The sequence below is a fragment of the Gymnodraco acuticeps genome, unplaced genomic scaffold (assembly GCF_902827175.1).
Source record: "Gymnodraco acuticeps unplaced genomic scaffold, fGymAcu1.1, whole genome shotgun sequence".
NCBI lineage: Eukaryota > Metazoa > Chordata > Actinopteri > Perciformes > Bathydraconidae > Gymnodraco > Gymnodraco acuticeps.
Window position 1 is genome coordinate 1 of NW_022992191.1, and position 140,193 is coordinate 140,193.

A 140,193-nucleotide genomic window follows, 5' to 3' on the forward strand; every position below is an offset into this window, starting at 1 on the left:
TTGCTCTTTGATTCAAGAAGTTTGTTTGCCTAGAATAGAGAAAAGTAGAAGTTGCCTCAAATGAAACCTGTGCAAGCTAAATGTGCCCTAGCTTTTTAAAGCTTCAGTTCATGTCTTCAATTTTGCTGGAAGCAAGGACGTACATCAAATGATGACTGTGTAACAGTTATACTTTTGTTACTGGTTTTCTGGAACCTTGCCCCTGAACACGTAAACTGGCATGTTACCTTACATGTTTATTCAAACAGTAAACGTCCCTGGGTGGACTTGAACCACCAACCTTTCGGTTAACAGCCGAACGCGCTAACCAATTGCGCCACAGAGACATGCTACCCTACTAAAAGGGACTTGGCATGGATCGCTGGCCCCACCCTCCTTAATTTGCTCTTTGATTCAAGAAGTTTGTTTGCCTAGAATAGAGAAAAGTAGAAGTTGCCTCAAATGAAACCTGTGCAAGCTAAATGTGCGCCTAGCTTTTAAAGCTATAGTTCATGTCTTCAATTTTTGCTGGAAGCAAGGACGTACATCAAATGATGACTGTGTAACAGTTATACTTGTTGTTACTGGTTTTCTGGAACCTTGCCCCTGAACACGTAAACTGGCATGTTACCTTACATGTTTATTCAAACAGTAAACGTCCCTGGGTGGACTTGAACCACCAACCTTTCGGTTAACAGCCGAACGCGCTAACCAATTGCGCCACAGAGACATGCTACCCTACTAAAAGGGACTTGGCATGGATCGCTGGCCCCACCCTCCTTAATTTGCTCTTTGCGTCATGAAATGTGTTAGCCTAGAATACAGAAAAGTAGAAGTTGCCTCAAATTAAACCTGTGGAAGCTAAATGTGCGCCAATTTTTAAAGCTGTAGTTCATGTCTTCAATTTTTGTGGAAAAAAGGACGTACAGCAAATCACACTTGTCACAGTTATATTGTTGTTACTGGTTTTCTGGAACCTTGCCCCTGAACACATAAACTGGCATGTTACCTTACATGTTTGTTCAAACAGTAAACGTCCCTGGGTGGACTTGAACCACCAACCTTTCGGTTAACAGCCGAACGCGCTAACCAATTGCGCCACAGAGACATGCTACCCTACTAAAAGGGACTTGGCATGGATCGCTGGCCCCACCCTCCTTAATTTGCTCTTTGATTCAAGAAGTTTGTTTGCCTAGAATAGAGAAAAGTAGAAGTTGCCTCAAATGAAACCTGTGCAAGCTAAATGTGCCCTAGCTTTTAAAGCTTCAGTTCATGTCTTCAATTTTGCTGGAAGCAAGGACGTACATCAAATGATGATGTGTAACAGTTATACTTTTGTTACTGGTTTTCTGGAACCTTGCCCCTGAACACGTAAACTGGCATGTTACCTTACATGTTTATTCAAACAGTAAACGTCCCTGGGTGGACTTGAACCACCAACCTTTCGGTTAACAGCCGAACGCGCTAACCAATTGCGCCACAGAGACATGCTACCCTACTAAAAGGGACTTGGCATGGATCGCTGGCCCCACCCTCCTTAATTTGCTCTTTGATTCAAGAAGTTTGTTTGCCTAGAATAGAGAAAAGTAGAAGTTGCCTCAAATGAAACCTGTGGAAGCTAAATGTGCGCCAGCTTTTAAAGCTTCAGTTCATGTCTTCAATTTTGCTGGAAGCAAGGACGTACATCAAATGATGATGTGTAACAGTTATATTGTTGTTACTGGTTTTCTGGAACCTTGCCCCTGAACACATAAACTGGCATGTTACCTTACATGTTTGTTCAAACAGTAAACGTCCCTGGGTGGACTTGAACCACCAACCTTTCGGTTAACAGCCGAACGCGCTAACCAATTGCGCCACAGAGACATGCTACCCTACTAAAAGGGACTTGGCATGGATCGCTGGCCCCACCCTCCTTAATTTGCTCTTTGATTCAAGAAGTTTGTTTGCCTAGAATAGAGAGAAGTAGAAGTTGCCTCAAATGAAACCTGTGGAAACTAAATGTGCGCCAGTTTTTAAAGCTATAGTTCATGTCTTCAATTTTTGTGGAAAGAAGGACGTACAGCAAATGATGACTTGTCACAGTTATATTGTTGTTACTGGTTTTCTGGAACCTTGCCCCTGAACACGTAAACTGGCATGTTACCTTACATGTTTATTCAAACAGTAAACGTCCCTGGGTGGACTTGAACCACCAACCTTTCGGTTAACAGCCGAACGCGCTAACCAATTGCGCCACAGAGACATGCTACCCTACTAAAAGGGACTTGGCATGGATCGCTGGCCCCACCCTCCTTAATTTGCTCTTTGATTCAAGAAGTTTGTTTGCCTAGAATAGAGAAAAGTAGAAGTTGCCTCAAATGAAACCTGTGCAAGCTAAATGTGCCCTAGCTTTTAAAGGTTCAGTTCATGTCTTCAATTTTGCTGGAAGCAAGGACGTACATCAAATGATGATGTGTAACAGTTATACTTTTGTTACTGGTTTTCTGGAACCTTGCCCCTGAACACGTAAACTGGCATGTTACCTTACATGTTTATTCAAACAGTAAACGTCCCTGGGTGGACTTGAACCACCAACCTTTCGGTTAACAGCCGAACGCGCTAACCAATTGCGCCACAGAGACATGCTACCCTACTAAAAGGGACTTGGCATTGATCGCTGGCCCCACCCTCCTTAATTTGCTCTTTGATTCAAGAAGTTTGTTTGCCTAGAATAGAGAGAAGTAGAAGTTGCCTCAAATGAAACCTGTGGAAACTAAATGTGCGCCAGTTTTTAAAGCTATAGTTCATGTCTTCAATTTTTGTGGAAAGAAGGACGTACAGCAAATGATAACTTGTCACAGTTATATTGTTGTTACTGGTTTTCTGGAACCTTGCCCCTGAACACATAAACTGGCATGTTACCTTACATGTTTATTCAAACAGTAAACGTCCCTGGGTGGACTTGAACCACCAACCTTTCGGTTAACAGCCGAACGCGCTAACCAATTGCGCCACAGAGACATGCTACCCTACTAAAAGGGACTTGGCATGGATCGCTGGCCCCACCCTCCTTAATTTGCTCTTTGATTCAAGAAGTTTGTTTGCCTAGAATAGAGAAAAGTAGAAGTTGCCTCAAATGAAACCTGTGCAAGCTAAATGTGCCCTAGCTTTTAAAGGCTTCAGTTCATGTCTTCAATTTTGCTGGAAGCAAGGACGTACATCAAATGATGATGTGTAACAGTTATACTTTTGTTACTGGTTTTCTGGAACCTTGCCCCTGAACATGTAAACTGGCATGTTACCTTACATGTTTATTCAAACAGTAAACGTCCCTGGGTGGACTTGAACCACCAACCTTTCGGTTAACAGCCGAACGCGCTAACCAATTGCGCCACAGAGACATGCTACCCTACTGAAATGGACTTGGCATGGATCGCTGGCCCCACCCTCCTTAATTTGCTCTTTGATTCAAGAAGTTTGTTTGCCTAGAATAGAGAGAAGTAGAAGTTGCCTCAAATGAAACCTGTGGAAAGCTAAATGTGCGCCAGTTTTTAAAGCTATAGTTCATGTCTTCAATTTTTGTGGAAAGAAGGACGTACAGCAAATGATAACTTGTCACAGTTATATTGTTGTTACTGGTTTTCTTGAACCTTGCCCCTGAACACATAAACTGGCATGTTACCTTACATGTTTGTTCAAACAGTAAACGTCCCTGGGTGGACTTGAACCACCAACCTTTCGGTTAACAGCCGAACGCGCTAACCAATTGCGCCACAGAGACATGCTACCCTACTAAAAGGGACTTGGCATGGATCGCTGGCCCCACCCTCCTTAATTTGCTCTTTGATTCAAGAAGTTTGTTTGCCTAAAATAGAGAAAAGTAGAAGTTGCCTCAAATGAAACCTATGCAAGCTAAATGTGCCCTAGCTTTTAAAGCTTCAGTTCATGTCTTCAATTTTGCTGGAAGCAAGGACGTACATCAAATGATGATGTGTAACAGTTATACTTTTGTTACTGGTTTTCTGGAACCTTGCCCCTGAACACGTAAACTGGCATGTTACCTTACATGTTTATTCAAACAGTAAACGTCCCTGGGTGGACTTGAACCACCAACCTTTCGGTTAACAGCCGAACGCGCTAACCAATTGCGCCACAGAGACATGCTACCCTACTAAAAGGGACTTGGCATGGATCGCTGGCCCCACCCTCCTTAATTTGCTCTTTGCGTCATGAAATGTGTTTGCCTAGAATACAGAAAAGTAGAAGTTGCCTCAAATTAAACCTGTGGAAGCTAAATGTGCTCTAGCTTTTAAAGCTTCAGTTCATGTCTTCAATTTTGCTGGAAGCAAGGACGTACATCAAATGATGATGTGTAACAGTTATACTTTTGTTACTGGTTTTCTGGAACCTTGCCCCTGAACACGTAAACTGGCATGTTACCTTACATGTTTATTCAAACAGTAAACGTCCCTGGGTGGACTTGAACCACCAACCTTTCGGTTAACAGCCGAACGCGCTAACCAATTGCGCCACAGAGACATGCTACCCTACTAAAAGGGACTTGGCATGGATCGCTGGCCCCACCCTCCTTAATTTGCTCTTTGCGTCATGAAATGTGTTAGCCTAGAATACAGAAAAGTAGAAGTTGCCTCAAATTAAACCTGTGGAAGCTAAATGTGCGCCAATTTTTAAAGCTGTAGTTCATGTCTTCAATTTTTGTGGAAAAAAGGACGTACAGCAAATCACACTTGTCACAGTTATATTGTTGTTACTGGTTTTCTGGAACCTTGCCCCTGAACACATAAACTGGCATGTTACCTTACATGTTTGTTCAAACAGTAAACGTCCCTGGGTGGACTTGAACCACCAACCTTTCGGTTAACAGCCGAACGCGCTAACCAATTGCGCCACAGAGACATGCTACCCTACTAAAAGGGACTTGGCATGGATCGCTGGCCCCACCCTCCTTAATTTGCTCTTTGATTCAAGAAGTTTGTTTGCCTAGAATAGAGAAAGTAGAAGTTGCCTCAAATGAAACCTGTGCAAGCTAAATGTGCCCTAGCTTTTAAAGCTTCAGTTCATGTCTTCAATTTTGCTGGAAGCAAGGACGTACATCAAATGATGATGTGTAACAGTTATACTTTTGTTACTGGTTTTCTGGAACCTTGCCCCTGAACACGTAAACTGGCATGTTACCTTACATGTTTATTCAAACAGTAAACGTCCCTGGGTGGACTTGAACCACCAACCTTTCGGTTAACAGCCGAACGCGCTAACCAATTGCGCCACAGAGACATGCTACCCTACTAAAAGGGACTTGGCATGGATCGCTGGCCCCACCCTCCTTAATTTGCTCTTTGATTCAAGAAGTTTGTTTGCCTAGAATAGAGAGAAGTAGAAGTTGCCTCAAATGAAACCTGTGGAAACTAAATGTGCGCCAGTTTTTAAAGCTATAGTTCATGTCTTCAATTTTTGTGGAAAGAAGGACGTACAGCAAATGATGACTTGTCACAGTTATATTGTTGTTACTGGTTTTCTGGAACCTTCCCCCTGAACACGTAAACTGGCATGTTACCTTACATGTTTATTCAAACAGTAAACGTCCCTGGGTGGACTTGAACCACCAACCTTTCGGTTAACAGCCGAACGCGCTAACCAATTGCGCCACAGAGACATGCTACCCTACTAAAAGGGACTTGGCATGGATCGCTGGCCCCACCCTCCTTAATTTGCTCTTTGATTCAAGAAGTTTGTTTGCCTAGAATAGAGAGAAGTAGAAGTTGCCTCAAATGAAACCTGTGGAAGCTAAATGTGCGCCAGTTTTTAAAGCTATAGTTCATGTCTTCAATTTTTGTGGAAAGAAGGACGTACAGCAAATGATGACTTGTCACAGTTATATTGTTGTTACTGGTTTTCTGGAACCTTCCCCCTGAACACGTAAACTGGCATGTTACCTTACATGTTTATTCAAACAGTAAACGTCCCTGGGTGGACTTGAACCACCAACCTTTCGGTTAACAGCCGAACGCGCTAACCAATTGCGCCACAGAGACATGCTACCCTACTAAAAGGGACTTGGCATGGATCGCTGGCCCCACCCTCCTTAATTTGCTCTTTGATTCAAGAAGTTTGTTTGCCTAAAATAGAGAAAAGTAGAAGTTGCCTCAAATGAAACCTGTGCAAGCTAAATGTGCCCTAGCTTTTAAAGCTTCAGTTCATGTCTTCAATTTTGCTGGAAGCAAGGACGTACATCAAATGATGATGTGTAACAGTTATACTTTTGTTACTGGTTTTCTGGAACCTTGCCCCTGAACACGTAAACTGGCATGTTACCTTACATGTTTATTCAAACAGTAAACGTCCCTGGGTGGACTTGAACCACCAACCTTTCGGTTAACAGCCGAACGCGCTAACCAATTGCGCCACAGAGACATGCTACCCTACTAAAAGGGACTTGGCATGGATCGCTGGCCCCACCCTCCTTAATTTGCTCTTTGCTTCAAGAAATGTGTTTGCCAAGAATACACAAAAGTAGAAGTTGCCTCAAATTAAACCTGTGGAAGCTAAATGTGCTCTAGCTTTTAAAGCTTCAGTTCATGTCTTCAATTTTGCTGGAAGCAAGGACGTACATCAAATGATGATGTGTAACAGTTATACTTTTGTTACTGGTTTTCTGGAACCTTGCCCCTGAACATGTAAACTGGCATGTTACCTTACATGTTTATTCAAACAGTAAACGTCCCTGGGTGGACTTGAACCACCAACCTTTCGGTTAACAGCCGAACGCGCTAACCAATTGCGCCACAGAGACATGCTACCCTACTAAAAGGGACTTGGCATGGATCGCTGGCCCCACCCTCCTTAATTTGCTCTTTGATTCAAGAAGGTTGTTTGCCTAGAATAGAGAAAAGTAGAAGTTGCCTCAAATGAAACCTGTGGAAGCTAAATGTGCGCCAGTTTTTAAAGCTATAGTTCATGTCTTCAATTTTTGTGGAAACAAGGAATTACAGCAAATGATAACTTGTCACAGTTATATTGTTGTTACTGGTTTTCTGGAACCTTGCCCCTGAACACGTAAACTGGCATGTTACCTTACATGTTTATTCAAACAGTAAACGTCCCTGGGTGGACTTGAACCACCAACCTTTCGGTTAACAGCCGAACGCGCTAACCAATTGCGCCACAGAGACATGCTACCCTACTAAAAGGGACTTGGCATGGATCGCTGGCCCCACCCTCCTTAATTTGCTCTTTGATTCAAGAAGTTTGTTTGCCTAGAATAGAGAAAAGTAGAAGTTGCCTCAAATGAAACCTGTGCAAGCTAAATGTGCCCTAGCTTTTAAAGCTTCAGTTCATGTCTTCAATTTTGCTGGAAGCAAGGACGTACAGCAAATGATGACTTGTAACAGTTATATTGTTGTTACTGGTTTTCTGGAACCTTGCCCCTGAACACGTAAACTGGCATGTTACCTTACATGTTTATTCAAACAGTAAACGTCCCTGGGTGGACTTGAACCACCAACCTTTCGGTTAACAGCCGAACGCGCTAACCAATTGCGCCACAGAGACATGCTACCCTACTAAAAGGGACTTGGCATGGATCGCTGGCCCCACCCTCCTTAATTTGCTCTTTGATTCAAGAAGTTTGTTTGCCTAGAATAGCAGAAAGTAGAAGTTGCCTCAAATGAAACCTGTGGAAAGCTAAATGTGCGCCAGTTTTTAAAGCTATAGTTCATGTCTTCAATTTTTGTGGAAAGAAGGACGTACAGCAAATGATGACTTGTAACAGTTATATTGTTGTTACTGGTTTTCTGGAACCTTGCCCCTGAACACGTAAACTGGCATGTTACCTTACATGTTTATTCAAACAGTAAACGTCCCTGGGTGGACTTGAACCACCAACCTTTCGGTTAACAGCCGAACGCGCTAACCAATTGCGCCACAGAGACATGCTACCCTACTAAAAGGGACTTGGCATGGATCGCTGGCCCCACCCTCCTTAATTTGCTCTTTGATTCAAGAAGTTTGTTTGCCTAGAATAGAGAAAAGTAGAAGTTGCCTCAAATGAAACCTGTGAAAGCTAAATGTGCCCTAGCTTTTAAAGCTTCAGTTCATGTCTTCAATTTTGCTGGAAGCAAGGACGTACATCAAATGATGATGTGTAACAGTTATATTGTTGTTACTGGTTTTCTGGAACCTTGCCCCTGAACACGTAAACTGGCATGTTACCTTACATGTTTATTCAAACAGTAAACGTCCCTGGGTGGACTTGAACCACCAACCTTTCGGTTAACAGCCGAACGCGCTAACCAATTGCGCCACAGAGACATGCTACCCTACTAAAAGGGACTTGGCATGGATCGCTGGCCCCACCCTCCTTAATTTGCTCTTTGCTTCAAGAAATGTGTTTGCCTAGAATAGAGAAAAGTAGAAGTTGCCTCAAATGAAACCTGTGAAAGCTAAATGTGCCCTAGCTTTTAAAGCTTCAGTTCATGTCTTCAATTTTGCTGGAAGCAAGGACGTACATCAAATGATGATGTGTAACTGATAAATGCTGATAATAACATCCATCATTATGGTTTACTAATAGTTATCACTTCACTTCCTCCTCCAGCACCTGGACACAGCAGGAACCTACGCCAGGATCCTGTTTGTGGACTTCAGCTCTGCCTTCAACAGAACCCTCCAGCTGGAGGCTGCGCTCCATCAGGACCAACACCTCTCTCCATCAGGACCAGAACTTCTCGCTGTTATTTTCAGTTGAGAATGTTTCTAAGTAATCTTAAAAAAATGCAACTTACTTTTTGTTTCTACTGTTTATAAATATGATCTTTAAATATTAAATGCTGTATTCATTAGTTGTACTATAATTCTACAAATATTTTTATATTTTAAGTTCAGAGTAATTGTTTCCTACAGAGCATTTTGTGATGTCATTTTGTTGAACCTGTTTGATTGGAAAATGTTAGAAAAAAGCTGTAAGATAACAGTATTCTAGCTGTAGAACTTTAGGTTCTGTATTTATTTTAGTGTTTGATCATACAAATCTAATAAAAAAAATTTAAACTGTTTTTCTCATCAGATTTGTATTTAAGGTATTTTAATGTAACATTTTAAGACAATGGATTTTGAAAAGAGAGGAAAGTTTCCTCTAAAATCTTTAAGGACAATTTATGTATACTAATTGCTTTTGCACTTTATTTCAGTTAATGTATTTTTACTTTAATTTTATGGTTTTTGTTTGGCAGCCGCTGCTGCCAGTCATTTGACCGTTTTTTTACGGGTTTTTTGCCCGTAGAAGTTTTAGTGCTGTACTTTTATTGACTGTAAAAAGAGAGGATAAATCTGTAAAATTACAGTGTTTGCACGTAGACCCTCTTGCACAGCGGTACCTTGTTAGCAGGATGCCACTCTTTGTGGTGGTTCCTGTCATGGTGGCGTCTCTGCACAGGCCAAATGTGCTCCATGCGCACCTGTTCCAGCAGCGGCACCTCCATAAGGTCTCTCCCATTATTCCCCCCCAGTTTCTCCAGCAGCTGCTCATTGAGGGTGATAGTGGCCACTTCCCCGCGCTTCCTCCTGCGGCAGTACAGGCTTAGCTCCTTTTTACTGATCTTTCTGTCCACCATCTGATCAGTAAGACCAGGCACACCCTCCTGCACGAGTAGCACCCTCTTTGCCTGCCACAACAGAGTGAGGTCCCTTGCGTCCCACTCAAAGATGCATGCAGACAGGCAGCCCATGAAGGTGGGGTAAAGGGGATGAGCGTCAGTAGTGCAGCCAACCTCCTCATGAAATGCCAGATGTCCAGCCGAATGTGGAGATCTGGCCAATCACTGAACCTGCTGTGCAGCATGCTTGTCCCGTCACTCACACAGCAGCCACAGTCAACATACAGCAGCACTGGGGGTGGAACAGCTGCCTGGCGATACCGCTCCATCACACCAGAGGCCATCGTGTCCAGTGCAGGCCCCTCCTGTACTGTGAGGACACTTGTCACAATCTGGCCGACCTCATTACCAATAGAGGTCACCTATGGCGCGTTTCCACTGCAGCGGGTAGCTCGCTTTAAGCGTGCCGAGCCGGGCCCGTTTTTGGTTGCGTTTCCATTTGGCCTAGTTTTGGCCTGGGGCTACTTTTTCACCTTTTTTCTGGCCCGACTAAATCGTGGTTCTAGGGCCAGGAACAACCAGGCTGAGTATGCTAAACTAGAGAGAGAATCACTGGCAAGGGGGCTACAACTACAACAAGATGAACATATTTGACCGTGATTTAATTGTAATACACGTTTCAAAATGATGCCGAAGTAACAACATACTGATACCGGTTAGTAAAAACCATGAATTAATGCTTTGACAAGTCTGCAGACAGACGGCAGGCGAAAAACCCTTTTAAAATGCGTGTTTTCTAAATGGAGCTTGGCTAAGCTAACGTTATATATGCTCCGACCGTCCACACTCACAACAACGGCCTATACAGACATAAATAAACCAGCGACTGTATTCGCCATGACACAGGCAGTCTGTGGTTTGTACTTGTTTAACTTTTGTCTAGTTTCTGAACAGATATGAGGAGCTGTGTGAGCTCTGAGTGCTAAGAGCTAACGGCTGTGTTGTTTTTCTGGGGCTCTCATTGAAGATGACGTCACGGCTCCGCCTACACTGCGTTACTATAGTAACTGCCCCAGTTCCTAAACTGTAATGGAAGCGCAGCATTAAAGTGAGCCGGGCCTAATAAGGCCTAACCAAACCGAGCGAGGCCGAGTGAGGCCGAGCGAGGCCTGCAGTGGAAACGCGCCACTAGAGAGCTGTCCCCTTGGCGTGGCCAGCCAGCTTCTTTGTGATCTGGAATGTGACAACAGCAATGTTTAAGTTAAAGCAGAAATTATCTATAGCAGTAAATGTATGTAGTTCGATTACACTGAACACATGTACAATAGAAACAATATTTGGCGAAATATGTCCCGATCACCTTTTTTTGCTTCCGATCCGATTCCGATCATTTGATTTTGACAATCTGCCGATACCGATTTTTCCCGATCCGATCTTTATGCAATGCATTAAGAGAAAAAAAAAGGTAACAGATAACGGCTGGTCATCCAACGCGATGAATTCAGCTATCTTGGCTGTTATTTGTTTGGCCTTTTCACTGTTCTGGGGCAGTTTCTCTTTCCTTTTAAAAGTCTCTGAAAGTGTCGGTTGTTTCAGTGCCGTTACCTGAGTGGCCGCTGTGTACTCGTCGTGTTGTTGTTGGTGTTTGTTTCTTGTTGAATATATAAAGGCTACATTTAGATTTACAACAGAGCCATACAAACGAGTAGACACAGTACTCACAGAGCCTACTGCCAGGATGGTGTTTACAGCAGTGCTCACAGAGGATGGAGCAGGCATGGAGGTCCTCACAGAGGATGTAGAGGGAGAACTGACAGAGGATGGAGAAGGAGGGGAAGAGTTGGGGGACTTCCTAGCCACTAAATGTGGCTTCAGTGAGGCAGATTGTGACCCACCAAAGCGTGATTTAGTGAACTAACAGAAAAAACGGAAGTTAATTTATTGTGCAAGACAAACTAAATCATTAAAACAAAACAGTAATTACTTAGGAAATATTTACCATTGATAAACTCAGAGGGGGCCGCAGGAAAGTCAGCTGGGCTGAGGCAGTTGCTCCAGGGGCTGAGACTGAAGCTACAGACTGCAAGGCATTGACAGGCTAAAACAACAGCATTCAATCTATCAATCATGTAATGCAATACAAAATGTTATGTAACAGCAACAGCATTAAAGCACTGTAAAAGGCACGCAAGCAAGAACAACAATAATGTTATTTTATTTTCAAATACATCACCTTAACGACGTGAAATCCACAGTTGCAGGCCATGGACCCGCCAAAGAGGGTGGTCTGTCCACGGGCCTGCATGGGGCATTTTTCAACCTGAAATGATCATAATTCTTTTTTAGTCTGGAGTGAGTCACTCGATTTATTTGGACTGGATTATCCCAGAGAGTCTAAAGATTGTTTATAACACAGTTTCAGATTTGTAAAACCTTAATTCTATTTGTGAAAATACAAAAAAGGAAGATTTTGCTGCTTTTTTCACATCTAGAAGACCACATTAGACCAGGTTCTGATCTAAAACCCTAAAAATCTAATAATGTTTGGTTTTTGTGACCAGTTAGACTCATTAAGGCCATTGTTTCCCTTTATTATGCTATACTCTGCTATGACAAGTGCAACTACGGAAGTGGATTGGAGTCTTTCAGAGCCTGTCACAGTTCCTGATCATACCAGTGTAAAGCTATATGTACATTAGTAATCATAGTTTTTCTATGTCAAAAAAAGTATAAACAGCATCAATATCAAAACATGCTCATGTCTTTATTATATTTGTGTTGCAAAGGTCATGCCACAGTCTGACAAGCATAACTTGTTTAAGAATTCAAAATGCAGCCTCCACTTCAATCCATAAAGCATTCCAAATATATATCATGTGCAGTGCTCATTAGTAGCCGTCATCCCATGCAGTTTAAATATACTGGGACCACAGCAAGGCAGCGTTACACTGGTGAGTACATGTGAAAGGATTTCAGGAGCCTTTTGCTTCATTTTCATTATTTTAGTGGTTTGAGTACTTTTTAGAAATTCTAACTAAAAAAAGTCTCCATACCTGTTAAATAACAAACTAACTTTCTATGAATACATTCAAGGTGTTTTTTAAGATTATATACATGTTCTGAAGCCACTGTGGCCTCAGGATGCTTCCGACACAACATTCAATAGCTTTAGCCAACGAGCTGCTGGGTCAGGTGAGGCTGCAGCATCTCTGTGCCCTGATGTGAGCTACTAAGGCTCTGTGCTTGTTAGAATGTTAGCCTAGCTCCTGCTGGTCCCTCAGTGTCCCTCCGCTGATGCACTGGCAGAAAGAACATAATTGCGAGGCCTGGTCTCCTGAAAAGCAGGTGCAGCCTACAAACAAGAGCAGGGAGGAGGAGACACATGTTGGCACAGTCATGCATTACAATCATAAAGCAGAACAACAAAAACAGTTAGCCAAAAGCAAAGCAGCATGAGCAGAACACTGAGAACACGCTGTGGTGTCTCATAGCAACGCGGTGCAAATCATTTATGACTGGTTCATTTATTAATTGCTGTTAAAGCATAAACAGTTAGAATGCTTTAGTAAGTGTTGCTTTAACTTTAATGAGATTTGTGACCCTGACCAGAGCTGTTCCAGTGCTGTGGGCGGAACGGAAACCGGACTGGAATTTCTCAAAGAGGCCGTTTAGTTGGAGATGGTCCTGAAGCTGGGCGGCAACTACAATGATGTCTACCAGCATGTCATGCACTCACTGGCTGTGGCACAACAAGTAGTTTGTACAGAATAGGAAAGACAACAGCATTCACCAAACTCAAGACCCATCTCAGCGAGCTCAAAGATCTGGCCCATTTTGGACTCTCTGCCAGCTTGGAAGAGTCTTTGCCAATCGCAAGAGAATTGGCGCTTCTGCTATATGGAAAAAAGAAAAAGGAAATTGAACTCATGTGCACAAACTTGGATGAACTGAGGTTCATAATTGCATCAACAACAGATGCAGCCTCGGAAAATCTGCCGCCAACAGAGGATGCATTTCAACAAAGAGCAATGTTTCAGACAGCGAAGGGGGTACATGACTGAAAAAAGTTTGAGAAGCACTGTGCTAGACTATACATACAGTAGCTGTATGACTAATGCTGGTGGTACCACAGGTCAAAACGTAACGTAATAAGCTAATTACAACATGCCCATTAATGTAATAATTGTATAACAATCGGACAATCGGATGTACATATTTACACATGGCTGTTGACAATTATTAAAATGACAGTTAACGTTTATTTAAAATAGAAACATTAGCATTAGCAATGCTGGCGATGCTAACTAATTTGATGCAGACTGACTGAAGTTGCCGTATACCGTCATGTGAAAGTTGACGGCAAAATAGTAAAATGACATCGAGTGATGGTTGTAAAATTGGGTTTTGTGACTGTCAAACAGGAAAAAAGTAATATTTAGTGTTGGTACTTACTCTGGATATCTCAGATGCGCTTCGCGAGGACTGCGACAAGTCCACTGTCAATCAAAAGCGTGAGAGAGAGAGAGAAGCCGTGCCGTGAGTGGCTCTGTCCATTGTGATGCCGTGACATGATTGGCTCCGTCCATTGTGAACTCGCGTCGTGATTGGTGCACAGAGTCATGGTAGATTCTATTGCGCTGCAAATTTGTTTTTCCTGCCAACATCAGTTATCGTTAAATATGATTAAGAGAGATCTTGATCAAATATTATGGTCATTTGGATACTATAGTGTTGGGCTGGTGACATTTAAAAGTGTTATCATATAGTTTGTATAGTTGTAAATATTATTTTTTTCCCTAAAGTTTTTCTAATTTTGTGAACTCTCTGAAAAAGATAGATATACCTGTTCCTTTTTCCACACAGATGTTTTCACTTCTGCTATATTACATTACATTGCATTTAGCTGACGCTTTTATCCAAAGCGACTTACAATAAGTGCGTTCGACCAACAAAATACAAACTTGAAGAAAACAGAATCATATAAGTACATCAGGTTTCATAGAGCAAAAACATTTCAAGTGCTACTCAACTGGCTTTAGGTAAGCCAGTCCTTTATTAGTATATAAGTGCTTTGTTAATAGTTCTATCGCTCGAAGTGGAGTCGAAAGAGATGAGTTTTCAGTCTGCGCCGGAAGGTGTGTAAGCTTTCTGCTGTCCTGATTTCAATGGGGAGCTCATTCCACCATTTTGGAGCCAGGATAGCAAACCCACGTGTTTTTGCTGATGGGAACTTGGGTCCCCTTCGCAGCGAGGGTGCAGCGAGCCGTTTGGTTGATGCAGAGTGCACGTGCTGGGGTGTACGGTTTAACCATGTCCTTGATGTAGGAAGGGCCAGATCCATTCGCAGCCTCGTACGCAAGTACCATTGTCTTGAAGTGGATTCTAGCAGTTACCGGAAGCCAGTGGAGGGAGTGGAGGGAGCGGAGGAGCGGCGTAGTGTGGGAGAATTTAGGAAGGTTGAAGACCAGACGTGCCGCTGCATTCTGGATGAGCTGCAGAGGTCGGATGGCACATGCAGGTAGACCAGCCAGGAGGGAGTTGCAGTAGTCTAGGCGTGAGATGACGAGAGGCTCTCGTGAGATGACGAGAGCCTGGACCAGAACCTGCGTCGCTTTCTGGGTCAGCTGGGGACGTATCTTCCTGATGTTGTAAAGCGTGTATCTGCAGCAGCGGGTTGTAGCAGCTATGTTTGCAGTGAAGGACAGGTTGTTATCTAGGATCACACCCAGATTCCTTGCAGTCTGAGTCGGGGAAACAATAGAGGTGCCGATGTTGATTGTTAGGTCAAGAGTGGGACAATCTTTTCCCGGAAGGAAAAGCAGTTCAGTCTTGTCAAGGTTGAGCTTGAGGTGATGAGCAGACATCCACTGAGAGATGTCAGCTAGACAAGCAGAGATGCGTGCGACGACCTGGGTCTCTGAGCGGGGAAAGGACAGAATCAATTGGGTGTCGTCAGCGTAGCAGTGGTATGAAAAACCATGCGGGCTAATGACAGATCTGAGCGAGTTTGTGTACAAGGAGAAGAGGAGGGGACCAAGAACAGAGCCCTGAGGGACCCCTGTAGTTAATTGACAAGGGTCGGACTCCGACCCTCTCCAAGTAACCCTGTAGGTGCGGTCTTTGAGGTATGAGGTGATGAGGGAAAGTGCAGAGCCTGAAACTCCAAGTTCTTGGAGAGTGCGAAGGAGGATCTGATGATTCACCGTGTCGAATGCAGCAGACAGGTCCAAAAGGATGATGACAGAGGAGAGGGAGGCTGCTTTAGCAGTGTGCAGTTCCTCAGTGACAGCAAGGAGGGCAGTTTCTGTGGAGTGACCTGCCTTGAAACCAGACTGGTGCGGATCCAGAAGGTTGTTCTGATGGAGATAGCAGGAGAGTTGTTTAAAGACAGCGCGTTCAAGTGTTTTAGACAGGAACGGGAGGAGAGAGACAGGCCTGTAGTTTATAACATCAGACGGGTTGAGAGTGGGTTTCTTTAGGAGAGGGTTTACTCTTGCCTCCTTGAGACTGTTTGGAAAGTGACCAGAAGTTAGAGAAGTGTTGATGAAATGGGAGAGAAACGGTAGAATATCAGGAGCGATAGTCTGAAGGAGGTTTGAAGGGATAGGGTCCAGAGGACAGGTGGTAGGGCGGGCAGAGGTAATGAGGGTAAGAACCTCACTTGGAGAGAGAGGGGAAAAGGAGGTCAGTGTGTGGGTGAAAGGAGGGTCTGGTGACCCAGTGGTGAGTAAAGGTGAGTCAGAAAAAGAAGAGCGAATATCATCAACCTTTTTTTTCAAAGTGGTTAACAAAGTCGCTTGACAGAAGGGGGAAGGGGCTTTGGGGGGGTCCAGGAGGGAGGAGAAGATGGAAAATAGTTTTTTGGGATTGGAATAGGAAGATTGGATCTTATCTTGAAAGAAAGTGCTTTTTGCCTGAGAGATCGAAGCAGAGAAAGAGGAGAGGAGAGCCTGATAGGTTAGGAGGTCGTCTTGGTGTTTGGATTTCCACCGTTTCCGCTCTGCTGCCCTAAGGACGGTTCTATTAGCACGCAGTGCGTCATTTAGCCAGGGAGCAGGAGGGGACTAACGAGCCTGCCGAGATGTGAGAGGACAGAGAGAGTCCAGAGAGGATGAGAGAGTAGAGAGGAGAGTTTCTGCAGCAGAGTTTGGAGGTAGGAGTTGGAACGAGTCAGAGGAAGGGAGGGCTGAGAGCACCGATGAGGCAAAGGTAGAGGGGGAGAGGGAACGAAGGTTACGGCGGACAGGTGCAGGATGAGAAGAGATTAGTTTGTTATGTTTGGAAAGGGGTAGAGAGAATGAAATGAAGAAGTGATCGGATTTGTGGAGCGGGTTTACAGAGAGGTTAGAAGTAGTGCAGTTCCTTGAGAATATGAGATCAAGGACATTGCCAGCTTTATGAGTTGGTGGGGATGGAGACAGTGAGAAAGCAAAGGCGGTTAACAGAGATGTTAGTTTGTCTATCTTCCCTGTCTGGAGGTTGAAATCTCCGAGAAGTACAGCGGGAGGGCCAGTTTCAGGGATGTGTGAGAGGAGATTATCTAATTCCTCCAAGAAGTCCCCCAAGGCGCCTGGTGGACGGTAGAGAACAACAATGGTTAATTGTATAGGATGGGTTACTGTGACGGCATGGAATTCAAAGGTGGAAGGAGTGAAGTTAGGTAGCTTGAAGAGGGAAAAGCTCCATTTGGGCAGTGGTGAGCCGTCAGGACCCTCTAGGCCCTCTGTGAGGGCCTAAGATATTCTACAAAATAATATTTAAAAACATTAAAAAAATATTTTATTTTTTTTAGTTATATTTTTCATTAGTTTTACCAAAATAACTTGATTTAATTGTATTTAAAATAACATTTCCAAATAAATAAATCCTTCGAATCTGCCTATTCAGTTTCTGTTGGAATGTGAAGGGTTAAATGAAAGAAGCTCGTCTCTGCGTTTGTTTGTTTGTTTGTTTATTTATTTAAAGGACAGTGCACATTAATTCACATTGCTGTAAATGAGCCAGTATTAGCCAGCAGGCTAATTTTCAACTGTTGTCCTTGGCAAGAAGATGATAAGAGAGGAGCTGTTGGACGTCCAGGCGGTCCAGCTATGAATTCACAGAGGGCCAGCTATAGTAACTGAACGAGAGAGTAATGTCAAATGACCAGTGACGTGCGGTGAGGTTCATGGCTGGTGAGGCACTGACTCTTTCAGAGTCAGATTTACAAATATTATATTCTGACCTTAATCGAAATATTCTGTTATTTTCAAAAGCTTTTTTGGTCTGATGTTTCGATTCATTATAAACAGACCGTTCAACAAAAGGATACCCACAATCTAAATATTGGATTGTTCTTTCTTAGTAAGAACCAATTTTCATTACCAATGTGGTCTTACCTTGACTTGAAGATGAAGTCCATGCTATCCTTCTGGACAAGGACAACAATCTCTATTACTTTTTTGTAAAAGTCCTCCTTATCTTCCTCTAGTTTCAAAAGTCTAGTTTGTTGTTTGCGTCTGGTCTACCGTCACTGCGTAGAATAACAGTAGCAACAAGGACCTGTGGGCTCACGTGCGCCCCTTCAGTGCGGCAGAGGTTATGGCTGCCTCCCCCGGTGCTTTTTTCATTGCCGTTGTACGGCGAGCCTAAATATCATATACGTGAAATAAGTTATTTAGAGACTATGGATGGCGAGGATAAATGTAATAAAGGGATCTACAAACATTACATTGGTGACCTACAGTGAGATGGTAACAGGCATGCGCTTAGTGCCCGCTTTCCAGCCAGTTTCTGTGAGGTGACGCATTTTGAGGTGAGGCAGAGCTCATCTGTGCCTCACCTTACCACACAGTAACTGGCTTGAGTGCGCTCACAAAATAAGTGCCCGCGCTAAATTAGTGCCCGCGCTCCAGCAAGTTACTGTGGGTTTACGTGAGGCAGAGCTCGTCCCTGCCTCACTTCTCATCGCTACCCGTAGTTGTAGCGGAGCTCGGCAAATTTGCTGATTTTGACTATAAGAAGCGATTGGAATCATACATAAATCACATTTACAACACAGATCAGTGGAGACATTTTATTATTATTACTATTTAGTTTTTCTTTAGTTGTTTTTCCGTTACATTGTAGTATGGCCAGTCTATGAGTATGACAGGTGAGGCTCTGCCTCCCCTGCCTCCCCTGACTGCACGTCGCTGCAAATGACAGTACAATTGACCAATCATATCTTCCCTCTAAATGGGTGGGTGTTATTATCGCGGACTTTATGACAAGTTCCGCCCGCTGTGAAACTTTTCTTGTTTCCATAGCAACAACAACTTCCTATCAACAGCGTTAACTCGCCTTCAAAATAAAAGCATGCCAAATTACACTTAAGACATACAACTGCAACGAAAGTAACAAACACAATGCAATATCCTTTTCAATTTCTAAGAACACGAATAGGGTTATTTACATGGTGTTGTTTTGTGTGGTAGAGGGTCGCTTTCATTGATGCGTTTTGCACCCCGAGCCGTTGTTTTGATATTCCGCTGAAGTATACGCTGTGACGTAATAACTCGAGGGAAAGGGTGGGGGTCAGAGGGCGGGCCTAGGTATAAAAGTCACAGCTCGCCACTGCATTTGGGAGAGAGCAGGAGACCAGTACCACCTCCTCTGCCAGTGGGTCTGGGTGTATGGGAGAAGGAATATGCTGTGGAGAGAGCTGCTGGGGTGGATGTGTTGGATGGAGTAATCCACGTCTCAGTGAGAGCAAGGAAATCCAGAGACTGCAGGGAAGCGTAGCCAGAGATGAAGTCAGCCTTAGGAACAGCTGACTGGCAGTTCCACAGGCCGCCTGAAACTAGATGTTGGATGTCAGTGGAGCACATGCCCGGCGCCGTGGGAGGGCCAGGGAGGGCCAGGCCCTCCCATTTTACATTATTGCCCTCCCCAATAAACACGATTTTTATTATTTATAAAAATTAAAACATTTTTTGTTGTTGTTATAAATAAACGGTGAACTTTTATGCTACGATGTATGTGATGTCAGATAGTAACTAAAACAAAAATATCGCAGGCTACGTCAAATAAATTCATGTGTCTGTTGCGATTTGTGATTCGTCCACATTTAGACCAATCACAGCGTCACACTCTGCCGCCTATTCTGGATTTGTTTATTGTTTATTGTGCATTCTGTAGACTCCCATTTATGTTTGAATTACAAAATGGACATCAGAAATTGGCTTAAAAGGTCTAAGGATTTATTAAAACGAAATAGTGATGAAAGAACTGCAGCCGATGGGGCTGCTGGCGACCCTGCACCTGCCGTTGCAGCAGCACGCCTTAATCTCACAAGCTTGACCTCGGCAAACCCCGGGGCTGAGTTAGCAAGCCCAAGCCTTGACTCATCAAGGCGGCCGCCACCAACGCTGTCCTCCGAGGCACAGCTCCTTGTGCCCCTACCATCACCACCTGCGTTGCCACACCCTGTACCACACCCGCCAACATCCTCCTCCTGCTCCGTGCCGGTACCTCCACTACAGACGCTACCTTGCAGCACATCAACAGCAGGTAGGCTATTGGGCCAGAAACCGCTCAAAGACCAACAACAGCCCCAGATGATCTTGGGGTTAATAAACCCAACCAGGTGAAACTGGATCGTTTTCCAGGTGAATTGTTTTCAGGAAAGAAGCGCACTTTTGCCACTGCATGGTACAACAACAGACCATGGCTTGAATATTCGTTAAAAGCAGACGCAGCCTTTTGTTTCCCCTGTAGACAGTTTAAAGTAAATCCGTCTTCATCTGATGCGGCTTTTACTGTCAAAGGTTTTTGCCACTGGAAACACGCAGTACAGACTGATAAAGGACTGCTAAGGCATGCCGCATCAAAAGAACACATTTCATGTGAGAGTTTGCGGAGAGAGAGAGACAGATACGCGAGGAAACAAATAAGGAAATTAGTACTTTGGCGCAGATCAGCTGGCACGGAGCCGTTATTACGTTTATTTCTATGTTGCCCTTTATTTGTGTATGTATTTGCGATAAGTGTGCATCTTTGCGCAATGCTGTTGGCCTTGCTGTTTGATATATATTGTGCCGCAGGCCCGCAGCACGTGACGGTGTTGTGTGCCCTCCCATGACAATCCAACACATCCTCACTCCCAGGTCGGCCTATGTTGACGTTATGTCAAGTCCCCTGTCGGCTTTTTCCAACGCAAGGGGGGGGGGGCCTTAGCGTCCATTTTCAACGCAAGGGGGGGCCCTTAGCGTCCATTTTCAGCTTTCCGGGATGTCCATATGCTTCTATGGACGCTCATGGAAGCACGGCATTCGTTTGTGTCGGCTGCCCTTAAAGGCAATGTGAGCGTCCATTCTCATTGGATAACGGAGAATTGTACACCCGGAAGTAAGTATTCCCCTTACTGTCGATTGATTTTACAGTGATATCTGCACTACTCATCGACTAAAAAACACCAGATTATCCTTGTTAATTACACAACATTGATTGGTTTAAATTGTGTGCAATGCTTTTGTATTTTTCCCCTTCGATTCGGAGAAACAAATATGTTTTCGGAGTAAAGGATGGCAGAAGACACTACACTACCCAGAATCCCCAGCTATCGTTTGGACTACACCATGTGCTCTGTTTGACATCACGTGATCTTCAAATTTCTCCCTGCAGAAAAAAAAAACATGGCCGAACTTCGTTTTATTCTCGATGGAAAATGCCTATTTTAAAGTTAGTTTGGCCATTAAAATGCGTTTTGATGTCATTTGATGCGAGAAATATGAGTTGTTATTTCAGATTATGTGTGCAGTGGATGTACATGATCTTTAGTTTGCTAGTTATTACGAAGATTACTTCAGGAAATTGCGTCCATAACGTTTTCATTGTTACCAAGGTGGTTGCTAGGGACGCTGCTATCGATATTATTTCTGTTATGTTGTGTAACTGTTTAATGGTGTTATCTTTATTGCTAACCCCTTCCCCGTCAATGTATAGTGTTGGTCCACAGCGCAAACATATTAGTTTAACAAAATCCGCATCTAAAGATAGCCTACGTTATTTCCCTCTGTGTATTTCCAGTCTCACATCTCACAGCACATCGTCATTAACAAATAACGGAAACAGACCGAAAACATTAAAAAAAAATACAATAATACTTTATTCCGAGTGTGCTTGCTTTTCTCTTTGGAAGTCATCACATAACGGCATGGTAATACACGGTTCGGCTGCATTAAATATTACATATCTGCCGTAGTTCTGTATTTATATAGCCCTGATGAGAAGACTTCTAGACAAACATGAGGAACTGAAAACGTGACGTAGATCATAAATATATCAGCCATTAAACAACATCTTACATTTCTTTTCACACAATACGTCTCCTTGCAGTATCAACACTAATTCGGCTGACTTTTATATTTGATCCAATTGGTAGATAGGCTGTATTTAGTTACACCATAAAGGTGCACAGCTGATATAAAGGGACACCTAGTGGTTAAAGCATGTTATTGAATTTCATTCTTTTTATTATTAGATATTAATAGGATCCCTATAAAGTATATTAATTACTCGTTATTCTCTACTAATAGTTAATTAAAGACTGTATATAATGACTATTTTGCACATCCCTTTCAAGATTTCAAGATTTTCTAAGGTTTATTGACATATCATATAGGCCTACACAACTATGGTGTAGTTATGCATTGAATGAAAAACTTGGGTCGCAGGTTCCTCAATAGTGCATTACAAGACATCTATCAATATTTGTGCGTACCTCCAGCAATGTTAACTATGTTGAAGCACTTATTTTAACTGATATTATACTCTTATAAGATGTATGTAGATATTTCATCTCCGACCTTGTCAGGTATTGAACAATCAATAAATAAAGAACACAGAATTGTTTAATATAAAACACAGAATTTGTGTGATTATACTAAATGATTTACAAATAAACACCACTGCATACAACTGTTACACATGCTGATGTAATGCAAATGTTCCAACTTGAGATCAATAAAGTATATCTTATCTTAAGCTGATCGATGGCTACTGCCATATTTGCAAAATGTGCCTCTGAACCTTAACAAGTGCATGTTTCAGGCTTATCAATTAATGTAATTTAATGTTATCAATTAACAACAGGGGTCACAAACATAAGACCAGCTGTTAAATAAAGCTCTTCTGACCTTAGCTGGCATGTGTGTATATATATATATATATATATATATATTAATGCTGCCCATTATGGGCACAAGCAATTTTCACCCATTAATTATATGTTTTAAATGTGAGTGTTTCCTATCCCCTAAACCTCCAGGGATGTACACAGTTTAATACTGGCAACTTCTTATTATGGGAAATACGAAAACGTCTTTTAAAACTACAACTCCCAGTAGAGACGTGCCATAGATACAGAACATGTTGCGAAACAGAATAGCCAGCATTTGTAGTTCTGGGGACAGGGTGGGGGACGCGGTGGATCCGTTCAAATCCAGTTTTGGACAGTCTGCCGTGATTCCATCCCATTTCAAGTGCTGTTCGAGGCTCGGCGTAACCCTCGGAGCACACTCTCCAATCACAGAGCTTGAGGACTATCACGGGGTTTGTCAAACAGAGCACATGGTGTAGTCCAAACGATAGCTGGGGATTCTGGGTAGTGTAGTGTCTTCTGCCATCCTTTACTCCGAAAAACATTTGTTTCTCCGAATCGAAGGGGGAAAATACAAAAGCATTGCACACAATTTAAACCAATCAATGTTGTGTAATTAACAAGGATAATCTGGTGTTTTTTAGTCGATGAGTAGTGCAGATATCACTGTAAAATCAATCGACAGTAAGGGGAATACTTACTTCCGGGTGTACAATTCTCCGTTATCCAATGAGAATGGATGCTCACATTGCCTTTAAGGGCAGTCGACACAAACGAACGCCGTGCTTCCATGAGCGTCCATAGAAGCATATGGACATTCCGGAAAGCTGAAAATGGACGCTAAGGGCCCCCCCCCTTGCGTTGAAAATGGACGCTAAGCCCCCCCCCCTTGCGTTGGAAAAAGCCGACAGGGGACTTGACATAACGTCAACATAGGCCGACCTGGGAGTGAGGATGTGTTGGACAATCATATGCCCTCCCTTTAGATTTGTTCTGGTGGAGCATGTGGGATAGACGAGAGCAGGCCGGTTATATCGATTACGAGATACACGGGGCCAGTGATAATTGCGAGAAGACACATGAACAGGAATGGAGAAAATACACATGATTATAGCATGAGGGGCTAAACAACAAAATAAAATAAAACACCAGCGATACTTAGTTCAATCAAAGTAGGATTTGCCTCCTCTTTGCCACCCTGTGACTCCAGCAGGACTCTATTGTCTTTGTCAGTCTTCGTCTGTCTGAAGCTCCAGGAAAGTGCTACCTAAAAATGGACACCTGATTGCTGAGTTCTCACAGATGTGGGGCCACGCCCCTTTAATTAGTTAACTCTCTGCAGCTGGTGGCCCTCAAAAGGAACTCTAGACTGGCTCCCTCCTGAGTTGCTATTGTGTCTTTTCAGTGGCCCAATGGTTTTACAATTACATTAAACCCTAAGTTATAAAGTTATGAGTTTAACCCTTAATACAGTTACACCTACTCAATAAAGCTCTTAGTATTCTACAAATGTTTAAATCAAAGTTAACCCTAGCAGTCAGTTAGTTAAGTTTTAAGGTTTCAGTCAAATTACTTGTCCCAAGTTTCTGCCTGACAGATACTGTAGCGGTTTTGAGATTTAAAATCACAATTTCAGTCAGATCAACTACAGAGCATTGATACAGAGTACACACACTGAAACAGAGAAGTCTAAAGACAGAATGTTACTCACACAATTCTAGAAGTCACCAGTTGTTATCCTGTCAAAATCGAGTTGCACACAGCCAACCAGCCAACATTACACATCAAACTTACATCATCCAGTCCAACCAATGAATGAAATGTATATGAATGGCTAATAATTTAGCTACTTTATCAATATACATTTAAATAACACAATTAACCTCCGGTTTATTATTCAGTCATTTATTCAGCATGATTGTCATGAGTATTGGATTTTATAAAACATAGTAAATGTTGCCACTACATTAATATACTGTAGATGTGGCCAACATGCAACAAGGCACCAAATGTTATTAAACAAAAAACATATTACATTACCAAGAACAGAATTCAAATTTGAGAGGAAATCTTCGAATCGACCATTTTTATTGACCAATATTTCAAATCTTGTTTGATTCACTCACAGGCCCTCTTGTGAACCCGACTGTCAAAGACAATAGTGACTGCTTAAGGCTGGTATAAAAACAAAAAACTGTCCATTATTATTGAAAAACTGTGAAATGTAGTGCTTGCAAATGAATGTAAAGGTGGGAAAGTAGACAATATGTTACAGAAACAAAGGGTCATATTTATTAGAAATACACACTGGCTATGATTTTGACATGGCCTGAATATCACTATACACATCATGACAACAAAAGAAAATTAGGAACCATTTTCAGTCTCTTCAGATTCCGACCTAACAATATCATGATCTACAGTAGCTACTGAGTTTTTCAAGCGTAAACCATCAGAGTGCTGACCTTGAGCCTCAAACATTTGAAGAAAAAAAACAGTAGAGAATTAAGTTAAAGGTCTGTGACTAAACAGGGCAGTAGTGCAGATGAGGGTGATGACTGCAGGAGAGTTTTGATGTTATTTTCAGAAGACCTTCCTAGTCACACCAGTTTTAATAATCAGGTCCTAACTCTGAGTTTCTCCCAAATCCTGTCCCTGCTCTCCATCTGTAGCTTCAGTTTGAGCTGTTGTGGTCTGATCCTTCTGTGAAGTGTTGAGGGCCAGCTGCATGGCCCACACACTCAAAGGCCTCATGTACGCCAGAGAGCGGTATATTCCCTTCTCGCAGTACGCTTCAGGAGTCTGGAAGGCCATGCCCAGCCGCTCCCACACGGTTCGGTAGCAGCCCTCCGCCGTGCGCATACCCTCCTCCTGCATCCCCTGAAAAACAGACAGCCAGAGAGGCATGAGGCAGTGTTTCAGAGGATTGTTATAATGTGTCCAATCATTTACTCTCTACTCCCTGGCTGGAGTGCTTCTCCTAAGTTACTTGCCTCCATTAAGTTTAAAATATAACGAGACCTTGAACCATAGAAAATGTTTAATGCAGGATTTCAATAGATAGATTTCTTAGTCGAGGCATTGGGAAAAAAACTAATATACAAAATATACCAAATTGTTTTACCCCTTTAATGTAAGGTGTATAGACTAAAACACATACACACTTACCTCATGTATCATAGTGGCTGCTAGTCCATACACGACTCCAATCCAGACTTCATCCGACTGGACACTGGAGCGGTCAGGCACTCCCTCGGGGCGCATGCCGTTAACTGCCCCCATCTGGCCTCCAGCGAAGCTCATTACATTCAAGTCAAAGACAGATTTCAGTGCGGTCTGAATTTTTTCTTTGGGAAAAGCCTAGAGAGAGAGAGAGGGGAAGTGATGCTGAGACTACAAAGATTTGAAGTATGTCCTAATGAAAAATATAACTTTATTGATGTTTGTCTAATCTGTAGGTTGGCCTAGGGAGTCTTTCTTGTTGCACTTCTTCATAAGAGCTTGTTTTTTTTTTAACTTGCCTGGTATTCTCCCTCTCCCAGTCCAGACGCTTTCAGGAACCAATGGCCAGCACACTGGTCAGACATGACGCTATTAGAAAGGTCTCTCCCACTGCTGTCATAGTTGTAGTACTTGCCTAAACATGAGAGGAAAATAGGCAGTATACCAGACAGTATTGGTAAGTGTTTCTGAGTATCGGGAACATGTTTTTGTATCATAACTATGTCCCGGAAGTCTATCGCCATAGGGAGCGCAATGTCAAGTGTGAAGTTCTTTATAAGAGCAGTGCTTGAGACGGTTGCAAGCAGTAATACCAAAGGGACATTTTGTTGCAATGTTTTGCACAATCACTGGACTAGTAGAGATCATTTACCGTTCCACAGCAGTTTGTCATAAGCAGCGCTGCCCCGGTCCAAGATGTCTCTGTAACGTTTGTATGCCTCCTCATTTTCCACCAGTTTGGCCATTTTACACATAACACACAGGGACGCTAACCACAGCCCACCACAGTACGCACTGCAAAAAAACAAAAATATAAGAATTTTAGTTAAATGTAACCTGTAAAATAAGGGGTAATAAGATCCATAGCTCTGAATGTCATATTTTAATTACAAAACATTTGCTAATGACATAATATTTTTCTTCAATTGATCTTGCCCTAACGTTTCCTAAGTTGATTTCCCAGCTTGCAAGATCTAATTATAAAAATAGATATAATTGTAAATGTACAAGGCAAGCCATTCATCTTTACACTTACCTCTAATCTAATCACATTTAGAGAAAACCCTGCAGCTACACACAAGTCATGCTTTTTACATTTCCCTGCCATCTAATGCAGACCATAAGCTTTAAATGAAATGATCATACAGTACTTTATTTCTTTGAGGATGTGCTCAATGAATTGAACGACCTGTTAAGGATTGATTTAATTAAATAGAGGGTTTTTGTATGTTAACTTTGAATTGCTTCAAGGTTTCTAATTTAATAGAATACATTTTTCTATTGATATAAAGTTTCAGTAGTGGGTAGTATTACTGAGCTAGATTACTACAATTATTCTTGTATTATATCATAGTATTTGAAATCTATGGGATATAAGACAACACAAGTAGGTAATGTGTACTCAAAATAAGGGCTACGATTTCTGCACATTTTTGTAACCTGATATCTAATAAAATAATTTCCCAATTTGTGATCAATAAAGTACCCATCTATGTATCATGTTTTTTTCAGAGCTAATATGTTTTTCACTCCTCTCACCTTGGTCCCGTCACCGTCCAGCCGTCATAAGTCTGGTCGGCATATCCAGAATTCTCTATAAGGCCGTCTCCATCCAGGTCGAATTTCATCTCTGACTCCATCACTGCCTAGAATACCAACCACAATGACAAAGCTAAGTGGAACAAGCAACATCAAATCCAGGATAATTATGACTACAGATGGGCTTCAACTCTCAAATGCAGCACCGTTAAGACCCCATAGATCCCTCGTACCTGGCAGACGGGCCACATGTCCTTCAGGTATTGATGGTCCTGAGTGAGATGAAAGTCCCTGTAGACCTGCAGCACAAACTTCAGGTTCAGGTCCTTCCAGTCTGCAGTGTCATGGATGAGGTAAGCATTTACCCTCTGCCACGGCTCATCATCTAGGGAAAGAGTCATCATGTTGTGCAATGAGACAATAAAAAAGACTTGAAGACAGTTAAGAAATGTTTGAATCACACTATTGGGAAACAATCCTACGCAGCCACCACTGGAATGTAATTCTTCATAATGTATTTAATTTAGTGTACCCTAGTTTTTCACTTTCTAGTTTCACTCTTCATACCTGGGTCTCCTATGTCGTGAGGTACCACATTTTTGGCCTTGACAGGAGAGTAGCGCCCGCTCATCAGATGCAGCCTCTCCATGGGGTCCTGCTGAACCACACTGCCGGCTGAGAAGATATCAAAGCTGTTAAACTTTGCCCTGGTATTGCTCTTTATCGAACACACATGATGAGATAGTTGATACAAACGCTAAGATGAAAGCACTTCACTCACCAATATCATATTGCAAACTCAAGGCAAGTTTAGGCCACAGCATGATAAGTGCAAACGAGGCGTAGAAGTGCACGTCGTATGTGTTGTACATTCTGTACTCCTGACCTGGGGAAAAAACAATAGCTTAGTTATGTGCGTTTCATATTTAATTAAGACAGATCTTTCTTTTTAATCAACAAAAATCTCATGGTTATAAAAAATGTAGTGTTGTAGCTGCCCCAAAACACAGCATGCAGGTAGTAGCATAAGGGAACAGACATACTAACACAGTTTTGGGTGTGTTCACCTTATCTGATATTTTAAATGTGTTAATTATGAACTACAATCAATAAAGTGCTAGAAAGTGCTCAAAGTTAATAATTTCTAACATAACATAATATACATTAAAGTACCAACTATCTGTTCATATTGATTAATCATTTTTTGAAATAAATCAAATAATTGTTTTTCTCCAAAAAGTCTCTTCAATGATACCCTTTATCATTTCCTAGAGTTCAAGATGATTTCTTCCAACATTTTGTACATTTCAAACAATTACCCAAATCCCCCAAATATTCAGTTTACCATCATAAAGTAGGGGAAACAGACACTCCTCACGTAAAAGAAGCTAAAATGTGTTGCATGAGAAATAACTGAAACTATCATGGATTGCCAAGTTTCAGATTACTTTTCTGTCGATCAAGTGCCACATTGTCACTCACCTTCTAGGTAGGCGAAACGTCCGAACTCCTTAACGACGGCGGGCTGAGCTGGCAGCCCCCCGTCCTCGCTGCGCACCCCCCCACTGACATCAGCGTCCTCTGGTAGCTCCGTCCACACCGTCCCTCCATCCACCACAAAGTACAGCTCGTTAAATAGGGCCGACTTATACCAGGAGGGGAGGGAGCTGCAACGCAAGCCAAGGTGATAAACACTTATCAGCATTCATGGATGGAAAGCTATTGTTATTTACGTCTTCATAATTTATAATCAATGTTTGAACTGTCAACTACCTGTCCTGGAGAATGGGTCTTTGCCACTCGTCAATGCTCTTCTCCCACTGTCTGTAGTGTGTTAGTGCGTAGTGACCTAATGAGGGGGAAGCATCCCCTTTGGTCCCAAAGTAACGAGTGTATCTCCTGGGAACAGAAAGTTGATGTTAGCTTCCTCAGAAAAACAACAGCAGAAAACACAATGAGGCTTCAAAAAGGACACGGCATTGAAAGCATACTTGTTCGGATATCCGTCACTGAAGGGTTTTATTTGCAATTAGGGAAGCGTATTGTGTTTTATGTCACTATGAATTATTCATGGCGTAGCTTTTTAGGATGTCATATGTGATAAAATAAAATGCATCAGAGTCCTGGATAGAAAAGGGAACAGCTAATAGCATTTGTTGTAACAAGACAACCTTAGACTGGTCTTTTTCAAAAGTAATAGAAACAGGAAGAACGATATATGTAACTGTGTTTGACTCTGGCTTGTTTACATTCCTGCAAAGCAACACAATGCACATGTGTTTCCTGTGTGTTTCCTGTGTGTTTCCTGTGTGTTTCCTGTGTGTTTCCTCTGTGTGTTTCCTGTGTGTTTCCTGTGTGTGTTTCCTGTGTGTTTCCTGTGTGTGTTTCCTGTGTGTGTTTCCTGTGTGTTTCCTGTGTGTTACTACCTGTGTGTTTCCTGTGTGTTTCCTGTGTGTTTCCTGTGTGTTTCCTGTGTGTTTCCTGTGTGTTCTCTGTGTGTTTCCTGTGTGTTTCCTGTGTTTCCTGTGTGTTTCCTGTGTGTTTCCTGTGTGTTTCCTGTGTGTAACTACCTGTGTGTTTCCTGTGTGTTACTACCTGTGTGTTACCTGTGTGTTTCCTGTGTGTTACCTGTGTGTTACTACCTGTGTGTTTCCTGTGTGTTACTACCTGTGTGTTTCCTGTGTGCTACCTGTGTGTTTCCTGTATGGTTACTACCTGTGTGTTTCCTGTGTGTTCTCTGTGTGTTACTACCCGTGTGTTCTCTGTGTGTTTCCTGTGTTTCCTGTATGTTTCCTGTGTGTTACCTGTGTGTTCTCTGTGTGTTACCTGTGTGTTACCTGTGTGTTACCTGTGTGTTAACCTGTGTGTTTACCTGTGTGTTACCTGTGTGTTACCTGTGTGTTACCTGTGTGTTACCTGTGTGTTACCTGTGTGTTACTACCTGTGTGCTACCTGTGTGTTACCTGTGTGTTACCTGTGTGTTACCTGTGTGTTACTACCTGTGTGCTACCTGTGTGTTACCTGTGTGTTACCTGTGTGTTACTACCTGTGTGTTTCCTGTGTGCTACCTGTGTGTTACTACCTGTGTGCTACCTGTGTGTTACCTGTGTGTTACTACCTGTGTGTTTCCTGTGTGCTACCTGTGTGTTTCCTGTGTGTTCCCTGTGTGTTACCTGTGTGTTACTACCTGTGTGTTTCCTGTGTGCTACCTGTGTGTTCTCTGTGTGCTACCTGTGTGTTACTACCTGTGTGCTACCTGTGTGTTACCTGTGTGTTACTACCTGTGTGCTACCTGTGTGTTACCTGTGTGTTACTACCTGTGTGCTACCTGTGTGTTTCCTGTGTGCTACCTGTGTGTTCTCTGTATGTTTCCTGTATGTTACTATCTGTGTGTTTCCTGTATGTTTCCTGTGTGTTTCCTGTATGTTTCCTGTATGTTTCCTGTGTGTTTCCTGTGTGTTACCTGTGTGTTACCTGTGTGTTACCTGTGTGCTAATGTGTGTTACCTGTGTGTTACCTGTGTGTTACTACCTGTGTGCTACCTGTGTGTTACCTGTGTGTTACCTGTGTGTTACCTGTGTGTTACTACCTGTGTGCTACCTGTGTGTTACCTGTGTGTTACCTGTGTGTTACCTGTGTGTTACTACCTGTGTGTTTCCTGTGTGCTACCTGTGTGTTCTCTGTGTGTTCTCTGTGTTACTACATGTGTGCTACCTGTGTGTTACCTGTGTGTTACTACCTGTGTGTTTCCTGTGTGCTACCTGTGTGTTCCCTGTGTGTTACCTGTGTGTTACTACCTGGGTGTTTCCTGTGTGCTACCTGTGTGTTCTCTGTGTGTTACCTGTGTGTTACTACCTGTGTGCTACCTGTGTGTTACCTGTGTGTTACTACCTGTGTGTTTCCTGTGTGCTACCTGTGTGTTACCTGTGTGCTACCTGTGTTCTCTGTGTGTTTCCTGTGTATTACCTGTGTGTTCTCTGTGTGTTTCCTGTGTATTACCTGTGTGTTCTCTGTGTGTTTCCTGTATGTTTCCTGTGTGTTACTACCTGTGTGTTTCTGTTATGTTTCCTGTGTGTTACTACCTGTGTGTTTCCTGTATGTTTCCTGTGTGTTACTACCTGTGTGTTTCCTGTATGTTTCCTGTGTGTTACTACCTGTGTGTTTCCTGTATGTTTCCTGTATGTTTCCTGTGTGTTACCTGTATGTTTCCTGTGTGTTACCTGTGTGTTACTACCTGTGTGTTTCCTGTGTGCTACCTGTGTGTTCTCTGTGTGTTTCCTGTGTGTTCTCTGTGTGTTTCCTGTATGTTTCCTGTGTGTTACTACCTGTGTGTTTCCTGTGTGTCACCTGTGTATTACCTGTGTGTTTCCTGTATGTTTCCTGTGTGTTTCCTGTATGTTTTCTGTGTGTTACTACCTGTGTGTTACCTGTGTGTTTCCTGTATGTTTCCTGTGTGTTTCCTGTATGTTTCCTGTGTGTTACTACCTGTGTGTTACCTGTGTGTTACCTGTGTGTTACCTGTGTGTTACTACCTGTGTGTTTCCTGTGTGCTACCTGTGTGTTCTCTGTGTGTTACCTGTGTGTTACTACCTGTGTGTTTCCTGTGTGCTACCTGTGTGTTCTCTGTGTGTTTCCTGTGTGTTCTCTGTGTATTACCTGTGTGTTTCCTGTATGTTTCCTGTGTGTTTCCTGTATGTTTTCTGTGTGTTACTACCTGTGTGTTACCTGTGTGTTTCCTGTATGTTTCCTGTGTGTTTCCTGTATGTTTCCTGTGTGTTACTACCTGTGTGTTACCTGTGTGTTACCTGTGTGTTACCTGTGTGTTACTACCTGTGTGTTTCCTGTGTGCTACCTGTGTGTTCTCTGTGTGTTACCTGTGTGTTACTACCTGTGTGTTTCCTGTGTGCTACCTGTGTGTTCTCTGTGTGTTCCCTGTGTGTTCCCTGTGTGTTACTACCTGTGTGTTTCCTGTGTGCTACCTGTGTGTTCTATGTGTGTTACCTGTGTGTTACTACCTGTGTGCTACCTGTGTATTACCTGTGTGTTCTCTGTGTGTTTCCTGTATGTTTCCTGTGTGTTACTACCGGTGTGTTTCCTGTATGTTTCCTGTGTGTTACTACCTGTGTGTTTCCTGTATGTTTCCTGTGTGTTCTCTGTGTGTTTCCTGTATGTTTCCTGTATGTTTCCTGTGTGTTACCTGTGTGTTTCCTGTGTGTTACCTGTGTGTTACTACCTGTGTGTTTCCTGTGTTACTACCTGTGTGTTTCTACCTGTGTGTTTCTACCTGTGTGTTTCTACCTGTGTTTCCTGTGTGTTTGACGTACCTGGTGTGCTTCCTCTCCCTAGAGCCGAACATGATATTGGGCATGTCCCAGGCCAGGCAGAACTCCAGGCTGTTATGGCCCTGAGCCGGCACCGAGCAGCTCACAGCCAACGCGGCTGCCACCTTCTCTCCTTTAGGCGTGGGCGGGCTGGATCCTGCAGAGGTGAGAGTTAGAGAGGGAGGGGAGGATAACAAGAGAGGTTAGCATATGGTATTTCTATCATGCTGTGCAGGTTGTTAAGCATCTTACTGGTGGTTCAGCTCTTGCTGCCTTTGTCTTTATTTACCTACTAATGTTTATTCACTCTATTCTTTATTGTGTCTGTATTAAACTGTCTTATTTATACCTGATCTATAGTGTATTCACTTTCTATACTGCGGTTTGTACACCAGTTTCTATGACACTTAATGGTAAAATCTGGTTACAAAGATAAGTGCTCCGTGATGCACTAGATGGAATTGTTGCTGTTTTACTGAGCATCAGTTTCTTTCCTTCTACTTCTCATCTCTTTTTTCTGTTACTGTTTCATATTGAGGAAATGACAAATAGGCGCGTTCACACCAAGTACTTTTCCCACAAAGGTTCCTGAGAACTACGATTTAGTTGCGTTCACACCAAAAAGCCCCAGGAACTAAATTAGTTCATGAGAACCTTTTTTACCCCCTTTTCCGTCCCTGCTAGAGAGCAGGGACTTTCGTGGGAGAAAAAGGTTCCTATTTCTGATTGGCTGGGCGGATTACAAACCACGCCCCGTAAAACTCCCAAAAACGTTTGTGAAGCCGCCATTTTATTATCCTCGCATTGCATTATTAGCATTAGCATTAGCCCATCGCAGAAACGCAGAGAGACTAACTTATAAAACATGGGAGCGGTGGAGATGAGGAGGTGTCGGCGTGCTGAGAGTCCCAGCAGCTTCTACTGAAGCCAGTCCCCAACTCCGGGGACTTCCGGCCGGGGACTTCGGGTGGCAGTATACGCCGTGAAGTGGTTTGCGGCCTGCCAGTAAACCCAAAGCAGAAGAAGAAGAAGTGACGTCAGCGGCTTCATTTGCCTAATCCTCCCACAGGGACTTATTCCAGTGTGAACGCGATCTGTACTTAGTTCATGAGAACTAAAGAGTTCTCAGGAACCTTTGTGGGAAAAGTACTTGGTGTGAACGCGCCTAATGTAGACATCTGTTCCGTTATGAATCTGTCTCATCTCTCCACAGTGAGTTTTTAAGCACCGACCTGTGGGAGAGTCCAGCCGTCCATCAGTGATGAGGTCACTCCACAGGCCGCTGCAGGTTCCCTTTGGACTGAACGCTGTCTGGTGACTGACCTCCCTGTCAGGCTGTTCAAATGGGAACAAAACACACATATTTAGGGTAAATCTAAAACCTAATGCTCACTAACACCACGCATTTCACAACTAGTTCATTATTATAAATCCACTTCCAGATAAAGACTATTGTTGCAAATCCCGTTGATTCCCTGGGAATTTCTTGTGCAGCTGTACAGTTCAAACTATTACAAAAACCTTAAAGTGCAGAAACTTGGTAATCAAACCTGTTCTCGGGCTGCGATGCACAGAGTGTAAGGGTTCACAGCAAGGCAGTGATGTAGCAAAACCCCAGACACCGCCTCCCCCTCCTTCTCCAGGTGGAATGGTTCATTCCAGTGTCCCCCGCTCTTATCTTCCTTGTGTCCCGATCCGTTGACCATGGTGAACATGATGGAGACATCCAAAGCGTAGTCATTCTTGTTCTCCATGTCCCACACAAATACTGCCACTGGGAGACTAGAGTCCTGGGATAAAGGAGATAAACATTGGGAAATAACTTTTGGGAAAACAGCATGTCGACAGGCACCGTCTAAAATGTGCATTTCAAGATTCAAGGCTTTATTGTCATTAGCTACAGTGTAGATATGGCAATGAAAAACTGAGGTCACAGGCTATTTCACCACAACCTAGAGTTTCTGCTATATATTCAAAAGTGTTGAGACATCAGTTGCTGAAATGATTTGAGGCGTTTTGGAGATGAAGCAACCAAATGACTTATGTTTGACTCACAACTGAAAAAACTAAAAAGCAAGTATTCAAGTAACTTCTTAGAATGTAGATTGCAGCATTTGCAATTTCTATATCCGCCCTAAGATTTTAGATTCTAATTTCTGAAAAAATAATTCACTTTTTTGTTTGAGTTGGTGAAAGTAGGTGAAACATCAATCATAGTCTTGGGGTTCCCACATTTATTTTGACAAGCTTGAGGGTTTTTCAACAAATACCTTCTCATTGTTCAGGTGATCAGGGGTTAGACATGATGCGTGTCATAATTAGATTGATGCAACAATATTTTCATAAGTCTATCATAATGTATAAGATCCAGGGATGTCTCAGTTACCTGGTAGTCGTGGGGGATGACTGGGGAAATCTGCCTGCAGGTTAAGGTGACGTTCTGTCCAGGCAGGTGGTAAACGGTCCAGGCGCGGGGGTACAAGGCGTGATAGAAGGCGTACTCTCCACAGTAGCCCCAGTTCCAGCCCTGCAGAGTGGGAGGACGCTCTACAGAGAGCACCTGCTGGTAAACCGTTTGCCCTCCACGGCGTAAACAAACTGTAAACTAAGAAAGAGAAAAGGATGCGGGTAAGTGGAGAATTTAATCTGTGGTTTAGGAGATTAGACATTTATAACCAACAAGTTCTGTATGTACAATTTACTGTTTAGTGTACTGCCTGAGCCTTCTTTAACAACGTACATTTCCCCTCTGTGGGACTAATAAAGGTTTTCTGATTCTAAATCTTCCTACATTTCCCAGAATGCCCTCTGACAACCCCAAGAAGCATGTCTTGAGCCTGAATCTGCATCCAGTTAATGGTTCTACATTAGGGTGGTGTGCACTGTAGTTAAAACCAAGAGAGCCAGTTTTTCCAGGGACAGAATGAGTCACACCCTTTTCCCAAACACACCCACCATGCATTGTAGTTAGTGTACTGAGGCTGCTGTCAGAAGAGAATCGGCTATCTGTCTCCTGGCATTTAACTCCACTGTGGTCGTATTTGAAATATTTGGTATTTTGCGGTCTCCATTTAGCTCTTTCCTTTGGCGAATAGAAAACAACACCACAAATGAACAAAGTAAATACATTTATGTAGATTAACTTCAGCGGAATGTTTTTAAAAAAAAGAAGTGTTTTAGGGATTTGTTTTCTCATTAGCATTTTGTCGGTACTTAAAGGAGACTGTTCTTATGAATTAAGAGAATGGTTGACTCACATTCCTTACTGAATCACAGGTTAAAGGATAAACACCAACAAATATGGATTGCAGCAGATACATAAACATGTTGTTAACTTGGAAATAATAACATCTTATATATATATATAGACCTGGGACACCTTCACGTAATAGGCAGTAGGAGTTGAGGTATTGTTTACTGACAAATATGCCAATGAGCTATTGTATAGGGAAAAATATAGAAAGCCAGGAAAATATTCCTTAAATAAGTCATTTTAATTAATGAAATGCTTTAACCATAGTCTCTGCCTACTTTAAGATTCTATATACCTGATTTGCTGTGACAGTTTCATAGTGGTACATCCCGGGGTTAAGTTGCCATCTGCAGAACTCCCCCCTCCAACCTCTCGTGATGGTTCCTCCTCCGATACCACCAAGTGGAGCACCTGCAAATTAGAGTATCAACTGGATTCAGTCATTTCCTTATTACTTTTAGGAGCTTAACTTGTCAAATTCAAGAGTTATAGTACTGTATGTTTTGGTGAAATATTAAAGAGGATGTAATATCACAAGCTCAGCACATTGTAAGATCCTGATCTCACCATATATTTGTCGCAAGGGTTGAGCACGAAACATATCAATGAACGGAGCTTTCTTTTCCACCTGGGTCTTCTTGTACCACCACTTCAGATACCTGGATGAACACACAGAGTATACAGTACAGTTACAGCACAGCACTGAATGCGCCCTAACTGCATGTGTTACTTTGAATAAACATGCTCATGATATTAAAATGCATTTGTAATTGGTTAACATGCTTTTTCTGCATGCTCTTTTTTTCTCGCTTGTTTAAAAAGGTAGCTTCAGACGTTTGCAAGCACCGGAACCAAAGGTGGACAACTTGCACACACGCACAGGCAGAGAGAAACGAGGGCATTGTGCAACTGCATAAAGGAAGCGCTTGTAAGATGAGGGGAGGGCTACTTTATCTGAGAGGTTAGCAGTGTGAGATGTGCATGAAATGTGAGTCTAGGTGCAGCACTCGCTATCAGAGCAGGGTGTAAAATATTAATTAGGCTAGGTTACAGCAGGTTACGGACAACTACGAGAGTGAGGGAGATCACAGTCATCGCGAGCCTTAATGATGTGTGAAGTGGTGAAGTCTCGATTCATATGCCTTATCAGTAGAAAGCTAGCTGATGCTGGGTTGAGGTCACACTTTTGTTTTAGTAGAAAGGCCATGAGCTCTGCAGAGAACCGGCTGCAATGTAATAAAAGCCCCTCATTACATTTATTCTGCTTCATTTGGCTCACGCTTTGCTCCTAGACCTTGAGTTCTTCTTCAAAATGTCTCCAGTGGGCTTTTTTAGCTAAATGACAAAAACACAAGATGTGATAAACATGTTTACGTTCCCACTGCCAAGAATGATCCTAATGTTTCTGCAGAAAGCTGATAAGGCGGTGAATGACACCAGTGAGAAAGCACTTACTAATGTTCTCACTTTGTCACTCCAAAACCAAGATCCAGTTTAATATGATGTTCGACAGATAAAAGCAGGATATCACCATAATTGATAGACTGGAACAGCATTGTTTTGCTTTAAAAATGACTTGAACGATGAATTGATCAATGAATCAAAATAGTAAAATAGTTTTTCAGTCAATGGGCTAACCCTCTATTCCACCATGTAAACGTATATTGATGATAAGAGGTCACAACTCTGAGAAGCTTAGTGCTCAGCATTCTTGTTTACATACAAAAATACCGAATAACATTTGAGCCACAGAGGGCTTTCTGCTTGTTGCCATGAACATCGATCCCATGCCAAATTGCTGTGAATGCCGGAGCAGGGCCTGAATGTATTGCACACGAACAGAAAAGCTCAGTCCAGAGAAACAACAGTGAGATGAATAGGTTTGGTTAAAGTGAGTAATTCAAAGCCATGGCAGGTTGCATTATAGTCAGGAAGGTGTTGTTCTGCAGCTCAGCTGAAATTCCAACAGTTAGACCTCACCCTGATAAGCTCTGAATAAAGGCAAAGTATGCAAACCTGAATCTAACCTGTGTGAGCTCAAGCTGCCATGTTCTCCACCAAAGACCAAACCTACCCACAGCTGGCAAGAGCTTGCAGCAAAAGGGCAAAGTTCCCTTACTAAAAGATATACAATCCCATTGTTCCTTTCTCCTTGAATGAGAGCTGTATGAGCTTGTTTCTTCTTGGTTCAGTATACTGTGCAAATAGCTCAGAAAATGTACAGTACATACATTGTTCCAACAGTAAAGGCTTCTTAAAAATGGGTTTCCTATTAACCCAGGTAGAACCTCCTACTACACAATCATAACCACCCCATTAGTCTGTGCAATAACTAACTAACTCCAAGTCTAACCTTAAGGTGAGAGTTGAAAAAGATTGTGTTTTGTTTCTCAGTTTGCACATGCCGTATGTGCAATATAACCACAACATTGCGAAGGATTTCTGTAATATGAAGCAAGTTTGTGGTTTAACGCCGAGTTAAAAACATCTACATTACCACACGTTAAGACAATGTGAACAAATGTAGAAGCAGTAATAGCAGTGATTTGGATGGATGTAAAAGCTTAAAGTTATTCAGTCAAAGTACATATCTTTATGGCCATCATCAACAGGGAGTATAAATCAGTATAAATCAGTATAAATCAGTATAAATCAGTATAAATCAGTATAAATCAGTATAAATCAGTATAAATCAGCGGAAGCCTGATCCCAGACAGATATTGACGGTCACAGAGACACGCTCTCACGATTGGAATGATAAGACAAATGTTGCTGGCTGTGTGCCGACAATCCACTGAAGCAGCAGCATGTCTTCTTCAGGAAAACAAACAGGATCAGATCAACAGATGTTGAAGTTAGGGTGACAATTCAGCTCTATATCTCTGAGAACTTTACAAGCATCATGGGTGTATGAGTGGGAAAATTGGTAAATCTCAATCTTGTAAGACTTGGAAGAGTAAATGTATTGAACCTTGAACTAAAAGTTGAGCTGGATCTAGGGTCAAATGCATGTCCATTACCTCAGTAAGGATGGAATGTAAGCACATACTTTTGATTAAACTGAACATTTACAGAGAAAACTTTGTGTCTTGATTGCCGTTTTTGCAAGAAACACAAAGCACTATCTTATCATCCCCACTGATAGACAAAGTTAAATGCTAGACTTTGTTGCAAAAGAGCCGTTTACTCTGTTAATCAGTTGCTACACCTATCTGGGTGAGACAAAAGCCAAGACACACAGCATTCATGCGTTATCAGTTTAAAATGCATACGAAAAAATGGGTATACTACTGTGTTGGTGCTTCTTACTGTGATAAATGCTGAAATGTATGTCATTGACAAACTGCTCTAAGGTAGACAGTTATTAGTTATATCATATTTAAGTTGTTAAAATTCTATTTGATAACTCGTGCCAGCCTTAACCACTTCAAGGCAGGATTACCTGCTCTCTGTCGTGGCTTGAGAAATATGACACTGCCAATGCCTCCCCAGGTACTCCTCTGTCAAAGCAGTCTCATGGGTTACATGGCATAGAAAGGTTGCCATTACATAAGATGGAGGTGTAAACTGAAAACACCCTGTGTCAATAAAGGAGCTAACCACGGTGTGCTCTGAGGCATAGTGTTGATTTAATGATTTTTCAATGACAAATATTTGTAGTCGGACCAGTTCATGTACCACAGGAAAATGGGTGTGGTGCTGTAGACGAGGTGGTTTTGATTTTAAAACTTGCAAAGGTAAATAAGTAACTCCCATCTCATTTAACCCATGAATGTCTCACCTGATCCCAAGCCCAACGTGCTCCAAGACGTTGGACAGCGAGACATCCTTTGCTTGAAAGGGCTTCCTCTTCTCCTTGAACTCATGTGCCAGACAGATACGCCAACCCTCCTTGGGAACTCCATATCCCATTTCCTTGGAGACATACCGACTCATAAGGTCCGCTGAGGATTTCTCACCCCACTCTGAAGTAGTCATTTTAGTAGGATACAGGTGAGGGGAGCTTAAAGAATGGATGGGAGTAGGAAAGCAGGAAGATCTCACCAACTTGATCAAAAGTCAGTTTATGCTTTCACTGGAGGTAGCATGGGAAATCTGCAAGTAGATGATCAAGAAGTCATTCCTGTGGGGTAAACTGGTTCTCATCCAACGAGCTCTGAATACCTGCATTTAAATAATTGCTCCCTCTTGTGTAATGTCCCAGTGCCATTATAATACTCTCAATATCCAGAAGAGAATTTAGCCTCTATAGCTCAGTATGTCCATATCCTCAGGGGCTAGTCTCTGGATTCCTGTTTTCAGAGGTAGCAGACCCCTTGGCCTCCTTTGCATGTAGTCCGGATGTTTTTCGTAATGACAGTTCAACAAAAGCCGGGACACCTACAATGACATCAAAGAAGATCAAATCAAATGGTTAAAAGGAGTGATCCCATCCATCTGGTAGAAATACAGGAGGGTCGATATCATGCAAAGCTACAAACTGACAACATTAGTTAATATGAATCATGTAACGTTAGCTACCCAACCGCTGGTTACAGTGGCAAACTTTATTAGCTATTAGCAAAAAGCTCGCCATTGACAGCAGTAGAGAAGAGTAAGTTATTTGTTGTAATACCAGAACGACGTCACTCCACAGCTGCTCCAAACCAACCTCTGTCTGCAGGACTTTAGCTTCTGCTGCTAGCGCGGTGCTCAATATGCAAATGATTTACATTTGTCGCTGTAAAATAACAAGAGTATGACCTCAGCTCTGTCTTTCAGGTGACCATTTCCATCAGGCTGCATTCGCACTCCCCTTGCTTTTACAAGATTGGCCGATCTAAACGTGAGCTTAGCTAGAAAACCCTTTTTAGATTACATATTTTGAAGGTTGATAATTGATGCTTGATAAATTAATATAAATTGATAAAGTCAAAATCAGTATTCCGCCTGGTAGTAAAGGAAGCCTGATAAGTGTGCCGCAGGGAAACACAGTGCAGGAAAACGGCAAAGCCGCTGCTGAGACTGTACCATTCTCAGTAGAAAGAGGGACATATATTAGTTAACACTTATACATTTCCACTACAATTGACAGCCATTGCTCCATGTGAATAAATATAAAAGTATAAAGACCGTATTGAAAGGATTCCTTAAGAATGTGAAGTGTTAGCGCACATAATTAAATGTTTCTTTTACATATTGAGTTTACGCCTCCCTACAAGTTACCATAGCAACAGTCCACCTCTCGCTAGCTGTGCCACGGGACGGCTTCTAAATGGTCGACCAAAAACGTTTACTGTAATTCTACACTGTCGTTTTATTTTGTAAAAAAAAGTTCGATTAAGATCAAGGTAAAACAATGATGATGGACAAAACATATTCTTAAAGAGAATGTTTTTTCTTCAATAGTTGTGATATTTATATATTAATTGTGTATCCCTTGGTCAGTGCTTGGTCGTACGGAGGCGGATGTGTTGTTTACTGTAGCTGAAATGCTAGCTAACCTCATACGCCATGTCTAGTACTTTGGGAAGGAGGGTATATTTGCTTTCTCGAAAGTACATTTAGGTGCTCCGATCTACAAGACAGCGTTTTGCCTCGCAACAGTAACGTTTGAGGCCAAGGTATGTATGTTTATATTGACCCTAAAATAGTAGCTTTTAGCTAGCAAGCAGTCCAAACTATTCAGCTTCTGTTTAGCATGTAGCGGTATGTGCAAACCTGTAGTGTTATCTTTCCAGAATAACAAAGCATGCTTGATCTCAGTGCATTATGATCGCCACATTAGTGATGTTATGTAGAAATGTAGTGTTTTTGGCGTCTAACGTTACAGATGATCGAGGTGGTGGCCTCCATGGCCCGAGGCCCTGTGTTTCTCGCCGGGGAGCTCATGGAGTGTCTCATAACATTCACCAACCCGATGTCCCACCTGTCCACCTCTGCCAGCAGGTAGGGTTTTACAACTCTAATGTATTTACTCATAATAGGTATGATCGTTTAAAACCTGTCTTTTGCCCATTGCTGTGTTCAAACATTAAGGTGTTCCTGAACCCTGAAAGCATTGATTTAGTTGATGTATGCAACATGCAGTGCCCATGGAGCCTGATAAGAGTTAAGCTATGTATATGTGATCCTTCGAAATGCCTTTTTTGTGTGTGCCTTGTAACACGATATGGACTATGTATGTAATGCAAAACAGTTAAATCAATCGTGTAACTAATCACTGTAGATACCCTTTTGTAACTTTGTGTTTTCTGCCTGTGTCTCAGTGAGATGCTGGCATGGGCCAGTGCTCAGATCCACTGCCAGTTTCATGCCAGTGAGAACAGAGTGGCTCTGCCGACCCAGGGCAACAAACACGATGTCCAGGCTGAGAGCAACACAGTGCTTGTTCCAAGCAGAGGTTAGTTTGGGAGAGGAAAAAAGCATAAATGAGTGTACATGAATGATCTGTTATGAATAAAGGTTCTGGATATTATAGCACTGTTGGTTAGCCTTATTGTTTTATTGGAATATGCCTTGAATCCAATCTATACTTTTTTTCTTCTACAGGAGAGCGGGGTCAATGTGTGCTGGACACACCACCTAAAATATTATTCTGTGACCTGCGCCTGGACCCCGGGGAGAGCAAAACCTGTATGTACATAGTGAAAAAAGTCTACATCCATACAAATCACTAGTTTTACAGTATAAAGTTATTGGATGCTTCATATCAAATGTTCCCCAAATGGTCGTGCAACATTTATAAATACACCATTTTCTTTCTGTCTATCAGTCTGACATGAATGCTCACTCTTCCACAGATTCATACAGTGAGATCGTACCCATAGATGGTCCTCCTAGTTACCGTGGTCAGGCGGTGAAGTACGTGTATAAACTAACCATCGGCTGCCAGAGAGTCAACTCGCCCATCAAACTGCTCCGAGTTCCCTTCAGAGTGCTGGTTCTACAAGGTCAGATACACTTTCGCCTACCCTTAAGTTTAGTTGCAAGCATTTTGCACAGCAATGCTTCCAGTGCTGATAACGTGGCATGACTTACACTTTAAAAACTCATGAGAAGTGATTACTGTGCTTAAACAAACTTTATTTAGAAGAATTAGAATGATAAAAACTACTACAACAAGAACTTGATAGCTAACATGATCCTGTCTGAACTGTAGGCATGCCAGAGCCTCCATTTCCCCAGGACGAGGAAGTTTGCCCCTCCAACCCTTTCCTGGAGGAAGAGGAAGCGAGCCGCAGGGATGCTCGACCTTTAGAAAGAGCTCTGGACATGCTGATGATCACCACATCGAGACGTTGCCCCCGTGAGTCTCATCGTCATCTCGCTTTTCTTTGCTGTATTTTGAAGCCATATGTCTCACACTAGTTGCCTTTAAAATACAAAGCATTATTCTTTTTTAATCAGTTTTTATTTTTGTCTTTGTAAATTGAACATTTTCAGATTATGTACGCTTTATGTTATCTATCATTCCCAAGTAAAAATGTAAGTTTAGAGCAATTAACAAAATGGTGTTGCCTCTCTTGCTCAATTGTTACATTTATGATGGCGAGATGTAAAAGGTGTACCTTTGTTTACCAGCAAAGCAGCTAACTTCAAGCTAGATTTGACATGTTTACCTATTATATGTGTCCTGGAAGATAAAAGTTAAAAAATATAGTAATAATAAAGATGTAAATAGTAATAGTGTTACTGTTTTAGTAATTGCTCTCAATCTCTAAATAGGACTTGTGAACTGAAGTCTTTACACTGGCTTCCTGTGTGTCAAAGAATAGATTTCAAAATACTGCTGCTGGTTTATAAAGCACTGAATGGTTTAGGCCCAAAATACATTTCTGACCTCCTGCTAAATGATGAACCATCCAGATCTCTCAGGTCTTCAGGGACTGGTCAGCTTTCTGTCCCCAGAGTCAGAACTAAACATGGTAAAGCAGCGTTCAGTTATTATGCTCCAAATATCTGGAACAAACTCCCAGAAACCTGCAGGTCCGCTGCAACTCTGACTACTTTTAAATCCAGACTGAAGACTTTTCTTTTTTCGCTGCTTTTAATTGAACTATTCACATCTTAAACTGCACTGTAACTTGTATCCATGTCTTTGTTTGCCTTGCCTTGTGTTCTCTACTTCTTATGTTTTCCACACTTCTTTATTTGAATGTCCTAGTTTGACTTTATTCCTTTTGCTTTGTCCAGACATGTTTAATATCACCAATATGCGTGGGAAAGTGGCAAAGTTCTGCATCTTCAAGATGGTTTACAGACTCGGCGAGGACATCGTTGGCACATTTAACTTCTCAGAGGGAGATATTCCCTGCCTGCAGGTGTGTTATCTCTTCTCGTTCAAGCACACTGTGGTTCATTTTGTTGTAAAATGTTACCTTATAATACCCTGTGTGTATGTATTCCAGTATTCGGTGAGCATTCAGAGTGAGGAGGAGATTCAGCAGCAGCACCAGCGGCACCCCGGACAGATCCTCAGTGTGACAGGACACGGGCGCCACATGGAGTCGTGCCTGCACACCGCCTCCAGCCACTTCTCTCTGCCCATCCCGCTCAACGTCACGCCGGGCTTCAGCACCGACATAGGTCAGTCATCTGTCGGCTGAAACATGTCAAATATGACATCTAGTGATATTTCAGATATTTTTTACCATACTTATAATAATAATAATTATAATAATATAATACACTGTGTTCTAGCAATCAAAAATGGCACCAATGGGGCGGTCTCTACTACATTGACTTCTACTGTAGATTAGTGTTGCTCAAAGGTTTTGACATGGAGAAGATTTGGGTGTTAGACATTTTATTAATATAATGTTTCATGAGCCATCATTAGACTAAATGTTACTGGAAATGACTCGAAGGGAAAACATGAATAAAGTGGAGATTTTAACAATTAACTGTTTGAAAAATGTAAATAATCATACTGTTAACTTAACTATCAAATGCATCTCTGCTTCGACAGTGATGCTGAGGTGGCGCCTTCACTTTGAATTCGTCACCGCCCGGGAGCCTATGGAGCCGCCCACAGTTCTGCAGAACCAATCGGAGGTCACCGTATGGGCAGGGGCGGAGCATGTGGACGTGGACACCTTCAGCTGGGATCTGCCTATCAAAGTCTTCCCCACCAACCCGGCCTTGGCATCCTACATGTCCCACTTTTCAGGGACCAACAGCATCACCATTTGACGTGTGTGTGTGTGTGTGTGTGTGTGTGTGTGTGTGTGTGTGTGTGTGTGTGTGTGTGTGTGTGTGTGTGTGTGTGTGTGTGTGTGTGTGTGTGTGTGTGTGTGTGTGTGTGTGTGTGTGTGTGTGTGTGTGTGTGTGTGTGTGTGTGTGTGTGTGTGTGTGTGTGTGTGTGTGTGTGTGTGTGTGTGTGTGTGTGTGTGTGTGTGTGTGTGTGTGTGTGTGTGTGTGTGTGTGTGTGTGTGTGTGTGTGTGTGTGTGTGTGTGTGTGTGTGTGTGTACATTTCAGGAGCATTATGTTTTTGTTGATTCCATTGTTTATGCAGAGCCAGTGATGGATTCCATATGTATATTATGCAACCTATGTTTTGCCTTGTTTCTTATGCATTGCATCTTAACCTTCTTTATTGTTGGACCTAATGACATGCAACTGTGTTCGTGGTTGCGGTGTTTTTCTGTATTTATTTTATTTTTGATCCCTTTACTCACTCGCACACTAGCTCTTTATCATATTAGGAAACAGCTGTTTCTTAATCCAAATGTTTTTACTGTTTTCCTGTTTTTCTTTCAGCTTGTGCAAAGGCTGCATAGAAATGTAAATACTACAAGAAAAAATCATTAAAAGTGTGATTTAAATTTGAAAGATTATGTGGGAGGAAGCCATTTTATTTTCTTCACAAAATTCAACATTCTTTGTTAAAAACAAGGTTTTTATTAAGAGGGTAAATGAGTTACAGCAGAGAACAGGTCAACAGGAATAGTTATATATATTAATGTACGCTTATATTTGCTTATATTTACAATGAGTCATTGTTGGATTAATAGAAGAAGCAAAAACATACTGAAAATAAAGATCTAAATATAGATGCTTACATTTTTACCAAGTTGTTAACATTTAATGCTCAGTGCTAAAACATATTTTCAGATAAACATTTCACTCACATTTCCTTCATTTATAATACAATCCAGAAAGAACAAATGCTGTTACGTCTTATATTGATACAGTTTGTGAATAAAGTGGTTACTGGTATTTAACCCTAGTGAGCACTGGTTCCACAGGCAAACAGCATGAACAGATAGCGGTGTCTGAGATGGTTTCTACCAGTCGAGCTGCTGCTGCTTCAGATCAAAGGAGCCGTGGCCGGGGTCCTTCATGCCCTCCCCGGGGGAGCAGGGCAGGCGGGGGTCGGCTGTCTGGACCAGGGACACGCTGCAGGTCAGCTGCTCCACACGCAGCTCACACCATGCGGGGAAGTCCACCGGCCGCTGCACCCTGGACCGATATCGAGGTAAAAGAGAGGAGTCAGCAGCTTTTCCAATCACTCAAAAAACACTTTTCCTTGAACTCTCCTTTTTTTTCTTTTCATTTGACAAATGTTGCACTTACAGGTTGCCAAATATCAAGAGAATCTTCCTAAACTAAACTAAAAGGGTTCCTTAATAAATGCACACAAACGTTGTTATGCCCTTAGAGATGCTATTCATCAAACAATAATAACAGTTCTTCAGCATGACCATTGTTCTGTGGAACCCTTACAGGTCAAACATTCAGCGGGTACTTAAGTCAAAAATGTACATAGTATTTTTAAACTGTATTATGCTATATTAATTCAAGTTCTGCCTGAATTTTGTGCATTTCCACAAGCGATCAATTAAGTATCTTGACATGTATTAATACATGATTCATTATTAGTTGATTTTATTTTGTATTATTAGATAACTTAGGTTATCAGATACATTTAGTTGAGGAAAAAGTGCAATATTTGCTAATAGATTGCTGTGGAGTAGAAGTAAAAGTTGCATTAAATGGAAATACTGCAGTAAAAAGTATCTCAAAATGGTCTATACGTGAGGAAATGTGCCTGCTAACTGTCCACCACTGTACCCACCGTTTTGATCCCCCATACCGATTTGCATCTAACCACATTTTAGGTTTTGTGTGTACTCACGTCTCGCAGCAGCCGACTCCCACAGGGTGCAGACAGGTGCACTGCATGCAGGCGTTGTCCATCCAGCTTTCCCCCAGCGAGTAGTTCTTCCCCTGGAACTCACACAGTGCTGCAACGGCACCAAAACAACTCAGAAACATTGCAAATATGTATTTCATTTTTCAAGTTACATTTTAGAGCATGGGACCTCACCTCTGGAGTTATAGTGGCACACCATGGGAGCAGCAGACCCAACGCTGGTCCACAGAAAGAAACCTGCAGCGGCAAGAACCCAGTTAACCCCGACGAGCTCCATCTTCATCTGGTCTGATCAGCTTCTGGTTCTTCTGCTCCTTCTGCTCCCTTATTTATACACATCCTGGGGCTTTACGAGCCTGGCGTGGAGGTGTGGTCAGACCATCATGCGGCCCACAGGCCTGGCGGAGGAAGGTGTCAGCGGTGCCATCCATTGGGGAACGAGGAGGTGGTGGTCTGTGTGGAGAGGGGAGGGGGGGTGTAAGGATCTTGGCGGTGTTTTGGCACTCCGGAGATCACCTCGCTGCGCTTCAGTGGGCATGAACTTCTAAAAAGTGATAGAAACAATGACACATCCATGTGGTGACTAAGAGAGGGAAGGGTAGGAGAGAGGTGAGGTGGAGGGCAGGGAGAGAGGAGAGAGAGAGGGATGGAATTATCAAACATGATTCATCACCATTCAACCTTTCATATGGTTTTTCAGCCAGGTTGACGTCCAGTAACTAAAGATGTGTCTAATGCAGGTCTCAATCCTGTCCCCAGAGCCCAGAGTAAACGTGGAGAAGCAGCGTTTCGTTTTTATGCTCCATAAACCTGGGGAATTTATTTATTTTTAAATCAAGTCTCTTATTGGCCAGTGCCTTTTATTAAATCATTGTTTTCCTTTAATTTCATAAGCTGCCTGCACTCTAACCTTTATTCTTATACTTTATATCCATCTTCTTCTATTTTAGATGACTTTCTATTTAGCTTTTTACTTTCGTTTGCACATTGTCTCGTGGTGAGCACTTGCCTTGTTGCTAAAATGTTACATAAATAAACAGACATGAACTTTTCTTCCCTTAATGTACATTTAAAACACATGCCTGATACACTAAAAGTAATATATCTAATGTCTACACTCAAAATATAGAGTAGAAAGAGCTTCACGTGTCTCCACCAAAATCCTCAAGACACTAAATGAGGGAATTTCTTTCTTAGGATTTGATGTTCATTCCTCCAGTAGAGTAAATGTTTAATTTCACACCCATCTGTACGTTTAACCACACTGCACACATACATGTATATGCATTTCTGCTATAACCTCTGACCCCTACCTCCAGAATGACCTCATATTAATGATGTCACACTGTTAACTCCAGTCTGTGACCTCATGCCAGTCCCATTCAACCCATAAGGAATGATGGATATGCAGAGTGTTAAGTAAGAGGAAACGTATTGAATCATATTTATGTAATTGCTTTAATAGAGTCGTTTTGCCGCTATTTCTAGGTCAAGAATTAATCGTCAAGCTTAAAATAATAAAAAATGTTATTTCTTTATCCCATCTCTTATCACAAAAGGTGTGTGCTTGTTTTCATAGTTTGGCCTATATGTTTTCGATAAACCCAAAATCCATCTTCCACTGGTCTTTAGTTTGCTGTATGTCGTGCACACGTGTGCATTTCTGTGTGATCTTAAAATATAAGATGTGATCTGACCCTGACTAGTCAGCATAGTGTCGCTGCCTGGGGCAACAAAACATTAGCTCATCTTCTTCCAGTTGTTTGCTGTCTGAGGTGCGAGATCATAGGGAAAAAATCCTCTCCAGCCTCTCACAGGAGGCCCCGGGGCCTCTTAACGTGGTGGTTTACGTGCTTTTTCTCTCGTACCCCTACAGTAGTCGGAGAGTGTTGATAGGCCTCATCAGTCCGGGGTGCTTCTTCATTCATTGGATGTGTATGACTCACAGTTGCCTCTCTCAAGCTGTATTGGTTCTATGAAGACTTATTGCAGTTAAAGTATTGGTGCCCTTGACATGAGTAATACACAGGTAACGATAAATATCTAACCTGATAGCAGAGATGATTTGAGGAGGCCAGCGGTCGGTTTCAACCTTTGATTGATCTTATTCTGATGCTGTTTCAGACGTTGGAAGATGTTTTATTGGCAGATGTTCTTACATCAGTTCAACTCGGGTGGTGCTGACCTCTTCAGCGCCTGAGGGTCCCATACAATATCCCGACGATGAGTTCACAACCTGATTTGACAACTGGTTGTCGTCAATGTGGAGGAAAAGGGAGGACCCCATAAAACAAAAGATGAGGATTTTCCTTACAAACGCCTGTTGCCCTTCACGGATATGCATTTCATTAGGGACAAGTGCGTTTGAATTTTGGTGACCTTTCTGTGAAATGAAAGTTCAAGGGGCTGTCATCATGTTTTGATGGGAGTTTTTAACATAATACATATTTTCCATATAGACAAACTGCAGCCTTAAAGTCCAGTGAACTCATGCTATAAAAACCTAATCTGCATATTTCCACAGCTTTATGTTTCTTCAGCAAATAATTAATAATACACATACCAATTTCAATGCAATTTTTTGTTTAGAGTATGCCCAGTTCACATAACCTAAAACGTGGTGTATTTAATTAGATAGCCTACACTTTATTGATCCTAATTTGGGATTTTATTTTTAGTCACAGCAGATAGATAAGACATTGCACATGAATTAAAGGTCAAATGAAATACAACAGGAAAGATATATATCGTTAGTGGAATATAAACAAATGACTCCACCTTTTTTCTTCATTTGGGTGGAGAACAGGTTAATGTGTGTTTGGGCTTTGCTGCTCCACTCTTCGGTGAACTGTCACTTTAATAAGCGTATTGTTAACCCCGCCTCTTTTCTACTTCCTCCTTGGTTCTATCAGACTCGACAAATCACAACACGATACAATGATTGCCTGTTGAATTTATCTACCGTGCTGTATCGAGGATTGACTACTCTGGCCTGGCTGTAGGTTTTTGGCTGAAGCTGTGTTGTTGTGTGTAGCTTATCAAAAACATTAAATCATGCCCGGTGAGACAGCGGTTAAAATAATGTCTTTACCGTGAATACACACCGTACAAGTTACATTTTTAAACTTGTCTACACGCTTATAAATTAGCTTTCCGTGTGAGAGGTAGTTTCAAACGGTGTTTTTGTGCCGAGGCCTTGTCGCAAACCCAACCGTTCGCCAAGTCTCGTATAACCGTCCGGGATTTCATGTTGTTCAGGTTTTTTATTAAAATTAAGTGTTTTTCCGTCGGAAGATGGACACTGATAAATTCAACTATGTTTACAGCTGTGACATGGACATCAATGTTCAACTTAAGATGTGAGTGTTGTACTTATAATGCGTCGCTTTTGTATCCAGCAGTGTAACTAATCTATCTTGTGACTTGACAGGATACTTGGTCTGTTTGTGTGTCTGTGAGTGTTGGACGACATGTGTGTATTTGACATGATTTTATGACTTTAAGCTTTAAAATACGTCATAAGACACTGTTTATTTATCGGAGTTTAATCAAACAGACAGCGACATGCGTTAAAATGTGTATGGAGATGTATTCCTACCCTGTGTTTCAATCACTTTTTCCATTTATTACTGGACATAATAGGCATTCATTTTGATGATTAAATAAGTATTCATCTGGCCAACATGTAATCATTTGCTGTTGCTCTATGATTTACGTTGTAATAGTAGAGGCATTTTATGGACAAACTAATTGATTAGTGGAGAGAATAATATATACGTTTATTGAAAATGATCATATTCTTTATTTTTATTTCTAGTGTGACCTATATCTGTAAGAAGAGTAAGCCAATACTCACATGTGAAGCCAAAACTCTCCATAGTAGCCTAATAGGATACATTTTAAATCCTAGAGGGGGGGGCTTTACAATAAGCCCTTTGTGGTTTGTAACCTCTCTTAAACAATGCGTTTGTTATTATATAATGTCTCTTTAATCACTTCCTCCATGCACACCACATGAAATAAATAATCACAATGTTGTGGATTTATTAAAGTTGTAATTAACTGTCTTATAAGTCTGGTACAGAAATGGGTTTTTATCATGATTAGCAAGAATATCAACATAATGTGATGAGGTAACATTGATTTTAAGTTACCAACAATCTTAAACCTGCCAAGAAAGTTCATTAATTTGACTTATCTGTAAGTGAACAAGTGAGAGCACTCTTGAAAGCATCAGAAAACAACGTCTCCCCTTCCTAACCGCCCTCTCTGTCTCCTCTCTTCTTCCAGAGGCAGTTTAGAGGGGAAACGAGAGCAGAACAGCTACAAAGCTCTGCTGGAAGACCCCATGCTGCGGTTCTCCGGCCTCTACCAGGAAAACTGCTCGGACCTCTACGTCACCTGTCAGGTGTTCGCTGAGGGAAAACCTCTCGCCCTGCCCGTCCGCACCTCGTACAAAGCGTTTAGCACACGTTGGAAGTGAGAACAAATCTGTCTCTTTTCTTATTTCACTCACTTAGCAGACATACCCCTTTTGATGCCATTGTAAACATCTTTGTAATGTTTGTTAGAAAAATGTTCACTTTCAAAAGAAATTCCTTCTCAGGAAAATACTAATTTATTTTGCCTTCTTCAGAGCTTAAAAGACAGCACCTAAAAAACTTGCAAATCCTTTTTTTTACCGTTGTTAAATGGTAGTTCTTCTGACATGTTTCTCTTTCTTCTTACACTCACCCCTCTACAGCTGGAATGAGTGGCTGCGGCTGCCCGTCAAGTACCCAGACCTTCCCCAAAGTGCCCAGGTTGCTCTCACAATTTGGGACATATATGGACCCGGCAGAGCGGTCCCAGTTGGAGGAACCACTGTCACCCTGTTTGGCAAATATGGGTCAGTCTAAACTCGTTAATGACTGTAAAAACATGTTGGAATATTCTTTATTTTGGCACCAGGATGAATCATTACTTCACTTTACAGCTGCACTGTGTAAGATTTGAATGTACAAGTTCAATTAAACAAACGTGATTTTAAAACAGCTCCGCCTGTTGTCTTCTAGTATGTTCCGGCAAGGGATGCATGACCTGAAAGTGTGGCCAGGTGTGGAGGGGAACGGAGGCGAGCCCACCACCACACCCGGACGCACCAGCAGCAGCCTGACGGAGGACCAGATGGGCAGACTCGCCAAGGTACTGTATGTCTGTGGACAGGAGGATTAAGGATTGGGGAGAAAAGGGATGTGGTGTGTTACCAAACGGCTAAAGGAATGGATAAGGGAAAGGAATACGATTAGGGACATTGTGTGTGTGTGTTGGAAAAGGTGGACAGATGTGTCTAAATCATCATCTGTTCCAGGGCCCTGACCTGGAGACACTAGGTGATGTGAGTACAAGAGGAGGCGTTAGTGTTGGCACTGCAGTATTTGTGCGTTTGTGTACTGTATGTGTGTGAAACAGGCCATGGTCCAAACGTATTTGCAAAAAAAACTCTTTTCCATCATTCACTGCTTAAATGAGGATTATCACATACAAAATAAAAACCTATTTACTGCAATACCTTTTGACTTTTGTGTGAACACTTGTCTGTCAAGTTGTACGGCTTCTTGAAAGCATCACACACATTGGGTTTTGAATTATTTTCTGCTGTTGCCATAGTGTGTGTGCATGTTTCTGTTGTTTATTTGGACACAAGAACGTTTTGGCCAACTTGTTGCAGCTTTTTGGAAATATGTATTGGGGAGCTCGTTTGATTTGAGTTAATCTGATTGGATGTTAACTATTTCATTCACAAAATACATTCAGATATAACTTTATCAATCCTGAGGGCATAGTGCCAACTCTAATTAGGGCTAGGCTTCCTGTTCATGGCCCAATGTGTGCTTACACCCCTGACCCCCCCACTGGTGAGTTGATTGGCTGCTGAGTGTGTGACCAGAGACGCTGGATTGGCTGCTGGCACTGGATTTGTGCATGATTGGGCGAGCTGTTTGCACATCAGCCACCATGCTGCGACCAGTTCTGCCGCTACAGAAATCACAACCTCTGTATTGAGACTTTTATATTTTTGTTAACCTTTTTTCGTCCTCCCATCCTCCTCCATTTCTCTCTCCATGCAGCTGACGAAGGCCCATCGACAGGGCCACATGGTGAAGGTCGACTGGCTGGACCGTCTGACCTTCAGAGAGATTGAGATGATCAACGAGGTGAGTGGGTTTAGCTGGACTCTGTTTCAAAACAGAGCTTTTTTTGATCCTGGAGTAGAAGAAGGCGATGTTGCCTCCACAACTAAATAATCGTAACCACTATTTAATAGAATGCCATGACGATTTTGAAAGAAATGCATTGTTCTCCAGAGGACGAAACCTCAGGACTGCTGACTTTTTACTAATTAGCATTTGATCATTAGTACTAACACTGTGCACAGACGATTGTAGATTCTTAGGTTTGTACTATGTTATAAACACAATCAGAGTCATACATGCAATCATGAACCGATCTGCGTAATGTCAGAAATAACCATTATGACCCGGAAAGTACAGATTCAAACTTGTTCAGTATTTGTAAGGCAGGGTTTTCTGAGCTATTTTAAGTGGCTATCATTTATTATTTGATGGACGATATCAAGCCTTATAGTGGGTGTTATCTCATTATTTAGCTATCTGTCCCGCAACTTGGGGGATAATATGTCAATGTTGTATCCTACTAATTCTTTATTTTGTTCTCCATGTGTGTGTCTCCGCAGAGTGAGAAACGCAGCTCTAACTTCATGTACCTCATGGTGGAGTTTCCCCGCGTCAAAACAAATGACAAGGAGTACAGCATTGTCTATTACGAGAAGGTATTATTTCTAGATGAAATTCAACATAAAACATGTCTAAAACACACTGGAAGTGACGACACTGATGGTGTCTTTCACTCTGTCCCCTCTCAGGATGGAGACGACGCATCACCTGTTCTCACCAGCTGCGACATCGTCAAAGTTCCTGACCCTCAGATGGCGATGGTGAGAGGACACACACATACATAACCACACAATACAACAAATAATATATGGTGGCTATGTGTAATGTGCAGAAAAAGTAGATACTTATTCGTTTAGCATTGCCCATTAATGTACATATAATACAATATTTAGCATGGTTAATCTATAGTGTATAAACCTATATATTCAGTATTTTACAATGAATGTTTTTTACAGGAGAACCTGGTTGAGAGCAAGCATCACAAGCTGGCTCGAAGCCTCCGCAGCGGGCCATCGGATCACGACCTGAAGCCCAACGCTGCCACGAGAGACCAGCTCAATGTGAGTGATGATTCCTGACAACTAGAAAAAGTGACTTAATTAACCATTAAACTCTCCAACAGAATCATTATCATCATCTAGCTCTGCATTCCTGTGCTCTTACAGTGAATGTTAAATGTAACTCAGCTAAGAACAACAGTTTTAAAGCACACAGATATACATATTGCGCTCTGGGTGTCACGCTCAGTTAAAGTTGTTTCATTTTCAGGATCAAAGAAGGATATGAAAGCATTTTAACCTGCAGATAAAGCTTTTATGAAACCACTATCATATAGAGCTGTGTGTGTGTGTGTGTGTGTGTGTGTGTGTGTGTGTGTGTGTGTGTGTGTGTGTGTGTGTGTGTGTGTGTGTGTGTGTGTGTGGTGTGTGTGTGTGTGTGTGTGTGTGTGTGTGTGTGTGTGTGTGTGTGTGTGTGTGTGTGTGTGTGTGTGTGTGTGTGTGTGTGTGTGTGTGTGTGTGTGTGTGTGTGTGTGTGTGTGTGTGTGTGTGTGTGTGTGTGTGTGTGTGTGTGTGTGTGTGTGTTCCATCAGATCATCGTGAGCTACCCTCCAACAAAGCAGCTGAGCTCTGAAGAGCAGGACCTGGTGTGGAAGTTCCGATACTACCTCACCACGCAGGAGAAGGTGGGTGTCTTTGTGATATTGTACTCCAACATACCCAAAGCTAATCGTGCTCCTCTATCAATTCTCATCTCTACAGCATGATAATCCTCCTCCTCCTCCTCCTCCTCCTCCTCCTCCTCCTCCTCCTCCTCCTCCTCCTCCTCCTCCTCCTCTCGCTGCAGGCCCTGACAAAGTTCCTGAAGTGTGTGAACTGGGACCTGCCCCAGGAGGCCAAGCAGGCCCTGGAGATGCTGGGGAAGTGGAGGCCGATGGACGTGGAGGACTCCCTGGAGCTGCTGTCCTCCCAGTTCTCCAACCCCACGGTGCGACGCTACGCTGTGACGCGCCTGCAGCAGGCCGACGATGAGGTAGGAGGAGGAGGTGGAGAGGGTCAGGGGGACTGAGAGAGGGTCAGGGGGACTGAGAGAGGGTCAGGGGGACTGAGAGGGTCAGGGGGACTGAGAGGGTCAGGGGGACTGAGAGACTGAGGGACTGAGAGAGGGTCAGGGGGACTGAGAGAGGGCCAGGGGGACTGAGGGACTGAGAGAGGGTCAGGGGGACTGAGAGAGGGTCAGGGGGACTGAGAGAGGGTCAGGGGGACTGAGAGAGGGTCAGGGGGACTGAGAGAGGGTCAGGGGGACTGAGGGACTGAGAGAGGGTCAGAGGGACTGAGAGAGGGTCAGAGGGACTGAGAGAGGGTCAGGGGGAATGAGAGAGGGTCAGGGGGACTGAGAGAGGGTCAGAGGGACTGAGGGACTGAGAGATGGTCAGGGGGACTGAGGGACTGAGAGAGGGTCAGGGGGACTGAGAGAGGGTCAGGGGGACTGAGAGAGGGTCAGGGGGAGACAGAAGGATACTCGTGTGGGCGGGAAATGATAACTCTGTTTGTGTGTATAGAACCTAAAATTCTCCTGAGACAAAGCATTTCAAAGTTTACCTTCCAAAGTGTATTTATAACAACATGATGATGATGATGATGATGATGATGATGATGATGATGATGATGATGATGATGACAGAGCTGTTTAAAAGTGACGGTTCACCCCTAATTGTTGCATTTCTTGTTTTTTAAATGTATTATTTTAACCGACTTGTGCACCTTTACATTACATTACATGTCACTTATTACACGCTTTTATCCAAAGCGACTTACATACTCAATACTGTGGGCAATCCCCACAGGAGCAATTTGGGGTGAAGTGTCTTGCCCAGGGACACAACGACATGCTGACAGCAGTGGGGTTTGAACCTGTGACTGCCTGATCCCAACACCAAGGCTCTATCCACTGCGCCACACGCCTCCAAGCAAACCTCTAGCAAACTCCCCTATGGTTCCATTACATTTGAGAGAATGCAGACATTTCTACAGCCAAAGTCTACAAAATAATCTAATTAGTTAATTCTACAAGTCTTCCTTTGCTGACTGAAAACACACCTGTTACGACACAATATTTAAATATTGAAATCAATGGAGACCAATGCACAAGCATACAATGATATGGCTTTAATGAAACAACTATACCTGTTCTGGGTTTGCATCCTAATGGCTCATTGTGCGTTTCTTTGGAAAAAACCGTCAGCTAAATGAAACGTAAACATTGTTTTTTTCGATGTTGGGTGAAACTGTTCCCTTTTTAAATGAATTCTTTACACGCTGACAGAAAATATACACGTTTTCAAATGATAAAACCGAGCTTTAAATTCCAAATCCATGCTTACTCCCATCTCTTCTCTCTCTTTAGGACCTGCTGATGTATCTCCTGCAGCTGGTCCAGGCGCTGAAGTACGAGAACTTCAACGATATTCAGAGCGGCCTGGAGCCAGGCAGCAAGAGAGACAGCCAGGGGCTTTCAGACGAGTCCACCATGGACAGGTCAGTGCTCTGAGGATCGTAAATGAGTCAGCACTGCTGGGAGCTTTGACAGGAGCAGGGCACATGGTGTGACTACTCGGTAAAGATGTTACTCTGAACAGTGAGGGAATAGTTGTACCTTCCAGATTTTCTTTTTCTTGTTTTGTTTTTTACTGCCTAGATCTAAATATACCTCGGAATGTCACACTGGTTGGGAGAGTTTTTGCTGCTTTTGCGGAATTTGATTATTTTGCTTTCATGAAGCGTCGTGAACTCTTAGGGTTTTGTGATTTCACTGGCCGCACTCTGTGGAGCTCACGCCAGAATCTGGAGGCAGAGCACTCGCCGTCTAAAGCAGTCCGTACTGAACGATCTCAGTTTAGTTCAAATGAACTTCATGTTTTAACTGCTGCAATCTCTGATTACTCATTGTTCTCTTTCTGTAGTTCACAGATCCTGACTGGCACATCGGGATCTTCCACTGCGACACAGAAAGGCAAGGAGGGAGCCGACAGTGAAACTCAAGAGGTGAGAGGAGGATCCATAAAGGAATAATCACTACCTGATCTTTCTAGAAATGTGAAATGTATTCCTATCCCCCAATGTGTGTCTTTGTAGCAGGACTTGTGCACATTTCTCATCTCTCGAGCTTGCAAGAACTCCGAACTCGCCAACTATTTATATTGGTGAGTAGCAGCTCAAATCAGATGAGTTCATTATTCAAACTGAAAAACAGTCCTTGTGTTTATATTGATCTGTGTGTGTTCATCAGGTATGTGATAGTGGAGTGTGAGGACCAGGACACCCAGCAGAGAGACCTTAAGACCCACGAGATGTACCTGAACGTCATGAGGAGGTTCAGCCAGGCTCTGCTCAAGGTCAGGCACAAAGTAGATACACAGACTTTAAGGACGTTTTCAAACGTTTCCCTTTTCTTTAGCTGTGAACACACACTTCCTGTTCCCTGCAGGGTGATAAGAGTGTGAGGGTGATGCGGTCGCTGCTGGCCGCTCAGCAGACGTTTGTGGACAGACTGGTGCAGCTGATGAAAGCCGTGCAGAGGGAGAGTGGAAATCGAAAGAAGAAGGTAACAACAGAATAAATGCACATGCAAACATTAGCTAAACAATACAGCATTTGATATCCTTTTCACGGGTTTTTGGTTTATTGTGCAAAACAATGTTCATTCCGAATTTGTACAATTTGACATATCTTTGCCCTCCTGAATCCATTTGGCTCTCACAGCAACATGCAGTTTCTTATTGAACGTGCACACTGTTCCCTTTGAACTGTTAAGGCTCCTGAGCAAACTGATCCCCGCTCAGTTGTTTAACATCCCTCCCTGTGTCTCTGCAGACGGAGCGGCTGCAGGCTCTGCTGGCGGACAACGAGAAGGTGAATCTGTCAGAGATCGAGCCCATCCCCCTCCCTCTGGAGCCTCAGATCAGGATCAGAGGCATCGTGCCCGACACAGCCACGCTCTTCAAGGTACACAAGAAGAAACTTCCATTCCTACATTGGGCTTTGTCTGGACTAACGCCAGTATCTGTGTGACACTAGTTCGTGAGTCTTTTCCCTCTCTCTCTCTGTGTGTGTGTGTGTGTCAGAGCGCTCTGATGCCAGCTAAACTGATCTTCAAAGCTGAGGATGGAGCCATGTACCCGGTTATCTTCAAACACGGAGACGACCTGAGGCAGGATCAGCTCATCCTGCAGATCATCTCTCTCATGGATAAAGTAAGAAGGCTCAAAATGATAAGTCAGTTTATGGATGGGAAATGTAGTTTAATTTAATAAGACTTCCAAGCATGTATAGTCATAGATGTCTTTGGGTTTTGTTTCTATGAACATCTTATCAGCTGAAAGTAAATAATGCAGTCTTTGGATCCATCTCCTCTTACATTTCTTATATCTTGAGGAAAATGTTCACATACAGCACAGTTGTTGCTTTCCTAATGTCTTCCTTGATTTGTGTTTGGGTTAATAGCTTTTAAGGAAAGAGAATTTGGACCTGAAGTTGACGCCGTACAAAGTGTTGGCCACCAGCACCAAGCACGGTGAGTCTTAGTACATTTAGTTGCTAAAAGAACAACTCAACTGGTGGTTAAATGATGTTTGAAAGATGTGTTTTCTTCCAGGTTTCATGCAGTTTGTCCAGTCCGTCCCCGTTGCTGAAGTCCTGGCGACTGAAGGCAACATCCAGGTGAGCAGAGAAGTAGAAACAGTGAATATAAGCTGACAAAACAACATACCTTTTACTCCCACCTTTTATTCCCACAGAGCTTCTTCAGGAAGCATGCCCCCAGTGAAAAGGGGCCGTACGGCATCAGCTCAGAGGTCATGGACACATATGTGAAGAGCTGCGGTGAGTCACAGAGCAATGATACTATTTCTGTGTGCTCTACTTTCAGAAGTGTTTACTGACATTGTGTCTCTCTTTGCCTCCAGCTGGTTACTGCGTCATCACATACATCTTAGGAGTAGGAGACAGACACTTGGACAATCTGCTACTGACAAAAACCGGTGAGGAAAACATTAAATACGAGTTTATTTACAACCTAGTTTACAGAGCAGATTTTGAATTCTAACTCCTCTTGATTCAGGGAAGCTCTTCCACATCGACTTCGGCTACATCCTGGGTCGAGACCCCAAACCGCTGCCTCCGCCCATGAAGCTGAGCAAAGAGATGGTGGAGGGGATGGGGGGCATGCAGAGCGAGCAGTACCAGGAGTTCAGGAAGCAGTGCTACACCGCCTTCCTGCACCTCAGGAGGTAGAGAGACGGACAGATACACATTTTATCAGAGGGGAGAGTCATGCTTTAGACCAGCGGTTCCCCAACCTGGGGGGCGCGCCGCCCTAGTGGTCCGCGAAGGCATTGCAAGTGGGCCGCCAAATAATTATTTATTTTTATTTTGACCAGGCTAAAGACACGAACATGGACAGAACAATAACATATAGGAGATGACATTCCCATCTCAGACCAAAACAAAACCAAGAGAAATAAAGATACAGTCAGTCGGATCACTTCAACATTTTACAAACAAAAATAGCACCAAAAACCCAACATGGCAAGCATATTTATTGTTCCTTTAATCCCACTTCTTCGTTAGAGCTCACTATTTCCCATTTCATGGCGTGTTGAGCCACCCTTTTAAGAATGGAGAAACCAGAAAAAATCTGCCCCTTCCTTCAGACTTCCTCACAGAGCCCCTCCTCCAACACACACGAATGCGCACATGACCAATGAGGGCACGAGATAAGTTTGTGCACAGATGGAAGGCTGACAGGCAGGTAGGCCATCCAGTTACTTTAGCCGGGCCGGCTCAGATGATTGGTCGTGCTTTTTACAGCGCCACGGCTTCCACAGATGAAATATTTGTAATGTATTTATTGTCAAAGCATTTAATATATTCATTGCTATCGGGATGTTAAGAGCATTCCCTACCCCACCTTTGAATTATGATTACTTGATTGACTTTAAAAATATCTACTTTAGTCAGAAGAATAGTTGTATTTATTAACTGTGCACGGTCTTCATCTAAAAGCCCAGATAACAAATGAAAGGGTGTAAATGTAAATTCAATATTTGCCGCCAAATAATTTGCAAAACGTTATGATTTGCGTGGAAACAGATTTCTTGTTTAACCTCTTTTCCTCCTTAGCAACGGTCATTACAGTCCTTGACAGCGGTCTGTTCTACTGGATTTACAACGTGTCACATGTTCTGAATTGACCAATCAAAACTTTATTTAGCCTCCGTATTGTTTAGACTATCTGCTACAAGTCATGTCCTTTTTACATTATAGCCAACTCTTTTCCACCTCTTCTAGGCTGGTACTGGTATCAATTTATGTGAGTAGGGCATGGAAATAAACTTGCTTCAGATAAATATTTAAATCACAGTTTACTTCTAAACTTAAGAAAATGATCTTTGTTTACTGACATGAACCTGAAACCAAAGGTAGAACAACTGGTAGAAAAAGGAAGTATTGACAATTGATATCTCATAAAGTAAACATAGTACGGCCCATCAGCAGAAAGCTTCAACTCTATTTTTAGAAACATCACCCATAACTGATACTTTCATCTTTGTACTGAGGATACAATACGATGATTACAACTCATGTAAAATCTAATATTCTTCTTCAGATACTCCAACCTGATCCTGAATCTGTTCTCTCTCATGGTCGATGCCAATATTCCTGACATCGCCCTGGAGCCTGACAAGACCGTTAAGAAGGTACGTTTGTTGCCTCTGGAGCGATTACACTATCTTACCTTGACTAATGTTAAATTGTCTTTAATCTGGTCATATCTTTTATTTTCCTCCAGGTGCAGGACAAGTTCCGATTGGACCTGTCTGACGAGGAGGCGGTGCATTACATGCAGAGTCTGATAGATGAGAGTGTGGGCGCTCTGTTCGCTGCTGTGGTCGAGCAGATACACAAGTTTGCTCAGGTAAAAAATCAGGTTGACCATACATTGTTTATCTTTTGTTTTTTTGAACCCGTTTTGGATGTTTCTTATGTCAAAAGCTGGTGTAGCAGCCATATGTTAAAATGTATACATTTGATATATTATGTGTGTATATATTTGAACATTGTATTTCTTTGTTATGAGTATTATTATATCATTTATTTAAACCAGCTGTTGTGAAATTGACGTCATAGCCGACTGCAGCTGCTGGTAATTAGAGGGAAAGAATGAAGGAGAAACAGTTTATTGACAATATGCGTTTGTACTGATACCTTTGTTTAAGTCAATCAAACTTACCTGAGACGTATTTTTGTTGGAGTCAAGCTTATTATTACATATGGATATATTCATTTAGATTGAACTGAAACCAGTGCCCTTTAACGCAACAGTAATGTTTAAATGTTAATTTCTCCTTTCTTTAAAATCTAAGAAAGTGTTCCTGTCTCTTTTCAGTACTGGCGCAGATGAGGCTGAACTGGATCGAACTTTGTCAACACGAGCACACGGTGGGATCACGCGCTCGATCCCGTGTGTGTGTGGAAGAAACTCAATGACTCTGTTAAAAAGGCCAAGAATGCAGTGCCAACATTTACTGCAAGATGGTTGAACAAGGACACGGCTTTCTTTGTTTGCTTATGTATATATAATGTATATTAATTATGAAATGAATGAATGATGTATGGCCAAAATAAAAAATTGTTGATACAAGTTTGTTTTTTTAACTTGTGCGTTTTTATCATTTTACCCCAGAACGTGCTGCTATGCAGGGTTTATGGCCCGGAACATGTTTCTAAATTGAGCATCGCTGACCATCTGTGGAAGGTCCTAGCGTCGCTGATGGGGGTAAATACAAGTCCAACCCCAAGAGGGTTGATGAGTCACACAGCGAGTGACTAAGCATTTCCTGCCACAGAGAAAGAAGCTAGATTTCTGACGTGAAGGTCTTTATTTAAAGTTTCTCTGTTCTGTTAATGACCACTAATACTCTAAAACAAAGGCAACCAAATCTAACGTTTAAACGTTCTTTAAATAATGCACCTGCAGACAACATATGGAAGGAGATGCAGCTCTAACTGGTTTACTTTACCTTTAATTAAGAACTTATTAAAGTATACAGGGGCCTTTAAAATGATTGGGTTATTGAACTGAGGTGGAAATGTCAAGTACATTTATGACTAGGTACTTGAACTTCACTCAGAGTTCTTGTTTTTCATGCCATTACATTTCCAAGGGAGATATTCTCTTACACTCACAACATTTACATGTAAGATTGTGCTACCTGTAAATAAAGATATTTGCACAAAAGCAACGTCGCTTATTATAATTCTTTTGAAATACTTTATTTTCGATTTTTTTGACTGCTATGTTGTTTTTCTCAAAATGTTTATTTACATAACATGTCGTTTTTTTGGATATACTTTCGATATACTATGTAGTCGGAAATATATACAGATATGTCGACATTGAGAAAAACGCCATAGTATACTATTTTGTGATATGTTTGACATACTATTTATATCTCAGAATTTTTTCGACAATATTTGGGCATTTCAAACAATTTCTTTACTAAACTAGTACAATAAACAGTTAATACATTTTTACATAATTTATTTGAGTTATAAAATGAGCAGTTACACACTGTTGGCATATACCTCCTCCTTAACACACATGTTCAGTTTCATGCACAATAATCATGAGCTGATTAAAATGTGTTAAGCATACCAAGGTCACCTCAGGAACTCAATCCACACGACTTTGTCTACGCAATGGCTTTGATATATTCAGAGGAATTACAGCACATAGCAGAACAAAAACAAAGGTCCAACACACAGCTCCACTGTTGTGTAGTCAGGTGCTCGAGCTCACAGCCAGCTTCTCGCTTCATGCGTTAATCATCTCTCCACGAGCATAATCAGCACTATGCTTATTAATAAAAGCCATACTTGTACGTTGAGCTTTGGACAACCCCCCAGGTCTCTGTGGACTCTGGAAAAGGTAGAAGGGGAAACAAACAATGCTGGATGGCCAAACCCCCAAAGGCTCCCCAATGTTGCGGAAAGAATGCAACACCAGCAAAACAGAAGGCAGAAAAAGCGAGATGTCAAGATGTTTCTTGTTTTCATGCAGGAGGCAGAATGAGGCGTCAGTCACGGGTAAGAGGAGGCAACTGTGAGTCAGAGAGAGCGAGGAATGATAGAAAAAGTTACCCTCTGTTATCACTTTAAAAGGAGCTGTTGGCTGCGCGTGGGGGGTCAGGCATTCCTGTTTATGAAGCTTATGGTTTTGAACCGGCCTGTTGAGTGTCACTGGACCTCGGCACAAAAACGCAGAGGGGGAAGAACCACATCCAGATTTAGACGTTTCACTGAATCTGTGGTACATGCACAGAAAAACAGCTACTTTTGGACGTGTCAGATAAACTATTGCTGCTCCATTGGAAGTTCTCACTCAGCAGTCGATCCTCGGACCCAATTTCTCTTTCTGACTCAGATCGGACAGGCAGTGAGAGCCAGAGGAATGTGCTTACATGATTAAAATGGGATGACAGGCGCCAGCTAAACAGAATTACATGTTAGAGGTCATTTGGTGGCTTTCAGCGAGGAATTCAAAGTTGGGTCATGACCTTTTATCTTCATTCAATGGTAGTAATGGACTATTCAAAGATGAAATGAATAAATATAAAGTACATAACAGCCTGTTCAGAGCTAAAAAATGTATCCATTAATGAAAGACATCTTAGCACAGTTTGCTAACTTTGCTATCTCAGTCTGTAAACGAAGCTAGTGACCATAGGTTGAAAGAAACTAGTTTGCATATATTGACAGATATTTGTATTTCTTAACATGTTTGATAACAATCATTAAAATAAATATGAGTATATCAGTTAAAAAAATGTGCTGTCAGACATTTCAACTCCCTTCTCCTTTTAAAACTTCACATGGACGTGGAGAAGCCTTTCAGACCCCCAATGACAGCTACCCTTATTGAACAACACTCAGATGGGTCTTCTATGTGTCCCATAGTTATCCTTAGTAGAGACATAGCTGGGATTATGATACCGTGTGTCGAGGTTTGCTCCTTGTTGGAGAAGGATAGGATGGAGAATTTAAATCTTAGTCTGTCTCACAGGAGTTCGACTGTGCGTAAAATCCTGCCTTTGTCCACCTACCTCAGACATTATTCTCCTTCACATCAGCTGACTTTATTTCGTCATGTTGACAGGGCTCGCCACTGCATCCTGGGATTAGCTCAACGTTTCTTCCCCCCAAAGTGATCAAGATGGGTTCACCCAAACCTCTCTCAAGTCTCAGCAGTGTAGACATTGTCTATGTATCGTCAAACTCCAGCTGGATGTCACAAGGGTCCACAGGGACCGGGGAAAGAGGAACCAAAGAGTCTGGATCCTGAACAGAGGCCTTAGTGAAAGAATACAAATAAAGATAAGCAATCTGTCAAGGAGAAATATCCAGCTCACTCTTAAAACGATGGTTTGTGAGAAGAGTTCAAAGACAAATAAATCGTACCAGAGTCTCAGGTTGATTTTCAGAGGTTAGTGCAGTGTGTTTAGGTCTTTTCAGAAACACAGCGAGGAGAGGAACAAGGAGCAGAGAAGTCAGTCCGATTCCCAGACACACCGCGGGCAGCAGCACTGAAACACAATATATAAGTTGAACACAAATGTTATCCCAATAAACAAACAATACTGCAGACTTTCAAAGACACAGGGGACCAGATAAATAAAGTGCGAGGATGCAGAATCAATCAGCAGTCCTTTTTAAAACAAACAAAAAAAGAGTATGTGCCAAGTCCAGAACGTTTCTTAACGCCTCTAAACTGCACAATGACCCAAAGTTGTATTAAGCAAATAATGTTTTTTGCTAGAATTAATAAGCAAAAATTACTAGAGATATAAAAAGATGCTTTTTGACAAGCCAAAAAAAAAGCAAATGGAAGGAAGCTTTGGTAAACTGAGGTGATCTTCAATAAAATGGTGCATTCAAGGCATCACAAGTTTATAGTTTTCCTTAGCGAGACATGAACAAGGCCAGTAGATGGCCCTAAACTGGCACTGCAGAGGTTCTGTTCCTCATGTTGGCAAACACAATGGATACTAACATACTGAGAATGCCTGTCCCATTGGGGATGAGGATCCAACACGTCCTCTGTCTACTTATTAACCCTCCTATTGGTTAACATGTGATGTATTTAAGGTCATTTCAGGATGGTGCTATAGTTTGTGACCCATCGTCAGTCGTTCTCTAACCTGATTGGGAAACGGTCTGGACGCACTGAGGGGAAGACTTTGGAGAAGCCGCCATGGAGAACGTTGGGAAGGAGAAGTTGGCCACAGCGCAGTAATTCTGACCCGCAGCCAAGCCGGAGAACTCCACGTGGGACACCACCTCCTGGGTCCAAACCGTGCGTCTCTGCAAGGACACAAAGCACTCCGTTTTTAAAAATTAAAACCAGAGATCTTTCTTAGGATGCCATCAGAAAAGGGTAAACAAAAGATTTAATAGGTAATTAAATATATTTAATTTAACAACATCAGTATTATCCTGTTAATAATCATCTTCAGGAATTGTTGCATCTGATTGCAGGCCTTTAGAAATATGCTTCAATTCACAGGGATTCATTTAACAGGTTTTGATCCAAAATAGTTTATTTTTCCCTTTTTCACAGCTCTACTGGCAAGTCATTGCAAATCTGGATGCACCTATGTGCACAATCCATGTGAACAATTGTTTACTCATGGCTGATTTACTATGCCAGCACTAACTTTAGCTAACATATGCAGGTTTTTTATAAAAATATATATCAGTATCAACTCAGCAAAAAGCAGACCTGGTACTCAGAGTGATTTTGCTTATTGTACACAGTCACAGTGGTCCATGGGTGGATCAGTTCAGAGATGGGACAGCAGCGCCCCAGAGAGCACCTCCTGTTGGTGGCACAGGGGAACTGCACCTTCACCGTGAGATGGTCTTCTTTCAAAGAGACCGAGACAGAGGGGGGGCTGAAGGCTGGAGGGGGCAAAGAAAAGACAGAGGGAAGGTCAATTATCTTAAAGCTCTGGGGTTATTGGCTAACAATGTTATATCATCCTTAAAGGTCCCCTATTATACTGTTTTTCATCAATATATTATAGGTCTCAGATATATACAAAACATGTCTCTGAAGTGTTTGGCTCCAAACACCAAACAGATCGTTGCAGCATTACCCATAATCCCCTCTGTTACAGCCCTGTTTCCAAAGTGCTGATTCTCTGTCTGTTACTTCAGATGAAAATAAGGAGCCCCTCCCCACGCCCCTCTGAGAGATATTTGGTTAGAAAGAACACAATGGTGCTCTAGGAGGAGATTCAGGTGATAAGGTGGGGGGGGTTACCTTGGTTGCTGATTGGCTAATGGTTACACAAGCCAAAACATCTTTATGACATCACAAAGTGGCCAAAATCTGATCAGCTCGCAAGTTTTTATATAAATGGATCCGGACAAAAAGTGAGCGAATCTTTTTTCCTGCAACTTTCAGAATCTTTTTACACATGTTGATAATAGGTAGCATAATAGGTCCCCTTTAAAGCTGTTAATTCAAGTGGTCTGCCAGAAAACTAGAGTATACATATCCTTTTGGCTCCGTTTTCAATAAACTTCTACCCCCTAATTACATGATGCTGAACACATTATGTACTTTTAAAGCAACAGTTTAAAACCATGTGCAACAGAGAGGGGGGCCAGCAGGCTTTCCCACTCTGTATCACATGTTTTTATACATTTTATGACTGTACTGCAGTTTGTCACTGACTGAAGTCACTGTAGTCAAACTTGAGCGGCCTCATCCAGGCGGTGGAGCTGGGGCTGAGGTGGACGCCCAGACGGATCATGTTATACAACTCAAAGTTTGAGAAAGCCGGCGAGACGTCACAGCTAAGGGACGAGATCCAAACGCACCACGGTACTTCCTGCCAGGGGTCCCTGCAAACAAAGGAAGTCACATTGTGCTGCCTGAAGAAAAACCAGGAATAAGCTCTCTGCAAATCACAGGCTTTCAGGGTTTAAACGAAGTCATTTAATGCATTCAGCAGAATAATGTGGCTTATTAAATGTCTTTAAGTTTCACAAATGAGCGGTTATAACTGGAAAAGTGTTAAAGTTATAGAAACTATCCTTCGTTGTTTCTATTTAAAACATCACATCTTGATTTTCTTCATCTACATTTAAAGATGTTAGTCTAACGGAACGTTCTTTGCATATCAACATTGATCTGTTGATCTTTTTAACTTAAAAAACTATTTTAACACCGATTTGTTTTTTTTTGGTCAACATTATGTTTTTTACTTTACTTGTAGGCTACTGCAGTGAAAAATCAGAGCTCGTTTCTAAAATGGAAAATATAATTCCTACCAGTGTGTACACATTGTTGCATGAAAAGTAAAATATAAATACTTAAACATTATTTTGTAGTGTAATTAGCAAATTATGTACATCTAAAAAAGGTAGTGTAACAGCAGCAGAAGCAATTATTATAGATATAGACAACTTTAAAACTAGGCTATTATATTTCATTATGAGCATCTACTATAATCAGAACGCGGCATTCAGCTACATTAAATATACTGTATAAACATACAGACACCAGTACACATTGAAACCAAAAGTGTATTGAAAAAGGGAAGTCAGTTGTAAGAACATTTAATTAAAAAACATTTGATACATAAAATTAATTGTGGGGTAAAATGTTTTCTTTTTGTAAATAAATCGTTTTTGAACTTGCTTACTGTACACACACACACACACACACACACACACACACACACACACACACGCACAGACTTACCCCTGCGTCTTTGTCTGCACGGTATAGGTGGTATTAGGACTGGCATGGGGACAATCCCACTGCAGGAGGCATCTTAAGTCCAGTGATTCCACAGCAGCGTAGCAGACTGTCCCATTCGACCCTGGGACGTTCGCACGAAACATAGACACCAAAATAGCTCAGTCACTCAGATGCTTATTGACCCGTTAAGACTGATTGTCACAACTTTGTTGACTTGCAAGCCTGAGCGCTCACAGCGGAGATGATGGCTTATTGAAACACAGGAGCAGCTACACAGAAGTAAAATACAGATATATTTAATTTGTGATAAAAGCTTCAGTACTTACCAGTAATCAGCAGGGCGACCACAACAAACAATCCCACCGTGGATAGCTCCATGACCTCGGGTTCAAGAGAGCAGGACAGTGACACAGCCTGTCCGGTGCTGTAAAGAAACACCGAGGAGGAGATGCACTAAGCTGCGGAGGGAAGTGATAGACTGGAGTTGAACACGAGCGTGGAAGGGGTGGAGAGATAAGGATTCAATTGAAAGCTGGTGATTTGTAAGAGAGATGAAAGGCTTTAATCTACTTAAGAGGAGGATGAGAAGTTTGGCCGACAGACAATTAGAGGCAGAGGACAAACTTGATTCATGGGGAAAGTCACATATAAAGTATAGAATTCCCATTTTTACTTTTACTATTTCTCTTTTAATGAGAAAATGACACCATTTTAAATATCAACCTTGACCTAACAAACAAAACATGGAGTAATAAAACATGTATTGGATTAGTTTGTCATTTACACTACTAAAAGCTCAAAGTGGAGTTCTGTAGATTTTTCCCGCCAAAGGTAGTAAATGCTAACTGTATGATGCTAACAAGCTACATGCTAATTGTCAATATGTCCAAAGCTAGCTAAAAAGATGATTCTGAGCAGAAAAAGGTTTAGCAAGGACGCCATCTTCATCTAGTTAGTCGTCTGCTAGAGTTTCTTGTAGTACATGCTAACTAGCTAATGTAGGCGGCAACATGCTAACAAGTTAATGTTGCAGGTACCATTCACCATAATTTCTAGTAAGCTAATGTTTGAAAATTAAGCAGCAGGTACATCTGGGGCTGTATAGATGTAATTAACAAATCATTTGAAGTAAGACATTTAAATGTTGACATAGTTATGGCTCTAGATGGAAAATCAAGGTTATGATGAGGGGAACATTAATGTCTGAACAGATTTTGATCCATCCAGATCCATCTAGACATTTTACACAAAAAAAACACAAATTTGAACAGGATAGTTTGATATTTTAGCCTTGATCTAATATAGCTTTTAAAAAAAACAGACGTATCAGGAGAAATAACATTCTATCTTTTTATTCAATGCCATCTTTAAATAATAAGAATCTGTACATCTCATAAGCAGGTCTTCGACGATTCATTCCACAAAGTCGTAATAATAATATCAATAGTTTCCTTATTCACAACAGTAATACAGTTGAAGTGCTTAACCAGGCGACCAGCAGGGCCAACAGAGATCATACAGCAACAAAAAAGGTCAAAAGAACGGTGTACCACACACACACACACACACACACACACACACACACACACACACACACACACACACACACACACACACACACACACACACACACACACACACACACACACACACACACACACACACACACACACACACACACACACACACACACACACACACACACACACACACACACACACACACACACACACACAAGTGCACCCTCTTGGTAATTAAAGACATGAAAGCAAAAACTGCCTGTTCATTCAGCACCAATCAACAAAAGTAATTGCAGCCGTAATAATACAAAGCTTAACATTCCTCATTTCAGCATCATCATCATCAGTCATGAGTCTTTTTATCTCTGGATATACAGGATCCAAACAAACTGCTTACATGCTTAACAGTTCAGGACGCTGTGGATAATCAGTCAGATCGACATGTCGTCCTCAGCCCAGCAGAGGGCGACATGCAACAGCAGAGAGTCCCTCGTCCCACAGCTTCAGCCTGGAGTCTGTTCCTCTGAACCCATCCGCACCCAAAAGTGAGTCTAGAAAATAAGCAGGGTATTGCTGCGTTAAAATCTGTGCAAATTCTAAGAAAACCCGCTTAATTTCCAAGAGGGGAGCTTTTGGTGCAGAGTTTCCACACTCTTTGTTGAGAAGTTTAAGTCTGTGCCCCCGGCAAGGCGGTGGTGGTGGTGGGGGAGGGAGAGTCTTTTGGTCCTGGAGCGAGCAGCCCACGGGACGCTGCATGTTCCCCATTCAAGTTCTTGTAAGGGTTCATGCGCGGCGGAGCTCTGAGACACATGGAGGGGAAGCGGAGGCCGGCCAGGCAGCAGCCGGGACACGAGACCACCTCCTCCTGGTCCAGAGGACAGGAGACCCCCTCCTCCTGGTCCAGAGAGCGAACGCTGCCAGAGCCGTAGGGGGAGGAGCCTGCGGGGTCACTGGGAGGGGAGTGGTAGCCGTTGTTGTTGGTCAATTGTCGACTCACGACCACGTTGTTGTTGTCCAAGTGAGAGAGGGGAGGCAAGCAGGGCGGCCCGTTGGAGATGGCCGACCCCCAGCCGTTTGAGAAGGGAGGGGTGGAGGGTTGGATTGGAGTTGAGTAAGCAGGATGAGGGGAGATGTTCGAGTACGGAGATGAAGCGCTGTCCTGTGTGTCCGGGGAGCTGGAGCAGTCCATCGGCTCTCCGTCCTCATGGTCCATGGACAGGGGCTCAAGAGACAGACCGGGCAGACCTGAATCACTCCCACTCCCCTCCTTGATCTCCTTCTCTTCTGCCAACAGTCTCTCTTCTTCCAATAGTCTCTCTTTCTCCAACAGTGTCTCTTCTTCTTTTGTCTCACAGTTCACAGCATTCACTTCAGACAGGGACTCCTCCTCGGTCAGGACGGTGTTCGGTGCCGATGTGAGGTGAGGAGGGGGCGTACACGGCAGCGAGTGGCAGCGCCGGTGTCTCCTCAGGACAACGCCATCAGTGTGGGACACAGAGGGGTCCTCGCAGTCCGGAAGGGGGGGGCAGGGTGAAGGTGAGGGAGATGACCGACTTGCTGGGGGTATCGAACAGCTTGATCTTGCCCCCCTTGAGATCCTCCCTCTGAGAGAAGGGGTTGATCCGAGCAGGGATGGCGTTGATGACGGAGGGGGGCGTGTCCGGGGGGAGCAGCATGTCCGATTTGCTGCGGGAGAGGCGAGGGTCCGACGGGAGGCAGAGGGACCGCCTTCTGAGAGGGCCGATGGATGGAGAAACAGCTTGAGAGAAAAAGGGAGAATGGAGATTATTATTATTTGTTTTTTAAACTTTTGTGTTTTTTAAACTTTTGTGTGTTGACGGTTTGATGATTCACCTTTGACTGTTGGTTCATCTTTTTGCTTCCTCTCAGCCTGCTGCCGCTCCAGCTCCACCACGATTTCAGAGAAGGATGGACGGAGCTTTGAGTTCATCTGGCAGGAAGGAGAAACAAATTCAACAAATTGAACTCCGAGATAAAAACTGCAGTGCAAAAACTAAAACTGATTTAATCCGTCATCATTTTCCATTTTAATTAGCAAAAAATCTAAAGAAATGAAGGAGTTAGAAACCTGGCGTGGCTGTAACAAGGTAGATTACGCCCACACATTTCAAACATGCGATCCATCTTATAAAATGATGGCTTTCAGCGATTAAGGGCCTGTCCACACGGAGACGATATCAGTTGAATCCGCTAACGTTCTCTATCGCAGGGGTTCCCAAACGTTTCAGCCCACGACCCCCAAAATAACGGTGCCAGGGACTGGCGACCCCTGTCAACGGGGGGGGGTGTAGTGGATTGTCGATGGGGGGGGCCTCACTGTGGAGAAATTCTACAGATAGCCAGTCCACCCCGGCAAAATGTCTATGCACACGTTGTTATTATTGATAATAATAAAAAGAAATTGGATACAAAAAAATATTATTAATTTTTTTAATTATCAATTTTTAATTGAGAATCATCTCGCGACCCCAACTTTGGGAACCCCTGCTCTATCGTATAGACGGTTCGTCCACACGAGGCAGAAACGGAAATGCGGATTCGGAGCCCGAATCCGACACGCTTTGATAACGGCTCCCAAAGTGGGTAGGTCTGAGGACGAAACGCTTGCGGCCCTATACGATCATTTCCTGAAAACGATGACAGCCATAACCCCGGCTCACCCCACCTCTCCTTTTTCAAACTTTTATTTATCCAGAATTGTCCCTCGAGATCATAGATCTCTTTTTCAAGGGAGACCTGCAGCAATTAGGTTCCACATGAAACATAAAACAACATAAAACAATAGACATCATACAACATATTTACAAGCTACATTTACATACTTATCAACATTTGCAAATACCCATAGTTTCAAAGAGCATTTCACTTAGACTTGCTTTAAAAACATGCAGAGGAATGAGATTGCTCAGTTTCAATTATTGCTGAAGATTGTTCCAAGCAAGTGGAGCTGCGCACATAAAAGCTGTCTTACCTAAGACAGTCCTTGCTCTTGGCACATCTAACAATACTACATCATGCGATCTCAGACAATAGCTGCTTGCAACTCTCTGTGTTATCAGAGAGAAGATATAATACAGGAGTTTACCCAACAAAGCTTTATAAATAAACTTGTACCAATGACTGAGCCTCTTTACAGTAAGTGATGGCAGACCTGCCTTGGCATACAGGGTACAGTGATGAGTAAGTGCTTTACAATTTGTGACAAATCTCAGTGCGCTGTGATAGGCGGCATCTAACTTGTTCAGGCAATAGGCAGGTGCATTCATATACAACAAATCACCATAGTCCAGCACAGGTAAAAAGGTCACAGTGACTAGCCTTTTCCTGGCCTCAAAAGAGAAACAGGACTTGTTTCTGAAAAAGAAACCTAGCCCTCAGCCTTTTAAGCAGGTTATTGACATGAAGTTTAAAAGTGAGACAATCATCAAGCCAGATACCAAGGTATTTATAACAGGTAACCACTTCAAGTTGTATTCCTTGCGCAGTTACAATATCCAAAACAGGCTCTGGTGTCTTTTTAGCTTTTGAAAAGAGCATTACCTTGATTTTATCAACATTTAAAAGAAGCTTAAGCTCAGAGAGCTGAGTCTGAATAATGTTAAAAACAGCCTGTAATTTAACACCAGCCTCCTTAATGGAGGGACCTGCACAGTACATCACGGTATCATCCGCATACAAATGTAAAGTAGCTTCATCCACATTTTCACCTAAACTGTTGATATAGAGAATAAAAGTGGACCTAAAACAGAACCTTGAGGAACACCATTAGCAATGTTCAACCACTCAGAAGTGAGCCCATCAAAGTGAACACATTGGGACCTTTCAGAGAGGTAGTTCACAAACCACCCCACTGCATGGCTGGATATGCCTATACTGGCCAGCCTCTGCTTTAAGATGCGATGATTGACGGTGTCAAACGCTTTGGAAAGGTCAATTACTGCTCACCCCCCGCGTCATTGCTGATGCGTTTCGCCAACAACAACAATGGCGGATCACAGGGTTGCATTCGTGCTCCAGACGCTACTGACCATGATACCGATTTTAGTGCAAAATCTACAGCTCCTCTACCACAACCATCAGCAACAATAATATAATAATAATGATAATAATAATAATAGTCATCGGTCTTCTTCGCTGCTTTTGGTGTATTTTGTGGCGGAAGTACAGCGCCACTTATAGGCCCGGCATATTTACTACAGCGTCTCCAGCGTTTGAGCCGTTTCCGTATGGACGGAAGACTTTTTTGAAGACGACTAAGGTTCGTTTTTGTCTCGTCTCCGTGTGGCCTTAAACACAGGTTACAGATATGCTTTGTTTAAACATGACAGCCCCATTAAAGATAAACCGACAACGCTACGGGTACTTTAATCATCTGGTATAAAGAAGCAAGGCAAAAGCTTCTCCTCCCAAATAACGCTGTAGATACCTGGTACACTGAGGTACCTGCATGGTCATTTGAAGAGTATTTAGTGGTGCTATTAAATTGTATCGCACTGGCATTGCCGTAAAGCACCAACAATCAAACTGACAACTTCCTCAGTCTTCCCCACCATCATGAACAATATAATAAGCTAATAAAACAAAGCTAATAAAGTGACCCCATACAAAGAAAAGTCAAGGGATGTGTGTGTGTGCCTGTGTATGTGTATATGTGTGTGTGAGATGAGTATTCCTTACATTACAGCAGGAGATGGCCAGTTCCAGGAAGTCAGGAGGACAATCTTCCACCATCTGCTGAAAGGTCACCACATCCAGACCAAAGTCCTGTACAGAAACAGAGGAAATGACACATTAAAGAAAATGTATTATTTCATGAGCCCACAAAAAACATTACATGGCAAGAAAAAAGTCCCCTTATATGATTGCTCAACTGCTGCACTGTTAAAAAGCCACAAGGGGGAGAAATGCTGTCATGAGGAAAGGGCTTTTAACAAAGATTTAACAATGATGAGTACATTTACCCAACATGTATTTTGTACAGAGAATTAATTGTATCATTATGGGTGCATTTATTCAACAACTAAGAAATGCTGCAATATGTAAAATGGCAGATGTAAAATGTGGAGTGCTAATGCATAGATAAAAGCACATTTATTTTGTTTAATAAACATTTGTTTGGTTTCTTTCACTACCATCTTTAAACAGTTTTCAATGCTTTGCAGTTATTAGCAGCTCCCCTTTTTGTCTTTGTGCTGCATGGTGGTACATGTCAACAGCATTCAAATGAAAGCAGTTTTAACATGTTCTCTAAGTGCTCAGGACATGCTCACAGCTTGAACACTGTGATAAATAAACAGATCATAAGGCCCTCTAAATATTTTCTCAGTTCTTTTTGAGCATTCGGACACAGCTTCTCAAAGATAAGAAAGTCAGCTTCCTGTTTTTTCAAGATGACAATCGGCTGTAAGAGTCCAAAATAAGATATGTAACATTTTACATAATTCACATCTGGTGGTGAAACTGTTGCTTCATCTCAAGTCATTGTGAAATTGCAGCTTGCCCAACAGTCCTGTGATCTTGAAACACTGACAGATATCAGGCAATAAACTAATACAGTTAATGTTCGCCATGAGGGTATTCATGCAGTGCTGTATGACAGGAGACGTGCATGATGATGATGAGTGTGTGATGACAGCACGTCAGGTACCTCGGTACGGGGCAAGATGTCGGGGTCGGCCTGGATCCTCCCAATGACCTCACACAGGACGATCCCGTACGCAAACACATCCACCTGCAGAGAGACGAGTCATTTCAAGAGGATACACACATTGACATAAAAGACGAGACTATACAGTTTATTTTTTACTTGTGCAAACTTCTTACTTAAAAAACGTTCATAATGATCATGCATTTTTAAGTACGTGCACTGACAAACTTATATTCTAGGGAACAAATCAAAAATCTAAATGCATTTCGTCTGTAACAATTGCATGTGGTAGTAGTTCATGAAGTTTGTGCTTTTTATTGTAGGCTTAACGGTCTGAAAATCTAGATTATGTAGATTTATACTATTTTCTGCAGTAGTAACTGAAAACATGCTTCATTCTGCACGAGGTTTATGTTAATTTGTAGTTTCCTGTGAGCCCAGGCCGGCTGCATGACCCAGAAAATGTCATCATTCCTTAAACGCAACCCTAACCAGCTATCAGCAAGTCCACTTTACTGAATAGAGAAATAAAGGTCAAGAAGTGCACCTCTTACGTGACTAAATACCCGTTTGCTTTCAACATTCCTGATTTATCAAATATGTATTGCTTTACTCCACTTCCCGGGTTATTGGACTTTCTTTCATCACACCCACAGTGGACCTTGAACTCAACAATCTGCAGCTGAAAGCGGAGATCAGTCAGTACCTTCTCATTATACACCTCTCCTCTGAGCACCTCCGGGGCCATCCAGTAGGGGGAGCCCACCACGGCCAGCGGCTCCTGGTCCTCTTCATCGCTGCAGAGAGGAAGAGGAGGGAGTCTTCATGTTAAAACAGTGCGTGAGGCTCAAGCGAAACCTCTCAAATCCTTTTTAGTACACCAGAGTTTAAAATCATCTTATGATTCATTATGTTCTTTTTTAAATAGTCACAGCGAAGCGCAAGAATACAGTTTGTTTTAAGGGCTCTTTTAGTCGTAAGAATTAGGTCTTTAAAGTCTAAAGGGTTTGGTTTAAAACTGCCTAAAAAAACTATTAAAAAAGGCCTTGGGTCAACAACATCTGAAAGGCAGATTTGCATCCCAACAGTTAAGAATACACACTTATTAAAACATATATTTTCCATTCAGGAGATCTGTAGTAACAGACAATAAGCAAACATTGTGACAAAAACAGTTCAGCAAAACAGGCATCACATTCTTTTTTTATAAATGCAGAACTAAAACAAGTTAGAGGGAGAGAAGTGTGTTGTGTGACACACACACACACACACACACACACACACACACACACACACACACACACACACACACACACACACACACACACACACACACACACACACACACACACACACACACACACACACACACACACACCACACACACACACACACACACACACACACACACACACACACACACACACACACACACACACACACACACACACACACACACACACACACCTGGCAGATACTTCCTTCCTGTGCTATTTCCATCTGCTAATGTGGGCTATGATACTACAAAAAAATGGCAGTGATGGCAGAGGGAGAGATGAGGAGCTCCCAATGTAAACACCATTTGGAGAAGTGGACCGACAGAAGCACGAAACCAGAGAGGGAGATCAGAACCAAGTGAAAACAGAGACAGAAAAATCATCATAAAGAGAAATAGTTTAGGACACCAGAGGAATGATGGCATAATAAAGGACAGGAGTGGCATGCTGTATGGAGGGGCAGAGATCCAGTAAGAGCGAAAGCAGGAGGACTGGAATACTTTGACCTTATTTGGAGTGCTTTCCTAAACCCCTGTCATCTCCTCTCCTTCCCTCCATTCATCCTCCCCTCCTCCCTACTTTCCCTTATGCCAGTAGAGAACTCCAACGAAAACATTCGGGAAGGGTTGTCAACATCGCCCATTCTCTGTTAGCACAGCGCTACAGGATGTAACGGTGCTTGAGTAAAATACAAAGCAAACATGTCAATGAAAATGACGGAAACACAAATCAGCAGCTGCTATTGAAACAGAGGCTGGAGCAAACAAAGGCTTCATGTTTTATAGCTGGGAAAAAACCCAATGACACATTTTGTAGAAGCCATGCATGTGTAAAAATCGAAATGTGTTACGTTGTTTTAAGATGGATGGATATGCATTCTTCTTTAGTGAAAAACAAGCAAAGTTACAAGCTTTTCTTCGCTGACAGTGACACACACACACACACTTATGTAAACACAAAAGGTGAGCGGGCACAAACAGAACCAGCAGAAACACACACCACACACACAAAAAGGGCAGGCCGGGTTACAGTGGCAGCTGTCTGGCCTCAGCGAGAGTTGTGTGTTTACTAAGTGCAGAGGAGTGGAGGACGAGGAGCTAACGGGACTGTGTGTGTGTGTGTGTGTGTGTGTGTGTGTGTGTGTGTGTGTGTGTGTGTGTGTGTGTGTGTGTGTGTGTGTGTGTGTGTGTGTGTGTGTGACTTTTCCCTGCTTTATATTGTTATGAATTAACTGCCTGACTGTTGAACTGTTTATCGGCTAACTGTCTAATTTGAGTTGTGGTCTTAAACGGAAGTTAAGGAGAAGTGACGTCACATTATAGTTCAACTGGGGACAAGAGAAAGTACTTGAACTTAAGTGACATAGTGGAACTTAAATGGAATATTCATATATTTACACACTTAGAAATAGTAAGTTTAACATTTAGTGAAACACTTATTTTCTTTTGTGCCTAGAAATTGAAGACTAGACAGATACTAGACTAATTTCTGTACATTCAAGTGTTTAAAGCCAATATTTGAGGGCACATAAAGTTTTTCCAGATAGAGTTTTTAATACTAATAAGATTTTAGGAATTTAAAACAGTTGAAGAGTTTTTCCCTTGACATGTCTCGAGTCAAACCTAATTAATTCAGGATTTTTCCATTCTTCGCCTTTTAGTACCGTCCTTATTGTGGTATTCCTATTTTTACGGGAGATATGATGTCACTGGAAAAGCAGCTGGAGAAATTAAAACTAGATAGCTGTAACGTCGCTGGTCATTTACAGTCAGAACAAGCCAGCGGTTAATTGATGGCGTCGAATAAAAAATGCCACGGCATATTAAAAACACAGCTGCAATCCCAGAGGAGGAAACACAACGAGACGAAGGAAACAGAGGAGGGAGTCTGTGGAGTCATGGCCGCCTTTAAAATGACGCTTTATCATATTAATGAAAAGTTCCCTAAACAGTGAGCGATGGAGGGGGGGGGGGGGGGAGGACATCTGTGAACACAGGACATGCACACTTTGGAAAAACCTGTGAGTAATGCGTCCTTTACTGTGTGATTGTGTCTCATCTGAGAGAGAAGAGAAGCTGGGAGACGTTGTTCACACTTTGCTCAGACATATATGGCACGAGGGAAGAAGTGGAAGAATGTGATTTATTGAGCGTGACTTATCTAACACGCGTTGATAGGAGTTTTGATGAATTGACTGACCTGTAATCTGGGATTTTCTCCGCCAGGCCAAAGTCTCCCACCACGGAGGAGCACACACGGCCCTCCCAGCGCACCAGGCAGTTCTGCAGAGGGGTCAGAGGTCACACACACACACATCAGGATTACTGCTGTTAAGTGTGTGTCCAGCATTGCTTTCTAATATGGCTGCATGTGGCCCCTTTGTGTTTCAACAGATGTATTATGCGGAGCTTTTCATTTGCTGTAAAGGCTTTGTAGGACCACATTAAAAATGAACTGCTGATTCCACCCTTTAAAAAAATATCACTCAAAATGAGCGGAAATGGTTTCTGTCCCATTTCCCAAGTGATTTTCCAGCATGTCGTCATTTCTTTTGCAGACTCAACTTGAGATGTCAGAAACTCTTATCGATCCTCTTCGATCCATATAATACAGGATAAAGATAGCATCAGAACAATCTATCTCTTGCTTTGTTAATGTTTAATGGCTTTATATGTTGTGGTTTGCACACTTTATCCTTCATCACCAGTCTAGTTTATTTAGTTATTAAAAATGTTCTGTTGTAAAAAGTGCTGAATAAATGATGTTTGATTTGATTTCCCCTCATTTCTTTAAAGTACACATGTGAGGCAGGAGCTCAATGTTATTTTCCATTCATACTTTTACTGAATTGACTTAACATTTCCCACAGATCCTTTTTGTTGACGTAGTTGCCATTTTTGTGACGCACGCACAAAGCCTCTTAATCTGCACTAGAGCTTTTTACTGTTTCCGTAACAGGGGAATGTGTGTGTGTGTGTATGTATGTATGTATGTATGTATGTATGTATGTATGTGTGTGTGTGTGTGTGTGTGTGTGTGTGTGTGTGTGTGTGTGTGTGTGTCAGTGCTGTTTGAGGGCACTGAGGCGTGTGTGTTTGTCGTCACCTTGGAGGTGAGGTCCCGGTGGAAGATGCCCATGCTGTGTAGGTACTGCAGTCCCTGGGCGATGTCCAGCGCCAGGCTCATCCTCACGCTCCACGACAGGTACACGTCGCTGCCCAACAGCTGCTCCAGGTTACCGCCATTAATGAACTGGATCATCAGGAGAAACAGAGAGGTCATTATTAACACAGACACAGGAACACTTTCCACATTCAAACTGCTTGGATGTTGATATGAAAGCCGCTTACACATCTCAATTAATACATATTAAGTCATATTGTTGTATCTTCTATTGTCCTGTCTAATTGACCAGTTTATTTCACTGCTCCTTTTGAAGCTTACAATTAAAAAAGTTAATTGTTTGTCAAAAAAAAATCCTAAATATTTGTTTGTTAAAGCTTATAAATGTGACAATTGACAGCTTTTCTTAGTTTATAATCACTGTAAATGTAATATCCAAGAGTTTAAAGTGCTGTAAGACAAAACAATGGAGTTGTGGGAAATCGTGCAACCATAGCGTAGCTTTTTCAAAGTTTTAAGAATAGTACGAGCAATTTCTGGATAGTGAAAGTAGATCTAAAAACAGGACACACAGATGTGACACAAGTCAATCCCAGCCCCATAATGGAGATGTCACTGTCCATCAGATAAACCTCTTAACAGGCAGCAGATATTTTTAATCCCTATTATGTCTGAAACCTGCTGACCTACAGCATCGAGCTCCGATGACAGGTCACACAAACACCACCTCGACAGACAGCAGACACCAATCCCCCCTCATCCACCTTTCAATGTTGAGCAGCTCAGTTACCACGGCAACGCCAGGTAAACCCATCATAAGCAAGAAACAGGGGAAAAGTCATGAACTGCCCAAACCTCAGTTTGTGTAACACAGTGGTTTGATTCCACAGGCCATAAGACTGTTAAACACCTGAACTAGAACATCCATAACACAAATGATGTATCACTTGTATATAACTCTTAAGGCACTACTTCTATTCTATTTTATTGTATTACTTGCACTATTTTATCTGTTTTATTGTATTGCACTGTTGGAAGAGCCTTTGACCTAAGATTTTCATTGACATAACTACACTGGAGCTATGTACGAATGACAATAAAAGCCTTGAATCTTGAAACTGGGCCAGAGTTCATGGAGAGAGAGATGACCGACAGATCTGCTTACTGAACTACTATCTTGAATTATCATGAATCAATCAAAACACCCCAACTTGGTGTTTTAGCGTCTTACCTCTGTGAGGGCGTGGAGCTGCCCCTCATGAACACAAACTCCGATAAACCTAAAGGAAGAGAAGAGAAACTGTTTTTTTTCACAAATATAATTCATGACCAGCATTAATAGAATCTAAACCAGAAAGTAGAAAATAAAAAAGACAGCAATGTTTGAGTTACCTGAGTATGTTGGGGTGCGACAGTCTGTTCATGAGCTGGACCTCCCTGAGCATGTTGGCTCTGTTGCTGGCCAGGATGTTCATCTTCAGAGCCATGACCTGACCGGACACACGGTGCTGCACCTGGATCAAACAAAGATTCCCCCAAATGATTGTATTTTGATCTATAAGTGACAACACATTTGTTCCAAAACTGTAGATTCAACATTGTCTGTGTGGAAACTGGAAAGCCAAAGAAATTATGCAATGCACGCAGTACCAAATGTAAAAACCCTCCTCAGTTATCAAAGAAACGCGACAGTTGACATTACATATTAAAAAGAGGCCTAATTGTGCTTTTTTTTTTGTCCCCCCCCCTGCCTGAAACGCCTCCATTGGACTCCTTTGTTTACATCCCGAACAGTGAGCAACGTTGCGCTTCTATTGGCTAGCGCTCCAACACATTGTACGTGTTAGGCTACGGGGCGGGACATCTCTAAGCGGTTGGCAACAGAGCCGTCCAGCTAACCAATCAGAGCAGAGGGGGGAAAAGAGTTAGTATAAGAAAAATAAAGAGCTTTTCGCAGAGACACAAAACACAAATATGAAACCTGAACATTACCATAAGAGGGCCCCTTTGATTTAAACATACATCTCATTGTACACGTGAGCACATATAAAAGATGTATAGAAAAACAAAAAGGTCCTCCAGCAGTATTTATGATTACGTTTCATTAAAGATACATAAATCACATCCGTGAAAACCATCTGAAGTCATCAAAGGAATCTTCGACAAAGATTACACCTTTTTTGGAAACTGGCCATGAAACATTGTCTTCATTTGTTTTGGCTGCTACTGCTATGGTAATGGCTCCGTCTGGTATGGTAACCATGGTGACGCAACATGTTACACCCCCCCTCAGGCTACATGTTAGTGCATATTTTCTTGGGCAAGTAGGTTGAACTGCAAAGAAATGCACCGAGCAGCAGACGAGCACTTACAACTCTGTCAGAGAGAAGAGGTTTTCGAGTGTGTGTGTGTGTGTATGTGTATGTGTGTGTGTGTGTGTGTGTGTGTGGTGTGTGTGTGTGTGTGTGTGTGTGTGTGTGTGTGTGTGTGTGTGTGTGTGTGTGTGTGTGTGTGTGTGTGTGTGTGTGTGTGTGTGTGTGTGTGTGTGTGTGTGAGAAAGCCACGGTCTGTATGTGTGTCCAGTGTCGGAAACTGTTAAAGTGATTGAAGGCGTGAATGAATGTTGGCATTATGCAACCACGAATAAGGACTTCCACTTTATATTTTTCCATATTTATTGCTTAACTGTGATGTGAGCATGCTATCATTTGCTTATAAGCACTAAAAACAGAACAGCTGAGGCTGATGGAAATTCCGTTAGTTATGCGGTGATTTGGGTTCAAACTTGTCTGTCTTGTCTCCAACCATTTTGAATCCATCAAATATTTGTTGCTACATTTCCCTCACTTCGATAAACAGAAAGTATTTTGTAGAAAACACGTGGACATCTCCAAATCAAGGTGTCAATAAAGGAACATATTGGTATCGCTAACAAAGCGTGTAGCTAACCCTACTTAAGAGACAGTCAATAGTGTTTTGCAAATAACAGCAGGTTGTAATCTTGTGTTTTGAGTGACTTGTGTTTGTTTTAGGATGTGAAATCAAGCTTTTAAAGCTCACCACATTTCCTTGGAGCTAATAATAAAGTTGAACCGACATGGGAGGGTTTCAGGTTGTGACTGCATGAGTGTGTAATGAAAGAATAAGAGAGTGAGGGAGGAGGGAGAGTGTGTGAAGGGTCAAAGGCTGGAGTCAGAAGTGCTGATCTGAAGCCAGTGTTACACCGGCCTGGATCTGGATCAGAGCGGTGATGGAAAACAACCACAAAGCCTATTAGAGACCAGACAGAGTGCAGCAAGTAATGCTATTAGCACCACACTCATACCTCATCTTAACGGCCAGTCAATAAGAGTCATTCTTTGCATCCGTTTGAAATCCTTTCTCCACAGAGCTACTTGAGCCTGGGGCAAAGTGCTGGGCAAATCACATGTCATTGTGTGAACAGTAGTTGCTTCCTCCTGGAAAGAGGATGTTGGAGCAGAAATGGAAAAGATGCTGCAGGAGTGTGGAGGGGCTGCCGGACTAATCTTTATGTAATTACAGCTCTAGAGGATGAGCAGGCTCCTGGAGGCTGGGAGACAGAGCTGCAGTCGATTAGGAGGTTTCTTTTTACACACAGCCTCCTCCTGCTGCCATTAGCACAGAGTTCTTTGGCCGGATGGCGCTGCATGGCTGGGGATTTCTGCCTTCACAATTAGGTGAAGAAACTCTATGCTCGTCTGGCATCCTGGGACTTTAAAAGCTGCCAACATACACACACACGTCACATACACACACACTATGATTCACTTAGGCAGGTTACAGTGCAGACGTCAGCCAAATGCTGATGCAGCAGAAGTTAGAAATGCAACTCTGCCTCATTTGACTGTTTTGTCCCGACAGTTTTTAGCCTCATCATTAAGGGCAATATTTTCTCGTGTGTATGTGTGTGTGTGTGTGTGTGTGTGTGTGTGTGTGTGTGTGTGTGTGTGTGTGTGTGTGTGTGTGTGTCGCCTAGCATTACTATACTTGTGGGGACCTACATCTGTTTACACAGTCACGTGTGGGGACTCGCCTCCCTTATGGGGACAAAATGGAGGTCCCCATGAGGGGAATCATTAATTTTAGGGTGAAGACTTGGTTAGGGTAAGGTTAAGGGTTAGGCATGTGTTGGTTATGGTTAAGGTTAGGATAAGTCTCCAAGAAATGCATGTAAGTCAATGTAATGTCCCCTGAAGTGATGTATACATGGTGTGTGTGTGGTTTTGCCCTCTGAAAGAGTCTTAACCCGGCAAAGCCACCACGAGGTCTGTATAGTGTTTTTCTTTCTCCCAAACTCTTTATGCCAACCACTTTTTACTGGTCATCTCCATGGACTCGCCACTGGAATGCCAATGTCCACGCCTACATCAAGATTACACCATGGTATGTAGCAAACACACACACACACACACAGACTCAGAGCAAACACACACAACAGACTCATGCATGCTGCTAAAACACACCCTAAAGCTCTCCTTCAAAACACACTCGGCCTTGTAAAGTGCTGCAGTCAGCAGAGGAAAGGTCGCAGGCATCTCTCTCCTCGCTCGGTGAAGCCAACATGTGCAGTGATGTCTGTCATTAGCCGGAGGAGGAGGAGGAGGAGGAGGAGGAGGAGGAGGAGGAGGAGGAGGAGGAGGAGTGCAGATGGAGGATTAAACCAAAAGGCAAGAGAAATGAGTTGGACCTTTGTAAAAGAGTTGTCCAGAAATTGCAAGAAAATGCGACTCTTCTCAGAATCCAGACCAATAAAGATGAAGGATGTTTGTTTAAAGGGTGAAAGTAACCGATGGTCATTTCTGTAACACTTGCCATAACTACATCTGTTAGTTTTATTGTACAGGGCCAGTATATTGGAAATATGAGACTCCAGGATACTAGCCACCAAAAACACAACATTTCCTATTTCCAAATGTTCAGCTACAATATATATTTTTGTCCAATTTATTCTCCATTCACAATTTCCTAAACTCTGTGGTTGCATTTCCTTCTTTGCAAAAAATACAATTATTTGAGAAATACCAAATCCTGCCATTTCTACGCCTCCAAATCATCAAATTTAAAGATCTAACCAAACATTTCAAAAACACTCACCATGTTCAATTGTAGAATATAAAATCCTCATGATTTTAAAATAGACACGTTCCCTGAAACATTATCAAGTGCCAACTTCCCTGTCCTCAGTGGTAGATACAGTCCTGTGTTTATTCATTGCTTTTGATGATCTTTTCCCCTTAATGACACTTTTTGGGCTTCCAACATTTAGTGGAAGTGCTTTTGAAGAGGAGAAAACTCAGTGTGCAGAACAAATCACATGTTACTGCAGTTTGCAGAGGTGGAGTGTGACCAAACTACTTACCTACATACACACACGCACACACGCGCTGGCACACACACAGCTGAATGACTTTGCCTCTGGCGACTGGGACAACTGTAAGGCGTCTTTTGCCTTGTGGATTTCAACTTCCAAACCTCCCAATGCTCCAATACCCAAACACCTTTAAGTAAATGATGGGTATTTTTGATGGAAATACCCAAAGACTACCTTAGAATCAGTTGTTTATCCCCATAAGACTGTCATGTTATTGTGGTATGGTACTTTACAGTGTCACTGCTCAGTACACACCCTTGAAAAACAGAAATATCATCATTATTAAATGTGCAGCGTTGTTCTCCAGACCAAAGCAACATTTGCCTTAGAATCAGCTTTTCAGGCCATCACTACAAGACAAAAAAGGAACCCTTCGCACAATTTGACAGGCGAGCTTTGAGCTAAAGTGTGAAGGGAATGCAAGTGAAAAATCCCCTGAGGGGGGGTGAAGTCCACTCACTCTGTATGTGCGAATTTGAGAAAATGAGCTTCTTGTTCAAACCAACTTAAGGCCTAAGCCGCCGCCTGAGGCTCTGCTCTCAGTTATAGCGTGAAGAAGCAAAAAAGTGTATGAATGCATGTGTGGGGGGACTGAAATGAGGCACTGAGCCGTCAGCGAGCGAGCAGGGGAGGTCCCCCCCCCCCCCCCCTGTGTGCGGACGAGTCGGGCTCAGAAACACAACCTGGTCCAGGAGGCAAACAGTATAGGTAGCAGACAAGCTGACACACAACAGCTCACCCACTCCGTTGCACAACAACAACACTGGACTGACCCCCCCCCCACACACTATCCTAAACAAGAGTAAGTGGAGGTTTAGCAGAAGCAGGTTAAAGAGACAGACAGAAAGACTGCACTGCTGTCTGATAGTATGCATTTACCAGGCAGAGGGTATAATGAGAGACTATATAGCGTGGCATGTTGGGAAATGTAGGATTGAGTTTTATTGGAGTCATACCTGGAAGTCAGGATATCTAGGCTTCTGCAGAGTGAATTGTAACCATCCTTTTTATATCTGTGTCTTGTTTAATACTAAAATCCTTTGAGTGCACCTTGAATTTCTCAGAGAGTCTATGAACATTTCTCAGAATCCTAATGACTTGTTAGTCCTTCTGGGGACAGATGGGCTTGTTCAAAAGCAAATGTAAACACATTTGCTTTTGATTGAAGTGGCAGACAAGTGGCTTGACACATTTTTTAGATAACGTTTTTTTCCCAATTTAGGTGAACCGACTCTTGATAAAAACCACTGAGCTCTGCTGCACTACTACCACATTTCACAACTTCTGATTTGGTCACACGCAAACCCGGAGCCATTTGTTTACTTTTGAAAATGGGAGCGGCCTTCCTCGAGGTTTAGCTACCACACTGCCAACATGTGGAGCGGAGGAAACGCTCATTGTGTGTTGATGTAAACACAACACTGCGTCTCTTTCATTAATTAATTAATAAATACACTGGTATAACCATAATGGAAAGGAGGAGGGATCTGAAACCAGATCATTGTGCAACTCTTACCCAACATTTCTCTATTTTAATCCTTAGTTCATCTTAAATATTTTAAGCAACAAACAGCTCAGCGCTTCGTGTGTGTGCGGCTGTGCATAACATAAACAAAGCTGAATACTTGTGCGGCAAGCGGCAGCAGAGCAGGACCCGACTGGAGAGAGGGAGGAGAGGGACGATGAGAGAAAAGTGTTACACGAAGCCGCTAATGTTCAAGTCTGGACTGGCTCTGCCAAACCAACACCATCCTCCAATGGCAACACTAAATCCCCAACACTGAAATTGATAACAAAACACACAGGCGACAGGTGATGATGGATCGAGGGGAGTGTTTGCACAAACTCCTTGGTTGTCGTTTTGCTTTCTTCAGAACGGATATTGTTACCGGGAATCACTAAATACTGGTCGCATCCCAACATGTTCTGAGGGGAGAGTCCCACCATCAGTATCCATTTCTATCAGCACGTGTTCTTGCACGAGGAGTCTTGGCAGAAATTCTACCGAAGCTGACAGGATGTGACAAATGATTTTGATTAAATGGCTGGAATCCACGTGTTGATATACACACACACACACACACACACACACACACACACACACACACACACACACACACACACACACACACACACACACACACATCACACACACACACACACACACACACACACACACACACACACACACACACACACACACACACACACACACACACACCACACATCACACACACACAACACCACACACACACACACACACACCACACACACACACACACACACACAACACACACACACACACACACACACACACACACACACACACACACACACACACACACACACACACACACACACACACACACACACACACACACACACACACACACACACACACACACAAGTTGACAGTATTTGTACTTTGGAGACGCCAGTCTGTTTCAAATCCTCTCTTTATCTAATTACTCTCCTTCAGCTTATTATCAGCATATCTCATGTGTGAGCATAAAACCACACACACACACACACACACACTTCCATCGCTAAACTCTAATCGGGCTCTAAATCACAGCCTGTATGATAATTACCATGATGACTACTTTCTTCATGGAGAAACGTTCACTGTGTGATTAATCAACTGAATTTCAGTTTTACCTCCCACTTTTCCCAACAATTAAAAGACAAACATTTCTCATCAACTCTGACATTCTCTAGGAACTGTAGCTACCAGAAAATCAGACCTTCCCAACCTGGGCTGTTTGCACACGAACCAGGGTGTGACCACGCTAACACCAGACACTTTAAGATTAACACATTGCTTTCAAAAGAATATTAAAAGCTTAAGTGGTGCTGAGGGGGCTGCAGCACCCCCATCTGCGAGGTTCCACTAGCACCCGCACCCCAAACGCGGCGCACCTACAGTGTAAGCGCGTCACAGTTTCGCCGCAGAGAGAGAGTGTGTGTGTGTGTGTGTGGAGCTCCACAGATTGGTCCATTTGGACCAAGGGGTCCATTTGGGTATGGTCACGTCACTGTACCCAGGAACAAAAAGAGAAATCTCCAACGAGGCGTTCTGGGGCAGCATGGACTGGTATTTTCTGTGTTAGAGTTTTACTCGCTAAAGGGTGTACTTTGAGGGTTTGTGACTGCAGACCGTTTACATGCAGAAAAACCTTCATAACACACAAGGGGACGGGTAATAACCGGAAAAGCATGACATGGGACCTTTAAGTATTTCACAAAAATAAATAATTTTTTATAATTGTACCACACTTATCTTAAAGCTAATTTTAACCATCAATATTTTTGGAAGATCATAGTAAACATATGCCTACAGCCAGCAATTAGCCATTACCTTAATAGGCTATAGGCACAAAGACTATGGGGGCTTAATATGAATGTATAAAGCTTTTTAGTTGTGTAATTCAACATTTTACAGTTTATTTGTTGTTGTAATATATTTGAATGGCTTCCACTGAAAGGAAGTAGTCATGTACCCAATGTACTGTTAGCATTTGTGAGCTTAAGCAGTGCTAGCAGGTGGAATTTGCTACTTTTGGCTAAGCAAACTAGCTTATCTGCTGTAGCTTCAGATTTATGATACAGAAGTGGCATAAATATTTTCATCCAACTCTTGGCAAGAAAGTAAACTTGGTTTTCCCCCAAAACTATTACTTTTAAAACTCTAAAACATAAAACATGTTGGTGTGGTAAGACATTAGCAACTAGCCACACTGCTACAAGCTTGCCTATGAAAGGCCTTTACAGATCCAAACATTTCCACTTTTAACCAAACGGTAAAAGCTTTTGAAAACAACATGGACATATGTCCATGTCTCATGTAAATGATGGAGGAGGGCCAAATGAGAACCAAATCCAAAAGAAGCCTGATCTTGTGGTTCCTTGTTCTTAGACAGCAGGTGTTATCTGTATTAGCAAATATACACACGCATCATCAGAACGGATACAGGTGGGACATGACGCAGTAATCCAATTAAAAATCAATCCAACTTGTTTGTTAAGGAAGCTGCAGCCCTGAGTAAAAAACAGCACAAATAAATACTCCCTGTAAATAAATTAATCGAGCAATGGTGCGATGTCTTTGAGATCGAGGGGTTTTATTGCTTTGTAGCCTTCAGGTTGAGTGAAAGGCTTATTGGAAAAGAAACTAAACAAAAGGAGTCTTACACAAGGCAAACACTCAAGGAACTTTCCTTTGAAGAATATTAAAAGGAAGATAAAAAAAGAGCACCTGAAGGATTTCTCTTGACACATGTGCTCCCCTCCTTTCTCCCTCTTTTTGTCTTCCCCAGGTTTTGCACAATTGCACATGGGAGGTGAATGGCTGCTGCGAGCCTCCATTGATCTGCCCGGAGGACACACACACACACACACACACACACACACACACACACACACACACACACACACACACACACACACACACACACACACACACACACACACACACACACACACACACACACACACACACACACACACACACACACACACCACACACACACACCACACACACACCACACACACACACACACACACACACACACACACACACACACACACACACACACACACCACACACACACACACACACACACACACACACACACACACACACACACACACACACACACACACACACACACACACACACACACACACACACACACAGCTGGATGCCAGGAGCCTTTGTAGCCAAGACGTCCAATTCAAAGCCTGAATGTAAGGAAATGCACTATATACACGCAAGTGACTGCTTAATGAAACAAACGAACCATCAGATGGATGTTTGTTCTGCAGAACAGTCGGCCCTTTTTACTCTGAGCTGAACCAGGAACAATCGCTCAGCCATGTAAGCAAAGTTTATAAAAGTGACTGATAGCCACGGTAACACTTTTGCATTTATATGGCGCTATCAAAAGGGCAGCCGATCCAAACCTAAGTGCTAACTTAAAAAGCCAGCCATAAACCAGTGACATTTGCATGCTCATTGGCCATTCAAAGGGCAAAGCTGAAGGAGTGGCTTCACAACATCGAGTCTGAGTCACATCACAAAAAGTCTTAAGTTAATGAGGTGAGGCTTAAGTTGGCCTTACATTTCCAAGGCTTGAGTGTTCAGAGAGCTTACTTAATTCAGAGTTTTTACTTTGCTTGATGAAATGTCAATGTCTCAGTAATACGAGGCTTACATGTGATACAGTCGTATGAATCAACTTTGGTAATCGTAAATGTTTGTTTACATTTGGCTGATCACATGGGATTACAAGACACTGCTTTATGCAACATCTTTTCGCACATAAAGTAGGGCTGAAACAATTAATCCATAAATCTATAAAAAGAAATGAACCTGCATCCATTTTAAAGGACTATGTGAATTTACTGGTTGGACTCCTAACTGTTTCTTCCTTATTCGTGGATTAAATGAATATCCACAACTTTCTCTGCTTTTAAACAAACATTATATAAAATAAACCAAGTTCACTTCCCAACATGAAGCCGTTTGCTCCCTGACCAGCCTCCCTTTGTGTTGTGTTATCTCTCAGACCATCACACTGTTGTTCTGTATGTGGCGACTCTTAATGAGGCGAATCAGGCGACTCTCAGAGTTAGCCTCTATGCAAGTGAACGGCAGCGTGACAGGAAGGGGGGTGAGGTTGCTGTCCTGAACCCGGGATAGTGTTACCTCCACGTGTGTCAGATCTACCTGTCCTGACCGGATCCAGTTACACACCAAAACACACACCGAGTCCACCTTACACAACATGTGGGTCAGTGCAGAGCAAACACGTGTGGAGAGCGGAGCACCTTAAGGAAGGACACTGAGGTGTACATTTCCATCATGACGCCATCCTTTAAAAAGAAAAACTCCCATCACCAACTTTCTCCTGCAATTACTCAGCAGCATCATGCTTATTAGGATGCACTGGTTGCCATGGATACAGCTTCTGTTATAGAGGGTGAGGGATGAAGTGAGGAAGTGCCTCAGATCTGTCAAAAAAAAGTGTAGTTCTGCACACACTCTTGCCTAACCATCTTGCATAATCAAATGCATAAAACATATATTTGATTTTGGAGACCTGGAGGAGTTGAAAATGCAAACTTTGAACCTGCAAGAAAAAAAAGCAATGGCACTTTCTCTCACCTTGAACACCTCTGAGAAGAAGCCAGCGCCGATCTTCTCGCAGGTGAAGTCATCCAAGCGGGCCAGGCTGGACACTGCGCTGCGCAGGGCCCGGTACGAGGACGGCCGGATCCGGTTGGTCCCGTGGACGCTGTGCATGGGCGGCTCTGCCTCCCTCTCCTGCTCCGGCTCGACCCTCTCCGTCTCCAACTCCATCCCGGTAGGAGGTGGGAGGAGGACGTGGGAAGTGTGCGTAGTTACAATCCAGCCCGACTACTGTTTACATTTCCCATGTCCACCACAAGGCCACAGCGCAGGGGGTGAGAAACTCTCAGTTTAGGGAGGGGGGGGGTGGATGTCGCAGCTGTGGTCAGGCTGTGTCACAAATTCCTGAACAGCCTGTCTAACAAAGTAAGCACGCGCCTAGGTGCATCCTGCAGAGTCAATGCGCAGTTTGGGTGAAGTCCCTCATGCCGTGCAGCAGAGGAGGCTGTGCCGATTTGGAAACTGCGCACACTGCTGCTGCTGTCTTGGCAGTGAAGTCTTTCCCTCTATTTTCCTCCTCTCTCTCGGTTCCCTTAAGTCTGCTCCTCCTGCAGTGAAAAAGGCCGGGGCTCCCCTCGTGGTTCCACCAATTGAATCCCGGGTTTCCAGTGCGCACAGCGCTGCCTCCGTGACGCTGCAGCCTATTAAAGCTAAAGAGGGGGCAGAAAGAGGGGCGTTAATACACTAAATCATAAAGTGTGTGCATATGATAATCCGACACTACAAACTCACACTGGCTGAATCTATACAACTTTTCAAATGTATGCAACATCTACTGCTCCTTTTTTAGACGTCACAAGATCTGACGCACGTTGCACCGAGGCATGATGAAGCTGTTTTAACGCCACTCAAACATTGGGCTTTATTACCATGAAGGCAAGCAGGATCAGAATTCAATGAGGACATGGTGAAAACAATAATGTCATTACAAATAAATCAATTGAGAGTGGCCTAAATGAGAGTGTGCTATCTGCTCTCCAGTGATAACAGCCCTGAATGCAGCATGATATCGCCTCTTATTGTTATTACTGCACTTTGCACACACAGGGAAGCCTTAAAGCTGATCCAATCACCCGGCTGTATTCATGGCTGCTGCACTAATGCTCGCTCAGTCACAGTATTATTATTGGGGGTCTCTAAAGAGCGCCTCCTGGAGATGCTCTGCAGGAACCTGCGTGTCCAACCTGCCTGACTGCGGCTTGTGAATTATGGATGCCGAGATGAGAGGAGTTTGTGGGCTCATCTGTCACGAACTCCAGTCCCCCTACGGATACTCATAATTCACAGTCAAACCGAAAAAACGCTGACGCACACCATGCACCGACGCGTGTTCGCCCGCAGAGGAGGACTCACCTGGCCTTCTTCTAGGGACATAACCTCCACATGTGTCCTCTGATGAGACCCAGAGTCCGGATCGTCCTGTTACCGGAGATCTTGTTTTACTAATTCATCATCTTTGTGCGCAGGCTTCACGCACGCGGGCTCCGGTGGTTTCGTTTTACGTGCCCGCGCTGCCTGCCTCGCTGTGGGCTCGGTTGCATGAAGGAAGAAGGGGAGCGGTGACTTTTGCTGTGCTTTATTGGAGGCGGCAAGAAGGGGGCGGGACCAACACGTGATCACAGCAAAAAATGCACCTGGGGGGCGTTGGAACCGGCCCCCCTTTTTACTTGATTATCATGGTTGTGCATCATAGCTGTCAACATTCTATTTAACTAGAAAAGATTCAATAATAATAAAAATAATAATACTTAGAATTGTAGTAATAATAATAACAACTATCTGGATTCATTATGCTGAAGTTATATATTTGTTTGTTAAAATATGTATTTGTGTCTAGCTTCTTTAGCGGTCTAGGGGCCCTGATGCAACAATTAGCAGTTGGACCCCTTTGTATAGACCACCATCTTAATACTGTGTAACGTGTTTCCTCCAAGCTCCAATTAAAAAGTGCAGGCAGAGGACACAATATAAAACACAACTTCATTTATTTGGGAATATTTAGCAAGTAGGCTAAGCACAATAAGTACATTATTAATTATTTCAACTGATGTGACAGAGGCCAGGGCCTGCTTCAATTAATACTGTGCTTAATTAGAGCAAATTAAGAAATTATTATTCAAGCAAAACTCTATAACATGACTGCCCACCAAGGGGTGAGGTGCTCATCACTGGAAGTATACTTAAAAGAAGGAAGAATTTGCACGATACATTTCTGATTTGAAGAGAAATGCAGTAAGAGCCAGTAAGAGAGCAGGACAACACTTTATTTCTGCTATAAAGTAACATGCGGTGAATCTTGTGATACCCAGTGGAACACTTCGACCAAAAACAGTTTTTCAGATTGTTTTCAAATGCTAAATATTAGATTTATTTGAGAAATATTCAAACTTAATGAGCATAGAGAATTATGCAACCTGTGAAGGGGGTCCAAAGAAGCATGGCAGCGCTGTTAAGGGTTGGAAACTAAAACAGTTTGAAACCAGATGTCTACCTGTCTTGCAAATACACCTTAGACTTTAAACTATTTATTAAACTCATTTGAAGACTGAGACTAAAAAGGCAATAAAAGGCTCCTAGCTGAGTAGAAACGTTGCAGTTCAAATACTGTCTGCCCTATGTGAGACATCTAAGACGTTATTAAATAAGGGCATAACAAAGAATTGGCAAGTACAGTTGGGATGTGTCGCAATTATTCCTAACTGGCCTGAATGATAACAAATCTACTACACATTTTATATATCGGTTCAAATGAGGCTTCTTTAAGGGCTTTTATTTTATGTTTTGTAGCTGCTGCATAAAGCCCTTTTCAAAACCGAGGCTGCAACGTGCTTCACACAAAGATGGAACATTCGTCAAATGGAGAACATTATGTAACGAGAGACAAAAACAGGCCCAGAATAAAATAGGTACAACCTAATTCTAGTGATACAGAGATGTTTGTGTAAGGAGAGATTTAAAAGAGGACTCTGACTCAGGCGAGGATATTAACGCTCTTTACAGCTGATTGTGAACATTGCACGGGGAACCCAAAATGTGCCTCGAAGCCAAAGAGCCATCAAAAAGTGTGTTATACAGCGAGAAGTCATCTCACACCTCACCGCCACATACTCAGAGAGATGACACACCTTTAACACATTGGGCTGGAGGTGTGTGATGAGGTCCTCTGTACAGATCTGCAGTCTCTCTGCATTATGTATCAATCTGTGTATGGGCTCTGTCCTGAAGCCAGAGGAAAAACACTAAAGTCACACCATTGTTGCTGATAATAATGTGTACTATTTATTATTTATTGTACCGATCACTTATTCATCACACAGATTGTTATATCTGTCCAAGTTGGGCTTCAGTGAGCATGTGTACAGGGATTATGTGCAAGCATTCATGCATGTGTGTGTGTAGGTGTGTGACAGGAGATTATGTTGACTCCTGCTGACCTTTCAGACAAAGCTCAGGGTTAATTTATCACCCAGAGAGGCTGTATACTCCGGGCAGAGATTTTTCTCTCATGACTTTCTATTGTCTTTCATTGACCGGCCGCTCAAATAACTAAACTTTGTGTGTGAAGAGCAAACAACGAGACAATCCCGACACTAACTTTACGGCAAATGCTGAACAATGGCTCGTTGATAATCCCCTTATGTAATGTGAAAATGTTAAGCCTCAACTGTACTCTATGCTAAATGGTAAACAGCATTTGTTTATTCATATGTCGCTTTTTCCAGTCTTTGCGTCCCCTCAAAGTGTTTTTACATATGTCAGCATTCACGCTCGTAAATTTAGTTATTATGCTCTAAATATCTGGAACAAACTCCCAGAAACCTGCAGGTCCGCTGCAACTCTGACTACTTTTAAATCCAGACTAAAGACTTTTCTTTTTGTCACTGCTTTTAATTGAACTATTCACATCTTAAACTGCACTGTAACTTTTATCCATGTATTTTTTCTTTTAATGTTTATTTTATTATCTTTTCTTTTTAATGACTGATTTTAAATGCCATTTTCTTAATGTCTTTCGTTTTTTGTAAAGCACTTTGAATGGCCTTGTGTTGAAAGATGCTATATAAATAAACTTGCCTTGCCTTGCCTTGCCTTGCCTTGCCTTGCCTTGTCGCCTTGCCTTGCCCTGCCTGGCCTTGCCTTGCCTTGCCTTGCCTTGCCTTGCCTTGCCTTGCCTTGCCTTGCCTTGCCTTGGCATTGCCTTGCCTTGCCTTGCCCTTGCCTTGCCTTGCCTTCCTTGCCTTGCCTTGCCTTGTTGCCTTGCCATTGCCTTGCCTTGCCTTGCCTTGCCTTGCTTGCCTTGCCTTGCTTGCCTTGCCTTGCCTTTAGCCTTGCCTTGCTTGCCTTGGCCTTGCCTTGCCTTGCCTTGCCTTGCCTTGGTGCCTTTGCCTTGCCTTGCCTTGCCTGCCTTGCCTTGCCTTGCCTTGCCTTGCCTTGCCTTTGCCTTGCCTTGCCTTGCCTTGCCTTGCCTTGCCTTGCCTTGCCTTGCCTTGCCTTGCCTTGCCTTGCCTTGCCTTGCCTTGCCTTGCCTTGCCTTGCCTTGCCTTGCCTTGCCTTGCCTTGCCTTGCCTTGCCTTCTTGCTTGCCTTGCCTTGCCTTGCCTTGCCTTGCCTTGCCTTGCCTTGCCTTGCCTTGCCTTGCCTTGCCTTGCCTTGCCTTGCCTTGCCTGGCCTTGCCTTGCCTTGCCTTGCCTTGCTTGGCCTTGCCTTGCCGTGGCCTTGCCTTGCCTTGCCTTGCCCTTGCCTTGCCTTGCTTGCCTTGCCTTGCTGCCTGCCTTGCCTTGCCTTGCCTTGCCTTGCCTTGCCTTGCTGTGCCTTGCCTTGCTTGCCTTGCCTTGCCTTGCCATTGCCTTGAGCCTTGCCTGCCTTGCCTTGCTTGCCTTGCCTTGCCTTGCCTTGCTTGCCTGCCTTGCCTTGCATTGCCTTGCCTTGCCTTGCCTTGCAGTGGCAGAAGCTGACATTCAAGGCTCCGAAATAGATTCACACACAGATGGTAAAGTATCTTGCCCAAGAAAAAACATGGGGATCGAACCACCACCTTTCAATTGGTGGCTTTACCTTCTGAGCCACATTCCGCAAGTGCCAAGAAGTACATGTTAGCATGCTAGCACGTTAAACTAAGATGATGCACATTTTAGTTTCTTTTTCTGATATTTTGTAAACTACACGTGTTACAGGACAAATTCTGTTATGTCAGGGCTCGGTGTGTAGTACTACATAGAAAGAATGCGTCACTCCCTTTCCAGTGCCCCTCAGGGGATTCTTTTGGGGGAAGAAATAAATAACATGTGTGTAAATCCCTTTGTAGCTCTACGATGTGCAAAATCTGATAAAGTGCCTCATGTGATCTCCTTTGAGGCACAACGGTTAGGCCTGAAGACGACAAGTGTGAAAATGAATATTTGGTGAAAGAAGTGTGTTTAATACTTCAGACCTCTGCAGACCTCATCTCTGGCTCCATGCTGGCTTCTCATTGTGTCAAAAGTTCCTCTGGGGGGAAAGACAACACCTCTGCTGCATCAATTTAGATTCTTTTAAAAATGTTTCTTGAGTGCAATGATGTTATAGAAGTGGAATGCCCAATCCTGAATGAAGCCCATATGTCGCTGAAAGCCTGTCTCCATCTTGATTAATGAGTCGCGGGACTTACTGATTGGTTGTCAATAAATCAAAGAAAATCAAAGACCCTCAAAGAAACCAATTCACCTTATTGAAATACCTGAATCAATATCGGGTCTTTTACTAACAGACGGGACTCAGTATTTATCTAAGAGAGTATATCTAGGAAAACAGCAGCTTCAAAATCCTCAATCTCTGATAATTTATTTTGTCTCCCAATTCTAGCAAGACCAGGCTAAAAACCAACGAGTCCATCTTTCTTTTGGTCTCACGAGGGACCAAACAAATGTATTTTAATGAGGCTGGCTCTCGTTCAGATCCCCTGCTGAAAAGTTTAAACAACACCCGGCAGGAAGTGGATCAATAACACGCTCCTGCTCGGATCCCCTTATTATAGTTAATTATGTCCAAAAGTTATCCACAACCTGAACATCGATTAAAAGAGAACTTTCCATTAAATAACTTCCGCTTGCAGAAACAAGTCTCACTCACTTTTGATTTTGATTTATTTTCCATGCAAAAAGACGCTTGCATGTCTAGAAAATGTAAAATAATACATGCTCCACAGCCCCAGATCTGTACAGCGCTCCAGTCGGGACCCATGCTGGATGTACAGTGTTCACAATAAATAAAACATCATCCTCCTGCATCTGAATTTCCAATTTCCACCTATACATCCAGGTCTGGACAGTAAAATCTATATCCTGGGGGTCCCATCTGAGGGTCCCGATGGTGGCCCCTCGTTACGCCTCATCTGTGGAAGCTAACGATCACACTCTCCCCCCCGACCGGCCCATACATGCAGCCGGGCGGGGGGCCAGGGGCCTTTATAATTGGTTTTCAGGGGACACCAGCTGTTTCATGTGCCAGCACGCCTGTCCCCAAAGGAGGAGCAGAGGGGTGAGGAGGGGGAGGGAGAGGAGGCGCCACATGCCCCCCCCCCCCATCTCTTTCCCCTCCTCCCAGGCTGGATGAAAGACTTCTGCTGAGTGGACAAATAGACAAGTGGAGGAGCTGCTGCATACAATGCGGTATCTAAAAACGAAAATAATGTGTATTCATGTTATTTGTTGTAAGTCAAATGTCAGTTTAAAAAAAAAGAAAAGAATGTAATGCAGTATTATTATTTTTTTGATTTACTGTATATTTGTATCATGTTTTGTTCCATTTTTATTTTTATAAAATGTTTATAAAGCCTTGAGAAGGAAGGTGAGACTGATGAGTGAAAGGAACAAATTAAATATGTGTGTGGTTATGTTTTGAGATAAACAAATATTTAAAAAAAGCAATGAAATACATACAAAATATATATATTTTAAAATAATCTCCTTGTTAACATCATTTTTTTCTATTCATTTCATTTTGAGTTTTCGGTTTAGATTTTATATTAATTTAAAGGCAGTTTTCATTCAAAGCAGTGGATGGCCGTCCACTTGCATTACCTATAAATAACCTTAAAAAATAAGTATAAATTGTGACTTTAAGGGTAATTCCAGGAAGTTAAACCTGCTTCTTCCACCCTGCAAATAAGAATCTGGGTAAACGACTGAACACTTGTGATTTTAAGTAATTGAAGAGCTCCCAAACGACCACAAAGACAGTCTGCTCTCCAACCTCCAGGGACGGCTGCATTGGTCTCTAGGCGCTGGAAAGTGAATCAGAGTGAAGTGCTTCATCCACAGGGAGCCAATAAAGTAAATGACCGTCCAATAAGAGATGACTGGAACCAGAGGGGAGACTGTCTGTTACCTCATTAGGAAAATTAACCCGATATGCAATTGACTGAGAGTGTAAAATGATCCGACTTCAGACAGTTGTTCTCCACAATGTGAAAGACACAATCATGATCTATAGGTAGAAGGTATGTGGCATTTATCTCGTGACAACAAAGACAGGAAAGAAGATGGAAATCGATACTAAAGAGCCCAAAGCCATCCTCTGTTGTTCAGCGACCCCGTATCATTTTACCCTGAAGGCCCTTGCATTCACGGGCTTTACGGTTCCCTTAAAGCACGCCAGAGCACAAGCTAAAGACACCACTTCATCTAAAAAATAATGGGCAGTTAGGAGCAGCTACATTTACATTATGCACTTTCCCCAGACGGCAGCATTTGTCCACACAGGAGTACAAACACTGGGAAATTGTGTGTTTTCCCCGCTCTTCCCTCTTGTCTCTACATGCCCGGTGGTTTCTGAGCCTCAGGTTTCACCTCACAGGTAAGGAATGATCTGTTTTCTGCACTCAGTTAAGTCCCTGATATGTTTATGTGATGTTTTTGGACTGGGCAGGAGTATTTCTCTTTTAATTCTGTGACAGTCACTTCACTTTGTCAACAGATAGTGCGGTGTATTGCCTCTCAGCGACGTGGTAATGGCTTAAACTGGTTGTAGGTCAACGCCTGTGAGCAAAAGGTTGCAGAAAAACAGTCACTTCCGTTAACAGATTTGAAAGAGAACTCACCTCCTTCTGCTGAAAACTTCCTGCCTTTGAGCTTCATCTCGAAAACTCAAAACGGGCCGTGAAATTAGGTCCCTCCTGAAAAAAGGGAATCAATAAATAACTCAGCAGGGTGTTGCTGCCATTCTGAGGACATTATTGATTTTACATTTCTTTCATTCACACAGAAGGGCCTTAATATGCAGTGTTCAACATATATGAATGCACTCACGCCCTTTCATCAGGTTACACACTTCAGGCTAATGGAGATGCTTTTTAAACATAACTTGAAGACACAGGAGCTACTATTTCACTTAAATATGTCATAAAGTTACTGTTTAAAATAAATCAGATCACATAATGATCATTTTACTTGGCATATAGGGTTAAGATGCTAACCCTATGCTATAATAGATGTAGTTGTAATCTTAAAGGTCCCATGTCACGGCCATTTCTACTGATCATAATTCCATTGTTGAGGTCTACTACATTTATATTATTATATATACCACGAAACCCAGCCTGAACACACACACACCCGCAGCCTGGCTGGGAGTTTGTGTGTGTGCTCAGGCTGAGTTCCGTGGTATCTCGCTGCCTCGCCGACCCCACACCAGTGAGCCGGCTCACAGTGTCCCGCTCCTGGCAGCAGCGAGCCTCGCAACGTCCCGCCGAGTGTGTGTGTGAGGAAGTCCGCGGATTGGTCCAAACGTAACTGCACCAATCTGCGGAGCCGTTACGTTACGTCACTATACCTGAAATACGTCACTATACCCAAGAAGTAAACATATGAAAAAAGAGAAATCTCCAACGAGGCGTTCTGGGGCAGCATAGAACGCTGTGTTAGAGTTTTACTGTGTTAGAGTTTTACTCACTACAGGGTGTACTTTGAGGGTTTGTGACTCTGCAGACCGTTTACATGCAGAAAAAGCTACATAACACACAAGGGGACGGGTAATAACCGGAAAAGCATGACATGGGACCTTTAACATGAATACACCAAAAATAATAAAATGCAATTTAGGGTGATACAAGTGCCATAAGTGACATTTACTTAAATAAAAGTATCAATACAAACGGGTAAAAATACTGCATTACATCAGCAAAAGTATTAGCAAAATATATTAAATATAAAATGATTGCTACCAAAGCGTATATGTGGAAGGACTTGCTGTTTTTAACTACATAGGGTAAATATACTGTTGATTCATTTAATGTTTAATATATAATCGTTTGGTATTTGTAAAATCTTAATCTGCAATGTGATAGCTGCCAGAATAATGTTTGAGAGTAATAAGTATAAACTAGTTATGGTACTGCTTTTTTAAAGATCTTGATCTTATATTGATATTACAGATACATTGCAAATAAAAATATACTCATTATATAAAAGTCAAGGACATTCACTGACAACATGTTATCCATTTAGATTGAAAAGGAGTCTTTCAATGGTGAGATAATGATGTGTGGTGGTGCAGTGTCACACAGCAGCAGCAGACAGTATGGATCCTCCACTAACCCACTGACCTGCATTGCAGAGGAGGCACATTTCTGCTACGTGATCTGTTTGTTAATACATGATGAAAACGGGTGAATTGGAGGCCATGCTGCCCCCTAGTGTTCACGCACAGGAACTTCAATGAAGCCTATTTGGTCAGTGTCCAAATAAAATATAGTCTCTTCTGATATGAAATAAAGTCAGAATAATGTTCATAATTTTTTTGTGTTATAACCATGATGGCTCTTTTAACCAAACTGTATTATTATACAATATTGATATATTCTCTAATATCACTAATGAATACCTGTAGCCAACTTTATAGTTGAATTTAGCAATCTTTACAATCATGAATCACATTTATTCGTAACAAGTGACAGGAACATTATTTGCTATTATTTCCAGACTGGATGAATTAAAGGGTATACAAATAATTCATTTGAATATCAGGAGTCTATTGCCCAAAATTGATTTACTTCGGATATGGGTTGTTCTACATAAACCTAAAATCATCACACTCTCGTGGCTTAATAGTAACATTTCCGATAGTGAACTACAAATCACAAATTATTTGCTTTACAGATCCGATAGATGCAGCAGGGGTGGAGGTGTGGCTATTTATGTCTCCTCTGACCTTGTGACTGAGCTAATTGCTACTTCTATAGAGCCTCTACATTTTGAATGCATTTTTCTTAAAATTATTTTTCATGAAAATAAATGCTTAACTATTGGTAGCATCTATAGGCCACCTTCTTCACCTGCAGAGTCTTTTAACCATATCATTGACACTATCAACTCCATTTCCTGCGGAAATGAAATAATCTTGCTTGGTGATTTCAACAAAAATTGGTTGGATAAATCATCTGATAGAGAGAAAAAACTTTTCAGTAGTCTAAATGTTAAACAGCTAATTAATGAGCCAACTCGTATCACTCTTAGAACCCAATCTCTGCTTGACTGGATACTGGTGTCACATCCTGACAGAATCTTAAAAGCTGGTGTCATGTCGGATTGCTTCAGCGATCATTCAATTGTTTATTGCGTATGGAAAATCAAATTAATTAAACTACCTCCAAAACTAGTCAAAATCAGACAATATAAAAAATAGAATGTTGATTTATTTATTAATGATATTGTTGCCCTTAATTGGGACAGATTTCAACAAATACCTTTTGTACAAGATGCTTGGGATTTTCTGCATAAAGAGCTCACTGATGTCATGAACAAACATGCAGCTGTGAGAACGGTTAAGGTCAAAGGTCAACATCTCCCTTGGATCAATTCTGAACTCATCAGTCTCTTTAGGGAAAGGGAAAAAGCATGGTCGATATATCGTCATTCAAGAACTATAGCCGATTGGGAAGTATACAGGCATCTTCGAAATCTGAGTAAAACCAAAACCCGAAATGCTAAATCGAACTATTATAAAGAATCTCTCACATCGGACTTTTAGAATCCCAAGCAATTTTGGACTAAAATTAAATCTATTTTAAATAAATCAGGTAAACATTATATTAATAAAATAAGAACTGCTGATACAATAATTCATGACCCATTATCCATTGCCCAAATATTTAATCAGCATTTCGCTAATGTATGTTCCACACTACTATCTGACTCCTATTTGACGACTGGTATTTCTAATAGTAACTCATACTGCAACAGTTCTTTTTCTTTTAAGAAGATTCTACCACACGAAGTTCATAATGCTATCACGGAATTAAAAGTGGATGGCAGTGCAGGACTCGATGGTATAGAAAACAGGTTCATAAATAATCCTAGGGACGGGTGGCGCAGTGGTCTGTGCGTTTGATCATCAGATCAAGGGGGCGTTGGGGAACTCCAGTTCGAAACCCGCTCCCGCCCCACTGCGTCAGGCCGTTGTGTCCTTGGGCAAGACACTTCACCCGAATTTGCTCCTGTGGGTATTGTCCACAGTATATGACCATTACATGTATGATCTGTATGTGTAATGTGTATTTGTAAAGCGCTTTGAGAGTCTTTGATAAAGCGCTATAATAAATATAAGGATTATTATAAAATTGGCGTCCCATATTCTCATGTACCCACTTGCTGATTTGTTCAACCTGTCTTTGTCCACCTGTGAGTTGCCGACTATTTGGAAATGTGCACGCATCATTTCACTGCATAAAGGTGGTGATTTACTTGATACAAATAATTATAGACCAATATCTATAATCTGCTCTATTTCCAAAGTTTTGGAGAAAATAATTTATAATCAACTGTCACATTATCTCAATACTTATAATATTTTATCTCCGGTTCAATCTGGTTTCAGTCCTAATCACTCCACAACAACTGCCCTACTTAAATGTACGAATGACTTGTACTCTGCTGCAGATGATGGTGAACTCACAGGTGCCATTTTTATTGACTTGACAAAAGCCTTTGATTTCGTTGATCGATATCTGCTCTTGGATAAACTTCACGGCATTGGCCTTTCTAATAATACAGTGTTATGGTTTAACTCGTACCTTCACAGTAGAAAGCAATGTGTGGTTGTTAATGGAAAACAGTCTGACCTGTTGATCCAACAAAAGGGTGTACCCCAAGGATCAACTCTGGGCCCACTTCTGTTCTCTATTTACATAAATGATTTATCTTCTTGTCTCATTAATTGTTGTACTCACCTTTATGCTGATGACACTGTCATATACATCCAAATCAGATTTTTCACAAATTCAGATCTCTCTTCAATCGGATTTTAATATCTTACAGGACTGGCTATCACACAATAAACTACTGCTTAACAAAACAACATCTTATACCATGGTCTTTGGTACCAGACAGAAGCTCAAATCCAAACCTAATGTAGTAATAACATGTAAGGATGGCACTTCTCTGCATAAAGTTGATAGCTTTAAATATCTTGGTGTATGGCTAGACTCTGAACTTTCATTTAAACTACATATAAAGCATGTAATGCAAAAAGTCAATTACGGAATCAGTTTGCTCTCGCAATTGTTTTACGCTCAGTTTCCGAAAGAGAATTGCTTCTCAACTTATTCTTCCGATTATGGACTATTGTGATGTTGTCTACCAAAATGCACATAAATCAGATCTTGCTCCACTCAACATAGCCTACAACAGACTATGCAGATTTGTTCTTGGTTGTCCTTTTCGTACACATCACTGCACAATGTATAACCAACTTAAATGGCCTTCTTTAAATGTAAGAAGACACGCATTGGCTTCAGCTGATATTTAAATGCATTTATCTTAACTATCCCCCTTATTTAAAGCAGTATTTTGTACCCTACTCACCAAATCATCAAGTTAGACATTCTGTTCAGATGTATTTCTCTGTCCCCTCTACAAAAAAATGGATTGGCAGAAGAGCGTTCATGTTCAAAGCCCCAACTGACTGGAATACTTTACCTGCTGCAATTAGATCTCTTGCATCATTGGGTATATTTAAACATGCATTATCATCTCACTTTCAACTGGTCTGTACTTGTTATTAACTGATATTGATGAAACTGATTTGCTCGACTGTCTCAAATTGTAATGATTGTGTGCATTGCTTGAATTTTACTTAACAGACTGTATGTGGTTTGTCTTGTGTGTCATGTTTTGCATTTTGTCTTTTTGTTTATGTCTGTAAGTTGTTGCTATTGTCGGGACCCCCTTGAAAACGAGATGGTGCATCTCAAGGGGTTTATCCCAATCAATAAAATGTCTATATATATATATTAACTACAGATCAGTAACAGCCTTCATCATATGATTGTTTTATTTAATTCAATTAGTGTATCAACAGGGCACACAGTGTCATAGAGTAGAAGAATAAAGTTGCACAAAATGAAATACTCAAGTATAGTACAAGTACCTTAAAGTAAAGGCTTTGTTTGATAAGAAGATATTGGAACTAATCTGAATAGGCCAAATAACTACTAACTAAAGCTGTCAAATAAATGCAGTGGAGTACAAAGTACAATATTTGCCTCCGAAAAGTAGGAATATAAGGATTTTATAAAAGGAAGTATGCCTACCTCAAAGTCGTACTATGTTTCAACCACTGATTTATACCATCAGAAAGGTAGTATTCGTTTATTAGTCCCCAAGGGGAAAATGGGTTGCAGCACATCACAGAGGCATTTCAAAAAGTTAAGACAATACATCACTGACAACAACATAGACACAGATAAAAACAAACAGACATAAGAAAACCAGATATCGGCAGACATGACAAGGGGCCTATAGGCCCTCATTTGCGAAATAGGGGGGACAGGGCCAGACCAGCTGAGTAAACAGTGCGTCCTAGCCATAATTTGTTCAGGAGTTTGATGGCTTAAGGAGACATAAAACAGAGCTGATAAATGATTACATATTATGTTAATTTTATTTATCTAGTCAGACATGTTTTAGGGTGGGTTTGAGTTTGGGGAATATTAAACAATGTAGTAGTTATATAGTAATCCTGGAAATAGCCTTTTGAACCTGGTGAGTGATTCCTGTCTGTGTTTATTTATTTTATTCACATGCAGAAACATATTGTTCTATAGTTTTAAGCCTTACTAATCATGGTTTAATATCATATGGGCTCGTTAATTATAGAGGCTGTCACGCCATTGCAAACAGCTGTTACACTCAGTGTTTGTGGAGCCCTGCAGACAAAAGCACATTTTGTTACGGTGAGTTAGCTGTTGCACAATTTGGTTCTAAATGACTGAGTTTGCACAACATAACCCACAACTGGACAGGTTCAAACCATTAACATAAATCCATTTAACTAAGTCTGTTAAACGTTACCTTTTATATCCCCGGAGGCACATAAGGTCATCGTCAAACTAGTCACAATGCATTTATTCCGCTTGTCAATTTCAAAATAAAAGTCGTATAAAACTAGTTTCACTCCTGCAAGCGATTTTATTGGATGGAATATTCTAGCACATAGTCGTATGACCATAGAGTAGCCTAAATAAATAAATGCATCAACTAAAACATTTATTTAAGGTCTACTTACTAACTTTTCTGGATCTTCCAACATATCTGACATTTGTCAACTGAGCCATCCATTGGAGAAGATTATGGGATGTAGTAGAAAGCACTGGAGACAGAAATTAGTACCGTGACACGGGTGTCACATGAACTTTAAATGTTCCTTATACAGCTTTAGCCTATAGTTTATCGTCCCCAAGTGACACACACTGAACAGTCTGGTGGGTCCAGGTCATGTGATTTTGTGTTCCCATAACAACATGTCCAAGATGGCCATGTGCCAGGCTAACACGTGTGACAGAACGAGCTACATTTCAAAAGCTTCTTTTATTTGCTAAAGGTCAAATTCAAGCCATTTAAGAATTAAAATGCTTACATAACATGTCCTTTATTACATTTAACCTGTTGTGGAAACATTTCTTGATCAAATTGTTATGAAACAAATGAGACAAACATCGCTGTCACACTGATGCCACATCGGGACTTTAACCCTAAACTTTCACAGTAAACCCGGAGTGACATATATGCACAATTAGAAATATGATTATGATCTTCTGATTCAATTATATTTAGTTAATATATTCGCTATTCTTCAATTCAAAGAATGTCCAAACTAATTTAAACCCAAAAAATCATCCTCATTAATGAAGTTATATAAGAGTTATTTTACCATTAAAGCCCAATGTGACATAGGCTATGTCACTAGTGGGGGGGGGGGGGTTACTTGTCAGAAATGTGTTCTAGGTGGTCTATTTAGTCTAAATTATGTTCCCCTTAATTTCCCCAAAAGTAGAAATGGGTCCGGGTTCTTATGGGTTAATAAGTAGGCAAAAGCACCACTTCCGGTTGTACCCTGACTAACCTGTGGTAGCTTGACTCAGCAGGTTTATATTTATCGTCCAGCGGCGGTGTGACAGGAGGAGATCCGAGCTGAGTGTCACAGAGCCGGCGTGACCACGGCCGAACAACCGCTGACTCTCCGTCCTCCCCCCGCGGTGCAAACATGGCACTGAGCCGGCTGGAAAAGGCCCAGGTGTGGCTTTTCAAGGCGGTCATGGGGCTGCTCTTCATGTTGTTCCGACTCCTGTCGCCCCGGAACACCTCCATGCCCGGGAAGAAGCTGCCGCCCGTCAGCGACCCTCTGCTGCTCGCCTCCGCCACGCAGCTCGCCAAGAAGATCCGGAGGAAAGAGGTGTGTTCCCGGGGTCAAACTGCGGGACAACCGCTGCTGGAAACACGAGATTTAGCGTGTTTAATAGACCAATATTTTTTTCTTATTTATATATTTTAGGTTAATGTGATTTTAGATGATCAAACTGTTCATAAGCAGTTGGATGATAGTCTCAACATCTGGCTTGGCAGCATAGCTATTTACAATGAATACAAAATACGTTTTTTAGCCAAAGCTTTCTAAACTCGTGTGCAATGTCAAGGGATCTTTGTCCTACCTATGTGCTTTTTTATTTCCTTTATTATGATGCTATCACACCTGTGGAATAACAACACCTGCATCTTTATATAGCCTACATATTATAAAAGGGACACACACATTGCTTTACAATGTCATTAAAGCCTGTTATATAGCATGCGATATGAAGTATATCTTTGCAGTATCAGACAGGTATGGGTGTGGTATTGTGTGCATTACAGTGTTAGGCAAATTGTAGTATACAGTGGGGCAATAAAGTATTTAGTCAGCCACCAATTGTGCAAGTTCTCCCACTTAAAAAGATGAGAGAGGCCTGTAATTTTCATCCTAGGTATACCTCAACTATGAGAGACAGAATGAGAAGAAAAAAAACAGAAAATCACATTGTCTGATTTTTAAAGAATTTATTTCCAAATTATGGTGGAAAATAAGTATTTGGTCAATAACAAAAGTTCATCTCAATACTTTGTTATATACCCTTTGTTGGCAATGACAGAGGTCAAACGTTTTCTGTAAGTCCTCACAAGGTTTTCACACACTGTTGCTGGTATTTTGGCCCATTCCTCCATGCAGATCTCCTCTAGAGCAGTGATGTTTTGGGGCTGTCGCTGGGCAACACGGACTTTCAACTCCCTCCAAAGATTTTCTATGGGGTTGAGATCTGGAGACTGGCTAGGCCACTCCAGGACCTTGAAATGCTTCTTACGAAGCCACTCCTTCGTTGCCCGGGCGGTGTGTTTGGGATCATTGTCATGCTGAAAGACCCAGCCACGTTTCATCTTCAATGCCCTTGCTGATGGAAGGAGGTTGTCACTCAAAATCTCACGATACATGGCCCCATTCATTCTTTCCTTTACACGGATCAGTCGTCCTGGTCCCTTTGCAGAAAAACAGCCCCAAAGCATGATGTTTCCACCCCCATGTTTCACAGTAGGTGTTCTTTGGATGCAACTCAGCATTCTTTCTCCTCCAAACACGTCTCGTTGAGTTTTTACCAAAAAGTTCTATTTTGGTTTCATCTGACCATATGACATTCTCCCAATCCTCTTCTGGATCATCTAAATGCTCTCTAGCAAACTTCAGACGGGCCTGGACATGTACTGGCTTAAGCAGGGGGACACGTCTGGCACTGCAGGATTTGAGTCCCTGGCGGCGTAGTGTGTTACTGATGGTAGCCTTTGTTACTTTGGTCCCAGCTCTCTGCAGGTCATTGACTCGGTCCCCCCGTGTGGTTCTGGGATTTTTGCTCACCGTTCTTGTGATCATTTTGACCCCACGGGGTGAGATCTTGCGTGGAGCCCCAGATCGAGGGAGATTATCAGTGGTCTTGTATGTCTTCCATTTTCTAATACTTGCTCCCACAGTTGATTTCTTCACACCAAGCTGCTTACCTATTGCAGATTCAGTCTTCCCAGCCTGGTGCAGGTCTACAATTTTGTTTCTGGTGTCCTTTGACAGCTCTTTGGTCTTGGCCATAGTGGAGTTTGGAGTGTGACTGTTTGAGGTTGTGGACAGGTGTCTTTTATACTGATAACGAGTTCAAACAGGTGCCATCAATACAGTTAACAAGTGGAGGACAGAGGAGGCTCTTAAAGAAGAAGTTACAGGTCTGTGAGAGCCAGAAATCTTGTTTGTTTGTAGGTGACCAAATACTTATGTTACCGAGGAATTTACCAATTAATTCATTAAAAATCCTACAATGTGATTTCCTGGATTCTTTCCCCCATTCTGTCTCTCAAAGTTGAAGTGTACCTAGGATGAAAATTACAGGCCTCTCTCATCTTTTTAAGTGGGAGAACTTGCACAATTGGTGGCTGACTAAATACTTTTTTGCCCCACTGTATGTGCATTACAAAAAGCTTCATAAATTGTGTTATCATTGTATTTGATGGCAGTATTTCCTGCAGTTTGCTTTTATGCAAATGTAATGCAACTATTTGAGCAGTTAGTTTTTTAGAATATATAATTGGTCCTATTCATTTAAAGAAATGCAATGTTTAATGTTGTGAAATGTGCATGAGTAATAGGTGAACTGATGATATAACTTGCACAATAACGTCTAATGGACTCACTGCAGCCATACATATCCACACCCCGCTCGTTGGATGCAGGTGAACCTGTTACTTATTTGATCTGGAGGAATATAATAGAGATTTGGCCCATTTTTGGCAGTTTGTTTTGTTTTCCTGTTTTGAAACGTGTGTGGACGCTTTCCTTCTGTTTCTGCAGGTGTCCAGTGTGGAGGTGGTGCGGGCTTACATCGACAGGATCCAGGAAGTCAACCCTTTTGTGAACGCTGTAATAAAAGACAGGCAAGATAGAATTCTTCTTCTTTATCTGATACTTTAATCTTGTATGTTCAATGTGCGTCTAGAGAAGCAAAGAGTAACCAATTCATTGATTGACAGAAACAAAATCGGATAAAAGTTTTAATCATATTTTTAGACAAATATTAGCTGGTTCTCAAATGTGACGGTTCAAAGAAACATTGTAAGTAAAAAAGGCTTTTTTTCACCCTTTTTCTGAACATTACAAAAGACCATTAAGTAGTTATAGAGAGATGAACCATAAGATACATTTATAATAGAATTGTGCTTCTATATTGTGCCATTTTATCAATATGTACTTACTACTTCTTGTGGGTTTTTGCAGCTAAATTATTATACATTTTTTTATTCTGCAATTTTCTTTATACTTCTGTACAATATGTACTTGTGCTATCATTTTTTTGATGATCCTAAATTAAACAGATTTGGGTAATTCATTCTGCGTCCAGGTTTGATGCTGCCCTCCTGGAGGCGAGCCAGGTGGACAAGCTGATCGAGGAGGAGACCGGGGGGGAGGAGGTGCTGGAGGACCGGCTGCCTCTACTGGGAGTCCCCCTCTCTGTCAAGGAGTCCTTCGCCCTGCAGGGTAACCTCCAGAACCCTCCTGATTACATACATCAATAACAAGAAGCTTTGATAGTTAAAGCACACCGTTAAACATACCCTTTGGTTTTGATTTAACGCTGCAGCTCAGCATTTTACCACCTGTCCGTCCTGCAGGCATGCCCTTTACCACCGGTCTGGTCTCCAGGAGAGGAGTGGTGGCCACTGTGGACGCTCCTCCTGTGGCCCTGCTGAAGAGAGCGGGGGCCCATCCCACTGGGCGTCACCAACACCCCCGAGCTGTGCATGTGGTCCGAGACCCACAACCATCTGAGCGGCATCACCAACAACCCGTACGACCTGGAGAGGATAGTGGGAGGAAGCTCAGGTAGCAACTGCTGCTTGAACTTTTAACTGAGGGGGAGTTTTACAAAGGACCTCTCTTTTAGGCAAATGTTTTTCAAGTCAAGAAGCATTCATATAAGAACAGATATCTTTCTGTTTGTCTTCATGGGTAGCTCTGGTGTCACCTGATAATCATATGACACTACATTGCATACACTAACACAGAGGCTCTGACCTAGGCCAACAACAGTACACAATTCATAGCCATCAAGTCTAAAAACAGATAATGATTGGAAAATATTCACGAACGAATCATGTGTGACAAACATTTGGGTCAGGAGAAAATATAAGTGTAAATGAAACTGTTGGAGCAAGGACTCGGAACACAAGGGTAACCCTGGAGAGCTCAAACGGATGTCAGACACTGACGATTTATCAAAAGTTACAGCTGGAGAATTGACGAAGACATTTGCTGAATCAACAAATTGATTCTGAGAGAGTTGTATCTCGATGCCTGAACGCTAACAATGGGGGTAGAGTGATATATTTCCTCGACAATAAGTTTAAGATAGTGGTAAACACATACAAATATTTCATTCACCATGTCTCATTTTAAATGTACCCAGAAGTAAAACAATGACATTTTCTACATCTTCTAAAATGTCATGAAGTGAAAATGCACCTAGTGGAATTTTCGACCACAAGACATTTGATTAAGCAGATCCACTAACTTATCTCTCCTCTCTCTCCGTCTCCCTTCCTCCCCTCTCAGGTGGGGAGGGCAGTATTCTGGGAGCAGCAGGTGCCGTCATCGGCGTGGGATCCGACATCGGCGGCAGCATCCGTATGCCGTGTTTCTTCAATGGGATATTTGGCCATAAAACCACTCCTGGTGAGAGAACACTGAATGTAAATTGAACCATAATGCAAAAAACAGTGCATATACATATTGGACACTGTGATGTGTTTCTGCAGGTGTTGTGTCCCCGGACAACCAGTACCCCCCCCCCCACTGGCAGACATGCAGAGTACGTCAGCAGCGGACCCATGTGCCGCTACGCTGAAGACCTGCTGCCCATGCTCAAGATCATGGCGGGACCCAAAGCTCACATGTAAGAGCTCACAGTCTTATCTAACTCACGTTCAAAGCAGGTGTTATTTAACAGCTTGTATAATCACATTCTGTAGTATTGCCTTAAGTTATAAAGCTGTTCTCCCGTGGGAAAGTGTGTCACAAAATGTTTTCCAAAGAGTAAAAAGGAGGGGCACATTATGTCCCAAAACACCAGACAGAAAGATAAGTAACTAAGTATGACCGGAAGAAAAAGATAATACATCCGTGAACCTTGGAAAAAGTGTCCACAAGAGCACACTGACAGACAAAGCAGTCCATATCAATACAATTCATCTTTGTTGCGAGTATCCATCACAACCGGTCTTCCTCAGGTAAATGTGAGTGTGCAAATATGCCATTTAGAACTGTAAATAATGCTGTATTCCTTTAAACCCTCATCCCTTAAGTGAATGCAAAGAGCTCGAACCACAATCCAAAGTGCTTAACAGGGCCAACAGCTGACAGTGTGTAAATCTTTGAGCTGTAACGGCTCAACCCTAATGTTTACTTCTTTACATGTGTCCTCAGGTTGTCCTTAAACACGAAGGTGGAGCTAAAGAAGCTTCGGTTCTTCACCATCCCTCATGATGGCGGCTCTCCGATGACATTCCCCATCAGCAAAGACCTCCTGGAGATTCAGAGGAAGGTGCGTCAAATCTGTGTGCTGGAGAAACAGGGCTTATCGGGAGTTGTTTTTAGATTTTAAAGATCGTCATGTGATGTTCCCCAGGTGGTGCAGCGTCTGGAGGCCGACCTCGGAGTGGAGGTGCAGGAAGTGAATTTCCCTGAGCTCCGCAACAGCTTCCAGATCTGGAACACATACATGGGTCTTCCTGACGAGAAGGGCAAGGTGGGTGGAGCAGAGCAGAGTGCCCGCTGCATGCCTGTACAGAACAGTGTGTCTTAGGGAGAACATTTAATATAATATGAGTCTGAGTCGCAGCACCTATTGTGGTCTGCTGTCAGGAAAGGGATCACTAATCCGTTTAGCTGCCAGGGCACAGCACAACACACACACACACACACACACACACACACACACACACACACACACACACACACACAGTCCTTTGTTAGTCTGATAAGTCATTATAATCCTGGTCTGACATATCTTACTATTTATTTAAATAATTTTATTTGACAGTTTAAAAGGATAAACTATTTTCTTTCTCTTTTTTCTGCATTTCTCTGAAAGCTTGAGTTTGTGACTTCTTATTTAAAAACATTGGTTAGCTTTAAAATTCAATTCACTGATAAAGAGTAAACCATTCGGGCCCTGATGTGTTGCAAAGCTGCTTAACCATTATAACAGAACAGCAGAACATTACTGTACGCAGGGTTGGGAGGGTTACTTTGTAAATGTAATTAGTTCCCGAATACTGAATACATGGCTCTGAAAGTAATCCGAATCCAAATACAGTTACGTGTTCAGATTACTTTTAGAATACTTTTTCCATAACAGATGGGTATGTTTTAATGGCTTATCAAGAACTCAAACACAACATCTTGGTGTCATTCTGGAAAATAGTCCTTTAGTTGAACCTTTTCTTAGAATATTTTATGAATTGTAAGGTGTCCTTGGTGCTTTGAAAGGCGCCCCTAAATAGAATGAATTATTATTATAATTCATTATTATTATCTGACACGATGTAATAACTTTAAAAACGTGTTCCAGTCACTTGCCCCATGCGTTCAGCAGCAGCAGGCCATTCACTTTGATTTGATCCCGTTATGAAATGTCACCATTTCAACATCAAAGAAATGCTACATAAACGTTATCTTGCACATTTTATCGAACCATCTCCGTTTCTAACTTTCAATATATTTTAAACGGGGCCTCACAGACACGCTACATGTCTGTCTGCCTGCCTTTCTGTCTGTCTGCCTGCCTGTCTGTCTGTCTGCCTGTCTGCCTGTCTGCCTGTCTGTCTGCCTGCCTGCCTGCCTGTCTGTCTGCCTGCCTGCCTGTCTGTCTGCCTGCCTGCCTGCCTGTCTGTCTGTCTGTCTGTCTGTCTGTCTGCCTGTCTGCCTGCCTGTCTGTCTGTCTGTCTGCCTGCCTGTCTGTCTGCCTGTCTGTCTGCCTGTCTGCCTGCCTGTCTGTCTGCCTGCCTGCCTGTCTGTCTGCCTGCCTGCCTGTCTGCCTGCCTGTCTGTCTGTCTGTCTGTCTGCCTGCCTGTCTGTCTGCCTGTCTGTCTGCCTGCCTGTCTGTCTGCCTGCCTGCCTGCCTGCCTGCCTGCCTGTCTGCCTGCCTGTCTGTCTGTCTGCCTGTCTGTCTGCCTGTCTGCCTGCCTGTCTGTCTGCCTGCCTGCCTGTCTGTCTGCCTGTCTGCCTGTCTGTCTGCCTGTCTGTCTGTCTGCCTGCATGTCTGTCTGTCTGTCTGTCTGCATGCCTGCCTGTCTGTCTGTCTGCATGCCTGCCTGTCTGTCTGTCTGCATGCCTGTCTGTCTGTCTGCCTGTCTGCCTGCCTGTCTGTCTGTCTGCCTGTCTGTCTGCCTGCCTGCCTGTCTGCCTGTCTGCCTGTCTGCCTGCCTGCCTGTCTGTCTGCCTGCCTGCCTGCCTGTCTGTCTGTCTGTCTGTCTGTCTGCCTGTCTGTCTGTCTGTCTGTCTGTCTGTCTGCCTGCCTGTCTGCCTGTCTGTCTGTCTGTCTGTCTGTCTGCCTGCATGTCTGTCTGTCTGTCTGTCTGTCTGTCTGTCTGCATGCCTGCCTGTCTGTCTGTCTGCATGCCTGTCTGCCTGCCTGCCTGTCTGTCTGTCTGCATGTCTGTCTGTCTGTCTGTCTGCCTGTCTGTCTGTCTGTCTGTCTGTCTGTCTGTCTGTCTGTCTGCCTGTCTGTCTGTCTGTCTGTCTGTCTGTCTGTCTGTCTGTCTGTCTGCATGCCTGTCTGCCTGCCTGCCTGTCTGTCTGTCTGCATGTCTGCATGTCTGTCTGTCTGTCTGTCTGTCTGTCTGTCTGCCTGTCTGTCTGTCTGTCTGTCTGTCTGTCTGTCTGTCTGTCTGCCTGCCTGTCTGTCTGTCTGTCTGTCTGTCTGTCTGTCTGTTTACGAAAGTATCTATAATCAGATTACTAGTTTTTCAAATATAACGCGAGCTGAATACAGTTACTTGATTTTTGTATTCTGATTACGTAACGCCGTTACATGTATTCCGTTACAACCCAACCCTGTGTGTACGCTAGTATCAACAGGCCACTACATGTGAAAGAGGGGTATTGCTGCAGTAAAGAAAAACCCTGTGAGATTAAACAGATTATAGTGACACAATCACTTCTTCATTCTGCTTGACTTTTTCTCTCTTTTTTTTTTAACTCAAAGCAATATTTCAGTTCGGTTTGCTACTTTAAGACTAATAAGTAACTTGTATTGTAGAGGAGATATTATGCTCATTTTCAGGTTCATATTAGTATTTTGTGACATTTACATGCTTTAAGTACAAAAAGGGCTTTAGTTTTCTCATCCCGCCTGCCCGATGGAATTAGTACTTTGTGTTTGTTTCCCTGCCTCAGCCTCCTCAGGCGTTTTCAGAGCTGATGGGGGAACCAGGACGTCCCATATGGCCTCTGTGGGAGCTGCTGAAATGGATGGTGGGAAAATCAGAGCATACCATGGCTGCTATCGGTAAGAGGGGTACAAAAACATTGATTATTATCATTTATTTTGTCTGGTATTAATCAGCATTAATCCCGTTTTTAGGCCTGGCCCTGATTGAGATGACGCACTCCAAACCGTCGCCCTTCATCCTCCAGCAGAAGGAGAAGCTGCAGAAGAAGGTGGACGAGCTGCTGGGCGCTGACGGGGTCTTCCTGTACCCGACGCACCCCAGGGTGGCCCCCAAACACCACCACCCTCTCTTCAGACCCTTCGACTTCGCCTACACAGGTCAGTCCTCGTCATACTTTTGACATTCCCGCCTCGAGTTTTAGTATCAAGTCATTTTATACAAACATTTTTTCAATAAAAAGGCTTACTTTTCTCCAATCTGCAATGACATTAGTTTTGACCACATTTAAATTCCCTGCTAATTTACTGTGTTGACTTGAACAAGGCTTCCCTGATTATAAGGCCATTTTAAAAAAAAGATGTTCCTGCAGATTAATAATAAGAAATGACACAAAAGACCAGCATAATCGAATTGTTGGGAACTCAATTGGGGCATTGTCAACATCTCTACAATTCAGAGACTATTATAATAAAGGCTTCTAAATCCATCAGAAAGCTTGACAAACACAAAACGTCATATTTGGGTTCCAGGATAACTGCCGTCCTGTAAAGTGTGCTGCTATGGACAGTCCTGCACTGATGTACATTTCTCAGTGACTGTTTTGTATATTGATTGTTGTGCTTGTCTTTGTGTGAATATGTATAAATTAGGGCTGTCAAACGATTACAATTTTTAATCAGATTAATCACAGCTTAAAAATTAATTAATCATGATTAATCACCATTCGAACTATGTCCAAAATATGCCATTTATTTATGTATATTGTTGTGGGAATGGAAAGATAAATGAAAGAAGGCGGATATATCCATTTAACATACAGTATCTATGTTATAGTATTATTATTATATCGATCATCAAACCGTGGGGTCTTAATTCATTACGTGTTGATTTCTATCAACGGGGGAGTACTTCAGGAAAGTCGACAGAGGGGGGGGGGGGCGGCGGCGGCTAGTGGAGTACTTCGTGACCACAGAGTGTGAACGTTGTGATCAGCTGTTTTAGCGCAGTTCTCCAGTGAAGGGGGGAAGTCTCCCTCCGCAGCCGATTGGCGTAGGTTTGGCACAATTCCGTTGTACAGACCGACGTTAACAGCAGCCCTGTCTGTGCACACGGAGACCGACTCTGTCGTCCGGTGATCTAACCGCCTTCTGGAAAAGCTTCACAAGTACGTTGGTACGCAAATGCGCTTTGTGACACAAGTGACGGTACGCATTTCAGATACTTACATAACCTGCGTACCAGTTATGTGTTACCTGTACTACAGCAAAAGTATTCTCCGTCGGGACTTCCTGCAACAACACCACGCCGTTATCTTGATTCTGATTGGCCAGAAGACATTATCAAAGATGTTCTATTGAGAAGTCGATCACTACGTGACAACAGTTTTCAAAACCGTGGCTACGGAAATCAATCTTACTAACTGCTGTCTGTGCAATTTACTCCGCGAGTTGGCAGACTTTATTTTGCTTACTTTAACATCATTTTTCATGGTGGGGCTAAGCCATTTCTTGCTATGGGTGTAGCCTACCCCAGCCATACCCTGGCGCTGCCACTGGTGGCATGTATGGGGCGGGCCATTCTGCACATGCGTTAAATATTTTAACGCAATTAATTCAAAACATTAATTACCGCCGTTAACGCGATAATTTTGACAGCACTAGTATAAATGTGTCTGATTGTGTATATATATATATATATATATATATATATATATATATATATATATATATATATATATGGGATTGTGGGAAATGGTATTTCGATCTCTCTGTCTACACACTAACTGAAAGATTGACGATAAAGTTGACTTTGAAGTTGTGAAAGAAAAACATGAAACATTTTCTCCCCCTCCTCCCCCCCTACCTGCAGGTATAATCAACATCCTGGGTCTGCCAGTCACTCAGTGCCCCCTGGGTCTGAACGAGGAGGGTCTTCCCCTGGGGCTGCAGGTGGTCGCTGGGAAGCTGCAGGACCACCTGACCCTCGAGGTGGCTCTCTTCCTGGAGAAAACGTTCGGAGGCTGGAGGGACCCTGGGGCCAAATAAAAACACACACACAACCAAATCTCCAGACTGAAGATTGTGGGACTTATCTGCCTTGCTGCTTGCTGTAGTTCACAAAGGGGTACAATCAGATCACTGGATGTTGAAGTGACGAGATTTTTTGCACTACTGAGTTGTACCAATAAATGTCAAGTCATACTTTTATAATTTACTCAGTTCAAATCATGAGCACAAGCTTTAAAAAAGATAGATTTTCACGTGTGAGAGTGTTCATATCAATACACAAAACAAGGCTCTGTGCTGTTGGTGAATGGGTCTCCAATATGTTTAACAACAATGCAGTGTAGATACCTACCTCTTATAGAACATGGACAGTTCATTTTCCCACGTTTTTGTGTGTGTCTGTACAGTTACACATACAAAGCGAACATTCAAGGCTTAATTCTACATTTTGGATCGATAGAAAACAACCTTTCTTAGGAGGTGAGATTATGACCAGGAATACTTCGATTGCAAAAAAACAGCATTGAGTTTGTCACCGTTATAATTGTCTATGCATTAGAGTTGTCATGACGTTTTCCATCATAGTCATGGAAAAGTGATAATAGACTATTTGACCACAGCCATGCTCTCACACCTGTGTAGATGTAGGGATACATAAAACCGATTAGGAATGATAAAACCACTAAGTATGGTGACATTGTTTGAATACACTGACAAAATCTTAGTTGTGTGGTAATGTGAATGTCACAGAATAATAATTGTGCCTGGTTTATGCTGCATCTCATTTGTTTGTTTTAATAAAAAACGGAATATTTGTTCTTATTTATAACTTCAGCAAAAATATTTGTGGTTCTTTTCACTCACTCAAAACAAATGAAATTCCCAATTGCTATTTTTCACTGCTTGCTAAACAGTAAAGAACATGTTTCTTAACTTAAATGAATAAGCTGTCTTTTCGGGACACTTACTTATTCACTTGTTTTTGTGAGTTACATGAGAACTTGATGTGTGTGTAAAAATAGTCCTACATTCAGCAGAGGATTAACATAGTTTAGCACCTAAGACTGTAACTAAGGGTAACAGCTAGCACTGGACTCAGTCCAAAGGTAACACACCTACCTGCACTTATAATGGCTCACTCATTTACAGCTTATATCTTGCTTGTTTAATCTTTACAAGAACTGAAGTGGATAAATGTCAGGTTGTGGTTTCACCCGGGGCTCTGTTGGACTTTGTTAGCAGAGAAATTCCTTCAAGCCACACCTGGTATAAAAAATACTGGAATACCAATTTAAAGGGGTCCCATTATGCACATTTTCAGATTTAGCTACTAATCCAGGGTATATGCAGGAATCCTGAAGTCAAATGTAATTTAAGACCCTTTCCACACATAGACCTCATCGCCACTTTTCAACCGGTTACATTGGCGACACACTTCACCTCACTCACATGTATTATACACTCAGTGTTGATTGTCCTTCCTCCTTATCTTCCAACCATTTGGACGCAAACTTGCATTTCCCCATAACGATGTTGTCAACCGGCGTAAACGGACCTTCGCGCTATCAAGCAGTGAGCGTGCGATGTCCTGTTCAGAGGACGTCAAATCCAACGGGATGCCATAAATAAACTACACAGAATCACACTACACACCTACGCAATGATTACATTCAGGCAGACTTTAGAATACAACCTCTTTGGACAATTGATATACTTATTGAAAACAAGCTTCAAAGTGTAATACCTTGGGAAATGCCGTTTAATACTTTTTAATAGCCTTCATTTTCGCTAAATTGATTGATCAACTTTTAATACTTTTTAAGACCCCGCGGACCCCCTGTAATCAGAGCAGATTACCCAGCTGCCCTCTGTTGTGATTGCTCAACCACTTAGAGATGTCCCGCCCCTTAGCCTATCATATTAGCGCACTAGCTTAATGATGTCACTATGATTTACAGCTGAACATCTGGGATCTCTGACTTCATTAACACAATTTTTAAAAAAAACCTCCCGAATATGTTCATCATGTCATGTATAATATTAGGGAAAGCCAAGCTGAAGCACCAACAGGAAAACCCGGGGACATTCCCTAAAACGTGAGGAAGAAGGATGAGAAACGGCCCCTGGAGTCTGTTGTCACTTTATTTTCTTCCCTTCTTCGGAAAAAGGATGAAAAACCGAAGAAAACATCAACCGGAAGGCTCCGAACAGAACTTGACAGCATTGAGAAATCTTTTGCGTTTACGGTCATCTCTACGACGACGACTTCTCGTTATTGTTCTCTTATTTTTTTGTCAAACTATGATTCAGTTCTGAAGTTCAGTTTTTCATACAGAAAAATACAGACAGCTCGTATTTTCTCCTTTCCTTGACACTTGACACGCCTGTACCTCGGAGTACAAATGTTGAAAAGGTACCTGTTGTAAGAATAACTCCTCTGCTCCAACTCGTATAACTCTCACCCCTCCTGAGCATCATTCAGGAATCGGACATAAAAACTGAAACAATAAAAAGGCTAAGGGTAATAACCGAACAAAAAGTACAGAAATATTCTTCAGTCCTGCATTTTGGCGGTGCAGGAAAGGGAGGACCCGTCTCTCCTCGACGCACGAGCGCTGGATTTGGCCCAAATGTGTATGCAAATACTTGTAAGTATGTAAACATGTTTTTTTTTTATTGAAGAGGAGGATAAGAAATGTGGGATGTGTGACTTTGAGGCCTTGAAGCTCCTCAGGAGGTGTTGGTGATGGGTTTGTATTTCTTGAGACGAGTCCACTGTCCTGTGGAGTAGTTCATTTCGAAGACTGTGTCCACCAGCATGGTGGTGCTGCCGGTGCCGTCCGCCTTGGGGAGAACCTCTGTGTGTTCGCTCAGCTTGATCTGGATGATGTCCCCCTGCTCCGGGCACGGGTTCTCTGCAGGACGGCAGGAGGAAGCAGAGGGTTATCAAAGGGTCTAACAGGTTGGTTTGTTGCGTTAAGAAACTACCCGGGACACTTCCTGTAACTTTCTACATTTATGCCACTGGTTTTATTTCAATTGAACAAGATCCTGACATCGAATATGACCTCTGACTCATCTCCCAACTTAACCGAATACAAATGTGTCCTAGCTTCGTAGTTATTTAGGAAACGTTGCAGAGTCACTGTCCTCCTCATTAAGGTAAGAAACTTTGACCTTATGCAGATGTGTGGTTGACCTCTTTGCTCGGCATTCAGTCAGTCACTGAATAAAGAACAGGCATAAACATAAGAACTGTTTGTAAAGAATTTCATTTTCTCCTGTACCTCTGGATCCTGCCATGAAGCCCAGGATGAGGGCCTTCTCCGGTCTGGTGACCTTGTTGGCCGTCTTGAACATCTCCTGGGCGGCGTACATCTGGTCTCTCTGAGGAGCAGGAACAGCAGAAGGGAATTACAAATCCATACATTACAATTAAACTATTATTGTGTCTTTGAACCACCAAGCAACCTCCACCTCCACCTTACCGTGAGGGACAGATTCTTTTTGGGCTGGGGCTGTGGTGGCGTGGGGGTGGGGGTCTGAGGGGTGCTGGGGGGCTGGGTGGGGGTCTCTGGCTGGCTGGCGGTGGCGGCTGCTGGGGGCCCGTTGCTGGCGGGGGTGGAGACGGGCGTGCTTGGAGACGTGGGGGTCGCGGGGTTGGTCGTGTTGCTGGCGTTGTACATGGGCGTCCTCTGTTTGTACTGGCCCGGTAGTGTTGCCGTGGCGCCGGCGCCCGCTGTTGCCGACTCCTCTGGTTGGCGTGCCGACTGCAGCGTGTCCCGCCCCGACCCACCGGCGTTCGCTTCAGAGGGGGGTGGAGAAGAAGAGACATTGTGAGATTGACATGATGCAAACACCTGAGCTCTGCTAAGCGCCCCGATAAACATTCCTTTGTGTCATTTTGCAATATACTGATTTATAGAAATAGTTATCCACGCAATAAACCATATTTCATTTTGTCTCAATTTACATTATTTTGTTTCATATTCTGTTCTTGTACATATCATATGTGACTTGCTCTATCGTCACATTGACTGTCACCGAGTCATCATTTTGAGAAAAGTTTCCTCTTCTCTGGAATCCATCTGATTGATTATTAGCGGCTACTAAATGATCAAAGTACTACGAAGGAAACATATTTTCGTTTGGATTACTGGTCTGGGGGAAGCTCGCGAGCGTGTGTGTGTTTGTTTCCCGGGGAAACCACTCACGAGAAACACCGGCTGTTGTTATGCCTGCTGTGACGTCAAGTTACTCCGTTCTCCGCTTGTAATTATGCCGAAGCTTCAAAGTTGTATTTATCATCTGAATTTGCCGAAACAAGTTTAATATTCTGAAAGCCAAGACTTTGTTTATTTGAAACCAGATGAAAACAAACTGTAACGGACCCTGCCGTGTTATCTATGATTACTATACTCTTACATTCATAATGTCAGCCGGAGGGAGGGGGGGCGGCGCTGCGGAACAGCAGGGTGCGAGTGAGAGCTGTCGTGTTCACTTTACAAGCTTCAAACATATATTTATCGTGTGATTTTGGAAATAAAAGTTTCATATTCTGAAAGCCAACACTTTGTTTGTTTAAAATCAAACAAAACCCCCGAACAACTATTTTTTTACGCAAATCCACATTTATTTTGAAATGAGCTGTTGCGACTTCCGACTGATTTCGATAGAGCGGGTCACAGATTCTATTTACATGTGTATAGACTTTTTGCACCACTTTTTATTTTGTATTTTATTATATGTGTTGCATTGTTGGAGGAGCTCAGGTCAGAAGATGTTCATTGCCATTTCTACACTGTAGCTGCTTTGTGCATAGGACAATAACACATTTGAATCTTGAAATGCCCTCCTGCTGCCTGTAGGGAGGGTTTTTTCTGCGAGAGCATAAAAGCACTTTTTATTTCAGCAAACAATACAGTTCTCTGTGTTTGTCTAACCTGGCTGTGCCTCGGAGCTGGGGATGTAAGAGGAGGAGGGGACCATGCTGGGTGTGGCCGGCAGGTAGCTGGTCGACGGCAGAGGATTCTCGGTCAACGCCCCGAGTTTCTGTCAAACAAAACGGTTTTAGTTACGATGGTCAGAGAAAGACTGAGTGACACAGAGAGGCGGTCATTTGAGACGATGTTTAAATGCTGTGGAGTAGAGTACCTGTGCAGACACCAGGCCTGCGGCGTAGTCTGGCGTGGTGTTCTCCACCACCGCTGCTGCTAACGCTTCTTCTTTGGCTGCTTTCTCTCCCGCCTCCGTTTCTAAAGCAGAAGATACCAACTCATGAACTCGTGGTGCAGCTTTAAAATGTGGGCTGGTAGAAGACTGGATATATAGTTACCCAAAGTCTTTCTTCTCCTCTTAGCTTCTCTTCCAGCGCCGACCATATCCAGCTCGGAAATATCTAAGAGCTAAAAAAAAAAAGGAGGAAAAAGTCCAAAATGATAACACATTTAGGCAATAAAACTAGGACACAATAAAACTAGCCCACAATAAAACTAGCCCACAATAAAACTAGGACACAATAAAACTAGCCCACAATAAAACTAGCCCACAATAAAACTAAGACACAATAAAACTAGCCCACAATAAAACTAGCCCACAATAAAACTAGCCCACAATAAAACTAGGACACAATAAAACTAACCCACAATAAAACTAACCCACAATAAAACTAGCCCACAATAAAACTAGGACACAATAAAACTAGCCCACAATAAAACTAACCCACAATAAAACTAGCCCACAATAAAACTAGGACACAATAAAACTAGCCCACAATAAAACTAGCCCACAATAAAACTAGGACACAATAAAACTAGGACACAATAAAACTAGCCCACAATAAAACTAGCCCACAATAAAACTAACCCACAATAAAACTAGCCCACAATAAAACTAACCCACAATAAAACTAGCCCACAATAAAACTAGCCCACAATAAAACTAGCCCACAATAAAACTAACCCACAATAAAACTAACCCACAATAAAACTAGCCCACAATAAAACTAGCCCACAATAAAACTAACCCACAATAAAACTAGCCCACAATAAAACTAGCCCACAATAAAACTAACCCACAATAAAACTAGCCCACAATAAAACTAACCCACAATAAAACTAACCCACAATAAAACTAGCCCACAATAAAACTAGCCCACAATAAAACTAACCCACAATAAAACTAGCCCACAATAAAACTAGGACACAATAAAACTAGCCCACAATAAAACTAGCCCACAATAAAACTAACCCACAATAAAACTAACCCACAATAAAACTAACCCACAATAAAACTAACCCACAATAAAACTAGGACACAATAAAACTAGCCCACAATAAAACTAGCCCACAATAAAACTAGCCCACAATAAAACTAACCCACAATAAAACTAGACCACAATAAAACTAGCCCACAATAAAACTAGCCCACAATAAAACTAGACCACAATAAAACTAGCCCACAATAAAACTAACCCACAATAAAACTAGCCCACAATAAAACTAGACCACAATAAAACTAGCCCACAATAAAACTAGCCCACAATAAAACTAGCCCACAATAAAACGAACCCACAATAAAACTAGCCCACAATAAAACTAGCCCACAATAAAACTAGCCCACAATAAAACTAGCCCACAATAAAACTAACCCACAATAAAACTAACCCACAATAAAACTAGCCCACAATAAAACTAGCCCACAATAAAACTAGCCCACAATAAAACTAACCCACAATAAAACTAACCCACAATAAAACTAACCCACAATAAAACTAACCCACAATAAAACTAACCCACAATAAAACTAGCCCACAATAAAACTAGCCCACAATAAAACTAACCCACAATAAAACTAGCCCACAATAAAACTAACCCACAATAAAACTAGCCCACAATAAAACTAGCCCACAATAAAACTAGCCCACAATAAAACTAGCCCACAATAAAACTAACCCACAATAAAACTAGACCACAATAAAACTAGCCCACAATAAAACTAGCCCACAATAAAACTAGCCCACAATAAAACTAGACCACAATAAAACTAACCCACAATAAAACTAACCCACAATAAAACTAGCCCACAATAAAACTAACCCACAATAAAACTAGCCCACAATAAAACTAGCCCACAATAAAACTAGCCCACAATAAAACTAACCCACAATAAAACTAGCCCACAATAAAACTAGCCCACAATAAAACTAGACCACAATAAAACGACTCAGACTTGAGTTTGATCTAGGAGGGTTTTCTGGAATCTGACATTACCTTGACCCCCCTCTCCTTGCGCAGAGGCGTCCGTGCCGGGGCGATAGGCGTGCGGTTACTGGGCGGGCTGAACATACTGGGGGCCGTGGGACTGCGGAACGGGGCCTTGTTGGGAATCCCCTTGAGAGGAGCTGAGAGTAACAAATGTATCAGCAACAAGAGTCTGAGTAAAAACGTCAAAATGATTGCTATGATGGTACTTTTTTTTAGAAGCACTGAATGAGCTTTCATTGATATTCAACTCACTGGTTGTGTCGATCTTTTTGACCAGTCCTCTCCCTTTGGCGTGAAAAGGCACTCCGGCTGTCTTTTTCAGCTGCTGCGCTGTCTCTATGGCTAGAAGGGAAAGTAATGTACTGTGAACAAATAATCAACAAAGAACACACGCTGATCTTGCACACAATCGTAAACCATGCCTAAAAAGTACAAATATGCCAATATCAAGCCAAAGGGAACAAATTACACTGATGCTTCCAAATACTGCAGAGAAATGTATTCGTTAAAGGTTAACTTACATTTCTGCAGCAGCTCCGCTCTGAGTGTCGCACTCTTGGGTTTCCTCTTCAGCTGGAAATGTTTGACGGGGGGGGTAAGGGGTCCCACCAGAGTGGTTAACGCACTTTTGTTCAGGTACTGGCACTCCAGAGGAAGCATGTTCGACGCCTCGCACTCGCCCACTGGTGGGGGGGGGGGGGGAACAGAAGACGAGGGGAAGAGATTAATCAGCAGATTTACAGAAGGACAGATGGAGGATCTAGCACTCACTTCACAACCTTACTTGCCCATGTTTAGCAGATGAAAAATGTTAGCAAACAAGCTCGCAAAATATCACTAAACATTAGAATCCATATGCCAATTTTGGCCAGATGGACTAAAAGGTGTATACACACACGCTAGAAAGGATAAAAGCAACACTTTATTAAGGGTTTACATCGTTAATGAAAACCTTTTGAAGGCCTCATGCATAAAGATGTTAGCTTTTACCAAAAAAGTACCGTAAATACTACAAAAAAATGCATTCATAACATGCCATTTCAAAACAATGACATATGCTCACTATTCCCACATACACCAAACGTTATGACCATATTCACATGTGAGATATTGAATCCCTCAAGCTATTCATAAAGTATCAAAAGACAGGGGTCTGACTGAGAACAAATACAAGTGTTTAGTAGATTCTAATACCCTCTTATTTTCCAGACTGTACCAGAACATTATGTATTAACCATAAGTTCATACTCTGCTGTAATTACACTCTTTGTTCCAGAGCAGCGGGCTGAGTAACACAACATTAGTATTACAATGCTGTGGGTCCACCACAACTAAATACAGTCACACACTGCTTACCTTTCTCCCTCAGCTCTCCGAGGATATCCTGCACATTTGGATTCTGCTCCTCCAGGTCCAGGTTGAGAGAGCCGGTCTCTGGGAAGGACTTGAGGATGTCTGCGACCATCAGCACCCAGGGCTCCGAATCCACCGTCGCCAGCTGGATGATCTCCGACAGGGCCTCCTTCATCTAGAGAGGAAGACGGGGTTAGTAATAATAATAATACATTTGATTTATAAGCGCTTTTCCAGGTGCTCAAAGACACTTTACAGAGGAGATAAAAAGGAAATAAAACTATTCACACATTCACTAAAGTTGTGTACATAAGTCTGAGTTTTAACACACTTTCTGATCAAGTACTTTACTTCAGTATAATGATGGGGTACTTCCATTTACTGCTACTTTGTACTTCTACTACAATCCAGAGGAAAATATTACACTTTCACTCCACTACATTTATTTGACAAAATGAGTTACTCAGACTATACGTGAACCCAAACACAACCACCTGTCCCTACCTGAGGAGGTCATGATAAAGGGAGGACTTGACGATATTATTGTTTATTTGCAGTTTAATGTCTTGAGCTTTCAGTCATGTAAAACCCAAAGTACTGTCTTTAAGTCTTTTGACCAATGGCAAGAAAATCGCAAATGCATTACATTCACAAGAACAAATGCAAAAGGTTTAGTTTCTGCTGTTCCTTCCTATCCTGTTGCTGTGTCACTTCAGTGAAGCTGCAGATCTCTTAGAGGTCAAATGGCTTCGATGTAATCGCCGATTGATCACCAAGATTTGTATCTGCAGCTTGTGACAAAATGATGCAACAGGATTTGCGAAGCATCTGTCAACTATTATTATTTACATGCAGCTTGTTTACATTGACATTGATGACATGTTAGCAACAGTAAAGATCAGCGACCTACAGTATTTAAAATAAAGAACACCATCGACTACAATGAAGGCAGACATCTGGCAGCAATCAAATCATGTTAGATCATTTGAGTTACAAGCAGCATTAGTTACACTTCATCTGATTTCCTTGTGTGAAGTACATGAGAGCCATCTTCTGACTGTACAAGAACAACATTCCTAAACTCTTCATCGCTTGGGAATGTTTGCAGATGAGCAACTTCACCGCATTTTATATTGAAAGCAAAACAAAACAGAAACTAGGGCTGACTTATTGGGGTAATGTAGCTACGCACATTCACTAAAGTTGTGTACATACATATAAGTCTGAGTTTTAACACACTTTCTGAATATGCGTTATTAAATAAGGAAATTGGCTTCACTTTTAACAGCGGTGATAAACAAATGAATCCATCAAAAATAATAATCCAGTCATTTAATACATGATTTTGCATAATAAGTACTTTTAATTGTGGTACTTTAAGTTTATTTCGTTGCCAATTTATTCCTACACTGTTGTACTTCAACTTTACTTAAGTACAAAATCTGAGTATTCGTACAGTTTGCAGAAGAATGGAATTGTGAGTCTGTCTGTAACAAATATGACGGGTGTCTAACGTTGAGGCAGTTTATCAAGTGATGAGTGGGACTAGATGCTGGGACCGCCTCCAGCTCGGCCACTCTGCTCTCTTGTGCCCATCCCACCATAATGTCTGAACGAGGACAGCTCGGCTAATGTTTCCCGGTGTCGCTGCTCAACCACTGCAGAAAAAACGCGATTATATCGTCAAGTCGGTCGTTTAGCTAGTTAACGAACTTACGTGTAGACGTCTATCTCAAGAACGGATGTAAATCGGCCCGGGCGCAGGAATATCATGTTCTAGTTTGTTACGTTAGTTCGCTAACTATAGTAACTGTTGCAAATAATCAGTTAGAGATAGCAAGCTAATGCTAACTACATAGGTGATTAAGCATGTTTAGACGTTTCACCTGTAGTTAAACACCAACAGAACAAGTAATGCTTCGATTTATAACTACTAGTCTTACATTGAGCTGACTACTTAGCTGTGTTTTTAAGTTAAAAGCCTACTTTACCTGTCAGGCTAACAGAAAGCTACCGAAAAGCGACCCACCTCGTCCACGGTCCGCCGGGGGAGATGCAGCATCCCGAGCAGCAGTTTCAGCTTCACCGGCGGCGACAAACTCGAAAAGCACAGCCGTATGTTGTCAATTACTGACACAGTGAGGAGAGAAGCGATGCTCGGAGGCGTCCAAAGCTCGTCCGTGGATCCCAATTTGTTGTGAAGCCACAGGCCGGTGTCGCTGTCCTTCATCGACGCCATCTTGGAAAAAGAAGTGTTTTGAGTTCGGGCATTTTAACGGGCCACCTAAGAAAACAGTCAGGACCCCGCCCACACCGGGCTCTTTTGACAACATTGAAGCACAACAAAATAAATAAAAACTGGAAAATACTTTACATACTGTGGTCTTATCTGATATATGAATGTAATTGCTCTGTTTGAAACGTTCGACTGTATTTATTCAGTTTGTGCCAAAATACTAAAGGAAAAAAACATTTAGTTTCATTTTGTGTATTTCAAGGCAAGGCAAGTTTATTTATATAGCACTTTCCAACACAAGGCAATTCAAAGTGCTTTACAAAAAATGAAAGAGATTAAGAAAATGGCATTTAAAATCAGTCATTAAAAAGAAAAGCTAATAAAAGAAACATTAAAAGAAAAAATACATGGATAAAAGTTACAGTGCAATTAAACATTAAAAGAAAAAGTACATGGATAAAAGTTACAGTGCAGTCTAAGATATGAATAGTTCAATTAAAAGCAGCGACAAAAAGAAAAGTCTTCAGCCTGGATTTAAAAGTAGTAAGAGTTGCAGCGGACCTGCAGGTTTCTGGGAGTTTGTTTCAGTGCAATTCTTGTATGTTTCAAACGGTTTCAAAGCATTACTTCAAAAAAACATTTAAAAAGTAAGTTCACTAATGCAATGCGCTTTTTTATAATATATTATAATGATACAAAATGTCCCCTTAACTCAGGTGAAAGTAGAAATGTTGCATTTAATAAGTATTACGTAGATTGGCTTGAGTGTATCTATATATATTATTACAAATGAAGTGTATAAGCAACAATGTGACAGCTGATTGAGCTAGAGCACATGTTTACAGCTTGATACTTAGGACACTTTATAACATAGGCTAATCATATCCCATTATTTGTGACGTTTACTCTCTTTTAAAACATACCACGTTTTTGATCTGAAAAATAAGAAGTAACGAGAAATGTTGTATAAAATGTAGTGAAGTACAGTTCGATATTTTCCTATGGTCTGTTTAGGGGTTGCAGAAAACGAGAAAAAGACAAGTAAAGTAGGCCTACTTCAAAAATAATATTAAGTACTTTGTTTATTGTACCATTAACCATAAATAAAACAATGTATGGCAGAGTAAATACATCTTTACAGTTAGTCATTAATTCTAAGTTTTTCTAGGCTTTTATTTTGAATATTTTCACCGGAAGATTCTGGTCCCCAAAGCAAATAGAGGCACACGCATGCGCACTCCCGTACTCCACATTAAACAACCCTAGGTAGGCATCTTGCGTTGATTCTGCAAATATCATCGACTGTTTCACGGTAGGATAACACGTCATTTGTCAAATAAACAGAGATTATAGTCTGTGTATTCATACTTTTAAATACATACACATATTAACGGATGAAAACGGGACTATTTTCCAAACAAAGCCAATCGGATGCTGTTATTTCATTTATTGACGGCCGTGTGGAACATTTTCTGTTGTTGTATTTTACCAAACACCTGGGCAATTTTATTTCTAGCTCCAAAAGGTAATTGATCAGCACCATGGCGTCCAGTGGATATCTGCAGGCAGCGGTGCTCCTTCTGGCGGTGCAGCTCATCTGTCTCGGTGCAGCTGATGCGGATCATGAGACTGGGACTGTCATCCCTGCTGAAAGTAGATGGATTTAATATAAATATGAATTTTTCTCCATGTTCAGTGCAGGTTTATAAATATATGCGTGGTGGGAATCTGCCACAGTGGTGTTTTCTTAGGTCCCCACACAGGTGTCATGGTGGAAATTGTAGGTCATCCTAATTGCCTATTTGTGACAACAAGAAAATGGGTACTGCTACTTTAAGACCCAAATGTCATAGAAATGTAAAGGTTAGGATTTTTTCCTTTGCAGGTACCATTTATGATAACAATGTTTAACTTTTGGGTCTGTAAAATATCATTTAATATATTGTACAACCCAAGTTTCTCAGAGGCCAATTAATGTCTTTAAATGAAATGTTCAGATTTTATATGATATAAAACAGAGACAACTCCATATCTGAGAGGTGTAAAAGTGTAATTTTTGCATGAAAAAGTACCTAAAGGATTATTTGATAACTTGGTAGTTGGCATATATATTTCTAGTCAGTGTCAACTATTTGTTGCAGTTCTAGATGTAAGCAAACCTCAGGTAAATATGTCTGTGTAACTAACTGACACGTTTCTGAAAATGTCCCTTTTATTTGCAGGTCGCCCATGTGTGGACTGTCATGCATTTGAGTTTATGCAGAGGGCCCTGCAAGATCTAAAGAAGACTGCGTTCAACCTCGACGCCAGGGTAGGAGAATAAATACTTTCAATATTTTTACTTGAGAAACTGTTAAATGCTCATGATTCATACGCTATTATTATGCTGGATGATGGCTTAATATTGCAGGTTAATTGAAATGCTGTCATTTAACATACATTATAATGTAAAGTTATTTGGTAGAATTCACAATAAAGTCAGCTTTTTTAGGTGAAGTATTTAAGTAATATAAGTCTTCATTTTTATACATTAAATGAACTAGAAATAACTGAATTAAAGGTACATTGGTTATTATGCTGTTAGTACACACAAGAAAAGTTCCTTATAATGCATTAACGTAATAATTATAATAACAATATCACATTCATTTATTATCACCAGACCCTTAGTACGTTTGGTAGAAAAACATAATTTATTGTCAAACATTCACATACTGTTTGACTGAAATGTAAAATAATATTTCCCAATTCAAAACTGAACCTATACAAATAATAAATAATGATATTTTTTATTTACTCCAGAGAGCACTGCATTTTACTGCTTTAATTGATCATTAGTTCATGCATCTTGTAAGAAAATTATGTTTTAATAAAAAAGGCTAAATAAAGTTCTAGTTGTTTCCCCATAATGCAGCATTGACTAGTGTCTGCACTGTCCTCACAAGCTGCATATAACCCCAAAACACTAAAATAGCACAGCAGCATGTATGTTGCTGGAGATGCCGAATCTAGGACAAAAAGCCTGCACGTTAACCTTTTAATGGAACAAGAGTTTCTCCCATGTGGATATGAGCATATGGACAGTAAGAGGACATTGGACTTTCAGTTAATTAAAGGTCACCTATTATGCAAAATCCACTTTTTCATGTCTTGTATACATCAACATGTGTCCCCTCTGTGTAAAGAGATTCCGAAAGTTTCAGGAAAAAAGATTCTCTCTCTTTTTGTCCTGATCCATTTATATAAAAACCTGTCTGAAAAGGAGCTGATCAGATTTTGCCCACTTTATGATGTCATAAAGATTTTTTGGCTTGTGTAACCATTAGCCAAAAGAGTGGTGCAGTGACGAGTCCTAAAACCCGGGAGTGAGTTAGCATTTTACCACTTCCGGTTCCCTGGTCCCAGAGCCAACGGGATTTCTCCATAGAATTTTGGAAAATATCTGGAAATAAGGTCTGTGGTTGACACAAATTTAAGAGACGGATCACGTTTTGTTCTACGACATTAAATACATCAGCAGTGACCCCACTGGTGATTTTTTAAGCGTTTACGTGTCGATGAAAAACGATGGTTGTTAACATGTGGCTGAATAGGACTACAAAAGTTGTCGAGGACGTTGTACGTCATTACGCCGAACACGTAAACACTCCCGCTAAGTTTGTTTGCCCCTGTTCTGCTTGAAAGCAAGTACCTGCCTCCTGCAAACTGTTCAAACAAACACTTCAACTTTTACAATTTAGAATCTTTATTTTTGAATATGGATCTTAAGTTGGTGTGACGGTGAAATCGTGCTGCTGTACTTGACTGTAGTTCGTTTATAGCATAACGTTAGCATTTTGCTTCTGGTGATTAGAAAATGATAAAAGTAGGGTAGACATGTGGAGATTATCCGGCTGAACAAAATGTACATTTATCAAACAGCTTTGTTTTTCACAGAACTTATTTCGAGCTATTTTCCAAAATCCTATAGAGAAATCCCAATGCTCTTTTGTCGAGGGAACCCATGCGCAGCTTATTTCCGGGAAAAAACGTCATCCCTGCACCACTCTATAACCAACCAAGGTAACCCCCCCCCCCCACATTATCACCTGAATCTCCTCCTAGAGCAACATTAGGCGCTTTCACACCGGAGTACTTTTCCCCGTACTTTTCCCGTTTAGTTCCTGGGATTTTGTGTTCACACCAAAAAGAGAACTTTGTTCAGAGAACTTTTACCCCCTTTTTAGAGCCTGCTAGAGAGGTGGTACTTTCCTGGGGAGAAAAAAGTTCCAATTTGTGATTGGCTGGGCGAATTGCAAACCACGCTCCGTAAAACTCGGAAACGTTTTTTGAAGCCGCCATTGTATTTGCTGGCATTAGCATTAGCCCCGCGCACCAACAGAGAGAGAATAACTCCCAAAAAAATGGGAGTGGTAGAGTGATGAGGAGGTGTCGGCGTTCTTGCGATTTACTCGGAAGTAACTCCGGGGACTTCGGGTGGCAGTACATGCCGTGAAGTTGTTTGCGGCCTGCCAGTAAACCCAAAGCAGAAGAAGAAGAAGTGACGTCATTTGCGTAATCTTCCCTCAGGGAACTTATTCCGGTGTGAACGCGATCGGCTCTTAGTTCCATGGGGGTACTAAGTGCTGGGTACTAAGTGCTGGGAACTAAGTGCTGGGAACTAAGTACGGCAAAGTACTTGGTGTGAACGCGGCTATTGTGTTCTTTTTAACCAAATATCTCTCAGAGGGGAGGGGCTCCTTATTTTCATCTAAAGTAACAGACAGAGAATCAGCACTTTTGAAACAGGGCTGAAACAGAGGGGATTATGGGTAATGCTACAATGATCTGATTGGTATTTCAGCCAAACACTTCAGAGACATGTTTTGTATATATCTGAGACCTATAATATATTGATGAAAAACAGTATAATAGGGGACCTTTAAGCAAACTGTAAAAGTGAGGAGGACAGAAATAGGACTACTGACACCCTCAGACTTAACTGATGTTTACAAGTTTGTTGTTGTTTGTTGCAGACAGAGACGCTGGTGCTGCGGGCGGAGAGGAGGGCTCTGTGTGACTGCATGCCCGTCAACTCTCTGCGCTGAAGACCCCCCTCCCCTCCACACACTGACACCCACCCTGTTCTAAACCTCTAAACTCATGTACAGCGACCTTCATGTTAACTTATTCACGCAATAGGCACTTTATTTTCCTTTTCTCTCATGTTGTTGTTTTGCCTTATTGGGGACGACTTTTATACCACTGAGGTTTTACATTGTGAAACACGCCTGTGAATTTAGTTTGTCTTCATCGTCACGGGATCTAGGTCAGTTTCTCATCTATGAAGCATAAACTATCTTTTGTACTTTTTAGTATTTGACTGTATAATGTAGATACAGTAGAATGCATCGATAAACTTAACTCGTTGAATGTGTTGTTTGAGATTTCATGTTTACAACGATTATACACATCAAACTGTAGCATCACGTGGAATTTATTTATTAACGGCTCAAAATACTTAAATAAAACATAAAAAAATCAATAATTATGAATCGGTAACATTTTAATTATTTGCTGCCTTTTGCAAGTTGGGTAACTAAAAGAAAGTAATATATCTTTTGGAACAAACAATGAAGATTTATTTGTAACGACATCAGAACAAATAATTTTTTATCAGAAGTTCGAACTAATCTTTTTGAATTTTTCTTTAGGTGGAGAAAGCGTATTTGTAAGTCTTGATTTAGCACAGCACTGTAGCATGAATTTACAGCACTTTTTGTTAAACTGCTGTTATTGTAGATTATATGTATAGATTCTGTATATGTACACGGGTTTTCTCTGCCTGACAGAGGTGTATGCAAGAAATAGTGACGAACGATATAGTATCATAAAATGCAATATCGTCGGGGGAAGGGAGGACGGATAGAGATAGAAATAATATTTGTCTTATGGTTGCTTGTTCATGAACAGTGTACTTTGTTAACATTGTGTCACAAGAGTAAGACGCCACATTTATTGTCTTAATGTTGTACCTATCAATAAAAAACAATGAATGACCTTTATTTGTTTTGGTCTCTGTTAGGCCTCACAGCGCAGTTGTAGCACTGTGATGACTATGTGTAACTCCACTTCTATAATTGGCTTTAACACATATTTTTTCTTGATTTATCCATTAATTGTTTGTGTTATAAATTCTCCAATACCTGGAAAAATTAAGTTTACTGTCACAGAACCCTAATAGCGTTTGAGTATAAAGTTATAGGTGGTTCTTTGCATATTTGCTTTAAAAAACACTGTAAGCTCCTTTAATAATGGCTCTACTTTATTTTTCTCAATTGTTATCAATGACAACACTATGCCGGCCGCCTTACATACATTGTTATGATTTGTAATTAAAAAGTAGGACATTTTGTGTTTCTCTACTGCTTAAAGTTTAGAGGAAAGCATCGGAAACAATTCTGGAAAAACTCATTAATCATTTATGTACATTTTTAAGCAAAAACTATTTTTTACTATTTCACTCTAAATTATTCATCCATTTATCAAATTGTCCAGAAAAAAAAAAGATATCTTAGCATCAGAAAACTATGCAAGTCTTATTTAAATATCTTATGATCAACTTTAGTACTTAGGTAGGTTATGAATAAAGGTGGTAGGTCTCCACCTCTGTACGCATTTCCATCAATGATTATTTATGCTTTTTCAATTTTGAGCAACACCTTGATTCATAGCAGCACTTCCCCTCTGTTCTCTCAGGAGCTGCAGAGCAATGGATGTGTGTGTGTGGCCTAGTATTACTATCCTTGTGGGGACCTACATCTGTTTAAAGTGTCACGTGTGGGGACTCGCCTCCCTTATGGGGACATAATGGAGGTCCCCATGAGGGGAATCATTCATTTTTGGGTGAAGACTTGGTTAGGGTAAGGGTTAGGGTTAGGCATGTGTTGTTAATGGTTAAGGTTAGGATAAGTCTCCAGGAAATGCATGTCAGTCAATGTAATGTCCCCTGAAGTGATGTATACATGGTATGTGTGTGTGTGTGTGTGTGTGTGTGTGTGTGTGTGTGTGTGTGTGTGTGTGTGTGTGTGTGGGTGTGTGTGGGTGGGGAGGGGGGTGTTACCAGCCACAGAAGTGATGTCTAAGGTCCTGCTGTAAGCTGACCTCACCTCCTCCCACACTGACACCTTTTTAATTATTTACAATAGATTAAAGTGAAGTAACCCTGTAGTTCCTCCTCTCCCCCAGCAGGAGGAGCTCTGAGTGAAGGCATGCCGCCAGCTGTGTCGCAGCGATGCAGCACTCTCTTCTTACCCCATGGCTGTACATGCAGATGGGGTAAAACACTGTAAATAGATCCAAAACATGAAACCCTAGCACTGCACTGTCCGCCGTGTCCTGCCAGGAATCTCAGCCCAGAGGGGCCACCATGCACCGCAAGCAATATCGGGACAAATCCCCCTTTACTGCACCACAAGCAGCTTATTACACTCCAGTTCTGTTGCTTCAGCAGCTTTAGCCTAACACTTTTATGGGAAGGAGTGACTGAGAGGGACATCAAGTAAATGCTGAATCACTCTGATAAGCCTTGTCGTCAAGCACTCCCACTTTCTTCCCCCTTTCTCTGCAGGAGCCTTTCAACTTTCTCTTTCATCTGCTCCAAAGCTGACTGAATCCTCCCAGCTGTTTGAGATACTCCGCCGGGGGCAAGCAGGCAAAACCCTCCGATGTTTCCCTCCTCTTTTATCTTACTGAGGCATACATTCGACCTTGCCACAAAAGTTTGGACCGTCTTATCAAACTTTGGATCTTATTTTGCATAACAGAAGGAAACCCCCCCCCCCCCCCCTGCAAATGTATAATTCAGCCGTGTGCTCAGTGGGAATGAGATGACAGTTATAGCACAAGACTGCAAGTAGATATTGTGTTCAACCCTTTTTGCCCTGTCAGCTGAGCTCAAGCAGCCTTTCATGTTCATTTGAGTTTATTGTTAAAACTATTTATTATATAAAAGTGAATATTGTGACTTTTTCATACAATTGAATTGTGAGGATTTACATTTGGTTGGAGTAAGTTTTCAGTCACACTGTTAGCACTTGGAGGGGCAACATATGTTTCAACCATTTATTCACTACTTTAAGCTTTCTATTTCCTCTTTATTTCGGTGACTTTAAAGGTCAATATTTTACTGTGTATTGGTCAAGTTTAGCACATTTTCCTGCTATCTAGCTAAATATTCCAACTATTTAATTGTGACTGTTATCTATATATTTCGACTGTTTATTGATGACTTTTAGCTCAATATTTGCACTGTTTATTGGTGAATTTTAGGAATCATTTCCACTGTTAATTGCTGAATCATTAGATATTTGAGTCTTCAGTAATGTATTTTAGCATTTGTGTTGATAACTTTAAGGTAACTACTTGGTAATGTGTGTTGATTCCTTTTCCTTGACTTTTTTCCCAGCTTATTTTTGAGCTCAAAGCATTACACTGATCCAATTATGAGAACAGAGATGGAGACGGCGATGTGATACCAACATCCTCCATGCCTGGCTCAGGTAAGATCCCTTTCAAGCACAGAAAAGCATGTGCATATTTATGGTGTGCTAGAAGGGATAGTTACCTCAGATTCTGGTAAATGCTGTCCATCAAGAGGTATGGATTTTGCTCCAGGCAGTATATTTTCTTCTTGAGCTGCTGATTCGTTGAGTCTTTTGTAGAGGTCTGTGAAGACAAAACAATCAGAAATAAAAAAGACTAACATGGTGGGCGTTACGAAACAATCAATGAGATGCTATGAAAGATGACAAACAGCTGGTGTGAAATGAAACTGATAAATAAATAAAACGAAAGCCGTTCAGCAGCTGGTAATGCCTCTTTCCTCATGACGAGAAAAACAAAACAACCCGGACAAAAGCAACCCAACTTTATTTGCTGTCACAACTGGATTAATGAGAAAAAACTAAAAAGGACATTAATTCATACACTATGTAACTTAAACCAGTTTCAAGCTATCTGTGAAGATGTTCAGTCATCAGACACTTACACAAGCACATCTGGAGTCACAGTGAATATTCTGCTAGTCTCCCGTTGCTCGTTTTAAATATGTCCCGATACTCTCGTTGATCTAGAACAGGGGTGCCCACACTTTTTTGGCTGGTGAGCTACTTTTGAAATGACCAGCTCACCGAGGTCTACCAACCAAAATAAAATCCCAAATTGCAAGGGTTGCTGAATAACACGTTTTATTTATACATGGGATAACTACAATAGGGCTGCAACAAACAACTAATTTGATAATCGATTAATCTATCGATTAATGAAACGATTAATCGACTATTCAGACTATTACTGTATGCCTTGCACAATTTCTCAAACGCTCTTATTTAGCCATCAACTTTTAGATTTAGCTTGAGGTTGTTTTAGGCATGTGGAAACTAACAATGAAGACAATAAAGATGAATACTTGATTCAAAAATACATATATTATTAAATTAACTTAACTAACTGTTTACAAAACTAACATTGCTTTTTATTTAAATTAAATAAATAATATTTCACATCAAAAGAAACAACAATGTTTTAACAAATCGTATTAAATAATCTGATGACAGAACTGTAAACAGAATAGCTGAAACTTTAACAAAATAAATAACTCTGTTACCTCTAATCATTAACCCATGTTTGTATAATTGAGTTAACTCCGTGTGTTGCTGCTAGCATACAGAACACCTGACGTGGAAACTTTACTCGTGGATGGGGGGGCTACTAGAAAGACAGTCGAACCCGGTGCATTCCTCCGTCTGAATGTGGAGCACTTTTGATAAATGTTTAGACAAATTGCTCGTGTTACCGCCCTCACATGCTAAACACTCTTGGCAAGGAGCATTGTCCACCTCAAGACGGGTAACATTTAACCACACCTTGGAGCGCTTCTCTCCGCCATCTCCGCCGTGTGTTGCTGCATGTAGCAGCTGCGTGTGTAAACTGCCCCGCCCCCTCGCACACAGACGGGATAGAGAGATCTCGTCTCGATTGGAAAGATAAAAATACACCGACCATAGACGCATTTGTTTGTCTTTTTGCATGTTAGAAACGAGTTGGCGACACTAAGACTGCAAGATAATGTTTCTGTAGCAATAATACATGACCTTTCTCAACTCGCTACTCGGAGGGAAGTCGCTGTCATATGCCTTGTGAACACTCCGATAATGCCTCTCCACGTTACCTTTCTTTGGCAGAGCGAGGCTTGCTTTACAAATAATAACCTTTGAATGTGACATCACAAAAAAATATTCTTCCTCCCATTCTGTGTGGAAGTGGTTTGTCTTTAGCTTCTTGCTCGGTCCCGCACTCATTTTGTTGTTTGTCTCTTTAACTTAATTTGAGTTTTTCCGGCACTTGACTGATTTTGTATCGCTTTGCATTCTGGGTTAACAGACTGGAAAGCGATAGGTCTCTTTTTCTGTCAATCAAGTAAACTCCAGGCCAAGGGAGGAGGGATCAAAACCTGTTTTGTCTATTTTAACCTTAACGGAGCTGGATTATTTTTGTTATGAATGACTCGCGATCTACCAGCATTGCCCCCGCGGTCGACGTACTGGGCAACTCTGACTAGGAGATGTCTCCCTGTATGAGAGATATCAAAATGTAAAAGTAGTGTAAACTCTTGGCAACAGCAACAAGAGCACGCTGGAGAATTTGCCAATGTTAGCAGGGCACAATGAATAAGTGATGTGCATGATAATGCATTAATTATATATATTTCTGCTGTTCCATCATGAATTACTCATCATATGACAATCTTAGAAAACGCATGCCCAATGCTATGGAAGAATGGACCCAAGAGAGATTGCAAATGGACAGATGGGACAAATAGGAAAGGAAATCATGGTTTTAATTGTGAAATAAGCATAAAGCACCAGCTATTTATGGTCCAACTGCCACCACACAGTATGTGTAATGCAACAATATACTAGGCTTAGGCATATTCAGTTCATATTAATAAAAACGTCCAGTATTCAATACATGACAATTAATTAAATGTAATAAAAGTGACTATTATTTTGTATGTATTTGTTAAAAACCCTGAAAGCTTGGTTTTTAAGTGAGTCTCCATGTCCTTGTATACACATTAATGAATAAATAAGCAACGTTCAGGGTAAACGTTTGTAAAAAACGTTCTTAGTTGTTATTTATCATGTGTTTAACAACTTCAGATTGATCTTAAATGGGCGTGTAATGATCATATTTGACTGACAGTGGCTGTATTGCAATATAAGCAACAACCCGATAACGCAACAGTACACGATTCAAAGAAGTGTGTGACGCTACTTTTATGCAAGTGATCCCAGCCAACTTCAATCAAACAAAGCAGTCTATCATGTCAAACATCCAAAATCATTACAAAATCAATCATATCAAAGTTTTGGTGGTTGTTCGTATTTCCTGTATTTAAACTCTTTCAAAGCTCCCTTCCTACCACAAGGTCAAGAAACTCCACATCTCTCAACAACAGGCGATATTCATGAAACGTCTCAAGGCTTATATCGCCCATAGCAACAAGGTCAAAGGGACTTCTTCTAATTGGCCCCAGCTGCTGTATGAGTCGGTCTCAAAAGGAAATCACTTTCCATACTAGGGCCATTGGGGGTAATTTCTAATGGAAAGTTAAAACACTTCCTGAATATGACCTCAGAAATGGCCTCATTTCATGTATCAGAAATGCTTTAGTATTTTAGTATAAATTAGTGTCGCTAACCTTTGACCACAAGAGGGAGACAGACCTCAGGTACTAGGATGTCATTCACAGACACACTTTTTATTCTGTCTTTAATATTTGAAACTGTGCTTAAATTGAACTTTAAATAAATGTTGGTGTCTTGTACCTTAAGCTACCTCAGCACTGTGTTAAAAACACACATTCTTGAGAGGGTGTTTCTACACTTCAAGGTAGTATGTGAAG

The 140,193-nt window shown here is 42.0% G+C and overlaps 9 protein-coding genes and 22 non-coding genes across 36 annotated transcripts; 4 read left to right on the top strand and 27 right to left on the bottom strand.

The window, feature by feature from the left end:
• Positions 1-252: 252 nt before the first annotated feature.
• On the bottom strand, positions 253-326 carry trnan-guu. Its single transcript has one exon. It is a non-coding gene; the product is annotated as a tRNA-Asn (tRNA).
• Positions 327-635: 309 nt separating this feature from the next.
• trnan-guu lies at positions 636-709 on the bottom strand. Its single transcript has one exon. It is a non-coding gene; the product is annotated as a tRNA-Asn (tRNA).
• Positions 710-1,013: 304 nt separating this feature from the next.
• Positions 1,014-1,087, bottom strand: trnan-guu. Its single transcript has one exon. It is a non-coding gene; the product is annotated as a tRNA-Asn (tRNA).
• Positions 1,088-1,392: 305 nt separating this feature from the next.
• Positions 1,393-1,466, bottom strand: trnan-guu. The gene has a single exon. It is a non-coding gene; the product is annotated as a tRNA-Asn (tRNA).
• A 305-nt stretch (positions 1,467-1,771) lies between these two features.
• On the bottom strand, positions 1,772-1,845 carry trnan-guu. Its single transcript has one exon. It is a non-coding gene; the product is annotated as a tRNA-Asn (tRNA).
• A 305-nt stretch (positions 1,846-2,150) lies between these two features.
• Positions 2,151-2,224, bottom strand: trnan-guu. Its single transcript has one exon. It is a non-coding gene; the product is annotated as a tRNA-Asn (tRNA).
• A 305-nt stretch (positions 2,225-2,529) lies between these two features.
• trnan-guu lies at positions 2,530-2,603 on the bottom strand. The gene has a single exon. It is a non-coding gene; the product is annotated as a tRNA-Asn (tRNA).
• A 305-nt stretch (positions 2,604-2,908) lies between these two features.
• Positions 2,909-2,982, bottom strand: trnan-guu. Its single transcript has one exon. It is a non-coding gene; the product is annotated as a tRNA-Asn (tRNA).
• Positions 2,983-3,288: 306 nt separating this feature from the next.
• trnan-guu lies at positions 3,289-3,362 on the bottom strand. The gene has a single exon. It is a non-coding gene; the product is annotated as a tRNA-Asn (tRNA).
• Positions 3,363-3,668: 306 nt separating this feature from the next.
• trnan-guu lies at positions 3,669-3,742 on the bottom strand. Its single transcript has one exon. It is a non-coding gene; the product is annotated as a tRNA-Asn (tRNA).
• A 305-nt stretch (positions 3,743-4,047) lies between these two features.
• Positions 4,048-4,121, bottom strand: trnan-guu. The gene has a single exon. It is a non-coding gene; the product is annotated as a tRNA-Asn (tRNA).
• A 305-nt stretch (positions 4,122-4,426) lies between these two features.
• Positions 4,427-4,500, bottom strand: trnan-guu. The gene has a single exon. It is a non-coding gene; the product is annotated as a tRNA-Asn (tRNA).
• Positions 4,501-4,804: 304 nt separating this feature from the next.
• Positions 4,805-4,878, bottom strand: trnan-guu. The gene has a single exon. It is a non-coding gene; the product is annotated as a tRNA-Asn (tRNA).
• Positions 4,879-5,182: 304 nt separating this feature from the next.
• Positions 5,183-5,256, bottom strand: trnan-guu. Its single transcript has one exon. It is a non-coding gene; the product is annotated as a tRNA-Asn (tRNA).
• A 305-nt stretch (positions 5,257-5,561) lies between these two features.
• Positions 5,562-5,635, bottom strand: trnan-guu. The gene has a single exon. It is a non-coding gene; the product is annotated as a tRNA-Asn (tRNA).
• Positions 5,636-5,940: 305 nt separating this feature from the next.
• Positions 5,941-6,014, bottom strand: trnan-guu. Its single transcript has one exon. It is a non-coding gene; the product is annotated as a tRNA-Asn (tRNA).
• A 305-nt stretch (positions 6,015-6,319) lies between these two features.
• On the bottom strand, positions 6,320-6,393 carry trnan-guu. The gene has a single exon. It is a non-coding gene; the product is annotated as a tRNA-Asn (tRNA).
• Positions 6,394-6,698: 305 nt separating this feature from the next.
• Positions 6,699-6,772, bottom strand: trnan-guu. Its single transcript has one exon. It is a non-coding gene; the product is annotated as a tRNA-Asn (tRNA).
• Positions 6,773-7,077: 305 nt separating this feature from the next.
• trnan-guu lies at positions 7,078-7,151 on the bottom strand. Its single transcript has one exon. It is a non-coding gene; the product is annotated as a tRNA-Asn (tRNA).
• A 305-nt stretch (positions 7,152-7,456) lies between these two features.
• On the bottom strand, positions 7,457-7,530 carry trnan-guu. Its single transcript has one exon. It is a non-coding gene; the product is annotated as a tRNA-Asn (tRNA).
• Positions 7,531-7,836: 306 nt separating this feature from the next.
• trnan-guu lies at positions 7,837-7,910 on the bottom strand. The gene has a single exon. It is a non-coding gene; the product is annotated as a tRNA-Asn (tRNA).
• A 305-nt stretch (positions 7,911-8,215) lies between these two features.
• trnan-guu lies at positions 8,216-8,289 on the bottom strand. The gene has a single exon. It is a non-coding gene; the product is annotated as a tRNA-Asn (tRNA).
• Positions 8,290-24,581: 16,292 nt separating this feature from the next.
• Positions 24,582-40,988, bottom strand: gba2 (glucosidase, beta (bile acid) 2). Of its 2 annotated transcripts, none has more exons than XM_034205273.1 (18): positions 40,679-40,988; positions 39,809-40,407; positions 36,595-36,686; positions 36,323-36,438; positions 35,161-35,379; positions 34,325-34,564; positions 34,007-34,109; positions 32,778-32,931; positions 29,227-29,352; positions 28,936-29,120; positions 28,235-28,339; positions 28,021-28,128; positions 27,687-27,838; positions 27,454-27,560; positions 26,567-26,709; positions 26,214-26,329; positions 25,861-26,052; positions 24,582-25,572 (listed from the first exon to the last, which is right to left on the bottom strand). In XM_034205273.1, the coding sequence occupies exons 2-18, from the start codon at positions 40,003-40,005 to the stop codon at positions 25,318-25,320; spliced, it is 2,610 nt and encodes an 869-aa protein (XP_034061164.1). In that variant the 5' UTR covers positions 40,006-40,407; positions 40,679-40,988; the 3' UTR covers positions 24,582-25,317. The 2 variants fall into 2 exon arrangements, with proteins under 2 accessions (XP_034061164.1, XP_034061163.1); XM_034205272.1 differs by having other exon boundaries at positions 40,643-40,988.
• A 269-nt stretch (positions 40,989-41,257) lies between these two features.
• rgp1 (GP1 homolog, RAB6A GEF complex partner 1) lies at positions 41,258-45,311 on the top strand. The gene is made up of 9 exons (XM_034205274.1): positions 41,258-41,630; positions 41,840-41,955; positions 42,276-42,409; positions 42,559-42,642; positions 42,810-42,959; positions 43,169-43,315; positions 44,203-44,330; positions 44,418-44,595; positions 44,978-45,311. The coding sequence occupies exons 2-9, from the start codon at positions 41,840-41,842 to the stop codon at positions 45,199-45,201; spliced, it is 1,161 nt and encodes a 386-aa protein (XP_034061165.1). The 5' UTR covers positions 41,258-41,630; the 3' UTR covers positions 45,202-45,311.
• Positions 45,312-45,924: 613 nt separating this feature from the next.
• On the bottom strand, positions 45,925-49,983 carry msmp (microseminoprotein, prostate associated). 3 transcript variants are annotated; one of them, XM_034205245.1, is made up of 5 exons: positions 49,944-49,983; positions 49,214-49,413; positions 47,340-47,709; positions 47,148-47,256; positions 45,925-46,471 (listed from the first exon to the last, which is right to left on the bottom strand). In XM_034205245.1, the coding sequence occupies exons 3-5, from the start codon at positions 47,446-47,448 to the stop codon at positions 46,297-46,299; spliced, it is 393 nt and encodes a 130-aa protein (XP_034061136.1). In that variant the 5' UTR covers positions 47,449-47,709; positions 49,214-49,413; positions 49,944-49,983; the 3' UTR covers positions 45,925-46,296. The 3 variants fall into 3 exon arrangements, with proteins under 3 accessions (XP_034061136.1, XP_034061138.1, XP_034061139.1); XM_034205247.1 differs by having other exon boundaries at positions 47,340-47,748; XM_034205248.1 differs by lacking the exon at positions 49,944-49,983 and having other exon boundaries at positions 47,340-47,748; positions 49,325-49,423.
• Positions 49,984-50,141: 158 nt separating this feature from the next.
• On the top strand, positions 50,142-62,101 carry pik3c3 (phosphatidylinositol 3-kinase, catalytic subunit type 3). Of its 2 annotated transcripts, none has more exons than XM_034205243.1 (25): positions 50,142-50,524; positions 51,456-51,644; positions 51,910-52,053; positions 52,220-52,349; positions 53,276-53,362; positions 53,902-53,997; positions 54,091-54,162; positions 54,358-54,462; positions 54,993-55,085; positions 55,247-55,432; positions 56,807-56,937; positions 57,363-57,444; positions 57,535-57,602; positions 57,689-57,794; positions 57,887-58,003; positions 58,273-58,404; positions 58,524-58,652; positions 58,903-58,972; positions 59,054-59,118; positions 59,196-59,280; positions 59,364-59,438; positions 59,519-59,687; positions 61,067-61,157; positions 61,250-61,375; positions 61,847-62,101. In XM_034205243.1, exons 1-25 carry the CDS (start codon positions 50,460-50,462, stop codon positions 61,859-61,861), a joined length of 2,628 nt encoding a protein of 875 aa, XP_034061134.1. In that variant the 5' UTR covers positions 50,142-50,459; the 3' UTR covers positions 61,862-62,101. The 2 variants fall into 2 exon arrangements, with proteins under 2 accessions (XP_034061134.1, XP_034061135.1); XM_034205244.1 differs by having other exon boundaries at positions 57,538-57,602.
• Positions 62,102-63,147: 1,046 nt separating this feature from the next.
• Positions 63,148-67,346, bottom strand: si:dkeyp-75h12.7. Its single transcript, XM_034205249.1, has 5 exons — positions 67,199-67,346; positions 66,239-66,417; positions 65,658-65,820; positions 64,918-65,042; positions 63,148-64,809 (listed from the first exon to the last, which is right to left on the bottom strand). Exons 1-5 carry the CDS (start codon positions 67,275-67,277, stop codon positions 64,720-64,722), a joined length of 636 nt encoding a protein of 211 aa, XP_034061140.1. The 5' UTR covers positions 67,278-67,346; the 3' UTR covers positions 63,148-64,719.
• A 2,220-nt stretch (positions 67,347-69,566) lies between these two features.
• On the bottom strand, positions 69,567-93,023 carry tesk1 (testis associated actin remodelling kinase 1). The gene is given in 12 exon segments (XM_034205255.1): positions 69,567-71,266; positions 71,268-71,509; positions 71,605-71,701; positions 74,449-74,535; positions 75,419-75,502; positions 76,125-76,215; positions 78,895-78,977; positions 79,801-79,947; positions 81,050-81,098; positions 81,211-81,332; positions 91,377-92,050; positions 92,754-93,023. Coding segments are annotated over 11 exon segments (2,046 nt in total). The 5' UTR covers positions 91,572-92,050; positions 92,754-93,023; the 3' UTR covers positions 69,567-70,417.
• Positions 93,024-106,750: 13,727 nt separating this feature from the next.
• Positions 106,751-118,233, top strand: faah2b (fatty acid amide hydrolase 2b). The gene is given in 12 exon segments (XM_034205198.1): positions 106,751-107,104; positions 109,571-109,653; positions 110,118-110,254; positions 110,389-110,480; positions 110,482-110,599; positions 111,329-111,465; positions 111,532-111,668; positions 112,199-112,316; positions 112,401-112,520; positions 115,172-115,283; positions 115,359-115,544; positions 117,256-118,233. Coding segments are annotated over 12 exon segments (1,605 nt in total). The 5' UTR covers positions 106,751-106,915; the 3' UTR covers positions 117,432-118,233.
• Positions 118,234-119,516: 1,283 nt separating this feature from the next.
• Positions 119,517-128,289, bottom strand: nelfa (negative elongation factor complex member A). Of its 2 annotated transcripts, none has more exons than XM_034205192.1 (11): positions 128,040-128,289; positions 126,014-126,185; positions 125,179-125,340; positions 124,910-124,999; positions 124,664-124,794; positions 122,728-122,797; positions 122,547-122,647; positions 122,336-122,444; positions 120,881-121,197; positions 120,680-120,779; positions 119,517-120,307 (listed from the first exon to the last, which is right to left on the bottom strand). In XM_034205192.1, the coding sequence occupies exons 1-11, from the start codon at positions 128,247-128,249 to the stop codon at positions 120,123-120,125; spliced, it is 1,647 nt and encodes a 548-aa protein (XP_034061083.1). In that variant the 5' UTR covers positions 128,250-128,289; the 3' UTR covers positions 119,517-120,122. The 2 variants fall into 2 exon arrangements, with proteins under 2 accessions (XP_034061083.1, XP_034061085.1); XM_034205194.1 differs by having other exon boundaries at positions 128,002-128,131.
• Positions 128,290-129,387: 1,098 nt separating this feature from the next.
• Positions 129,388-134,290, top strand: cunh4orf48 (chromosome unknown C4orf48 homolog). The gene is made up of 4 exons (XM_034205200.1): positions 129,388-129,558; positions 129,763-129,899; positions 130,469-130,557; positions 133,262-134,290. Exons 2-4 carry the CDS (start codon positions 129,788-129,790, stop codon positions 133,331-133,333), a joined length of 273 nt encoding a protein of 90 aa, XP_034061091.1. The 5' UTR covers positions 129,388-129,558; positions 129,763-129,787; the 3' UTR covers positions 133,334-134,290.
• Positions 134,291-140,193: the final 5,903 nt, after the last annotated feature.

Excerpts from the sequence above, each read along its gene's own strand:
- gba2 (XM_034205273.1), bottom strand. The coding sequence starts at position 40,005 with ATGACTACTTCAGAGTGGGGTGAGAAATCCTCAGCGGACCTTATGAGT. Across the intron at positions 34,565-35,160 it reads TCATCCCCCACGACTACCAG|GACTCTAGTCTCCCAGTGGC; the intron begins GTAACTGAGACA and ends CCTTTATCCCAG. Across the intron at positions 28,340-28,935 it reads ACGTTTCGCCTACCTAGAAG|GTCAGGAGTACAGAATGTAC; the intron begins GTGAGTGACAAT and ends TTTTTTCCCCAG.
- rgp1 (XM_034205274.1), top strand. The coding sequence starts at position 41,840 with ATGATCGAGGTGGTGGCCTCCATGGCCCGAGGCCCTGTGTTTCTCGCC. Across the intron at positions 42,643-42,809 it reads CCCCGGGGAGAGCAAAACCT|ATTCATACAGTGAGATCGTA; the intron begins GTATGTACATAG and ends ACTCTTCCACAG. Across the intron at positions 42,960-43,168 it reads CAGAGTGCTGGTTCTACAAG|GCATGCCAGAGCCTCCATTT; the intron begins GTCAGATACACT and ends TCTGAACTGTAG.
- msmp (XM_034205245.1), bottom strand. The coding sequence starts at position 47,448 with ATGAAGATGGAGCTCGTCGGGGTTAACTGGGTTCTTGCCGCTGCAGGT. Across the intron at positions 47,257-47,339 it reads GTGCCACTATAACTCCAGAG|CACTGTGTGAGTTCCAGGGG; the intron begins GTGAGGTCCCAT and ends GTGCCGTTGCAG. Across the intron at positions 46,472-47,147 it reads GGAGTCGGCTGCTGCGAGAC|GGTGCAGCGGCCGGTGGACT; the intron begins GTGAGTACACAC and ends ATATCGGTCCAG.
- pik3c3 (XM_034205243.1), top strand. The coding sequence starts at position 50,460 with ATGGACACTGATAAATTCAACTATGTTTACAGCTGTGACATGGACATC. Across the intron at positions 58,653-58,902 it reads TCATCTCTCTCATGGATAAA|CTTTTAAGGAAAGAGAATTT; the intron begins GTAAGAAGGCTC and ends TTGGGTTAATAG. Across the intron at positions 59,119-59,195 it reads CGACTGAAGGCAACATCCAG|AGCTTCTTCAGGAAGCATGC; the intron begins GTGAGCAGAGAA and ends TTATTCCCACAG.
- si:dkeyp-75h12.7 (XM_034205249.1), bottom strand. The coding sequence starts at position 67,277 with ATGATCCGTCTGGGCGTCCACCTCAGCCCCAGCTCCACCGCCTGGATG. Across the intron at positions 66,418-67,198 it reads GTTTGACTACAGTGACTTCA|CCTTCAGCCCCCCCTCTGTC; the intron begins GTCAGTGACAAA and ends TGCCCCCTCCAG. Across the intron at positions 64,810-64,917 it reads AAAATCAACCTGAGACTCTG|GCCTCTGTTCAGGATCCAGA; the intron begins GTACGATTTATT and ends TCTTTCACTAAG.
- nelfa (XM_034205192.1), bottom strand. The coding sequence starts at position 128,249 with ATGGCGTCGATGAAGGACAGCGACACCGGCCTGTGGCTTCACAACAAA. Across the intron at positions 124,795-124,909 it reads CAAAAAGATCGACACAACCA|CTCCTCTCAAGGGGATTCCC; the intron begins GTGAGTTGAATA and ends TGTTACTCTCAG. Across the intron at positions 122,648-122,727 it reads GAGGAGAAGAAAGACTTTGG|AAACGGAGGCGGGAGAGAAA; the intron begins GTAACTATATAT and ends CTTCTGCTTTAG.
- cunh4orf48 (XM_034205200.1), top strand. The coding sequence starts at position 129,788 with ATGGCGTCCAGTGGATATCTGCAGGCAGCGGTGCTCCTTCTGGCGGTG. Across the intron at positions 129,900-130,468 it reads GACTGTCATCCCTGCTGAAA|GTCGCCCATGTGTGGACTGT; the intron begins GTAGATGGATTT and ends TTTTATTTGCAG. Across the intron at positions 130,558-133,261 it reads CGTTCAACCTCGACGCCAGG|ACAGAGACGCTGGTGCTGCG; the intron begins GTAGGAGAATAA and ends TGTTTGTTGCAG.